We start from the raw sequence: 144,179 nt of genomic DNA, 5'->3' as shown, positions 1-144,179 counted from the left end.
TTGAAAAGCATTATTGAACAAAAGTTGTTCAATGTGTCATAACCTATTGATCAATATCAAAAAATGGGTCTGTGGGCCTCATGGCTCGCCTGTAGAGTCGATTTTTGTCGATATCCGTCGATTTCAAAAACTTGTAACTGGTAAATATTTTGTAAGGACATATTGAACAAAAGTTGTTCAGTTTATCGAGATCTATCGATTGATATCAAGAAATAGGCCTATGGTCCTAATGGCTCGCCTGTAGAGTCGATTTTTTGTCGATATCGGTCGATCTCAATAACTTTTTACAGGTAAATATTTTGTAAAGACATATAGAACTAAAGTTGTTGAGTCTATAGAGGGCTAACAAATGACATCAAGAAATAGGCCCGCGGGCCTTATGGCTCACCTGGAGAGTCGAATTTCAAACGAATTTCACCGCAACTTTGCTTCAGAAGCTTATGATATGAAAAATTGATTATATCTAAAGTGTCTTAAAGTCGGAAACTAAATTGGGACTCATTTGTCCTTTTTTTTTTTTTAAACTCCGAGTACATCAACAAATCGGACGGAAGACCTACTCGTTGCTCGCAACGAGATCGTGTCTAGTTATTATTATTATTATTCTTTTTCTCCGGTACTTTTTTGTCCAGTAGTGTTCTCAGAAACTACAAAAGGGATCGATATGAAACTTTCCAGGATGATAGTATAGCGTTTGTAGATGTGCATAGTGATAGTCATTTTGTCTTCACGTGCATGCACGCGTGCGCACATGCATTGCAATTTTGGTACAAAAAATGGAAAATCAGAATATTGAAGGAAGCGATATAAAACCTAATTAGGATGATAGTATATCATTTGTACATATGAAAAATAATAGTTATTTTACCAGCACGCGCACGCATGCGCGTGCACTACAAAATTTGTACGCTAACTTTGGAATCAGTCTAACTTTTTTGTTGTTCATTGAAATGGCTTGAAATTCATATCATAGGTAGATATTGAGACCCTTAACTGATTTACATAGTCAAAATTACCAATTTGCACGCGCATGCACGTGCGCTTCATTTTGATTGGATAATGCTAAAACGTTTGTAACTATCTTATTTATGAAGCGAATGAGATGATATTCACAGCATATGTAGACAATATGTGTATCTATTTGTTGGTGTAACAAAAAATGCCAACGCACACGCGCATGCAACGTTTTTTAAATGTTCAATTTTTAAAGGACGATAACGTTTTTGTTTTTCATCAAATTCTATTCATATTAGGGGTTTAGATGTATCTTGGTACTCCTTACAAATTGCTGTGGTTAGAATTACTGCTCAGCACGTGCATGCACGTGTGCTGATTTCTGATTGGACGATTTTAAAATCGCTATAACTTCCTTATATTTGGTGGAAACGTTATGAAATTCATACTGTGGGTATATGATACAAATGCCTGTTGAACGACATCAACAAAAAATCGGAATCATACACGCGTGCGCGTGTATGCACGTGCAACGCTTTCTTTCATTTCTTGGTACTGAAATGACCATATTGAACGTACTACATGTAATTAAAGGCTAAAATAAAATGATTTTTTCCTATAGATTCACAAGGACATCACTTTTTAATTGGGGGAGGTTTGGGGAACATCTGTAACGGTCCCCGTTACAATTAGAACTAGTTATGTCTATTTTTATCTAAACCACATTATCACAGGTATTTGACGATTTATAATAATGATGTTAATTTGGGTAGTTAGTGGCACCGATGAAAATGACTGTGGTAAGTGAAAGTATGTTTTTACTTGTTAATCAATTAGTTTCAACATTCATCATATTTAGTTTTAAAGGAGTGGGGGGTGGGTGTCATCATATTTAGTTTTTTAAAGGGGAGGGGGGGGGGGGGGGGGGGGGGGGGGTCTTGGTTAAAACAATGGGAATTGTTTTTTGTCAGATATTGAACTTTTAATCTTGCCCCATACATGCTTTGTTCTTCAATATGTTTAAACAAGCCACCATTCAGTATTAAACCTAAACGGTAGTGATAGTAGGTCTGAATAATGTTATTAGTTGTGTTTCCAAATGTAATTTGTGAATGCAGTCTGTGGGATCTAGAAAAGTTTTAACAATCAACAACTTACTAGTCATCAATGAGTACCCTACCTTTTCTACAGAGTATCTAGCTCTTTCTGCATCTTGCTGGGCCACCTGCTTCATTTCTACTGCAAGTGTGAATTCCCTTCCAAACGTTAAATGTGTCTACAAATCATTAGTAATATGTTTCAAGTAGATTAAAACAAGATCTTACAAGAGATGCATGGACAATGCTCACCCGAGTTGCCTTGATTACACAGTGATGTGACTCATGAAATTGGAACACCAATTGTGGCTAAAAAATGCCCACCGTCAAAGATCTCCTATTAAACAGCTTTATACAGCTGTGTATCAATATTGTGGTCCCACCCGTACATTACATATTTAAAAAGTGATCACATGTTATGGCCTTATCCTGACCCTGGTGACCCTGTTTTGATCAAACTTGTATCTACACCCCATGGGGATGCTTGCAATTGGTTTCTCAAATATTGTAGTTTTTGAGATAGATCTTTTCTGCCATCTGTATTATGTAAAACTATGAATCCCTATTGTGGCACTCATCCTGACCCCATGGCCACACATCTACACCAAATTGTAGGTAAGAAAATCAGAATGTGCCTCTGTTCATCTTTATGTTTGTCAATTGTAACAGATGAAAAGTTTTGTGATAGGGAAAAATGTTTAGCAATTCAAAAACATCAAGATTGAAAATCTGCTAGATATTTGGACAGATAAAATGTAAATTCTAAACTTTATCGTGGATGACCTGTGGATTGGCACATTTTAGGGACTCTGTGGTAGATTTTCTTGAGAACTTTTACAAGAATTTTTCTAGATAAACTTGAATCTCTTATTGTGGCCCTACCTGACTTGGGGGGGTCAAGATGTGAGTAATGACATTTTATGGTTCAATGGTTCTTATGAAGAAGACTTTTAAAACATCCTGTTGTATTTCTTTAATTCACCCCCTTTCATTTTAACTCTTTACGCAAGGATATGTTTTGTGCCCAATTTGTTCAATATTTGACCAGTGGTTCCTGAGATGCCTGACAAGATTTGATCAGAAAAGCTCATTAAAGCCTTTTGCTAAGGTGAGCTGAAAAGTAATGAACAGATTCCAATAAAAATGCTCCCTTTAATCATTTGATCAGAAATATTCATATGAACCATTCAGTGCAGGTGAGCTTACAGGCTTCTCAGATGGTGAAACTTACCAACGATATATCATCAAGAATAATACCAAACTGTGAAGCTCGTGAAATTAGTTCTTCACTGACTTTCTGAGAAACGATTTCTCTCTGTGTGATCATTTCACTGGCATCAAACTGTGCCTGAAAAATAGAGCAGAACAAACTTAGTAATAAACTAAACATTGTTTTTATGTGATATATATAATAAACTTGGATCGATATCCATTTATTTTGAAAACTTCGTAAACAATAACACATCACGATATTTTGTTTTCAAAACAAATAATAAATTCTCTATAATGAGCTTCTGTCATGATATATAACCTTAATTTCTTTGTGAAACCTTCTAAACATATTAGACTGTAGATTCTGATCATTGGAAATGAAAAACAAAATTTGGGGGGGGGGGGGGGGAATCGTGAATCAGTCTCTTTAACATCCTCCACCTCTCTTAGATTCATTATATCTTTTAGGAAAATAGTTTGATCCTTCTCTCCCGACAATATGCATATCTACAAAATCTATCAGATAAGTCATATAATAGAAGTGTTCTTCAGCTATTTTACATCCACCACCCCTCTTAGATCCACTATAACTTTTAGGAAAATAATTGGATCCTTTGCACATCTACAAATGGCAATGAAGCATTGTACAAAGTTTAAAGTCTATCCGATAAGCCACATAGGAGAAGAAGCGTTCACAAGATTTTGTTACAGACAGATGGACAGAAAGTACAAAAACAATGTCTCCCCCTGGAAGAGGGGAGACATAATAAGCAATATGTACCCATGTTTATCATGCTGATACAGATAATGATAAAAGCATCCAAGATGATTGCCCCATATTTTGTCTGTTGCCTTTGTTCCATTTGAAAGAAGTGATCTGGACATATTGTGCATTTCTGCTGCATTTTCAGATTAATTCTCTGCCAGTATCTTTAGAGTTACACACAAAACTATATCACACTCAGGAAGAACATATTGTCCTCAAGTGTCAATTTATTTTTAAACTTTTTGAAATGTCTTCCACCAAACTAACATAATAAAAATAACGTGAAATTTATGAGAGAAAAAAAGAATAATTCATAATATCGGCATGGGACAGAGATATTCGGTGGGGTGGGGGAGGGGGGTGGGTTGACATCAGATGAATTCATGGTCTAGGAGGATGAGGCCTTGCTAAGTCGGAGACTGTGAATCTTGGCCCATCCATAGAATTTCACTACCAACGGGGGTTTATAATGAATGAATATTTTTCTCACATGATATCCATAGTTTAGTATATATGGGAGTTTAGTATATATGGAATATATGATTATGTCCACACGTATCTATATCAAGCAAAAAAAAAACAACAACAAAAACAAAAAGGTTGAAAATCAAACTATAACAACAACAAAAAAAATAATACAGAAAGCTATTAAAAACAAGATGAACTGACACAGTCACTGCTTGAAAATAAACAAATTGGTCAAATCCGAACTTTGCTAACTTACCACTACTGCTTTTAAAACTTCATTTGTAATGGATGGGAGAACTCTATCATCATAATCTAGACCAAGGTTTGTATAGATTTTTGGCAGCTCATTAACCATTGGTCTGAACAAAATACGCAATGTGATGTTGACATTCTGTAAATCTGCAAAATAGCAACACACAACATCCAGATTTTAATGAAGTCCATTTGATATCTTATTGTAACAATAACTGACTATATTGTTGCTGCTTCTCTGGTATAAATTGAGAATAAATGTCATCAAGACAGGTTACATTTGAAAATATCTGTCATGAATTTTTCATTTCTTATTTAAAAAAGCAAGTAAAAATGAAATAGATATAACTTCTTACTCATAAACAAAATAAAATATTAAGTACATTAGATTTACCTTTACTACCAGTGACCACTGAAACATTTCGGGGACGGGACCTGCAATCAAATATTATTGGTCTTTGAACCCAGGGAACAAGAAAATGAGTTCCCTCTCCAGAAACGGTATCTTGAACTCCTCTAAATCTGTCAAAAAGCACAGCCCGATGTCCACCATCAACTGAAAAAACAGCAACAAAACATACATTAACATCGACATCATGGCATTTTGTAATCCAAGATTCATCTGACTATTACCCCCGGTTTTATATTGTGACATGTGCACATGTCACAATATAAAAGCGGGAATAAGAGTCAGAGGAATCTCGGATTAGGCATTTTGCAGCTGAAGTAAACAGTCATAAAAACTTGTTAATTTCACCTTTTCATTCAATGAGTGTGGAGAAATAATTATTTTCTAAACTTCTTGGGAATTTGCACCCAAGTGTAGGTCCAAAGAGACTGTACACCAACGGATCTGTAGTATAAGTTACAACCCAACGGATCTGTAGTATAAGTTACAATGTTTTCCAATTTGTCATTGTATGTGGTTTAAGTGAATGACCATTCAATAATATTTTCCTCTAAATCTACAAATTTTTTTTTTCTCAGTGTCTTTCTATGTCATACTTTCATGTGTTCTACTCTCAAATGTTCAAAAAAATCTTTGACTTTACAATTTGTAATTCTGATGTAATTCTGTTAAGTAACTGAACTGCGATGGGGGAAAAAATACCGGCTATATTTACCATTGTAAAGTGCAAGGTTTACAACACTGCCAACACCTGCAACAGCCACACCAAGTGCTCCTAATCGAGAGAAAAAGCGGGACATTTTGTATCGGATCTATGTTTACTGTCGCACAACCATGCAATATATAAATTCCTCCAAGGTCGCTACCATGTGGATTGGATTGAGTCTGGTTTGACTATTAGCCGGAACCGGAAGTTCAATCTAGAGAAAACATACGCTGTATATAAAATGTAAACATGTTGGAAAGATACTTATTAAATCATAACTAGAATATATATAGATAGCAATACATATTTCACTTTATTTAATTTGTCATGATTTTCAATGTTATGTATATATATTAAATTTATTGTATAGACAATCATGTCCTCAGATAGCCGTGATCGTATAGTGGTTAGTACTTCGCGTTGTGGCCGCGACAACCCAGGTTCGAATCCTGGTCACGGCAGTGGCTGTGCAGTCGCTGTTACGGCAGAGGATCATTTTTTCCCCCGACACACAATGTATCAATTTCCTCTATCTTCTATACACACCTTTTTGGCAGATGTAACTATATAATAAGCTTTTCTTTATGCAATGGGGATTCAATCTTTTGACATTCTCAGTACACAATAGACCAATATCATTCGTTTTGTGTGTTTTATGTATTTGTAAATATCTAAAATTAATATTCCAGAATAGATTCATATTCTGTATGTCTATCTGTAAATGATAAACATGCTTCTTTATAAATACATATAAATTAATTGTGAATATCAGGGAAATCATTGTATAATAGACAAACAGGGAAATCATTGTATAATAGACAAACAGTAGAGAAATACCAACATTGGAGTTTTAAAAAATTGAATGTAGTTTATATAGAAGATATAAACTTTTAAAGTATCAAATAGTTTACCGGATTTTTTTTTATTGTACCCAGTGAATAAGGTAGTCTATTGCGAAAAATGTAAGAGTGGGTTTTTGTAGAAAAATTACGTTTTCGACCCCTATTTGGCCCCAGGGTGAACATGAAAATTCTGAAAGCTTTTGCACGTCTACAGGACACCACCGTCCAATCATTTCCCAAATGATTTGACTATATTGCGTAAAATGAACGAGGAGTTCTTGGCTCCAGGATGTTTAAAACATTGGGCAATTTTGCCTCTAAGGTAAAATAGAAAAAATCCGAAAGCTTATTTCACATCCATAGGACACCACCTATAATGTTCCAAAAGATTGTTTGGTTACTGCTTGAAATGAAAGAGGAGTGTAAGAAAGACAAAAATGTGAAAAACGGACGGACGGACCAGGGTAACAACAATTATACCCGTTTTAAGACATTTGAGTAATCCTATAATAAAGGGGGCGGAGACTATCCCAGTGCACTTGCCCAACAGAATACTCAATGCATCTTTTGAAATATGTGAAGGAAGAATATACCAAAGCACATTTACAAATATTTATTCATAATTGAATATGAATTATGAAATTCTCATGAGTGTCCTATTAGGGACAGAAATTCAAAACATGCCCCTCTCTTTAAAAAAATAAAAAACAACCCAAAAATCTTCCTTCCACAACTCCTTTTCAACCGTAATTTATTGAAGTTATGAATTTATTCTGTATCAAGGTATGAATCAATTATATGAAATATGAAAATGAGAGGCCAGGTTGCATTAAATTATCACTATATTCTCAAAATTACCGCCACATGTTCATTACCACATCTAAATAGTATACATTATCACTACCGTTAATCACCGCCTTATGCATGTACATATATAAAAGTACATTTGAAATCAAGATGAAAATTGTAATTTCTGGAGGTAAGATATTCCTCCCAGAGGCCCAGAGGTCATATTCTCAGCTAAGCATTTTAAGCTAAAGAACTGCGAACGATAGTATAGTTTCACGCCCTACTTTCCGGTCATTTTTAAAAGTTACAATTTTAAAATGATTTTTGAGAGAGAGATAACTCAATAATTTGGGTTAAAAATCATGTATTTCACATATATAGGAATCAATGGAAAATAAACATTTTTAAAACATCTCCCTCCCCCATCCCCGTGAAACACAAATTTCCTTTTGCAGGCATTATAAATTGGCATTTAGCAAATTTATTCCTAAATCTTTTGTTGTTTCACGGGGAGGGGGAACATATGTTTATAGACCAAAACACAGCGAAGATCAATTGCAAATGAGGTTATGTGAGAAATGATGATTAACCATTTTTTACTCAATAATATAAAAAATATTGACAAATTAATGGTTATTTATTAATATCAATAAGCATTTTAAATATATATGACATTTTAAGCCCGGTTTCAAGAAACATATTTTTTCTATCCTCTAATCAAAAGGAGTTGAAATTAAGAACAACTAATTAACAATGGTATTAAGGTTAATAATCAATTTCTAATGGATTTTAATTTGCATTTAAAAAAATATCAGCAAAATTGCAAAGCTTTTTAAAAATATACGAGTTGAAAAGGTAGGCGGGAATCCAGAGTTAGCGTGCCTAGTTCTTTGATCATATATACTCAAGTAAATTATAAAATAACTATTATGCTTTCTTTGCTAGTTACTCAGGTACGGTCGAGAGTACATTTGTATATTTAAAGGCAATCACCTGTGTGCAGGTATTACTGTCTTATGGCAGTCTTAAGGTGTCTTAGAGTGCTGAAACACAATTTTATTGGCTATTGATTAAATTAAACTATATTTTAAAAGTAGGAATAATATAGTTATATTTTTATTTTGAACCATTGCATTGATATTGAAAAGTCACATGAGGGTGGAGCTACCTTAATGCTTAGTGGTCCCATTCTGAGGGTGGAGCTATCTTAATGCTTAATGGTCCCATTCTGAGGATGGAGCTACCTTAATGCTTAATGGTCCCATTTTGAAGGTGGAGCTACCTTAATACTTAATGGTCCTATTCTGAGGGTGGAGCTACCTTAATGCTTAATGGTCCCATTCTGAGGGTGGAGCTACTTTAATGATTAATGGTCCCATTCTGAGGGTGGAGCTACTTTAATGCTTAATGGTCCCATTCTGAGGGTGGAGCTATCTTAATGCTTAATGGTCCCATTCTGAGGGTGGAGCTACCTTAATGCTTAATGGTCCTATTCTGAGGGTGGAACTACCTAATGCTTAATGGTCTCATTATGAAGGTGGAGGTACCTTAATGCTTAATGGTCCCATTCTGAGGATGGAGCTACCTTAATGCTTAATGGTCCCATTCTGAGGGTGGAGCTACCTTAATGATTAATGGTCCCATTCTGAGGGTGGAGCTACCTTAATGCTTAATGGTCCCATTCTGAGGGTGGAGCTACCTTAATGCTTAATGGTCCCATTCTGAGGGTGGAGCTACCTTAATGCTTAATGGTCCCATTCTGAGGGTGGATCTACCTTAATGCTTAATGGTCCCATTCTGAGGGTGGAGCTACCTTAATGCTTAATGGTCCCATTCTGAGGGTGGATCTACCTTAATGCTTAATGGTCCCATTCTGAGGGTGGAGCTACCTTAATGCTTAATGGTCCCATTCTGAGGGTGGAGCTACCTTAATGATTAATGGTCCCATTCTGAGGGTGGAGCTACCTTAATGCTTAATGGTCCCATTCTGAGGGTGGAGCTACCTTAATGATTCATGGTCCCATTCGATAACTGTACACTCAAACGCGTCGGAATCAAATTCGAAGTGAGATGATTGAAATGCATGACAAGCATGATAATAATGATGATGATAATAATAATGATGATAAAAAGTCTGAAGGATAAAGGTTGAAAGTTGAACATGTACTGCAAAGAGTATTCTTAAGGCAAAGGTTTTCGGCCAGTTCTTTTAAAAACTTCTGGCTGGCGATGATAGCAAAGGTGTTGCATTTGGTCCCAGTCATTGCTTTCTAGAGTAGGGGAATCACCATAGCTACATACTATCTGAATGACATTTTAAAGTCAATTAGGAATGGACTGATAAGACAAAGAATAGTGCGAAAGACCATGATACACATGCGGTAGTCGAATGCGGTAGTGATGGAGAACGGTGGTTGCGGAGATAAACTGTGGTAGTGGTACTGAACTGTGGTAGTGGTGGTGATTGTGGTAGTGATGGTGAACTGTGGTAGTGGTGGTGAACTGTGGTAGTGGGGGTAAACTGTGGTAGTGAGATGAACTGTAGTAGCGGTGGTGAACTGTGGTAGTGGTGATGAACTGTAGTGGTGGTGGTGAACTGTGGTAGTGGAGATGAACTGTGGTAGTGGCTATAAACTGTGGTGGTGGTGATGAACTGTGGTAGTGGTGATGAACTGTGGTAGTGGTGATGAACTGTGGTAGTGGTGGTGAACTGTGGTAGTGGAAATGAACTGTGGTAGCGGTGGTGAACTGTGGTAGTGGAGATGAACTGTGGTAGTGGTGATGAACTATGGTAGTGGTGAACTGTGGTAGCGGTGGTGAACTGTGGTAGTGGAGATGAACTGTGGTAGTGGTGATAAACTGTGGTAGTGGAAATGAGCTGTGGTAGCGGTGGTGAACTGTGGTAGCGGTGATAAATCGTGGTAGTGGAGATGAACTGTGGTAGTGGAGATGAACTGTGGTAGTGGTGGTGAACTGTGGTAGTGGTGATGAACTGTGGTGGTGGAGATGAACTGTGGTAGTGGTGGTGAATTGTGGTAGTGGAAATGAACTGTGGTAACGGTGGTGAACTGCGGTAGTGGAGGTGGACTGTGGTAGTGGAGATTGACTGCGGTAGTGGAGCTGAACTGTGGTAGTGGTGGTGAACTGTGGTAGTGGAGGTGATCTGTGGTAGTGGTGGTGAACTGTGGTAGTGGAGGTGATTTGTGGTAGTGGTGGTGAACTGTGGTGGTGAATATGGAGAGAGATGGAAGCTAGAGGGGAGAAATATGAGTATATAGTGATTGTGATTTGTTCTTTTATTCTCATATCAACAGCTCAACATCTCAAAATTTCAGCAACCTTTTATGTATTAATTCATCTACTCTCATTGACTGGTGTGTTGTGCAATGATCTAGGAAAAGTTTTCAGATACATTTCAATGTATCCAACGGCTCTTTTAAAAATGATCGATGTGTTATTCTTTCTGAAGGTCACAAAATGTATAATATTTCTGTCAAATGAAAATGTTAAAAGATATATCAGAATTTTCTATAAATTTCTGTAATTCAAATTCAATCCCTGGAAGGCCTCTTATAATTTATTGATTACGAATAAAATTCAACAATTTAAAAACACCCAGCGCTGCATTGTTGATTAGGTATATTGTATATACCTGGCGCACTCAAGCGCGGAGCTCAGGTAGACTTTGTTATTCGTAAGGGGGGCAATTTATACTCTCTGCGTGGTTTGCATTGTAGGGTAATTAGCCTGATAATGGAACTAAGCGGATTCAACTCTACGAAATTACTACGATTTACAAGTGACAAAATAGTTTTGAATGTTTGCATGTGTTGAACATTCGGTTGTTCGGAGAAAAGAAAATTGCAGTCATAGAAGGAAGGTGTCCTTGGAAATTCAGATAAAAACATTTTTCAACTGTGGATTTCAATTTTAAAAAGTCGTGAAATTATTTTTGTCTTTAAATGTTCGGGAGAAAATTTAGATTATACGCCAGGCTTTTCGAGTTTTGATTGGAGTATTCAAATAATTATTTCACGGGTATTTCAACTTGTGTATTGGACGAAAAGCGAGTAATTAGAGATTTTTTCCCCAGTAGAGGATTTTCACCTGCCGTGGAAATTAACTTTATGGAGGAATAACTGACATTGTCTACAGTCGGTTCAGGAATTGATTTTTCTTTACCAGGAATTCATAGCGTTTGGAAATCGATTTGACCTTTTTTCTGAATGAACAGGTAAGACAATATTTCTCTTGTTTTAAATAGTTTGAATTCTGTTGATCTTAAATAACATTTTGGATTATTCTGATATGAATTAAAAGCCATAGTTGTTTGCTGTCAAAGAAAGGGTATTGCAATCGTTTACGAAACGCTGTAGTATTGCATATAACAATAATCAAGTTCACCAGGTTTTTAAGAGTCGAATAGGACCAATAAAGATAAATTGAACGTCTGATAATCTCAAAATGCAAACCCGACACTTTAATACAGGTTTTTATTTACTTTCCTCCAATTTTGGGGATTTAACGTGCAGTTGTATTGAGGGGTATTATGCGCTCTTCAATAGGTGTATCTTTAACTTTATGTTTGTCAAATGCAGAGAGAAGAGATAGGAATAACCTTTAAATGGTCGGTTTTTAAAAAACAAAAATTGGGTGGTAATCTGAAGCCATGAGTAATGAAACCATCCCTGAATACGAGAAAACGAAAAGATAAATACGACCATCACATTCGTGAGTCACGGTTGCACTGTCATTGAAGAAACAGAAAAATATACTAAACCAGTTCCGGCAAAGGCTTTTAAATTGCATAGTAGGCCTACTAAAAAAAATTGATATATTTAATTCTTAAACCGTTATAAAAAGGGCATTTTAAAATAAAATGAAATTCGTCTTGTAACTCATTTTGGTTACAAAATGTACAAATCCTATAACTTCTTGAAATATTTTTATGCCTGCTCTTCTCAGTGTTATATTCGTCTGATGTTGAACAAAAGTACAGAATCTCCATACACCCAATGTTCTCCACTTGATCGTTTGTCCTTTCTCTGGTGCAATTTTATGGAGGCTGATATTGCAAATCAATTTTCATAAATTTCACCCTTATTGTGGTCCAAGGTACTTTGCTATTGTGGACTGGCTTTTGATGAATTCAGTATAATAATACGTTGCTCAAAGGTTTTGATAACGCAAAGCACTGTGGTAAATGAGTACATCATATTAGCATACGAAAGGCCTCAACAAGAGAAGGTCTCATGATTTTCATTTTAGTTAATGTACAAGAGTACACAAACGTGGAGACGATGGTATGGGATCGGCCCATTAGTGGAACAATGATCAAAACATCCTCCCCATTTTTAAGCTCGAGTAACCAGGGACTCGCGGTTCTATAACCTTAGATATATCATGTATAAAGCTTCAGTGATTGTTATCAGCTGTTAAAGATTTAATTCTTACGTTGTGATAGTAATCTGTTCATATGATATTCTTTCTTAATAAAAAATAGACGACTGCAGAAGCCATGTGAATGAAGCAGAGGAGACTACACGTACTAATAAAGTAGATCATCAGATTAAGTTTTACTTCATAATGAGTCCGACCCACACATTTTTCGTCAGTCGTTTCAACATTCATGTTAAATACCCACACTATTTTAGAATGGTTTTGACTTATCATGGTATGTAACCGTTTCAGTTTGCATCCAGAGTTTGAGACGTCGATTTTAATTTCATGCTGGTATTTCCATAATGAACCGTCGACACATCTGAAATTACAAAAAGTTTAAAAATAGGTGACGTCACATTTACACGCAGATTAAAAATATCAAAGCAATCCGCGTGTTTTCATCGTATATCATGATTCTAAATGCGAATTCCTGACGAGTTTCTCCGGAATTTGTTGGCAAATAGGATATCAATTTATTGCAAAATTTATTTATACAGAAAGCTGTTTCATGTGCTGAAATTCGATGACACTATGAACCGAGTCTCTGCAAATTTAATGATTCGATCATAGGCACCAAGCGTAGCATTGTACTAGGCATGAATAGATTGTAACGAAAGGGGATATACTAATATTGGAGAGTCTCCGGGAATAATTAGTTTCGCGTATCCTATATGCAGTTCATGCACGTGTCATTAGACATTAATCTTCAACGTGTAAATTTATAAACCTGTACATGTCCACATTAGCCTTGAGCTCGGTAAAACACACAGACGCTTTTTAATTGATCGTACAGCGTATATAGGAGTTTCATTCAGCTGGGTCCGTTTCAGTTTCGAAGTCTTTTGTCGATATGTGTGCAGAAAGTGAATTAGATTTTTACTCATATGAATAGCCATAAAAGGTTGCTCTCGACATGTATTGGATATTGTTCCTACATGGCGAAACGATCACAGTAATTTTGGTTCATTTTTGGTAAAAGTAATCTTCTTCTTGGATCATTGTATTGTATAAACCAATTTAATCTCTCAATGTTTGCTCTCTTTTTAATCTAGAAAAATATTCCCGAAAAGAAAATTATTATCTTCAACGCACAATGCTGGCCTCGGTAGTGTATTGATTTTTAAAATACACTGTTAAAAATAATTAATGGCCTTCACGATGTGTGTTAACATACTTTGTACACAAGACCGTTTCCAAACGTCCATTGTTATACATTATTGCAAACCTTATCTCTATGTAAGTTTATAGACATTTTTATTCAAATAAGATCAATGACAAAGCGTCTATTCTTTCCCACAGTGTTAAACATTATGAAAAAAATTGTATACATAATCTCTACGTCCATCTTCTTACCACCTCCTTTAAAAGACAAAATAATTATTAGTTGTTAAGACTGGTTGTTTCGTAGTCATTGATTTTGGTTAACACTAGGTGGAGTTGTAACCTAGGTATCGTGTAGAACATTTTCACTTCCCCTTTTGAAAGTGATATTTATGTTGAGAATGAAGAACATTGCAACCGAGGTACTTTATACAAACTGTCCCTTAGTTAATTTTGAGTAGTGTTTGAGTAAATAGGCGTCCGCCACCATTACATCTACCATTATCGTACTGGTACATGCATACTGTACAAAAACAGAGACGACATTAGTCAGCTTTCATTGACTAAATGGAATGAATGTATCCTGCCTAAGCATGCACACAAAAAGGTTAAAACCATTAACCGGCTGTAATACGAAAACAGATTAGGTTTTTCTTATGTTCTAAAATGTTCACATCGTAAACAAAAGAGCATTCACGGAGGTTTGTTTTAAATACCCACTGTATTTCAATTCGACTTTCTCATTACCTTTTTAATGTTATTACCAAAACCAAATCCGCGACAAAGAATACTAGGTATCAGACTATAAGTATAACGAATTTTAAATCAGTTTATTCCAGCATAAGTACCGGTAATGGCAAAGACATATATAAATTTACTTGCTCTTGGTAATTTACGAAAATATCCAGAAGGTATGAATTCCTCACACTCTCCAGACACGGTTTTAACAGACTTGATCTTGAGACGTCTAATGCACTTCTCTGTGATTTTAAACTATCTTATATATACATGAATATATAATAAAAATAAATTGTCAATCATTTCAAAGACGTTATATAGAAGTAGAAAATCTGTTGAAAACAGCGTGTATCAATATATTTTCATGTAAAATACAACAATCTGATTGTCCGATAAATGTAAAAACCAAAAAATAATGACGTTTCCCTGTGGGAGTAAATAAGGTTATAGTGCCTAGCAACGGGAAACATTTCCCGACAACGGAACATGGTTATCTCGGGGTGAATTTTTCACTGTTGGCCTCGATTACATGTACTATTTTTATATCACTTATGACTTTGCAATTGATGTAAGGAGGTACCTTACGGTAGGATAGGCAAACATCCGTTGACTTTAAGTTGTGTCGATAGATATCCAAATCACTTATTTCCGACTCACAAAATGTTTTATTGTAGTGTTTAATGTAAACAGTATTTCATTATGAATAACATAATAAGGATTAGGCAGCAGGCAACGCCTATATAAGTCTTCTCCTTTTAAAGTACAAGGTAAAGTCTACATAATTACACACACAAGAAATTACAATATAGATATGAAGTAAAAGGATAATAAGTCATTCCAGCTATAATGATTATATAATGAGTGTGATTTCTTGATATGAATAATAGGCTAAAAAAATAGAAATGTGGGGTGGTTAATGGGAACTAAACGACATACAAAAGAGAACAAAATTAAATCAAATAAAACTAGTGAAAGAAAACGAATAAGTACAACAGGGAAGGAGAGAATTTTTTTGAGAGTACCGACTCAACAGGATAAGAACAGACATACATAACAAACTCTCAGGTATTAAATGCATTTTATAGATCTTTTGCTTTCCAAAATGTATTTCTGAACATATTCAAAAATCTTTAAGTTATCTTTGAACTCAAGAATCTCATCACCACTGAGCAATAAGTTTAATGATATGGGAACTTGTAGTTGCATTGCATTTATTGACTCTAAAAGAGCAATTCTTCGTACTGAGAACTGAACACATTCAAAGAAAAAATAATGAGTATTTTCAGCAGGGTGACCACACAAATCACAAGTAGCATCATCTCGTAGAAATTGACTATGTAAATCAAAATTTAGATTACTAGCATTATTTCTCAATTGGCAATGCAAGATGTTTGCATTGCGTTTACCATGATTAAACAGTTTATTTGGTTTATTGTAGTACATATTTTTATAGCAGTTTTAAATGATGCAAGAGTAAAAGGTTTCTAATATGGACAGGTAGGTCATTGTAGTATTTGCACACGTGTGTGTGGTCAGAGAGTACAAAGGCATGTGATACCGCATTTATACGGACATTTTAATATGACACAAACGGTGCGCCGTAAATCACAAAGTGACCTGCACAGCGAATTCACTTGATGAATACGTGGACTACTTATATCTCTTTGTTTCTATGTCTTTCTTCCTTGGTAACTTTCCCAGTTTAATTTCATCGGATGTAGTCACTTAGACACATTGGAAATTGCACATATAAGCAGATTTGTTGAGAAGGATACTTCTTTACAAACGTGTCATAGGGAGGATCAACTGCTCCATTAGTGTCAACAAACTTCCAAACTTCAACGCGGAAGTGCCCAGGGAAATCTCTTAAAAATGGAGAATGGTGGAGCTCAAGCGCCCGTTAATTGTGATCTCTGTGAAATGGATTCTTTCGCAAATTGGAAATGCATGGACTGTCAACAAAGATTATGCGATTCATGTTACAGATATCATCTTAAACTTGCAGGAACGAAACATCACACAATTCTAAGTTTTTTGAAGTCCTCCTCTGAAGGTCAAGGCCAAAATATTTCACTGCAGGAAAATGACACTGGGAAAACAATGGCAGTTGAAATACGCAAAACACATCCAAAAATAGAAGAAATTCTGGAAAAAGTCGACGAAAAGGAAACGGCATTGTCTATGTTTGATCACACAGTCGACCAATATGAAAAATACCGCTCTGAATACGATAGAATCGTGACTGAAAACAAGGCCGAAATTTCCGAGTTGGGAGAGAAACTGAGGGAAAATCTAGAAAGCATTGAGAAAGAAATGATTCACGCCATTGATGAGAAATATGCTACCGACAAAACTTCTCTTGAGCATTTCATAAAAGAAACCCAAACATTGAAAGAGAAACATACAAAACAAGTAAAGTACATCCGGCAGATTCTGTCAAGTTTACAAGATGCTGATGACGATACGGTGGAACAATTTGCGAAAGACACCCTACCAAAGCTGGCAGCAATGCAGATTTCAAGCTCAGCAGCTACGGATCTCCCAAAGCCTCTAAAAATAGAAGTTGGAAAGCAGAGTCTACGGTCCGTAGTTGGAACACTAGTGGAAGACAAAAGTTTTGACTCTGATCAGAAGACTTCTTATAGAAATGAGTTCGAGTTCGAACTGAAATTCAAACCCGAAAATGGAAGGTCCAGTATCTACAGCATACAGATACGTCCTGACGGCAAGGCCTGGGTGACAACACTAAATTACCGAGTGTACTTAGTGCTGAGGTCTGGGCATATTCATCAGGAATATGTAGTTAAATTTCTGCCTACCTACACCACAGTTAACCGGTTTGGTAACCTTTTCTGTTCCAGTGGTCAGTCGGCAATACACGTCATCAAACCGGACTATACGATAACAGAATTTGAGAACCTAGCCCCATACAACACGTTTGGTCTTCACACTAACAAAGATGACCAGCTTTTGGTGTGCTTGCAGAAATCAAACACTCCTGGAAAAGTTGCAATCTTCTCCGACAAGGGCATGCTCTTAAAAGAAATATGCTTAGATTCTGCAGACCAACCGATGTTTTCTGCTCCAAGATATGTGACGGAAACATCAAAAGGAGATGTTTGCGTCGTCGATAATAAGCATCTAATAGTTGTTGATGCATCCGGCAAATCATGTTCGAAGTACAAACCTGAAGAAGATTGGGAGGGCAAGTCTATCATAGTAGATTCGAATGACAATCTATTAAGCGCCGTTTGCCCTTTGGAGTTTGTACCGCTTACCGTCCACGTAACCTCTGTCAAAGGACGAGTCCTGAAGCGATTCACGTTAGAAGGACCGGGGATGTCCGGTATTAACGCCTTGGCCATAGACCAGCAGTATGAGGAACCAGTTCTCTGGATTGGTACCCCGAATGGTCATGTGCTCGTAGCAAAGTTTCTTGACGCTTAGAAAGAGTTGAAATCAAATGTATATATTCAGCATAGATATTTACACATGTAATTAATGATATGTACTTAAGATATGTATATTAAAGCATATGCCATCAGCAGTTTTCAATCTCCCATCGTTTGTTATCCAGACAGAACAATGTTAGTATACATTGGACTTCACGTACATCCTGAAGTTTCAATTGAATACAAATAATGACCAGAAGTCCTCAAAAATCATATTCATCAATATCTCAAAATGTGCCATTTTTTCTAAAAATATGGGCTGATGTTGCACTTCTCAATTTATATTATGATTTCAAATCTGATGTGAGTTTAGTGTATTTAAAAAATAATATTACTTAGTAGGTATTCATTTACAGGGATGATGTTTTTAAGACCTTCATTTAATGTATCATATAACACAAAATATGAAATGGCCAATTTTCAATTCGTTCTACTTAAGTATTGTAAAGCCTTGACGAAGCAATTATCCAAACGAATGCTATTCTTAGGCCAAAATAATTACGTGATATGAAATATTCAGTTTACCCCCAAGTTCCTTATAACGATTGTGTTAAAATTGCTGTCCTAATGCCAAAGGAATAACGTTGCACGTGCATAATATATCGAGGTTATAAGTAAAAAAGAAATAGGCCACTGATATTTTGTAGACCAGTACAAAGGAACGTCCTAGTTTTCAAAAACCTCAATACTATTACGTTCATTGGAAAAAAGGCAAATTACATGTTAAACAGCATTCAGGAAAAAGTCGATATTAACGACACTAAACTCACTGGTGAACCTCATCTTTTAATCAATACAAAGAAAAACACTGTCCCGTATATTGAGAATCGACTTCCTATCTAGGATTAGTTTCATTACACTCCTAGTCATTAAAACTTCCTATAGGATCAAACCGAGACAGTGTTGCATTGAAAACGATACTCCAAATTTAATGGCATTCGAGCGTTGACCTATATACAGAATGCCTGTCTATTACTGCGATCTAGAGTAACTAATGGGTTATATTCACATGTCATTGAAATGACATTGAGGATTTCGTAACTATTAAAGATATTTATTGAAGAATAATTCTAGATTTGGAACTTGCACTAACACTCGTCGTTCATCAGTGATGGCCGATAAATCAATACTATAGGGTTATTGAACTTATATTGATAAAATTGGCCGAGTTTGTCTTTAAAAATTCGCGAACTTGTGGGTGAATTTTCACACCCAACGAGTGCCAGTGTTCACCAATATAAGTTCAATAGCTACTTCATTGTATAGCTAACCTATATTTCAATTGTTTTATGTTGTTAATTTATTCATTATCTCGCCAATTTTAGAAATTGAGGCAATAATGGTCCTGATATGAATGCTTGCAATATCCCAGTAATGCAGATTTCTATATCGAAACAATCAATGCTGTTTAAAATTAATTCTTAATAGATAAATACGGAAACCTATGGTGTCCGAATAGGGCCATTTGCAAAAGCGTGACTGCGTGTTAGTCACAACACGCCGTCACGCCAACAAGCAACGCACTTTCGCGTAGACAAACAACGCGCCTTCGCGCTCTCACGCCAACAAGCAACGCACTTTCGCGTAGACAAACAACGCGCCTTCGCGCTCTCACGACAACAAACAACGCGCCTTCGCGCTCTCACGACAAGGTGTGTTGCTCGTTGGTGTAAGAGCGCGAAGGCGCGTTGATTGTTGTCATGAGAGCGCGAAGGCGCGTTGCTTGTCTGCGCGAAGCTTGTTGGCGTGAGAGTGCGAAGGCGCGTTGCTTGTTGGCGTGACGGCTCGTTGTGACTAACGCGCAGTCACGCTTTTGCAAATGGCCCTATCCGGACACCATACAAATTACTAGCTATATGGTTGAACAAACCCAAATACTGTAAACATTTGATAGTACAAGTAGGATAAACCACAGGGGCTTGTCTTCTGGATTGTGGAAAAAATAATAATAATATGAATCCTCTTTTTAAATCACTATTGAAGTCGTTTTGATAATGATGCCGACACGTTTTTTGGTAATTAATACATCGTTTCGATTACACTCCTGCAATTAGCATCATATCAATACAGTGGTGGATCTAGACATTAATGGGGTAATGGGGGGGGGGGGGGGGTGAGGCCTGAAGGGTGAAGGGGAAGTTAACCCCCTCCCATTCGGGGGGCCTCCCCGGGAAAATCTTAAAAAGATTGGTTCAAAATGGTGTACTAGTATTTAAATGCATTTTAGACAAAAATTCTTGTTCCTTCTTCCTTTCATTTATAGTCACCACATTCTTGATAGAATTTAAATAAAAAATAAAAAATAAAATAAAACAAGCTTGACTTGTTGATTCAAAAAGAAAAGAAAAGAAGAGCGGGGGAAGGGGCGGGGGGTTGAACCCCAAACCACCCTAAATCCGCAAATGCAATACAAGGGACGAAAGTCGTCATCTTGGAAAACACTCACTCAGTTCAACACCCGTTTCTGTACTCTAAACTAATAATTCATTGGATTATCGTGGCAAAATTCGCTGTAGCAATTATTTAAAACTAGATGATGATGTACCTGACACCGGTCGACACGCGTTCTAACAAAGGTAAACACACAACTATTTTGTGGGCTGTCTCATCAGTGTGGAAGGAGCGGAAGTTTACTGTTACTGAGGCTGGCGAAAGGGAAAGTGCCAAAAATCACACTTTTTATGGCGTTAATTACCATTTAGATTATATTTTGTCATTATATATTTATTCATTTATTCACCAATCAAGGGCCTTCAGGGGGCATATACAATTTTAACAATTAACCATTATAACTACATGTACATGATACAATATACACATGTGTACCAAATACACATGTTAAGGGTTTCTACATTGACACAGGTATTGAATTCTCATCACAATACTGATTGAAAATGTGCTGTACAACAAGTGTGCTATATGGGAAGTAAAGTAAAACAATATTATAAACTCAGAGGGTACCAAGGGACGGTGCCTGAGCCAAGACTGGCAGTCTTGTACCCTAAGTGTTCGAGACAGCTTATTTATAGTATGCACAAAAATAAATACATGATCTCACAATATATACACATGCATACCATATACAGATGTTAAATATTCAAGACAGCTTAATCAAATAGTATTGTATACAATTAAATAGAACTACACAATGCAATATACAGATGTAGACCATGTACACATGTTAAGGGTTTCTACATTGATGTTGGTCTTGAGTTGGTTTATAATACTAAATGAAAATGCGCTGTACAACAAGGATGTTACATGGGTAGTAAAATAAAACAATATTATAAAATGTTGTCACGAATACAGGGGGTACCAAGGGACGGTGCCTTTGCCAAGTCAATCAGATTTGCAGTACACCCAAGTAATCGAGACAGCCTATTTATAGATGTGTTTATTTGAAAGCGACAATGAGTAAATTATACATACAAGTATAGTTATACAACCCTTAGTATTCTATATTCCTTTTTTTAAAATCATATTTTACTGATTTAGATTATATGAAAATCACAAATATATTTCTATCATACACTTAACTTTACTACTGTTTTTGACCGGACATGCGCATCTGCAACGAATGTCGAAGGCGTTTGGATATATATGTTAATTTCAATTTATCGATTTTAAAGTATTATACTGTAGAATGAATCTTTGATAACACATTGTAACAAAGAAATCCTGCTCCTGTAACAAATTGATTTTGTGAGTTTTGAAGATGGCAAGTAACTGTAAAAACACTGTGTGTCGATGTATAGTTCTATCACGATGGTTTTACGTCGGCTTTTCATGTCTGTATTTGTAGAGAGGCTCAGAAATTACCCCCAGTGTTTTATCAATTTTAGATAACATTGTCTTTAATTCAGGTTATCACTTTGTGATTAAACTGTCGTGGTTAAAAAGGGCGCGAATAATATGACACAAAGTTCGGCATGCATTAATGAGCAATAAAGAATCACTTTGTAGAAATTTTGACCACGATAGAGCGCCCTTTTCGTGACCGGGAGATTGCAAATTATGGGCGACTGCGACAGACTCGCGTGAAAGTCGTTAGTCTTTAGGATCCAAGAGCCATGTTACGGTAGGCGTAGGCACAATAACCATCACTGCTAAATACAAGTAACACTGAATACTAAGCTAACGTAAAATTCAATATAAACAAAAACATACAGTGACTTGCAGTATTGTCGATACTTGTATAATGTTGATATTTTCGTAACGATTTGAATACTGTTGTAGATCGATTCTGAGGTTTGTACCCATATTGGTTTTGGTGCAATTCCGTAAGATGCATGGCACACTGGGAAACATAGCCGTGTATCGACCAAGCTGTTGAGTTGAAAAATCGTTCCCGGAAGCATATTAATAAAATATTAATTGTACTGCAGCTCCGTCTCGGTGTTCCTTGTCACCCATTTGTCTTCCTTGTTAATTCTCATGCATCCTTCACAGCAAGGTCGAGGACGTTTACGTAAGGCTTAGCTCTTGACTGAGTTTTGAACGCAATATTTTATGTTTCGCCATCAAACACTTCCGCAAGTGGTTTGCAGACATTTAATTGAAGATCCTATTAATTGGAACGGAGCAGTGCATTTATGACAATCCCAACTTCTATCACTACAAATCTCAATGGCAATCTTTCAGAATGGATTCGATCATTGTTATTGCTTAACATCCCAGCGATATTTCACTCGTAAGAAGACGTCTACAGCTTTCGGTGAATCTCTAGACCCGGGCGTCTAGTTCAGAGAGGATGTTTTATCGTGCCAACGTCTACCATGAAACATGACTACGGTTTTTGAGATCTCTTCAGAAAGACCAGCGAATTTCAATTCTAATTCCGACATGGAGAGAATGTTAACGGTTCGTGTCTGTAAAGGCCGGGACTTTAATTTACGACCTCAAGATTAAGAACACTAGTGATAATATGTCGAGTATATATACTCTTCTACGATGCAAAAAATCAAGACAATTTTATACTCTTCTAAATCAAATCTGCACAGAACCTACTGGTAAAAGAAAGTGGAATGAAATATTAGAATTAAATTACACGGAATGGAAAATAATTTTCAGATTACCCTTTAAAGTTACAAGTAATTGTAAACTGCAATGGTTTCAATATAGAATTCTGAACAAAACTTTAGCTTCGAACTCATACTTATTCAAAATCAAAATTAGAGATATTAAGAATTGTACATCCTGCCAGATAGAAGAAGAAACAATTGAATATTTGTTTTGGGAATGTGATAGTTTTCAGGATTTCTTAAGAATTTGAAGGTTGTTTTGAACATGAAACCAATCTTTAAATATCAATAACAAAAAAATAATTTATTTTTGGATTTTTGGATAAAAAGAAAATTATACAAAATGTCCTTGTTCTCTGACTGAAATATCATATCTACATTATGAGATGTAAAGGGAAGACACTGAATGTAAATGCTGCGATATCGCTAATGATTACATTTTATGAAACTCAGAAACATATTGCATATAAAAACGGTGAAGAAGATGTGGTTGACACCTGCTGGAACTGCTGGAATAAATCATTTTATTGAGTGTTTTTATTTTTCAATTGTTTTCTGCAATATTCATGTACATCTAATATATTAGATAATGACTGTATACCCCCCCCCCCCCCCCCCAAAAAAAAACAAATAAAAAAACACAACAAAAAACCAAACCAACAAAAAACATCTTGCTTGCTGATGATGCCATGTTTGACATTGTTAGTTATATTCACTGGATGATGTTTGATATATTATAGTAGCAACCCTAAAATACAACAATTATGATATAAACTTACTCTTTCTCTCATAAAGAAAACAGTTTTATTTTAATTTTTATCCATAATCTGTTTCAGGATTTCTGAAAATGCCAGAGATGTGTAGAAAAAAAACGAATATATGTTGCTTAGTCTTCTATTCAATGAAGATTTTCTAATTAGTGAAATTATGATGGATATGCCTATCAATACAAAGCATTGTCAGATGAAATCAGAAGCAGATATGGGATTGCTTTCTGAAAAGCTAGTTTTCGTGTGGGAATGCATCGTATTATAAGAGAGTCAAATAGTACTTATCGAAATTTCAATACCTTCACATCCCGTGATGAATGAGAGGTTTGTTATTGACTGGGACTTTATTGTTGGCAAGAAGCTATTGGGTATCCATGCAATTGGTTAATGGAAATCGGACTGGAATCTCTTAATTTCAATCCAGTTTGTTACTCCATATCCAATGAGTTTTTTCTTTTTTGACTGTTACAACGTAAAAAGTCCTTATTTCTTTCTCGGAAATTGCATGTTGCAAAATGAAGTTTACGTTGAAATTTTTACTATGCATTCATCGATGAATATTAGTTTTACTACCGCTACCATGAAAAGTAAACAAAAATCCAAAAAAACTTATCTAGTGTACGCATTTTGTTACATACATAAAAAAAAATGACGTTTGAAAAAATATGTATGAATTTTAAAACTTCCAGAAATTAGAATTGAAACGATCAGTACATGAAACCAAATCATCTATCAGCTTGAATGTGAGATTGTTTTAATCATTTGACATCAAATCACTTGAAGTAGTTATTGCTCGGACCTAATTAATTATGCAACAAAATACATGTGAAGAAAATTGGAATTAAATTGAATCTAATGAAAAAACAAAACATCCTGCATTGTACCAGATTTTAGCCCTCAGAAAATAAAGTACCCGATAAATTGTTCTAGTTTCGTTTTGTTGTGATAGCCTTTGACTTTTGCTGCTCTATGTTTTTTAACTCCTGCGCTTGTTGCACACTTAAGAATTTGATAAAGCTACGCTACCGTGCAATTCAAATTTTAATAGAACAGGATATTATTGCACCTAAGTTCAAATATGTGGTTGGTCGTCTAAATAAAGAATATTGCATTAAAGTTTTTTCAAAAATTTCAATAGTCAGAGATATGTGATTGTGTTTAAAATTAATGTGGGGATAAACCTCTCGTTCAATATTTACACTATGGAATATGTTTAGCGAAAAAGACTTTAGGACTAATCCGACACTTATGTATTTTATCACATTGCTGCGAAACCATTAAACCACTAAGGGAGCTGATCTGCTCATTGGGTTTACTTCTGAATGGAAACCCTTTCTTGTGCTGGTAAGACTAACGTTTGTTCCATTAAAGTTTTACCAGTTTCTGGAAATTATCTTAAAGAATGACATTTCTGGCACGTTAATTTTGTTTCAAGTGTCTCATCAATGTTACGGATTTTCTTAAAATTTCCTTGAATTTGAGCAAAATTAGTAACGTTTTAAAATAACAAGTGAAAACTCTCGAGATGGATATTTGCCAAATTAAAACGGTATTCGAATTTTATTTGCAGGATTGTAACTGGAAAATATTTTCATTCTTTATTTTTGCTTCAACCTTGAAAGGCAGTGAAATTGTTTAGATAACTTAGATGGATTATAGCCAATAAAAATTATTCAAATATTTCTCGATCTTTCGGCGAATTTAAAAAACACTCCACCTATATATTATCAATTTTAACTGTTTAAATTACAGATTCTTTATCTTTGCCGGCGTAGGTTGGTGAATTGTTATTCTTTCTATTGATAACGAATCGGTAATGTCTTTTGAATATTTTGGTCAACGGGAAAGACTAAAGTACCAACGTGTAGCTTAACGTTTGTAGGAGACGAGATACTGTCTAGTGCCTGTTCGACAAAACTGGTCCTGGATATATTTTTAGTTTGATGTTAAGGATATATTATTCATGAAGCGTTTGAGCCGAGTTCTGCGATATTAGTGTGTTTTCCAATTACAATGGTAGGTAAGCAGTGTTACAAACGATCTGATAATGGATACGACCATTTAAAATTCAACAATTTTCTAAAACATCTATCGTCTATTATATACGTTTGAAGATCACAGTTTGAAATAGGATTCTTAATCCTAGAAAAACTTTTCAAATGATGAATTGTGGGTTGAATATGAAAAGAGACCTTCGCAGAGCTGAATCAGATAATTAATACTTTAATGGACTTTCTTCTGCGACCAACATCATCATTTACGGAATCAGAAATAAGAATTTAAAATGGTATGATGTTATTGGTTTCCTCTATTTTACTGCAATCGACGTCCAAAGAATAATCTCGACTTTTCATTTACCGTATATCCCCGGTGTTTCATTTATGAATATTGTATTGCGAACACATTTAGGCGTCGTGAGATCCCATATATTTTAAACTCATAATTTCTAGATTCATTCTTTCTGACATTAATATCATTGTTCAGACGTGCAAGCACTTGTATAGTAGATATTTATGTGGTGATTGCTAATATGTAAAGGTAAAAGGAAATCAATTATCATCAATATGGGGTAAAAGTACATGTATATTTTTTGTGTTTCAGGAAATATCTCACAGGATATAACCTTTAAAATGTTGCCAAGCTTGGAATGATACCCACCGTAGCCTCGTTATGGTCAGTTCACAAACGTCTCAAGGTCACCTAGAGCAGAACTCGACAATGTGTGAAGTGAGTGAATCGAATCAAGATATCCGGGATCCTCCTCGAATTTTTGGCAAACCGCCGGCAGGACTACATCGACCTGTGCAAGACAATGAAAATGAACCCGTTTCTTCACGTACCAAAGGCGACCTCACCAAATTAACAGTGTCTCCTCGTGTCGAGCTAATGTTAAACAATGAACTTTTCAAGAAATACCTCAGCAGACACGGTAATTTATTAGAAAAGATGGCTCATAGACAAGGACGTAGCAGAGGGACTTTAAAGAAAGCGTTTTCCAACCTTGATCTTTCCAAAATTGACCTCGAGGAGGAACTTCAGTCTACTGATAAAATGAACAGGTCGTTGAAACTGAAAACAGACGGTAAACAGAACGAGGTAACTGGAAAAGATTCAGTCAGCGTATGCTCCTTGCCCTCCCAAAATCCAGCAACAATAAGAACGAAAAGGTCACAGTCACTTACCGGAACTAATGATCCTCATTTTAATGAGCTTCAACAAGCGTTGAAAATAGATGAGGAAACAGCAAATGCTCGGTCAAAATCAAGAAGGTCAAAGTTCTTTATGCCAAGTTTTGAAGAATTCAAAAAATCAAGAAAAGAAAAATTAAAAAAGGGACAAGAATATGTAAAGGATGTGTTACGAAACAAGGAAAACATTCCCCATTCTTTTATAACCAATCTAAACAAGTGTGCAACCACTGTGACTTCCTCTCGAAAATTGCCGAAGGAACCAGTCGCGAAAGAAAGCACTACGCAAAAAGGAATTGTTGTCGAGGATGCTTTGAAAAAAGAAACAGAGGTGGAGACATTCTCAAAAACTCTTCAACAACCAACATCACATGAAAGATTCCACAGAAAATTGCCAAATTTAGAAAATTTGTCAGTAATTAGTAACAAGTCTAGTCAACAGAACTGTGATGTGTCTGACTCCCATGGGAAGTCTGAAGAAAACCAAAGAATTGATGATACCCATTTAACACAATCAACTTCTAGAAAAGAAAGGTTGAAAGGTAGTGAATCATTTTGCACAAGATCACCTGAGGTTTCCATTTGCTCACCGAGGCGTTCCAAAAGTTTGAAAACGAAAGGAAAAGATTTCAAGTTAGATTGTCCAAAGTCCAACACCGAAGATGTTGATCCTCTCGAACTTTCTACGGATGGAAATACTGTGTATGCTACTTTAAACATATTTTCAACGGATATGGACTTAGCAGCACATACTACAGACACCGAAGACGATGATGAACATCTTAAAGATTCTCCAAATGATTGTCAGACCGCAAATCATTGTGACTGCTGTGTTAGAAAAAAGCATCATAACTGTTATGAAGATCTCTCTCTAAAAGATGCTAATGTACTGAATTCAAAAACAGGATCTAGTCCTTATGGTAACAAGGCTCCAAACAGAGATTTGCAACATGGGGAGACTGAAAGTGGTAATGGTCGAATTATTCTCCGAGCAACACGAAAACGCAAACTCCTAAGCAAGCAAAGAAAACCGAAAACAGACGGGATTAACACAGGTCTTTCAACAGTCAGAACATGGCCGAAACTTTGTTCAGTCCAATCCGTCGACACAGTGACACGGATTCATGTGAAGAAAGCGGAGAAGCCTCCTTCGATACACATACCACTGAATAGGTCCCAAAGTTGTGAAGTGTTCAATTTCAACAATTTTAGTCCTTTCTCCCCTGGAACGTTTTCGTTTCCAAATAGTCCGAGCGAAATAGCCTCATTCAGTTTTCCATCTACGGATAGCTCTAATCCTGGTTCGGAGATCGACATGTCCACAATTGAACAAGAGAAAATATGCACAGCCATAGAGAGAACCAACTCATTTCAATCAGATTCAAAGGTAAGTTATCATGCAGCGAATTTCTCTTTACGCGATATAGAAGGAAGGTGTCTAAAATAAGAGATGTTTGTAAAACATATATGCCCCCCTGGTGCAAAATTGAATAGGGTTATACACATGCATGATTTGATTGATAGTAGTATCACCAATTAGGAATATTGAACAGACAATATCTTCCAATGTAAGGAGTGGATTGACAAAGTGACCTAAAATCAATAGGGGTCATCTACTCCTTATGCTGCACCAGTGTACTAGGTTTGGTGTCAATCAAGGAAATAATTCTTGAAATATAGGAGATAATATATCACTATGTCCAGTTTAGCCGCCATTGATCTTTGACCATGTGATTTCAAAATCAATAGCGGTCATCTTCTCCTGAAGATGTACTAGTGTACCAAATTTGATGTCTGTCAAGCAAAAGGTTCTCAAGATATTAAGCTGACAGTATGTTCCCATGTCCAGTTTGACCCTTGACCTTTTACCACGTGACCTCAAAATCAATAGGGGTCATTTTCGTCTGAAGATGTACCAGTGTACCAAGTTTGATGTATGTCAAGCAAAGAGTTCTAAGGATATTGAGCGGACAGTGTCTTCCTATGTCTAGAGTAGATTGTCATTTGACCAGAAAAATAATAGGGGTCATTTTCGACTTATAACCAATCCACATATGAAATATCATTACGATCAAGTGAATGGTTCTTAAGATATTGAGCGGACAACATGTGGTCTACCGACCGACCGACAGGTGCAAACCAACATGCCCCTCTTCTTTGAAGGGGGTGGGGGGCATAAAAATTTAATTTAGAACTTTCGTTCTAAATTTTAGGAATTAAAAATTGTTCAAGAACTGTTCAGATTACTGACCAGCGTCAAAATTTGATGGTTCAATTACAATACATCGTTTTCGTTTTCATATTCATGTTAATATTTCTCGTCGAATTTATTTACGACATAGTCATCTCATATCTCTTAGCAAAGTCGCTTTCTGATAGTTTGTTTCTTACACTTCTACAGCTCTTTGTGTCTCGATCAACTTCTGACGTCACCACAGATTCTCAAAGAAAAAGGCGAGAACGGAAACCCCGTCCTTATAAAAGCGACCCCTTTAACGGTTCAACTAAGTTGATAGATGCCAAACTGTCCCAAAACTTAGGTAAGTCATTCCTCAATTAAGTTAATAGATACCAAGCTGTCCCAAAACTTAAGTAAGTCATTCCGCAACGTATTTTCCCCCTATCAAATTCAAGTCGTGACGATAAGTATTGTTGGTTGCTAGTACATATTCCCATAAGGAATACTAAATCAAAATCAAGAGTTGGGCAAACACGGACCCCTGGACATTCCAGACGTGGGATCACGTGCCTACGAGGAGTAAGCATCTCCGGTCGACCGGTAATATCCGCAGTGAGCCCAATCTCTTGATCGGGTAAACAGAGTAATCCGTAGTCAAAGTCAGTGTGTAAAAATGGCCTGACAATATATGTTTGCCCTAGTTGAAGATATTAAAGAGCATGAAAGTTGTTATGAGTGTTTATTTTCAAATTCTGGTTGTTTCGTTCTCACATTTTTGAGAATCTATTTCACCAGTCGCAGTAGTTCAGTGGTGGTCGTGAGTTCAAGACCTGCTTATGTCATGGCCGCGTCAAATTGCTCTTTCGCCAAACATCCGATATTTAAAAGTGAGAGTCACGGGTCTTACAGATATTACCTTAAAAACGAAGGTAACATAGATATAAATTTTTGGTACCTCACCTATAGCAGGTACGTCTCAATATAAGTGAAATAAAAGGGACGTAAAATAAACAGAAAGGAGTCTTTTTGTGCATTGTTATTGTTCTACTGGAGTAAGATATCATAACTTTCATATATTTTTTTCAAAAGAGGGTAAGAAGTTATACTTTACTATGTCGATATATCCACCGAAATATGGTCTCCCATAATTTTGAATTTCATGGACTCCATATTTCAAGACTGATGAAAATATTTGCACATGCGGTGTATATCTACTAATTTGTGAGAATTCCTCTACAAAGAACATTTCAGTAAGTAAATTTCAAAGACGCACGCGGTATGCCACGTGTCTCGGAAAACAGTGCATGTAACAGACAGGTGATGTCAAATTATACCTGTAGGATGTATTGGCGTGGGATCCAAACGATCCGTTAATTGTGCAATTATATCACATTAACCTTGTTGGGTTTTAGAATAATGCATTTGAGTTAATAGATGTGTTTGGAAGAACTAGTTATCATAGCAAACTATACACGTAGACGCATGGAAGTCCGATCATTCCTGCAGGCGTATAGCATGTATGATTACCCCCTCCCCATTGATGTGAGCTTTCCTAAATCTAACAGTATCAAATATCCCGAAATAATTTGACTTTCGGTTCCCAGTATAGTAATTTTAAAGGAAATTAATGCAATTGTTCTTCAGGGTTTTTTTGTTTGGATGTGTGTGTGTGTGTGTTGTTTTACTGGTCAAGAGAAATTTAAATACCCCACCTCTATTTCAAAATCCTGGATCCGCCACTCATGCAAAATCCCCAGTGTTTACAAGACTAACAGCAGCATATACTGCAGCATTAATTCGTGTCAATGGTATGTCAACGCAGAACGGGATTCAATTTTACGTCCACCAAGCGTTAAAAAAAAAATTGTTTACGTCTGGCGTTATTCGGTCAATGTATACAACGAAACATATCAGTCAAAATTCAGATGTTGAGCAATTGTTCGATATTTGTTTTTCTGAAAATAATACATTTTGAAAGTCGCCTCTGCTATCGCGAATTCCTTGCCAGATAGCACCATTTCGTGAGCTAAATGTTTTCAGCACGGAAATGTCCGTGTTTGTCTAAGAAAGTGATTTCTGGTGCTCTGGAGTTGGTATGATTAACTTCGTGATATGCCCTGGTAGCTGTGATCCACGGTTTTACTTGCCGTCAAAAACCGATATATTTGACACAGAAATTATAGATTTGTGGATAAACAAGTTGCATAAGCACCACACAGCAGTCTGTCAAAAAGACAACCAGTATGACAAGGTCAACTTGTAGGAGGAACCATATATTACATAATTATGATGAAACAATGTAATAGTTTGTCTTCGTTCAGTTGCACTCAAAATGGATCATCTAAATTATGTATAATTATTCTGATCAATTCTTGTGACCTTCCCATCCTATTTGCTGTGAACGCTCTTCAGTTTAGTCCCAAAAACCAAATTTTGTCTACTGTAATTTGAAACGGCATTTAATCCCCCCCCCCCCCCTGAAGATTTTGACTCGGTGTATATTGTGATGAAATGATTCCGGATCAGAGAAGGAACTTAAAAAATAAGATTTCTTTGAGTAGTTCGAATGGTTGGCAGAGAGTCCATTCATAATCCAATGTCTTCATTTAAGTCAAACATTAATAGGCCATACATCTGAACATATGTTTTATTTTTAGTGAGGAATAACTTCATCTCATCAAAAGATTCGGATGACAGAGACTATTTGTCACTAGAGGATGTTGAAGAGGAGAGGGTACTACAATTATTTACTTTAAAGCTGTCGTGTAGATCTAATACCCTCCTATACTAGAACTATCACTTCTGATTGCAATATACTAGCATATAAAGACGGAACAGAATGCAAGGTGAAGATAACGAACAGTGATCAATCTCATAACTCCTATAAGCAATACAAAATAGATAGTTGGGCAAACACGGACCCCTGGACACACCAGAGGTGGGATCAGGTGCCTAGGAGGAGTATACAAAATACAGAATCTAATACATTCATTACATGCTACATTGTGTGGTGTAGATATGAGTACAAAATGTTACTGACAAAGGCGATGTGTACTTACTGATATTTATTTAATTTCTACAAACTTGACAGTGCACTGAGAATTTCAGAATCTTTGGGTAAAAGAAATGCCAGAGGCGATCGCTTGAAACCCATAACACTAGTATTGTTTGATTTTTAGAATCTTTTCGGAGCTAAGCCTTACCATGAAAATAGTCATCGTCTGAGTAACATAAGTGACGTCAGCACGGACAGTGGTGTCATTGGACCGGACAGTATCCCTGATGCCCCACCAAGTCCATCCAGTAGTATCTTTAGTCAAACTAGTCTGTTCGGGGGTTCAGAGGTAAGTATATCAATATCATTAACCAGGGTAGGGGTATACCCCAAGGCATGCAATCACTGTTTCAACAGTATTATGTTAACAAAACGGATCGTACTATAAATAGAAATTTGACTCTTATTATTATTATCGGCCGACAGGAGGGGGACAGTTATATGTTATAGTTTTAGAAAGACGTGCGTGATTTATTGCGGGCCCACAATATAAACTTATTTATAAATCCCTCGTTGTTATTTGATTATTTTATTATATTAGATTACAGTAGTTACAGATATTTAATCACGATTTTGATAAATAACAATAATTTTCGGTATACGGAATCCGTTAACTCGTACTATTTATTTTCGCACTGCAAGAGAACTCAACTTTAAGGTTTTATATTAAGTAATCAGAGTTTGTAGTATTTAGTTTCTCTTTGTATTTTATTAATTTTTTCCCATATATTCATACGTTTTAAAAAACAATATTCATTAAAAAATGCAATAGGATATTATCTAATGCAATGGGATTTTATCTGAAATGTGAACAATACCCTCAGCCTTCCAGAATGAACAACTAAACGTATATATTGAAGGACTAATGCAGGGAGAAAATAAACTTTGATATAAAACATGAAGGTTTCTAAATGGTTTGCTGTACATAGCTTTGATAGTTAACAGGGTATGCTTACTCCCAGGCACCTGATCTCACGTCGGATATTTCCAGGGGTCTGTGTTTGCCCTACTCTTAATTTCGTATACTTTATGGCATTTTTAAATTGATCACTATTCGTTATCTTAATCTTTTCACATTACATGATTTTGATAGTTACCAAGTAGTTGCGGCCGAATTTGACGCTTGCGTCATAAGTTTTCTTGTTTACCTTGTATTTCTCAAAGACCTTTTCATTACTGATAAGTTTATTTGATCTTTGGGTGTAGCAGTCAAAACTAAAGGCTCTGTATTTGCAATGCCATGACAAATATAAAAAGTTATTAACTCTAAAATAAAGGAGAAAAGTAACGTTTTCAGCACGCGTTTTGCCGTTAAGTATTAGGATAAAGAACGAGGAAGCGGGATGCTGTCTTTAATCTCATTTAAATTAAAGCCGAAAAGCAAACTTCTAACACAACACTACCGAAGCGCGAAAAAATCGCTGATATTTGTTTATTGAGTGTGATGTACATGACTTAAACCGGATGAAAGTAAAATCCTTTCCATAACTGGAAAGTAAACTTTAAAATTCTTCATCAAATACCCTTTGAGAGATCATCATTCTGGTATATCAGATTGGACAAACATCGACCAATGGCATCGCTGGAAAGCTGCATATTGATTACAGTCTATTGCTATAATATGACATGACTACGAGGTTTTGTAGAACAATGTCTGTTACACTATAGGAACATACTACTCTTCATTCATTAGTTTTTGTGCTATCTGTGACCTTGTGTTTATATAAATATGGTGCTAAGTCTTTACGATATGGTACGTTTTGTTACATTGCATACTTGATACTGTATTTATGTTTTAAAAATGATATGCACAGTGGCTGCTCTTTTCTTATTAATCTTCGTTCATTTGTTAAATATAGAAATGTATTTTAGCGCATTTTATAAAATATGCCTTTTTACTGATTATATATACCTTGTGTAAGCATTTCATACTTACTTTGCGCTAACTATTTTAGGGACAAACGTGTACCGACATAGACGAGAAGAATTTTGGAGACTCGGAATATAACCAAGAAAAACACGAAAAAGAACGTAAAGAAACCATTCTGGAGATAAGAGACACAGAGATCAATTATGGTAGAGACCTGAAAATCCTAAAAGAGGTATGTGTATTAAATACACCTCGAGCCCAATTGTAAATATTTCTTTTAAAGACACTTGCTACACGAAAAATTGGATGCATCGGTTAATATAGACTTTGGCTTGGTCTTGTTTTAATTAGTACAAGTGTCAATATATGATATTAAAAAATTGTGATATATTGCCCCTTTCTCTCTGTATTGGACATAATTGAAAAATACGGTGAAAGTTATTCAATTTACCTATACATGTATAAAGATAAATTTAGTATCAATTTTCATTATTTTTGGAGAAATAATTGTAGCAAGTGGCCTTATAATGTTTTTCTAGTTAGTACTTATAACGTTTTTCTAGTTAGTACTTATAATGTTTTTCTAGTTAGTACTTTTGTGGTTAGATGGTTATTTCAACTGCAAAATCACACTACACAGCGACGTTATGGATCATTTCTGTTGTTCAGTAAAACAATTTGACTCTGACATGTCTGCGGTCAAAACAACTTGCCCTGTAAATTTCAAGGGATGTGGTTTTGAGATCAAGAATGTAATAGTAATATTTGCAGTTAATATTAGCTGTTACTATGTGAAAATGTATTACAGCCGTTAATATTGTACTTTACAGGGTTCCTTGATCAAATACTGGGTCATTTCATTGCAGGGTTTATTGTCCAATAAAAAATAATTTTGTAATAATGATAAAAGTACATATGCAGTATTTGTATTTTAATAATAGTAGAAGTTTTACAATAACGATATAGTTTGAAGAAATATTGTCATAAATGACATGCCTGTCATTAATCTAGAGTATATGATGTAATCGAGACAGGCTACTGACAAACAAGTTGATGTTACTGGGGTTTCAACAGTCTCGTCTAAAGTCAGGAATTCGCAAATTCTTTGGTCGTTATAACGATCTATTTTGCTTATACAATCTATCATTCGGTCAAATGCTGTCTGACGTGTTTCATACCGATTGTTACGCCGTTCTTGGCACACTGATTTTGACTACGGATTACTCCGTTTGCCTGATCAACATATAGGGCTCACGGTAGGTGTGAACGGTCAACAGTGGATACTTACTCCTTCTAGGCACTTGATCCCAACTCGGGTATATCCAGGGGTCCGTATTTGCCAACTCTATTTCGTATTCGTTATAGGAGTTATGAGAATGATCACTATTCGTTATCTTCACCTTTCATTGATAGAAAAAGTGTACCACCTTCAGCTTACTGTATAGAATATATATTCGAGAATCAGTGAGATAAGATTTTAGTACTCTGTTATTTTATTTTAAACCAGCTAAATTGATAGTCTACTCGTATTAATTAGACAAAGTAACTTCATGTAAGGTTTTTCGTCTTAATAGGAGTTTTACAAACCGATGAAAAACAATGGTCTTTTGACGTCTGAGCAGCTAGAAGATATTTTTCAAAACCTGGAAGACCTAATCGAGGTCAACAAGCAGTTTACTGATCGTCTGCATCAGACAGTGGAGGCCGCACTGGTAGCAGGCGACGAGGTAACACGGGCCATTCCTTCATTTTATCGGGATATGTCACAAAGCTTCGTTTTTCTAGACTCACTAATTGAAATGCCAAAATTTGTTTACAATACATTTATGATTTTATGAGATTTAGGGTTGTAAACAGGAACTGGAACTGGAAACCCATTATGAAATGAGAAGATGCAAAAGTTTCTTGCATGCATTGTGAACTAAAGCGCTACCTATAGGCTATTGATGTTAGAGTACAATTATAAGGACTGTTTATGGTGACATGTGAGACTTGCTGTTATTAATTATTGGCGCTTTACTTTTCAGCTTCTCACCACAGTTGTCATTGGCGACTTGTTTTTAAAATCGACCAACTTAATCTACACATTTGAACACTACTGTGTGAATCAGGTAATGGTTGCATTATCACCGTCTCGTTACTTGTTTAATACTTCCTATCACATGCCTGTTCGTGTATTATACGAAAATTGATCAATAATTCTCGACTTTAGACATTAATTAGATTGTAATGCGATCTGGACCTTGAGCTTAGTGATGCTGTCATCTTCACGCCTAGAATTCAAATCACAGAGCAAATCATTTTACAGACAGAACATAATGTCAATAGTCCATGGTCAAAAGTTTAATTAGATAATGTAAAATTTTATCCGAGAGTGAGATAATCGTGAACTCCGCTCCTTCGCAGATGGCGTTGATAGTGATTGCTGACGTCATCGTCCAATAATGATAAGAGGTAGTGAACAGTGTAGCCGTATGCTTTTCGAATTTCATTAAATCATTGTCAAACTAAACAATTGATTCTGGACTTCAAGAAAGATTATGGAACATATGTGAGGATATTTCATTTATTAATATGGATGCGGGGTGATGCAAGTGCGTCAGTGATAAAAACAAAAAATGTATCAATATATCAAACTGCACGTACAGATGTGACACCACGCGATCTTTTTTATATCAGGGGGATATGAAAGCGGTTTGTCACGTATTAAGGGTTGTAATATGGTTAACCAAACCAACCCCCCCCCCAAAAAAAAAACCCCTAAGGTGATAAAACCAAGATATTCATAATAACTCTTAATTAATTAACCTGTGGCAGTTCAAATCGAATTTATAAACGGGTGTATTGCATATAAAAGGATTTCATATATCTTTGCATTTGACGTCTCTGCCAAACAATCAAACGATTTATTAGAAATTAGCTATCTCTCAAAATTAACCCCCTTCTTTTAGGCACACAGATATTATATTATATTATATTATATTTTATATATATATATATATATATATATATATATATATATATATATATCATCGACTTATTTGAAAATGGATTATAATAACATTTCAGAGCCAGGCGACGATTCTACTGGAGCAACTAGAGAGAGAAAAAGACATATTGAGAATATTTTTGCAAGTGTGCCAAGATGAACATCCAATTCTGAGGAGAATGCATTTAAAATCGTTCTTGATGGTTCCAGTGCAAAGAATAATGAAGTGAGAATCAGCTGACATTTTTGTGTATATCCAACAACTATGAAATATTCTCTGTATAGTTTAAGAAATTTCCACCTTTAAAAATATAAAATATATCCTCGTCATCTATCTATTTATATGGACATTTTATTGCAGATACCCGTTATTGTTGGAGCGCTTGTACAGAGCTACGTCTTCAAATCACCATGACAAAGATGCAATACTGAACGCAAAGAACAAAATTGAGAAAATCCTGGAACAGATCAACTCGGTATATATTAGTTTCTGTACATTTGAAAATTATTTCTATTTTACCGCAAATTGTTGAATACATTACTGGAGTTGAAAATACATTGTATTCATGTCTTTCACAGAGAACACGAACGGCTAGTCAAGTTCGATTGGCAAAAAGAAAGTCTGCGGATAAAAAATACACCGTGACAGAGAAAATAGAAGTGACAAGGGTAAGTTAATGAATATGACGATGATGGATTTAATGAAGATAATGACGATAATAATAATAATAGTAATATACATATAGGAGAAAAATGCTGCTGATTGAAAGAAAAAGATAACTTATTTTAATAATTGTTTTAGATTGCGATGGAGTTATTGGGTTGGCACAAGCAGGATGTGTGCGATATTTTGACAAGTCAGATGCAAGTGGCACCATTATTAAATGATCAAAACTGGGCATCAAAGCGCCTGCGCAACATTAAGTTTACTTCTGTTCACGCAGTGCTGTTGACACTTGGACAGGTATGTAGCAATTTTGAAACGCATTTATGTAACGAGGTCTTATTTGTTGAAATAATCAATGTTTCAACGAACATTTTAATACTTGAAAATCACAATTATGTTGTATGATAGGAAAACGAGGAGGATTTGGTAAAATTCAACATAAATTTTTGGATTTTAATGTCTTTCTGTATATTTTCTTCTACCTAATTCTACTAATGCCATTCTTATTCTCCATTCTTTTTTTAAAAATTTACCTCTGCCATTTTTTCTGAATATTTCCAAAATGAAATTTGTTTTAGAAAAATTAACATTAAAGAACGCATCGATTATTTAGTAGAAATCATTTCTCCTTTTCCCTCTATCAGGTGACGTTAACTTTTTATTTTATTACAATTCACAATTTCAAAAAAAAAAAAAAAAAAAAAAAAATTTCCACATTAGTAACAAGTAAACATTTTATATTCCTTAAATTTACTACACAAAATAACGAAAATATAATGAACTTGAAGTTATACTATGAATGCAAAGATAGTACAACAGCAAATTTATAGGATCTATTCTTTATTAATTCAGGGAGAACTTCTCCACGCAGAAGAGGAATGTTTGTTGTTTCCAAAGAGAAGTCAAGTGATTCAAGCTGCTATAGTTTTGATCAAGGAGAAAAATGGAAAATTCCAAACGTTTCGAGTAAGTACTTGAAATTTTCTTTTTATCCAAAACCAGCAGAGGTCCTTCCAGTTAGCACACAATTGTTTTCATATCATTACCAATTTGATTTCCCTTTTTTAGGAACCATTTCTACTGAATCGCTGTATCATAAATGTAGACAAAGATATGGAAGACATTTTTGAAGTCATGGAACTCAATAAAGAATCCTGTTTGTTTAAGGTACAGTGATATTTTCAAAATCATCATGATTTAAAGAAAACATGGCATGATGTTGGTGTGTGTTTAGAACTTTGATTTACTATTTAATATTTTCTTAATAAGCGATGTCTCGTTTTGTAGAGTGAAGATTCCAACCTTTTCAAATTGTGGCTCCAGAACATAAAACAACAGACGTTCGACTTGGGGACATGGAGAAAGCGTAGAAACGCACTACCGAACATTATGATTAAGCACTTGGTATGAACCCAGTGACAAAGTCATTCAAGGGTTCACATTTTGCGGTCGTATTCTTGCACCGTAAACTTGTTGCACATACGATGTGTGATAGTGCAATAGAAATGCATGCATTGCAACCATTCCCTGCTTAAGTACGCAGCAAACAGATTTCCACAGGGAAGCGTCGCAGTTCTGTATAACTGTAGAGAGGTGGGCGCCGCAGACGACAGGTGCGATTTTTGGTGTGAACACCTGCAATCAGAGCGCACATGCTACAGACAACCTCTGATATTGACGAGTTAGCACAGATAATAATGCTTAGTTCTCCACTAACTAGGTGTTAATTGCGACTGAATTTGGTTGACCTTTTTCTGTATTCCCAAGTGCCATTTGACCTGTGATATTGATTCGATTTGCTTTGGACAATCAATTGGTAAATACATGCTAATATTGAAATCTCTACCTAAGAGTAAAAATTAAAAGTTTTGCATTTTCTCTAGGTAAATCATTTTCATTGTTTTACTAACTGAAAACCGTGTTTAAGAACTAGGTTTGTTGGATGAATGGGGCACCTGCGCTCTCAATGTTTCATAAGATATGACTGTGATATTCTGTAAAGATGATACTGAAATCGATACAGAAGTGTGAAACTTTAATATATGAATTATAGTTTTATATTTACTCTCTTTAAACATTTGCATTGTTGTACACTGTGTTTACAAACTACATTTGTTGGATGTTTGGGGCACCTGTGCTCTCAATGCTTTATAAAACATGACTGTGATATTCTGTTATTGTATAGATATTTCGTTATTTGGTGCTTTTGGTATTTTTAAAAAAATATTAATACTTGTTACATGATATGTTTAAAAAATATCTCACGTGGTTGTTAACAAATTGTCAAGATAATGTGTTTGCATATACTAATACTATTATAGGTTCGCCAACAATTGCATTTGCATGATAAGTTGAGAAAATCGTTCATTTGATTTTTAGCTCCTCTCATTTCTAAAAAATATCATCGTATAGATGAAAGAAAAACGAAACGTTAAACTAGATAATCTCTAGTTGATATTTTACTCACATTCTTCAAAACGTCTGTTCACATCGAAGTTTTAAAAAAATCGATCTTATGTAAGGAGATTAACATGTGAATTTTAAGTAATTTGACCAAAAATCCATGCCTTTTTTCTGCAAATTCTGTTAAGGAAATTTTGCCATTGTTTTCTTTATACGCATCGCTTTAAAATATCTATATAGATGTTGTTTTGTTTCGTTTGGATTCCAAGGCAATAAGACGACGGTTTATTAAAAAATACCATACGTTGCCCGAAAACCTGTACGCATCCTATTGATCGCTTATAGCGGATATGAACAAGATTGGATTGACAAGGAACAATTCCCCAGAGACCAACCTGCTATAAAATCAAATAACGTTGGGTCAATGTTTATCAATGCTAACATATGATTTTCTGTATGAAATGTAATTTGCATTGTTACAAAAATATTCATGTTATGCCATTAGTGTAAGAATAATATCGTGGAGGCAAAACTTTCTTGTGAACAGTCGATTCAATGTGGTAATGAACATGTAACAAAATTTGTGCGCACATTCACAGTACAGAAATATTTGCTCATTTAGTGAGAAATAAATGCAAAATACATATATGGTTTTTCTTGTTCTCATCATTACAAATACCGCATGATGCATGCATTCCAGGATGAACTGTATGATGAGGTAATGGCCGATTGTCGAAATTCACAAAATGAGGGATGAGAAAGAGTTTTTGCCTTTTTAGAACGTAATTTTCAGACTTACGAAGAAATGTGTAAGCATTTTATGGTGGAAGGGGGAACCACGTGGTTATGAATTCAAAAACATCTTCGCTAGCCAAGGATGACGCTCCACGGAGAAACGAGGAGCGTCACCCTTGGCTAGCGAAGATGATTACATTTGTAAAAATATTTGTTGGGTCTTGCTAGTCTTGGAATATAATAGTACGAGTTACTTCCCCCTTTTCGTATTTTGCACAGTTGTATTGGTTTGTCCCTGATCTAGCATCTTACAAGCAGGCACGCTTCATCTTTCTTTTTAAAAAAAAAAAAGGGGGGGGGGGGGGAGGGGGTAACCGGAGGAGAAGCTGACTTCACAATATTCTTGAATTCTTCACAAGCAGAAAAAACTTTCCCGTAACACATCTGATCTTTTTTTTTGTTTATTCATATATTTTTAATAAACAACTCAAAGAATATTGGAATACCCTCCAGAAAACGACGAAAGACCGAAAGGAAAGGAGAACCCTCGTTGCTGTCCTACACGCCAGCAACGGGCAGTAAGTAACATCTTATTTTGCCTAATCCTCAAAATCGGGCGGAGAGTGAAAGAGCATGGGCAATCTAAAAATAATCGCCCAAACTCAGAATGATTAAATCGGAGCGGGGTTGGAGCGTACGCCATGCACTACATGGATTGTAGTTCTAGCAATACTACTACATGTGTTAGAGAAGAGGCAATGGGCCACATCGCTCACCCGAGTTACCTTGGCCCTGCCATTGTTCAGCTGTTGTGATTTTCAAAAGACTTTTTCATCAATCTTTATTCCCCTGAAAATTGTGGCCCCAACCTAGCCCCAAAGTAACTGAAAATGAATTCACACAACACAGAGATGCATCAACACCGATATGACTAACATATCTGTTCTGAATAAAACCAAGGTCACAAGGTCATAGATCATGGTATGCTATGATGGACCTTGCTATGAGAAATATATATAGAAAATCTTAAACAGTTCAGGAGATAATGAATAGATCAGATTTTTATTAAAAGTACATGTACGTCCAACTTTCAGGTCAAGGTTATATGATCAAACACGGAAGTATATCAAAGTCTTGCCATAAAGAATTTATATATAAAGTTTTACTTTATATTGATTAGGTAAGGTATGTAAAGAAAGTATGTCAAGGTCACATGATAAAATACGATTATATCACAAAGTATTGTCATAAATAAACTATATACGTTACATGAAAGCCCTACATGTACCTTGAATAGTTCAGAAAATATTTAACAGGTTATGTTTTCTAAAAGTAGGTCAAATCTCAAGGTCAAAGTATGAAACAAAAGGTCTTGCCGTAACAAATCTACAAGTACATGTATATACAAAATATGAAAGATCTACTTTAAATAGTTCGGGAGATATTGAACGGGTCACATATTTTAAAAGTTAAGTCCAACTCCAAGGTCAAAAATTCACGAAATAATAAAGTCTTGCCATAAAGAACCTCTTTGCAAACTAAGAATACGGTAGTTCAAGAAATATTGAATAGGTCACGGTTTTTTCCCCCATAAAGCAGGTCTAACTCCAAGGTCAAACGCCATTGTGTATGAGGCCTTGTAATAAAGAATCTATATACAAAATATGAAAGCCTCACCTAAAATAGTTCTAGGTATATCTAATATGTTATGTTTTCTTAAAAGTAGGCCAAACTCAAAGTTCAAGGTCACAAGTTATGATATGAAATGAAAGGTCTTGCCATTAGAAATAGACATACCAGATATGAAAGATCTAAAATAGTTCAGGAAATATTGTTTAGGTAAGTTTTTTTTTTTATATCAAAAGTAGGTAAAACGTCCAGGTCAAGATCACAATATCACACACCATTACATCAAATGAAAGGTCTTGTCATAAGGAATGTATATACAAAGTATGAAAGCCCTAGCTTAAATAGTTTAAGAGCTATTTTTACAGATTTTTTTCCCATGTACATGTATTACCATATAACACTTTGATCCCCCTACTGTGGACCCACTCTACCCCAAGGGTCGTGATTTTAACAAACTTAAATCTGCGCTATGTCAGGAAGCTTTCATGTAAATTTGAAATTTTCTTGACCAGTAGTTCTTGAGAAGATTTTAAAATATTTTATCTATATATAATCACATGTCAAACTTTGATCCCCTATTGTGGCCCCACCCTACCCCCAGGGGCCATGATTTTAACAAACTTGAATCTGCACTATGCCAGGAAGCCTTTATGTAAATTTGAACTATCCTGGCCCAGTGATTCTTGACAAGAAGAGTTTTGCTATATAAGAATCTTGAATCTGCACTGTCAGTAAGCTGCAATGTAACATGTAAATTTGAAATTTTCTGGTTCAGTAGTCATTGAGAAGAGTTTTAAATAACTCCACCCTATTTTTGCATTTTCGTGATTATCTCTCCTTTATTCGAACAAACTTGAATCCCCTTCACCCAAGGATGATTTGTACCAAGTTTGATTAAAATTGGCCAAGTGGTTCTGGAGGAGAATATGAAAAGTTTACGAAGAAACAAACAAAAGGCGACCAGAATAGCTTACTTGAGCTTTCAGCTTAGGTGACCTAAAAGTTGAGGGGGGAGTTATCCAATATATCTTCCTTTGCATGTAAAAATAAAGGAACATTAAGGTAGCCCATTACACTAAATTTTTATTTAATGGCTCGTTAAAACACCTTATGAAATATGATTTAACCATCGAAAAAGTGAAACAAGCTCTCAAGAATTTCATTTGAATTTTTTGTGATTTATACCGGAATGATCAAGGTACTTTGTTTACAAATAAGATAACTTAAGAGTCCTGATTTGATGCATAATATGAATATCTAAGAAACATGCCTAAACGACTCAGATACACATTCTAATTTTTAATATTTTTTTTTAGGTCACCTAAGTAAACTCAGGTGACATATTGCAATTGATTGTCGTCCGTCAATAATTGAACATTTTTAACTTCTTCTTAATAACTACCTGTTCAATTCTTTTCAAATTTGGTATGAAGCATCTTTAGGACAAAGGGGACATAACTTGTAAATTTCAGGACTCCAGCACCCCTGGGGCCCTAGGGGCGGGGCAAAAACTGCCTAATTTTAAAACATCTTCTCAAGAACCACACACATATAAGAAAAACTAAATGGATAGTAATGAAGAGCAAGAAGGCCTCTACCAAAATTGTAAATTTCATGATCCCTGGGGTAGGGGTTCTGACCCCTGGGCGGGGCAAAACTTGGTATATCGTGTTTATGTGGAAAACACTTAAATTACATCTTCTTTAGTGCTAATGACACTAAATTGAAAGTAAATAGATATTTAGAAAGAACAGGTAATCCTTTACTAAAATTGTGAATTTGATGATCACAGGGGTAGGGGTTTTGGTATCAGGGTGGGGCCAAATGGGCAGTTATTAAATGTGTGCACAATACACATTTTTAACTTCTTCTTGATAACTATAATTCCAATTCTTTTCGAAGTTGGTATGGAACATATTTGGAACAAGGAGGATATAAATTGTAAATTTCAGGATTCCTGAACCCTTGGGGCCGGGCAAAAACTACCCAAAAATGACAAATTTTCAAATATCTTCTTCTCAATAACCACACAGGTGTAAGAAAAACTAAATGCATAGTAATGTAGAGCAGGAACGCCTCCACCAAAATCGTAAATTTCATGATCCATGGGGTAGGGGTTCTGACACCAGGGCGGGGCCAAACTGGGTATATAGTGTTTATGTGTAAAATACTTAAATTACATCTTCTTTACTGCTATTGATTGATACTAAATTGAAAGTAAAAAGATATTTAGAAAAAACAGGTAGTCCTTTACCAAAATTGTAAATTTGATGACCCCCAGAGTAGGGGTTCTGACCCCAGGGTGGGGCCAAACTTAGTATATAGTATTTATGTGTAAGTTTGCTAATATTGTATAAAATATATAATTTAACGGATACTTAGGAATAGCAGAAAAGGATGTACAAAAAAAAAATGGTGAGTTTCACAACCCAGGGTTATGACTTTAAGATGAGTCCAAATTAGTAATATCTTTTGATGTTTTAATGTTAATACACCTATTATGTTTAAAGCCTTTCATCAGTGTAATGCATTTTTGAGGGCAGTGAAGTTTTAAGAACACATCTTGTTTTATACTATTGTTGAACATTAGAATTTAGCTAAGATATTCAGTATACAGGAAATTTTTTCTAGATTTCAAAGCCCATTGAAGTAGTGATACTTTTTCACTAGTATTCAGGTGATCGATAAGGCCTGTAGGCCTCTTGTTTTTTTTATGAAAATTGAAAACGTTATTTGCTAATATTTTTTAAATATAGGGATAAAATCACAAAAACCCATGTCAATTAGAAACAAGAGGCCCACAGGCCTTATCGGTCACCTGAATACTAGTGAGAAAAAAAAATTGTAGTATTGATTGTGAATTATCTATAGCTGCAGCGCTTTGAAATTGAAGTCATTTTGACATTTTAGTCCTTTATAAAATGTTTGTCTGGAGGACAATATATTAAACTGGTATCCCGCTGATTGGTGGTTACACACAAACATAAGAGATGTGAAGTCAACAGGGTACCAGTTTAGGCAAATGAGAATTATTTTGTAATTACTATCGTATCCAATGTGTTTGTAAATATTCTGAAAAACTTTTTGTGATTTTCTAGTTATGATCTTTAATTTCGCCACCTTTTTGGAACATGCAAAATTTTACCAATATCTTAGACCCTATGCCTTTAAAAATATTTCCAAATAACGTTTTCAATTTTCATAAATATTTTTTCTCTAAAAATTAGAACGTTCATATCTGAATCTTTTAGACATGTTTTATCAGATATTCATATCATGCGCAAAATCACAGCGAAATTTGGAATCAAGAATCTATTATTTGCACACATTACACCTTTTTTATTATTCCGGGAAAAATCACGAAAAATTCATATAAAATAATTGAAAGCTTGTATCACTCTTTCGATGGTGAAATCATACTTCATAAGAGGTGTTTTAATGAGCAATTAAATACAATTTTAGTGCAATGAGCTATCTTAACATGGTCAAAATTCTGATTCTACGTGCCTGACAAGGTATGACTACACACTAAAAACTAAACAATATATAAACCTATGTAGGTATTTTTCATCGAATGACAATTTTTTTTACAAATACCTGTACATATACTGTGCATGTAATTGTAACGTCGACATGCTTGTAATATAATGCTTTAATGAAATTTTTTTCCTGTACAACTGAATTGAAATCACACATGTTGGTTAATAGTGTAGAAATCGGACATGCGCGGAGTTGTTGTCTCGTTCAACATCATGATCATCGGGGCATCGTTGCACGTCTGGGCTGCTATCTACAACAAGCATCAACATAATCATATACTGATCACACAAAATATTAAATGAATAATGATATTAAATAGCATTTGCATTTTCGAAATAATTCTAACATATATTATATTAATATTAGTCCCTAAATCTCGTCGGAGAATTACGGAAACAGCCGAGTGTCTGGTTTAATGAGACTAAAGACGCCGTTACAGGAAACAGACATACACTTACACGTATTACAAAATCAATGACTTTGCTAAAAATTAAAGTATTGCACCCTTTGTAAAAGAAAATTATGCAGAACAAGCATTCTGAGAGTATTGCATGGCAATACATAGTCCCCTACCGGTTGCAAAAATTACTGTACCACAATATTCAAAGTTCATTATGCAGGTTATGGTAAAAGGGAAAATTGGGGAACCAGGATAGGAATGGTTGGAAATCAACTACTATTCGAGTAGAGACAAGGCCAAGAAAAAAGACAAATTTATAATTAGGTTTAGGTCTTTAACCAAGTCAATAATCTGTGACATGTAGATGATCATGAATAATTTATGTAATTATTGTTGTATTACTATGCTAGAAGTTTTAATGAGTGTAGTATTCTTAATTCTTATCTACAGAGAAAAGAAACTTGAATGTAAACTAACAATTCATGCTATTTTTCTACGTCCAAGGGCCATAACTTAATGGAAAATCAACGGACCAAGATGAAATTCAAACTTGATCCGTAACTTGTTATGACAAAGCAATGTACCAAATATTAAATCACAAGAAATGTTTGTAAAACACATATGCCCCCCATGGTGCAAAATTGAAAAGGGTTATACACACACACATCATTTAATTGAGAGTAGTATCATCAATTTAAAATATTGAGCATACAATATCTTCCTATGTCAAGTGTGGATTGACCATGTGACTTAAAAATCAGTAGGGGTCATCAACTCCTGAAGATGTACCAGTGTACCAAGTTTGATGTCTGTCAAGCAAAGGGTTCTCAAGATATTGAACGGACAGTATATTCCTATGTCCAGTTTGACCCTTGACCTCAAAATCATTAGTAGTCATCTCCTGAAGATGTACTAGTGTACCAAGTTTGATGTCTGTCAAGCAAAGGGTTCTCAAGATATTGAGCGGACAGTATATTCCTATGTCTAGTTTAACCCTTGACCATGTGATCTGAAAATCAATATGGGTCGTCTTCTCTTGACGATGTACCAGTGTAACAAGTTTGATGTCTGTCAAGCAAAGGGTTCTCAAGATATTGAGTGGACAGTATATTCCTATGTCCAATTTGACCCTTGACAACGCGACCTCAAAATCAATAGGTGTCATCTTCTCCTGATGATGTACCAAGTTTAATGTCTGTCAAGCAAAGGGTTCTCAAGATATTGAGCAGACAGTATACTTCAATGTCCAGTTTGACCCTTGAGCATGTGATCTGAAAATCAATAGGGGTCATCTTCTCCTGAAGATGTACCAGTGTACCAAGTTTGATGTCTGTCAAGCAAAGGGTTCTCAAGATATTGAGCGGACAGTATATTCCTATGTCCAGTTTAACCCTTGACCATGTGACCTCAAAATCAATAGGGGTCATATTTTTTTTAAAGATATACCAGTGTGCCAAGTTTGATGTCTGTCAAGCAAAGGATTCTTGAGACAATGAGGGATCAATATATTCATATGTACAGTTTGACCCTTGACCTTTAATGTCTGTCAAGCAAAGGGTTCTCAAGATATTGAGCGGATAGTATATTCCTATGTCCAGTTTGACCCTTGAGCATGTGACCTCAAAATCAATAGGGGTCATTTACTCCTTAAGATGTATCAGTGTACCAAGTTTGATGTCTGTCAAGCAAGGGTTCTCAAGATATTGAGCGGACAGAATTATCCTATGTCCAGAGTAGATTGACCCTTGACCTTTGACCTAAAAAATAATAGGGGTCCTCTTCTTCTCATAACCAAGCCACATATGAATATCATTACGATCAAGTGAATGGTTCTCAAGATATTGAGCGGACAACATGTGGTCTACCGACAGACTGCCCGCCAGGTGCAAACCAATATGCCCCTCTTCTTTGAAGGGGGGCATAAATATGCAAGGTGAAGATAACGAACAGTGATCAATCTCACAACTCCTACAAGCAATACAAAATAGATAGTTGGGCAAACACAGACCCCTGGGCACACCAGAGGTGGGATCAGGTGCCTAGGAGGAGTAAGCATCCCCTGTTGACCGGTCTACAAGCACAACCAAAAAGGTTGGAAAACTGATTATTCATGCTATTTTTCTAAGTCCCAGGGCCATAACGAAGTGAAAAATCAACGGACCGAGACGAAATTCACACTTGATCTGTAACTTATTATGACAAAGCAATGTACCCAATATCAAAAGAATATCTACAAGCACAACCAAAAAAAAAAAAAGTCTGGAAAACTGTTATTCATGCTATTTTTCTAAGTCCAAGGGCCATAACTAAGTGAAAAATCAACGGACTGAGACCAAATTCGAACTTGATCTGTAACTTGTTATTGGAAAGCGACATACCAAATATAAAATAACAAGAGATGTTAGTAAAACACATGCCCCCCATGGTGCAAAATTGAAAAGGGTTATACACACACATCATTTAATTGAGAGTAGTATCATCAATTTAAAATATTGAGCAGACAATATCTTCCTATGTCAAGTGTGGATTGACCATGTGGCCTAAATATCAATAGGGGTCATCAACCCCTGAAGATGTACCAGTGTACCAAGTTTAATGTCTGTCAAGGAAAGGGTTCTCAAGATATTGAACGGATAGTATATTCTTATGTCCAGTTTGACCCTTGACCATGTGACCTCAAAATCATTAGTAGTCAACTTCTCCTGATGATGTACCAGTAGTCTAGTCAATCTAGCAAATCACCTCAAAGTAATTGCAACAGAAAGAAACTCGACGGAATTTAATAAACAAAAGCGTGATTAACAACATACAAAAAATCGGACAAAATCGGACAATGGGAAATATTTAAAATTTAGACTTAAATATTTTAGTAAACCATCGATATTTTGTGGTGTTTACGGCACGCCGTACACGTAAAGGGGAGTAACTTAACTGTGAAAGTCATCGGAATAAAGTTATACACAACGATCTAAAGTGCATGTAATAAAAAACGCGATTAAACAGCTTAACAGTTGTATTAAAAAGGTGATTTTAAGACCTTCTATATACATACAATATTGCTCAGCATCTCATATATTCTTTGCCGACTTCCATTCCCGGGGAACTTTCGCGAATAAAGCTTCAAAATATTTTGTTTGACCCTCTACTGAATTAATTTTAATTATAAAACACAATATTTACTTTAGAAGTTATGAATAATCAATTATAAATGAAATCTTAAAGAATTAGTGTCAATTTACAAGGGGGAATTACGGTTGTTAAAAAAGAAAGTATGGAAAGCCATTCGGGTTAAAAGTTTCAGTTATTTTGTATCTTCATCATTTGAGCAAGCGTTTTGTATTAAAAACTTTTATAAAACTAAGTAAGTAAAGTATTTTTGCTTTTCTTTTTCAAATTCAGGTTTGGGGAGTCATTCATGGGTAATAATAATGATAATAAAACATTGATAATATAAATAATAAAATCAATGTAAGTAAACACTTGCGCATAGTATCATGATTTGATGTAAAATCGAGTAGTTACTCTTTTTAATTAGTCTTGGGCTCACGACCTGCGGAACCATATCTCCTAGCAGCATGCGAACAGCGCACTAGACCGCCCGGCCATCTATTCAAGACAACACTTGTTTTCGATGACGATGGAATTCTCGCCACGCTGGCACACGATACAGTTATTTATCGTAAATTTTAGAGGATCATACAAAATGCATATTGTGTTTGAAATGTCTATATATAAAGCACAGAAATAGCAACGAACTCTGAAATAAACATAACTGCCCTAAGGGACGAAATCAATGTCGGATGAAAATTTAAATTCAATTAGTTCGGGGGAGGGGAATAAAAACTCCCGCAAGTTTCTGTCATCCGACATCGATTACACTTTAGTGGAAAAAGGAAAAAGACAAGCGACTGTTGAATACCACATATTTAAAACATATTAATGAACATTTAATAGGTTTAATGAACACTTTCATTTGTGAATAAACAGTAGAAAAGGTATACAGAGGTATACAGAGTGTTATTTATAATCGTACGTTTCTTTTCTTGTTATTCGATTAGTTTCAACATTTGTCATATAAGTTTTAAAAAAAGGGGGGGGGGGGTTCTTGGTGAAAACTATGTGAACTTAGTTTTTTGTGAGACATTGAATTTTTGATCTTGCCCCTAATATAAGTGAAGAATATCGTTAAAACCAGACGTCTTTTTAGGAAACGAAGTTTGTCAATCCTTTCCCTTTCTACATGCATTCACAGGATGCGACACAACGTCAAGAATGTTCGGCATCGGAACAGGTCCTGTATAGTCAAAATGTAGACAAATCGCGAAAAAATTCTGTATATGATTAGTTTTTAAATGGAGACAGGCTACTGACAAACAAGTTGATGGTGAAGGGGTTTCAACTGTTTCGTTTAAAGTCAGCATTTCGCGAATTATACGGTCGTTATAACAATCTACTTTGCCAATACAACCTATCATTGGGTCAAATCTGTCTGACTTGTTTCATATAGATTGTTAAGCCGTTTTTGGCACAATGATATTGAATAAGGGTAACTCCGTTTGCCTTAATAAGATATAGAGCTCACGGCGGGTGTAACCGGTCAACAGGGGGTGCTTACTCCTTATAGCCCATAGACATCTGATCCCACTTCTGGTATATCCAGGGGTCCGTGTTTGCCCACCTCTCTATTTTGTATTGCTTATAGGAGTTACGAGATGGATCACTGTTCGTTATCTTCATCTTCCTATATGAGGATTTCATAGAGAAAAAGATATATTCTGGTGTCGATGTCATATCGACTTTGTACGATGGAATACCGTAGAGACACTTATAGGAGATTTGCTATGTGAAGAATTGTCTAACACAATATCATTTTTATAAGTTCAGTCATTGCCACTAACTACTAACTACAGCTGCAGAAAAGGAGCACTGCAAGAATTTTTTAAGTCATAGAGTGGACTAAAGAAATGATTAATTTGGATCCTTCGAATTGGGGCTTATCACTGCTTTCAGCAATTCTTGTATCCGTTAAAACTAAATTACAAGTCGCGCCAGATAAACTTTTGAACGTTTTTCGCTGTAAATGCAAGGCAAATTGTGACACTAGCCTTTGTACTTGTAAAAACATGGACTGGACTGTACTGCAATTACTCAAATGATCACTTATATAATTATCAGGCACGTAGCAATAATGGCTCTACACCTTTTATCATTACATGCAAAGTTGATAAATTTTTACGTACAGAGGTCGATTTTTAGACAGATTGGTTGCTCTCCCTCCTCTTTTTTTTTTTTTTTTTTAAATAGCATTGTCGTGAACTGTACACAGTGGAAGTGTAAAATTGAACTGAGAGAACAACCTTAGCCCCCCCCCCCCCCCCCCCCCCCCCCACCACACACACCATCAAGGATTTTTATAACTTTGGATTAAAATTTACTTGTCAATTTTCAGGCAATATTGTGAAATTATCTTCACCCCCCCCCTTTTTTTTTACGATGCTGCGTGGCTGATTCATTTTGCTTTTAATTCTATGTGTCCATTGTTTTTAAAACAGATTACTCCTGAAATTCTCGGTATTAATTGCACAATAATTTGGATAGAACTAAACATCAAATACGGCTATAACCCCCCCCCCCCCTCTTTCCCAAACTCTAGAACTTGACGAAGTGCACGTATTAAAGATTTCTTTATAAAATCGAAGAAACTGAACCTTGTTTCGTCATAGACGTAGTACAAACTGTTAAAACTCAGCTTAATAAAGAATTTGGTAACGTAAGCTTTACTATACACTGTTTGTTTTAAAATACTACATGTATTTATGTGAAACATAGGACCGGAATGGTAAGCGCGCCTCCAACTTCCGATGTAAGGGGAGTAACTGCAAAAATGTAGGTCATCTTTTACAGACCATTTTTGAAGGGGCACTTGTTTTGTGTTAACAGTCTATTTTAATGTATAAATCTTCATGTGGTAACTCATATATGCCTAATGGACAGGAAAAATATTTTCTTCCAAAATCCAGTTTTTAACGATTTTTGTTGGGAAATGAAGATTTCAGCCCAAAATTCGGCAAGGGAAAATAAATTTTGGTGCAGAAAAGTTTAGTTGTGCATTTGGACGTTTTATTCTTAAATTTATAAGATCAATCAGTCATTTCCTATCATTTCCAATTTTTCACTATTTTTGTTTTAGAAAAAGGTAGGTTTTCCTACCTAAAATGGTATTTTACATATACATGTATATTGCCAATAATCTATATATCTTACTTGTTGAGCAGTTTTTAAAATAAATCCTAACTTCAATATTTTATTGGTAGATTCAAATGTATGACAAAATGTGGGTTTTCTTCTTAAAATTTCAATCTTTAACAATTATATTAAAAAAAGCAAGATTTTACTCAAAAATTACAGTCAAGGAAAGAATATATTCTGCTCTAAAATAAAATTAATCGAACATTTCCAGGTTGAAATTTGAGATATGAAACGTATTTTTACTGTATGTTACATAAAATGGACATTTTCTTCAATTTCCAGTTTTTAGCGATTTTCATGAAAAAAACACATCCTTTTACCCCAAAATTCCAATTTTCCCATGGAAATACAAAAGCCGATTTTTAATATGTTGTTTGCATGTGTTTTCTTGCATGAATAATCAAAATTTCATTTCTGTTGCAATTAGTTTGAGGTTTTGCTCATTTTTGAGCTAGATTGACTAGACTACAGTGTACCAAGTTCGATGTCTGACAAGCAAAGAGTTCTCAAGATATTGAGCGGACAGTATATTCCTATGTCCAGAGTAGATTGACCCTTGACCTTTTAACCTGAAAAACAAAAGGGTCCTCTTCTTTTCATAACCAACCTACATATGAAATATCATTACGATCAAGTGAATGGTTCTCAAGATATTGAGCGGACAACATGTGGTCTACCGACCGACAGACAGGTGCAAACCAATATGCCCCTCTTCTTTGAAGGGGGGCATAAATATCTGCAAGAACAGAGAAAAAAGTGCGGAAAACTGGACTGACGGACAGACGGAGCGCAAACCTGAAGTCTCCTCGACTTCGTCGGTAGGGGACTAAAAATAACACACGACAGCAGCAGGTCTTGTATGTCAATTAAGAAATCCGAGGTCGAGAAATGTTGTTTTGAAATATAAATTCCAAGACTTTTATATTTCAAACAATATTTCGAGACCGATGAGGTTATTCTGCATCATCCAAGAAAAGAACCAACTTTTTTTTCTATTCTACTACAGCTCATAAACATACAACTGATCGTTTACCTATACTAACAATAACAGCTGATCGTTTACCTATACTAACAATAACAGCTGATCGCTTACCTATACTAACAATAACAGCTGATCTCCAACTTCAGGTCATCCGGTGACGTTACCGTAAAAAATAGGTCCTTGAAAATACATCTATATCCAAAAATATACGAGGAGGATAAATGATGTACGTATAGTCAGTTTTTAAATCGACGCAAGCTACTGACAAACAAGTTGATGGTACAGGGGTTTCAATAATCTCGATTGAAGTCAGCATTTCGCAAATTCTATGGTCGTTATAATGATCTAGTTCGTCAATACAACCTATCATTGGGTCAAATGCTATCTGACGTGTTTCATATCGATTATTAGGCCATTCTTGGCACACTGATTTTGACTACGGATAACTCCGTTTACCTGATCAGGATATAGGGCTCACAGCGGGTGTGACCGATCGACAAGGGATGATTACTCCTCCTAGGCACCTAATCCCACCTTTGGTGTGTCCAGGGGTCCGTATTTGCCCAACTATCTATTTTGTATTGCTTATAGGAGTTATGAGATTGATCAATGTTCGTTATCTTCATCTTTCATACACACGTAGATAGCTTTAAAAACTAGTCTTTGTATATATCGATTTTTGCAAAAGCGTATGTATACCTGAAATATTGGAGGCTGAAAATACGAGAAGCTCACGTGACGTAATAAATAAATGGAGGTCATGTTTTCGTTTGAAGTTGTTGATCTCATGATAGATACTGTGTTTTATCTCCATACTGAATATTATCCTACGACACACCGTAATTTGTATAAGATTAAAAAGATTATGATGATGGCCATGAGGTGTCGACCCATGCGTCCTTATGTGAATTATCACTAATCAAAAAGTACTCATGCGTGCACCATGGTATTTAACAAAACTTGTTCAGCAAGATATTCTCATCTTGGCTTTGGTTATAAAATTGTTATACAGTGTGTTGGTATTTGGTGTGTAATTAATTTAAGAGGTATTCCTTGAGAAAGGGTGTCAAACAACTTTGGCGTTACTACAAAAAGTGACGTAAGATTCGACAAGTCGTACCAGGAATGTGTATACGAGTGCCAGTCTTTCATTTTTGAAAAGACACTTGCAGATGACTTTACTCCAGTTTATAAAGACAGTGATGCACAAATATTTGAATCCGGAGGGGTTCTTTGTCACACTGAAATACAGACTGATGACTGATATCTCTAACAATATTTACATCATCTTAGCAAGCCAAGGGTTTACGATCTGCTTCGTTTCTCTACAACCTTTGGCTGCGCTAGCACGATTTTCGTGTCCACAATTTCCTGTATATGATTAGATGCAGGCCAAGTCCCCTGCATCTAATCAGATAGCGTGTTATGTTACACCACGTGCAAGACGATGGAATGTGTAAACAATTAGTCATTGTCTTCAAAACACTTCCATTTAATCAGATTTTCATAGAGTATCCATACAACATGGTGGTGTGTAGACTGTGCCATGAGGCTTTGCATATAACATCGTGTAACTCACTGGGCGTAGCCATTTTTATTTTAACAACACACAAAGTGTAGTTAAAACGCATTTTCATTGGTTGAAAATGATGTAACCCAGAGTTTGTTTCTCCATCCGCTAGACGACGCCTCTCAAAGCTACGGAAATCGTGCTAACGCAGCCAAGGGTTATAGAGAAGCGGAGTGGATCTTAAACCCTTGGCTAGCGAAGATGTATCTACACTAGCAATGAAATGTCCTTTTCAAGTGCTGTGAACTATTCACAAAAATCTACTTGGACCCAGACAATACTCTCGCCTGGTTTACCGGTATATTGAAGGTACATAATGGCTTCTTCATATGCGACAAGGAGAGACATAGTGGGGAAAATCAAGAAAGTAGGTTAGAAAGAATGCATTCAGATGTTTATGTCATTGGATAATTCATCAAATAAAGCATCAAAAAGGGGATATGAACAAACTGTCATTTAAAAGTTACAAAAAAATCTTAATAGACCAAAGGAAGAGCAACTGGAAGGAAAAAGTTTGATAAATTTTTGAATGGAGGAATTGAGTTTCCTAACCAAACACCAAAATGCTTTGATCTCCCAAGCTCATTTGTGTTCAAAGAGGTGACATTGGAGCTAGGAGCAGAGGTCCGTGATCTAAATAAGAAAAATCAACTAAATCAGAAAAAGCATATCTACAGAAAGAGGTAGGCCAGTTGAAAAAAAGCAGAACACCAAAGTCCAAATTTAAATTTCTTCAATTGGAGATCAAAAAACCAAAAGAAGATGTGCAATTTCTTCAAAATGAAATGAAAGAAAAGAACTTTCTTACAAAGAAAATTCGTTTGAAATATGCCAGAGAAGAGAGAAAAGTTAAAAATGCTAAAAAAGATGAGGCCACAGCTAAAAACACCGTTGAAAACCTCTGAGCACAGATTTCAGATATGGATAACACCATTGACGAATTACAGAAGGTGCTTGATGAAATTATCTCTAAAAGGAATTGACTGGCAGACATAACAGCAGAAAAGCCAAGTGAAACCATAGAATTTTATGATAGTGAAGAGAACAAGTTTTTTTTTAATTTGAGACAATGTATATATGAGCTGCTGCAGCTGCACGTGAGCAGTCAGAACTGTGATAGACTGCCCTCTCCGTCTACTGTTCAGTTCATGAATATTGAGACTTGTTCTTGCTCAGAAACAAGTAGGTGAGTGTTTGCCAAATAAGAAGTTAACGATTTATACAGATGAGACAACAAAATATGGGAAAAATATTCTGGATATCATTTGTCTGATAGTGAAAGCTCTATGTATGTTGCAGGCCTACATCAGCTGCTTACAAAGTCAGGAAGGGGCACTTTATCTGTATTTGAGGCTGATCTACCTGCAAAAAAGATTCTCTTGAAAATAACAGCAACTATGAGTGACAGAGCTGAAACAGAAATTACATTCAATGAAATGTTGGAGCAACTGCGCGCGGATTATGGAAAACTGGGTCACAGTATATAGAGAGGATTAAATCTCTGCAAGCAGATTGCTGAATTTTTTCTGTGGTCTCCAGTCTCATCCATTTTGCTTAATAAAGCTGTTGTTGAAGTGGAGAAGGTTTTTTTCATGGACAACCACCGGTATACGACAAGTCATTCTAAAAAATTACAGAATCTGGAAGTGTGAGGTTAGTCCGAACTGTTTGTAAAGCACTTTCAAACGGAGGGTAGAGAAATCAGGGAAATTCAAAGACTTCAGCAAGGAGTAATTTTCTCAAAAATTAAAGAAAATCAAAATCCTTGCCACATACACATCTTCAATATCCATACAAACACTAGATGTAAAATAAGAAGGTCCTCACTTGAAAACTGTGGGAGGAGTTAGATGGACAAAACATGTACTCTCTATGTACTGCAATATTCCCTCAAAACTGACAAAAGTTCAACCACCTGTTGTTGTTGTTTTTTTTAAATCAAAATGTTTGTCACATACACATCCTCCATATCCATACAACCTATCTGTAAAATAAAATGGTTCTCATTTGAAAACTGGGGGAGGATTAGACAGATAATTACAGGTTGTTTAACCTTTTTTCCGTTTTGGGGAAATATTATATGAAACAAGCATTCTGAGAGTATTACATGGCAATACATAGTCCCCTACCGGTTGCAAAAATTATTGTACCACAACAATATTCAAAGTTCATTATGTAGGTTATGGTAAAAGGGAAAATTGGGGAGCCAGGATAGGAATGGTTGGAAATCAACTACTACTCGAGTAGAGACTAGACCAGGAAAAAAGACAAATTTATAATTAGGTTTAGGTCTTTAACCAAGTCATTCAACATGTTGGTGATCATAAATAATTTAGCTATATTGTTGTATTACTATGCTAGAAGTTTTAATGAGTGTAGTACTCTTATATACAGAGATAAGAAACTTGGATGTAAACTAACAAATCTAAGGTCCATAACTTAATGAAAAATTCGAGACGAAATTCGAACTTGATCTGAAATTTGTTATGGCAAAGCAATGTGCCAGATATCAAATTAATATCTGCAAGCACAAAAAAAGTCCGGAAAACTGATAATTCATGCTATTTTTCTAAGTCCATAACTTGGTGAAAAATCAAGGGACAGACACGAAATTCGAACTTGATCTGTAACTTCTTATGTCAAAGAAATATACCAAATATCAAATAAATATCTCCAAGAACAGAGAAAAAAAGTGCGGAAAACTGAACTGACGAACGTACAGACGTACGGAGCGCAAACTTTATCTGTAACTTGTTATGGCAAAACAATGTACCAATATCAAATGAATACCTGCAAGCACAACAAAACAAGAGACCCACAGACCTTATCGGTCACCTGAATACTAGTGAAAAAGTATCACTACTTCCATGAGCTATGAAATCTAAAAAACAATTCCTGTTCTGATTGATTGATTAAATATTGTTTAATCTCTCTCTCTATCTCTCTCGAGAATATTTCACTCATATGGAGACGTCACCACTGCCGATGAAGGGCTGCAAAATTTAGGCTTATGCTCGGCGCTTATGGCCTTTGAGCAAGTAGGGATCTTTATCGTGCCACACCTGCTGTGACACGGGACCTCGGTTTTTGCGGTCTCATCCGAAGGACCGCCCCATTTAGTCGCCTTCTACGACAAGCAAGGGGTACTGAGCACTTATTCTAACCCGGATCCCCACGGGAGTTTCCTGTTCTGAATATCTAAGCTAAATTCTAATATTCAGCAACAGTATAAAACAAGATGTGTTCTTAAAACTTCACTGCCTTCAAAAGTGCATACACGGATGAAAGGCTTTAAATAACAGGTGTATTAACATTAAAACATCAAAAGATATGACTAATTTGGATTCATCCTAAAGTCGAAGTTCACCATTTTTTGTACATCCTTATCTGCTATTCCTAGGTATCCATTTAGATTTGATACGGTATCAGCAAACTTGCACATACATACTATATACTATGTTTGGCCCCACCCTGGGGTTAGAACCCCTTACCCGGGGATCATGAAATTACAATTTTGGTAGAGGCCTTCCTGCTCTCCATCACCATATATTTAGTTTTCCTTTCATGTGTGTGGTTCTCGAGAAGATTTTTGAAAATTGGTCAATTTTGTGCAGTTTTTGCCCCGCCCCTAAGGCCCCAGGGGTGCAGGAATCCTGAAATTTATAATTTAAGTCCCCCCTGTTCCAAAGATGCTTTATACCAAATATGAAAAGAATTGGAATGATAGTTCTCAAGAAGAAGTTGAAAATGTCTATTGTTCACACATTTAATAACTGATCATTTTGGCCCTTACCTGATACCAAAACCCCTACCCCTGGGATCATCAAATTTACAATTTTGGTAAAGGACTACCTGCTCTTTCTAGATATTTATTTAGTTGCAATATAGTATCAACAACACTAAAGAAGATGTTATTTAAGTGTTTTACACATAAACACTATATACCAAGTTTGGCCCCGCCCTGGAGTCAGAGCCCCTACCTCGGGGATCATGAAATTTAGAATTTTGGTAAAGGCCTTCCTGCTCTCCATCACCATGCATTTAGTTTTTCTTACACATGTGCAATTCTTGAGAAGATTTTTGAAAATTGGTCAATTTTGGGCAGTTTTTGCTCCGCCCCTAAGGCCCCAGGGGTGCAGGAGACCTGAAATTTAAAATTTATATCCCCCTTGTCCCAAAGATGCTTCATACTAAATTTGAAAAGAATTGGACGGGTAGTTATCAAGAAGTTAAAAATGTTCAATTGTTAACGCACGACTGACGACAGGCAACGCACTACGACGGACGACAACCGATTGCAATAGGTCACCTGATTACTCTGGTGACCAAAAAAGTCCGGAAAACTGGTAATTAATGCTATTTTTCTAAGTCCAAGGGCCATAACGAAGTGAAAAATCAACGGACCGGGACCATATTCAATCTTGATCTGTAACGTGTTATGGCAAAGCAATGTACCCAATATCAAATGAATATCTGCAAGCACAACCAAAAAAAAGTCCGGAAAACTGATAATTCATGCTATTTTTCCAAGTTCAAGGGCCATAACTAAGTGAAAAATCAAGGAACCGAGACGAAATTCGAACTTGATCTGTAACTTGTTATGTCAATGCAACATACCAAATATAAAATAAATATCTGCAAGAACAGAGAAAAAAGTGCGGAAAACTGGACTGACGGACAGACAGACGGACGGAGCGCAAACCTGAAGTCCCCTTCGACTTCGTCGTTATGGGACTAATATAGGACATGGTTTTTCTTTTTAACTCATCTGTTTGCCCAATTCTCTATTTTGTATTGCTTATAGGAGTTATGAGATTGATCACTGTTCGTTATTTTCACCTTTCATATGTATGTACTCTCTTTGTAATATTTCCTCAAAACTGACTAAGTTTAATAAGCTGCAGTTTTCTAAAACAAGAGGCCCACAGGCCTTATCGGTCACCTCACTATTAATTAAGGATACCATTCGTCCTATTAAGATATCATTTAAATGTTTTACACATATATACTATGTAATAATAATAAAAGCTTTTGCACCACCCTGGGGTCAGAACCTCTATCCCAGGATCATGATTTTTTTGTAGAGGTTTTCTTATTCCACATCATTATGCATTATTTTACACATGTGCAATTGTAGAGAAGAATATTTTTGAAAATTGGTAAATGTTTGGCAGTTAAGTCCCCAGGGGTGCAGGAGTCCTGAAATTCACAATTTATATCCCCTTGTCCTAAAGATGCTTTATACCAATTTTGAATAGCATTGGAATAGTAGTTATCAAGAAGTTAAAAATGTTCAATTGTTAACACACGACGGACGCAGATCAATTGCAATAGGTCACCTGAGTTTACTAGATGAAATCACGCGCAAGCGCGGGAAATCACAATTACATGTATAGAGGAAGGACTTTTTAATGCGTGTTTGAATTGTTGCGCACATGAATTGAATGAACGATATCTTTTTTTTAAATAATTGCGTGCATTAGTTATGTTATATTTATTGATATCATATACTGTACAATAAATAAAACTTGATTATTAGGAAGTTGGAGCTCCAAATAATATGTCCCTTATGTAACATACATGATCTCTTTCCGTATTGAAAATTAGATAATGATTTCACAAATGCAATTGTAATTCGTCACGCCGATCGTTGACCAAATGAACGGTCGTTCATAAACTTAGTATTGCGAATGTATTTATAATAGTAGTTTTTGTCTAGTGTGACAATCTAAGGGCAATAGTATGAATACACGTCAATGAATGCAGTGACGGATCCAGGAATTTTTGAAAGGGGTGACTACCATTAATTTTGGTTTTAAAGGGGGGGGGGATTCCATCCTCAAAACGAGTGATTTTACCCTTTTAAAGCAATATTTTCTGACAAAAGGGGAGAGAACTCCCCCCCCCCTCTGAATCTGCCACTGGAATGACAAACAGAAAAACTGCCATATTGTACACAGTGGTCTGATTTCTTGGACATTGTCAGGTAGTGTACAACATAATTTCGGTAAAATAAGGCGCAAACCTCCTGAACCGTCCCGGGTCATTCGATATCTGACATATTAGACAGTTTTCGACTTATGACTTACTTTCAAGATCTAATGATAAATATGGGCATAGTCAAAACGATTACAAGTATAACTAACACTGAACACCCACACTATTTTATGCTGATCATGTTGTAAACCTATCGCAACTTCTCGGCTTGCCGGAAAGGCCCGAGAATATGCGATTGGTTGTATGATGTTGCCTCGTTACGTTCTAGAAATTTCCATAAGGCTGATTCAGGACTAAAATCACGGATTGAAGAAACAAACAGGCATATTATATTTATTCAACAATTATCAAAACTTATTTCTTCTATAAGATCAATCCCGTAGGGATCCAGATTAGAATAGGTCGTCACTACCTCCTTGCTTGTCGTAAGAGGCGACTAAATGGGGCGGTCCTTCGGATGAGACCTCAAAAATCGAGGTCCCGTGTCGCAGCAGGTGTAGCACGATAAAGATCCCTCCCTGCTCAATGGCCATACGCGCCAAGCATATGCCTAAATTTTGCAGCCCTACACGGACAGGGGTGACGTCTCCATATGAGTGAAATATTTTCGAGAGGGACGTTAAACAATATTCCAATCAATCTATAAGATCAAAATCAAGCACCGATAAACAAAGGATTAACTTCATATCGTATTATCTTAAGTTGTAATAAAACAGAGAAGAAAACTGGCTTAGATCCGCCACTTTACTCTCATTTTTGCTATTTCAGGGTAGTTTATCGAAAACGAAAGTAGGTTTTTTATTTATAAATTTTACGATATTAACTAATCAAGTAAGATTATATTATACCTTACAGGCTTCACCTCACATATGAAATAATACCAAAGGTGCAAACAGTAACTCAACAGTAACTCTGGAGCAAGCGTTTCAGAGTTTATTGGCAAAATTTGTTAATTTATAAGTTTAGATTATTATAATTAATATAATCCTGCTAATCATTTTGATTAATGTTTCATCCCTTGAATTGTTCAACCCTTACAAATCATATTAATGCTTCCTCTCTTGAATTGTTCAACCCTTACAAATCATTTTAATGCTTCCTCTCTTGAATTTTTCACTTCTTGTAAATGATGTGACATTTCATCTCTTTAATTCACCCATATATTTTTAATCCACTTTTCCCGTTATAATCAATACCTGAAATATTAATTCTTGTAAAACATCCTGGACATTAGTTGATAATTCTTAATTATCAATAAGAAATGTGATAATAAATTATTATGTTCTCACTTTTACATTTCGCCGCTGTACAAATTTATAGAAGATACAAATATACACACCATGCACAAAGTGAACAATTGTTTTTTTCTACAACATTTGCTCTACTACCTAACTACATGCGCAATAACATAGATTCGTTTTAAAGCTGTGTTCCATAATACAAGCTCAACACAACGTCAAATGCCATAACGTGATATATAATGGACCTGAAATTATACGGACGTGACAAACTTCAAATTGGTCAATACATCAAATGACCCCGATATACATAATGTCTATTTTTTGCTTACTTTTAACTAATTGAAAACTCGAAAGGAAAGTTAAATATTTCCGATTAATGATGATAACTGTATCGAAAATTTTCTTGAACTGTCAGCAACTTAGAGTGGTATCAGCATTTCTTCCCAGAATGCTCTTCGAGATAGATGTCGACAATAAACAAACACACGTGTAGTAATATATATACTCGCTATCAGATGAATACCTACATTGCATATATAATGTAACCGATTTTCATTTTTGTTTAGAAGAACTCATAAAACAGTGTCGATAAACTGAAGGTTTTCCCTTCGTTAGAAAACATCTATAGATTTTCGGAAGAAATTATCACATTTCCCCATGAACTCTATTTTCAAAGCTCATGGATAAAATTAAACAAAATCAGAAATCGGTAATTTTCTACTTTGTTTTTAAACTCAACAGGGGCACATCTTATGCCAGATCTCAGTATAACGAAGTTGTCTATCATTATCCATTGGGAGATGAGCTGAGAGTCGTAATATTCATGAAAATTGGTAAAATGAAAATCTACTGTCCACATTTCAATTTGAGCTGACTACGTCACCTCGTAAAAATGTCATCATACAAATACTTTTGACCAAGGTCTGTAGATAACAAAGATATTTTATATTTATTTTAGATCATAGCAAAGTATGGAAGCAGACATAGGTCTTCCGTTGTTCATGATCTCATCAAACAAGCGATATGCAAAGCTATGTTAAACAACAGTAACAATTTTGTACATCATTTGATGGAGACAGATCATTACAAGGGAATTGTTGTACCAAATACGCAAAGAAATCAAAGAAATTTGCAGAAAAGATGATCAGTTGCATTATAACACAGGAATTAAAGACTGGAAAAGTCTTCTGCATTATTTTAACCAGAGAGCTACTGATACTGTTGAGTATCGCAAGATGTGACAGAAAGTGAAGTTGAAAGTCATAAACTGATAAACCCCTGCACCGGGTTTCCAGAAATCCAGTCTTGTTGTACAGCAGAAACAACACTCTGTCAAGAGTGCAGTATACAATTGGACTGTTATTAGATCATGTGGTGCTTCCAAAGAGGTATTTTTTCCATTCATGTTCATATGAAACTAACCCCCCCCCCCCCCAATTTACCAATAAGAATACCAATAGCAACGTTTCACTTCGCTTGATGAAGCATGCACATTTTACTCTCTGATTGGTCTGTGGTTTCAATAAAAGTGAGTTTGGATGACCGCGTCATGCCTTTCTTCCGAAGTGATTGGTCACCAAGAAGAAAAGTACCTATTGCATTGAAATACATGTATATGAGAAGCCTCGCCCGAATATTTGAACGTTCGATCACGTGAAAGGACATACTGTTCTTGGAATGGTAGTATTCCTCCCACCAGCCGCAACGGCTCAGCGATTAGAAAGAAGCCTCGTGCCTTAGACGGACGCTTTAACATAGGGAGTGGCTGCCCCTTCACCATGCCTCGATATTTAGAAGTGAAAGTCGGGGATCTTTAGGATGAGACCATAAAACCGAGGTCCCGTGTCACAGAAGGCGTGCCAAGATAAAGAAACCTAACTACAAGGCATATGTATTAGAAATACTCTAAAATCATTTTAAAAGTCTTTGAGACTTACAATTCCTAATTAAAACATTGTGACGTCAATTCTTTGTCTTGACAGTACTTTATTTTTCATACTGAACTGAACATGGTCCAGAATTATTAAGAGCAGGCCAATATTATGAGAAATACTGTTTTAGATAGAACAATGTTTTAAGATGCAGACTCCGATGGTCTATTCTGTCAGATACGGGACTGATCACTCGCCGCTACGCGGCTCGTGCCAGTCCCGTATCTGACATAATAGACCATCTTTGTCTTGTATCCCTTACATATAACCCTTCCTCCCTGAAAATTAAATCTTACCTTTAACCCATCTCCTGTAAGTGTGCATTCAATAAAGAAGCCCGCCATATTGTTGCCACTGTCGAAGAACGTTGCAATGGGTGTGTATGGGTGAAGTGTTTTACACATAGTTCTCATCTGTAAAGAATTGAAGGCAATAATAAAAAAGAAAATTTAATGATTTTATGGCGAAGACGTTTGGAAGGATATTTCAGACACTGTGCTATTAAATATTTAATCAATTACATTAAGGATGGAATCTTCTCATATCTACGAAGCCTAAATGAAAAGGTTGAAGATAAAGCAGCATAGGATTGTTTTTCAATGGGGGATGGGGTGGGGGTGGGGGGCAGCCCAAGAAGAAATTGACTTTACAATTGTCTGAAAATTATTGACAAGCATACCAATAATTAAACAAAATACAAAACGTGTGGAGCGGAGGTAAAATTGATCCTTCAGTAAATGGGTTAAATTCATAGATTCAAGCTTGCAATTCAACTACCATTCATTACTATTATAAACGAAAGTTAGGGGAGGGATGAATCGAACTTTACAGGAGTTTCAACAGTCTCAATAAAAGTCAGCATTTCGCAAATTCTATGGTCGTTACAACGATCTAGTTTGTCAATACAACCTATCATTGGGTCAAATGCTGTCTGACGTGTTTCATACCGATTGTTAGACCGTTCGTGGCACACTGATTTTGACTACGGCTTACTCCGTTTGCCTGATCAAGATAGAGGGCTTACGGCGAGTGTAACCGGTCGACAGGGGATGCTTACTCCTCCTAGGCACCTGATGTGTCCAGGAGTCCGTGTTTCCCCAACTATCTATTTTGTATTGCTTGTAGGGGGTTATGATATTGATCACTGTTCGTTATCTTCACCTTTCTCGCTAAGTAAAGACATCCTTTACCTGATCTAAAGATGCAAATATAATAAATGACTAAGAATTTTGTACATTCATATCATTTGTCAGTAATTACACTTAATTTCTACAAAAATTCCTTAACTAGCATTTAATTACAATCAGAAATTGTAAATTCTCTATCTATTCCTTATAATGACGTAACATTTGAGGACCCCAACGTGTGGTGTGCCTCCTGTATTCAGGGGGAAATAACTCGTGCTGCACTGTGGACAATGTAATCATTGATGCTTTAACATAAAACACGGAAGAGTTCCTATAAGTGAAATTATCAGGTCACTTGGATGACTTATTTCTGTAGGTCTGCGTCCGTCGTCGTCCGTTATCAATTAATTAACTTTTAATTTCTTGGTTACTATCATTCCAATTCTTTTCAAAACACACAGTATCTTTAAGAGAAGGGTGGACATATGTGAACTTATGTACCCATTGGGCCTTAGGGGTGGGGCAAAAATTAACCAATTTTCAAAAATCTTTTTCTTTAAAACAGCTCAAATGTAAAGTAAATAAAATTTATAATTATGTAGAGCAGGAAACCCTCTACCAAAATAGTAAATTTCATGATGTCCGGGGTAGAGGTTCTGACCTCAGGGCGGGGCCAAACTTGGTACATAGCGTTTATATGTGTAATAAACCATTTGTACAGAATAGGAAAGTTATTATAAATTTCATATGCCCTGGGTTAAGTGATACTTAAGTGACCGATAAGGTCTGTGGGCCTTTGGTTATACCATTAACGATTTTTTTTTTCTATACAAGTATTCCATGGGGATCCGGGTTAGAATACCCCTTCAAGCTTGCTTGTCTTAAGAGGCGACAAAATGGGGGCCTAAATTTCTTCGAAGGGAATTGCAAAAACCGAGGTCCGATAAATATCCCTCCCTGTTCAAAGGCCGTAAACGCCGAGCATAAACTTGTCTACATATTGCAGCCCTTCACTGGCAATAGTGAGCTGGTGACGTCTCCATACTAGGTAAATATCTCGAGTGGGGCGTTTTAAAAACAATAGAAAATCAACAAATCTGTATTAATAAAGTTATACGACAAAACTGTCTGTTGCCCTGAAAATGCAGTATTACCCCATCACCTCCCTACGAAATCAGTGCTACTCCTTGGGGCTACTCCCTGATTAATTTGTACCAATGAAACTGGACCAGTCGTGGTAGCTCAGTGGAAGCGTTCACTTCACATCCGGGATGTCGTGAGTTCGAGCTCCGCTCGTGCGATGGCGGCCATCGCACGAGCGGAGCTCGAACTTGCCGCGTCAAACCAAAGACGTTAGAATAGGTAGCGATTGCTCCTTCGCTAAACGCTCGGCATCTAAAAGTGAGAATCACGGGTTTTTCGGAGATGATATTAAAATTGAGGTCCCGTGTCGCGGCAGGCGTTGGCACGACAAAGAAACCTCACTGGAACGGCCCTGAGCGCGAAGCATGTCTAAATTTGTGGTACTTAACCTACAGCTGGTGACGTTTCATCAGTGAAAAATTCTCGACGGGACATGAAACAGAACTTTCAAACCTATGAAAATGCTCGATAGGCGGAGTATTCTAGGAATCGATAGATCTGTGATGTCAGGGGACGTGTGCGTAGCTGTGAGGCTTCTTTAACGTGCCAACAATTGCCGCCACACGGGCCCTACGTTTTCAATATTACATCCGAAAGACCCATGGCTCTCACTTCTAAATGTCGAACGTTTGGACTACTTCTCTTTCCATCTTAGGCACAAACGGAGCTCGAACTCGCGACAACGAAGCGAACGTTCTACCACTGAGGTAACTCGACCGGTGATGGCGGAAGAAAGAGTTAACAATAATGTCTGATAAATAAGTTCTAAAAAATTTCAGTATCATAAAAGTTATAAAATGGGTAATTCGGGATATAGTAAAATAATCTATGCATACTCCCGTTCGAGTCCCATAGCCGATTCGCATTTATAGATGCCAAGCGTTTGGCGAGGGAGCAATCACTACCTATTTTAACCAGAAGGTCATGAATTCAAGACCCGCTCGTGCCATGACCGCGTCAAAGCTAAGACGTAAATATAGGTAATGATTGCCATGGGCTTCGTCATTCGCTCGGCGTTTAGATGCATGTGAGAATCACGAGTCTTTCGGATATGACCTGGAAAAAAAGGAGGTCCCGTACCACAGCAGGCGTTGGCACGTTAAAAACCCACACTACTATGGCCCTGAGCGCTAAGCATAGGTCTAAATTCGTAGTACCTGACCTACAGCTAGTGACGTCTGAATACAAGTGAGAAATTATCGACGGGATGTAAAACAAACAAACACAATCGAGCAATATTAAAATCCTATTGGAATCAAATTTATACAATGGTATAATATATCGTGGTCTGATTATGGTGAAAGGGAAAGATATTTTATGACACCATCGACAGAGATTATTTCATCGAATTTGGTAAAATAGCCATTACCCTCATACGCAGTGGATAAATGTGTAGTACATTGTTGAAAAATCCATGACCTTTATAGCATGAAAGTAGAATATAACGAACAGTGATCAATCTCTTAATTACTAAAAGGAATAAAAAAATGAAAAGTTGGGCAAACAAAGACCCATGGACATAACAGAGGTGGGATCAGGTGCCTAGAAGGAGTAAGAATCCCCTGTCACACCCGACTTATGTCTTGATCAGGTAAATGGAGTAATCCGTAGTCAAAATTAGTGTGCCAAGAACGGCCTAACAATCGGTATGAAACATCAGAAAGCATGTAACTTGTTTCACGACTGAATCTAGCATGATATCCGCCAAATATATTGATAAGCTTTACTGGAGCAATACATACCGATGAGCCTTGTGTCCACAGACTACTTTTTGTGGAGTTGCATTTGTGGATAACAAAAGCCTCGGACGACTGGTGTTTGTTGTTTCCGGGACACACCGCTGCTCGGCTGTCCTCCACATGTAAATTTTCAGCGATGGACTCGATAACACTGACCTTGTGATGGCTGCATTCCAATTGCATCAACGGTGTAGTTGTGGTGGTGGTAGTGGTGGTAGTTGTATGTACTGCTACAGAAAGATACACATATCGTGAGATAGAACTTAAAGGAAAGATTGCAAACAAATTTCTATTTATTTTACACAAGATGTAGCTGGTAGTGGTTGAAAATCATGGTAAACGCCATCGTCGCATAACCACTGTTGATTTCTCTTCGTTCCTCTCTTCATCACCCGTAGGTCTATTCATACCATTCACTCGTTCTCATGAATAATTATCGAGGCAATATAAAGGTCGCTCAGCAAAGACTAATTAATAGCGATTTTGCCCAACCAGCAATTCCCCTCAACACACTTTCTGTACACAATATAATATTTCTGTGATAGTGGGGTTACAATAATACTGCCTTTAAAAATGTCTGCTCTCCACGAGAGTCAAGATGAAACTCAGTTTTATTGCCCTGAAGAAGGAAGAAGGGACAATGTTCCGTTAATTTGACATTCGTGTCGTTGAACATTTGCTTTCTATATTCAGATCCGATCCCTTCGATGTTGATTGATTGAGTATTGTTTAACGTCCCTCTCGAGAATATTTCACTCATATGGAGACGTCACCACTGCTGGTGAAGGGCTGTAAAATTTAGGCCAATGCCCGGCGCTTATGACCATTGAGCAGGGAGGGATCTTTATCGTGCCATGGGACCTCAGTTTTTACGTTCTCATTCGAAGGACCGCCCCCATTTAGTCGCCTCTTACGACAAGCAATGGGGTACTGAGGATCTATTCTAACCGGGATCCCCACGGGATCTTGGATGTTGTTGTTTATCTTTCTCTCTCTCTCTCTTGCAGAAAATTTCACTGTAATACTCACTTCCGCCCCTACCCGGATGTAATCAGTGCGCTAGACCGTTCGACCATCAAGACAAGTAAAAAAAAAAACTTGCTTTCGATGACTATGAAATTCTAGCCACACTGTCACACGCTACACGGTCATTGAGAATGGAAAAAGGACCCAGTTATCTAACGTACATTTAAGAGGATCATAATCTGCACCATGTCAGGAAGCTTTCATGTAAATGTAAATTCTTCTGGCCCAGTGGTTTTGAAGAAGATTTTTTAAAGACTTTCCCTATATATTTGTTTGTAAAACTTTTATCCCTTTAAGGGATTGATTCACGATTTCCCCCCAAATTTTGTTTTTCACTTTTAATGATCAAAATCTACTGTCTAATGTGTTTATCACAGAAGCTCATTTTAAAGTGTTTATCATTTGTTTTGTAAACAAAGATTGTGGTATGTTATTTTTTATGAATTTTTTAAAACAAATGGATACCAATCTAAGTTTATTATATCTTTCACATTTCAAGCATTTTTGGGGTAAAAGATGTCATCTAAATGTTAAAATTTGAGACTATGCAAATTCAAGATGCTTTATATTACAAAATCAATATTTCACTTGTTTGTTTGTGTACTTAAAAAGACTCGAGTCTTTGTTTGCATAACACAGATGTAAGGCCAAAATATTTCTTTTATTCTTGCATTCAGAAGGTCAAAATTTTGGTCAACATTAAATGAGTTATATCTTTAATGTTAATTTTTCAAAAGTGAAAAATATTTTTATCAAAAATCGTGAACAAGTCCCTTTAACCACTGGGCTAGGAAAGTACAAATTTACATGAAAGCTTCCTGACATAGTGCAGATTCAAGTTTGTTAAAATCATGACCCCCGGGGTAGTTTAAGGCCAGAATAGGGATCAAAGTTTTATATGGGAATCTTTAGGGAACATCTTAAAATATGGGCCAAGGTGACTCAGGTGAGCGCTGTGGCCCATTTACCTCTTGTTTTACTTATGATTTGTAAATATAAATGTGAATTAAAGATCTAAAAATGTTTGTATTTGAATTTATGTAACAATAATCCATTATCACCTGCATATGGTGTTTATATCTCTTAACTAATTCGATACGCAAGAGCTTGTTCTGCTCATGGTCAGTTTTTAATCGAGGCAGGCTACTGACAAACAAGTTCATGATGCAGGGCTTTCAACAGTCTCGTTTAAAGTCAGCATTTCGGAAATTCTTTGGTCGTTATAACGATCTAGTTTGCCAATACAACCTATCATTGGGTCAAATGCTGTCTGACGTGTTTTATACCGATTGTTGGTTCGTGGCACACTGATTTTGACTATGGATAACTCCGATATAGGGCTCACGGTAGGTGTGACCGGTCGACAGGGGATGCTCACTCCTCCTAGGCACCTGATCCCACCTCTGGTGTGTCCAGGGATCCGTGTTTGCCCATCTATCTATTTTGTATGGCTTATGGGATTTACAAGATTGTTCACTTCGTTATCTTCACATTTCATACACAGAAGATGACATTTTTTGATAATCTTTAATGTATATTATATTTACAAAACATAAGTAAAATAGAAATAAATTCGTTCATAAAAGAAACAAGAAACATTGGTGCAATCATCAAATTTATGGACCGGATAAATGTTGAGAAGTGTAAAAACTAAAAAAAAAAAAAAAAGGGAATTTAAGAAAAGGTGCTCCGCGAAGGCTGGTAAAATTTACGAGTTTCAACCAAAACCGGAGATGAACGAACTAAGTGAGACATATGAAGTAACTATTCATTGCTAGCACAGTCGGACAGTGATGCAGCTAGTATTAAAAGGAAATATTACATAGAGAGTAGATTTGCCCCACAGTTCCTTCTTATGTTACAGTGTTTATATGGGTATTGAAGGTGTACATGTGGCAAAGATTTTAATTTTGTTTAATTTTTGGAGAAAATTACAGATTGTTGAACTTAGTCAGTGTTGAGGAATTTTTACATAGAAAGTACATAATTATGCCCCCCTTCAAGAGGGGCATATTGGTTTGCACCGGTCGGTCGGTCGGTAGAAAACATGTTTTTCGCTCAATATCTTAAGAACCATTCACTTGATCGTAATGATATTTCATATGTGGGTTGGTTATGAGTAGAAGAGGACCCCTATTGTTTTTCAGGTCAAAAGGTCAATCTACTCTGCATATACGAAGACACTGTCCGCTCAATACCTTGAGAAACCTTTGCTTGACAGATCAGGAGATGACCCCTATTGGATTTAAGGTCACATGGTCAAGGGTCAAACTGGACATAGGAATATGCTGTCCGCTCAATATCTTGAGAACCCTTTGCTTGACAGACATCAAACTTGGTACATCTTCAGGAGAAGATGACCCCTATTGATTTTAAGGTCACATGGTCAAGGGTCAAACTGGACATAGGAATATACTGCCCACTCAATATTTTGAGAACCCTTTGCTTGACAGACATCAAACGTGGTACACCTTCAGGAGAAGATGACCCCTATTTATCTTGAAATCACAAGGTCAACGGCCAAACTGGACATAGGAATATATTGTCTCCTTATATTTTAAGAATTATTTGCTTGATTGACACCAAACCTGGTACGACATAAGGAGTAGATGACCCCTATTGGTCAATCCACTCCTGACATAGGAAGATATTGTCTGCTCAATATTTTGAATTGGTGATACTACTATCAATCAAATTATGCATGTGTGTAACCCTTTTCAATTTTGCACCATGGGGGCATATATGTTTTAGAAACATCTCTTGTTTCCTTCCACAGTTTTCAATTGAGGAACTTATTATGCCTCCACTTCCCAGATGGGGGACTTGTTTTAGTGTGAAATCTTTTTCTTTCGTGTCTTCTTCCACTTCTCAAACAAAGTTTGTCTGGACCAAAACTTTTTTGTCTTTTGACATAGGCCTTTGGTATGTGGGTATACCATGATAAGACAGTGGATCGCGTACCATTTTTGATGACCTTTGACCTCTTATGTAACGGTTAAATAATATAAAAAAAATTGGGCACTTTTGTTGTCCAGACCATAACGTTTTGTCTTTTGGGACAGGCATTTTCTATGTGGGTATACCATGATAAAGACTGTGTCACGTGCCATTTTTGCTGACCTTTAATGTAAAGGTCAAATAATAGAATTTTTGGCAAGGGCTTTGATATTTTGGATATTGGTACACCATAAGATAGATTATGGCGTGCCATTTTGATGACCTTAACCCTTCATGTGAAGGTCATGTAATAGAATTTTGGGGCATTTTTGTTCAGACCATAACTTTTTTGCATTTTACATAGGTCTTTGATATTTCGTATGTGGATATACAGTGATAAGACAATTTTTGATTATCTTTAACCTTGACGTTTTATGTAAAGGTGAAATAATAGAATTTTTGGAGCAATTTTTGTCCGGACCAAAACTTTTTTGTCTTTCGACAGAAGCCTATATTTGGTATGTTAGCAAGTTTATTTTACTATCATAATGTTCACAACATTGTTCCGTTTTTGAAGCTCATATGCATATAGGCGAATGTTATGTACCGTAAGTCTTAATTGTCCACTTTAAAGATGATCCCTAAAAATGTTTTTAAACACTGGAAAGGTGAAGGGGAGACATTAGTTTTAGTGTGCTAAAACAATTCTTCGTAGTTTTACAGAGTATTTGTATGGATATGGAAGATAAAATTACAGGTTATTGAACATAGTCCACTTTGAGGAAATATTATGTTAAATAAAAAGATGGTTTGTCATTAGAACTCCTCTCGCAAATTAGAATCTAGGGCATTTGTAAATAACTTGAAGATGTGCATAGTTCAAGGATTTTGATTCCCAACATATTTTTTATTTTTGACATTTTAAATATTTACAGGTTGAATTTGGGGAAAATATTTTACTCACAGAACTCTTGGTTTGTCTATCTATCTCCTGTCACAGTTTTAAGCTAAGACCCTTTATTCATATACCAAGAAAGTATATCAAAGTCTGATGGTCCCGTGGAGATCCGGGTTAGAATAGATCCTCAGCACCCCTTGCTTGTCTTAAGAGGCGACTAAATATGGCGGTCCTTCGGATGAGACCGTAAAAACCGAGGCCCGTGTCACAGCAGGAGTGGCACGATAAAGATTCCTCCCTGCTCAACGGCCGTAAGCGCTGAGCATAGGCCTAAATTTTGCAGCCCTTCACCGGCAATGGTGACGTTTCAATATGAGTGAAAAATTCTCGAGAGGGACGTTAAACAATATACAATCAATCAAAGTCTGATGATGGCTGATAATACCTGAAGCAAAGTTCTACAAATTATAGCTTAAGAAAAACACCATATGTAAGCATTTTCACGGGCGTATTATGTACCGTTTGCGGTACTCTTGTTAAATATTGAACTTACCACAACTTTCCCAAAAATATTCATTAATGCAAGACTATAGACTTGTGCAGATAATGATATAATTAGCATCTTTATGAGCGAAATATATTGTTCCTAACCACTTAATAAGGTAACGTCATAGATTTATTCACCATCACACTTACCCTCACAGCTACATCGTCGATCGGATAGACATGTTCCTTTAAAGCCCGCAGAGCATGTACAGTGGGAGTCTTCGGTACAGTCTGAAGAACATATTCAATAATTCTAATATGCACATAATATGCGATATTTATGACATAACAGGACAATTTCTATCGGTCATTATATTATTCAAAGCTTCATAGTCAATTAGTACATTAATTTGAAATTTCAGTAAACCACAGGCAATCCATTCGATATGAGTTTGTTATAAGTCCTTCAAGGCTGTTTTGGTTCCTCTTTACTTAACTTAGGAGTATGATGTATTGTTCTGACATGAATAGTTTCTGATTCTACATGTTCCCTTTTTATCCTCCCTGAAAATTTTCGGGGAACATATCTAGTCGCTGTCGTATACATGCCCGTATCTCCTAAACCTTTCATCAAAACTTCACGCAAGCCTCGTCCCCTTGTTTAGACAACTTGACCCATGATATATTGTTTTTATGGAACACTAGAAAATGAAAAACTGTATTAATCACTTTGTAAGACTCCAAAGTGCGATGGCCATACTAAAGTGCGATGGTCCACACCCATGCGCTAAAGTACGATGGTGTGACACGCCAAAGTCCGCTAGTTTGCCAAACTGAATGGACTCGGTATTTTGGTACAGACTATACTAACCGTGGTTGTTTCACCAAAATATCAATGCAAAATCCATGCCAAAAGAAAGAAGAATAAGAACTTATTTCATTACCATTTAGTTGTGTTATTAACACAAAATTTTCCAACGCGAAATGTATAGAATGTTTTGCATTATAGCATACCCCCAGGAATGTATTACGTGTAGATCACAAGTAATAATAGTCCGAAATATCTGACGTTTTCCTGGCTTTTTTTTTTTATATGATTTTGATATTTATCGGTCACCTGAGTACTAGTGAAAAAGTATCACTACTCCCACGAGCTATGAACTCTAGAAAAAAATTCCTGTTCTGAATATCTAAGCTAAATTCTAATGTTCATCAGCAACAGTTTAAAGCAAGATGTGTTCTTAAAACTTCACTGCCCTCAAAAGTGCATACACTGATGAAAGGTTTTAATTAATAGGTGTATTGACATTAAAACACCAAAAGATATGGCTAATTTGGACCCATTATAAAGTCATAACCCTGGGTTGTGAAATTCACAACTTTTTTGTACATCCTTTTCTGCTATTCCTAAGTATGCATTTAGATTTTATACATTATCAGCAAACTTACACATAGATACTATATTCAAAGTTTGGCCCCACCCTGGGGTCAGAATCCCTACTCTGGGAGCCGCGGTGGCCAAGAGGTTAGAGCGTTCGTTCCGTATGAGGAAGGCCGGGGTTCGAATCCCGGCCGCGACAGACCTAAGTCGTTAAAAAACAGGTAGTGTCAGTTCCATCGCCAAACGCTCGGCATCAGGTGTGAATGTCTAGGGCCCTCGGAGATGACCTTAAAAACGGATGACCCGTGTCACAGTAGGTGTGGCACGCTAAAGAACCCTCACTGCTCAATGGCCGTAAGCGCCGAGCATAGTCCTAAGTTTGAAGCCCTTCACCGGTCTTGGTGACATCTCCATATGAATGAAAAATTCTCGAGCGAGACGTTAAGCAAGATACAATCAATCAATCAATCAAATTTACAATTTTGGTAAAGGACTACCTGCTCTATCTATTTAGTTTCAACTTAATAGCAATATGAGAAATTTACAATTTTGGTATAGGCTTTCCTGCTCTACATCGCTGTGCATGTAATTTTTCTTTCATGTGTGCAGTTCTTGAGAAGATTTTTTTTGAAAATTGATGTATTTTTGGCAGTTATTGCCCCGCCCCTAAGGACCCAGGGGTGCTGGAATCCTGAAATTTACACATTCCGACACATGTCCATCAATAGCCATTTGCATGGTTTTATGGTAGACAGCCTCTTAATTAAGTAGAAATTTGGTCTATCAGAATTTGGACCATATATGTTTACCGATAAAATGGGATTTCCTCTATAAGAACATATAAAATTAAATAATTTCCATCATTTCCCTTACATTTGTTACCTATTTTCAATTCACTATTATCATAAAAAGGGATAACAAATCCCCCTGACTTCGATTTAACTGATCATTTGATAAAGCTAGGTAACCGCACAGTGTTCTTCCCATGTTCTCATTGTAGAAAATACACACTGCAATTTCTATCCGTGAAAAGTAGATACACATGTATATGTACACAACAGGTTGTGGTTGAAATTAATTTTTTTTATATTTTAAGGCTAAAATATTGCTTTTATTCTTGCATTCAGAAAGTCAAAATTTTGGCTGTCAACATTAAATGAGTTATATTTTTAATGTTTAACATCAAAAATGAAAAACATTTTTTCAAAAATCGTGAACCAGTCCATTTAATTAAGTAACATTGTCCCATTTAATAAATCTTGGTACAAACCACTACTTAAAGTCACAACTCGACCTTTTTTTTTCTTCTACTAGATGTCTTATTTATATTTATTTGAAACAAAAGGAGACTATGCCAACAAATCCATCCGTGTTATATGGCTTAAACACAAAGTAAGGTCTTATTCACTATCACTGCATTTTAAATATCGGAATTTTAATAATTTTCGAATTTTTGGCAATAACTTTTCCTCAAGAAACGTACATCCTGAATGTTAAGCATGCGCACTTCTACCCGCTTAGCTTAGAAATATGCATGTATGTGAATAGGGAATTTTGAAGCAGATAGGTACATGTATTGTTTGATTTTATACATCTATACATTAACATATGGAAAAAATATTTTTCTGAAGCAGTGATGTCCCAGTATGGCAGCAAAATAATTCTGGTACCCAAAGAAAGGTGTTGTCACAAGGAATACAGTGTGAGTAGGGGGAAAATTCGTTTTCCCCCTACTTGTGTGAAATATGAAAGCCCTATTACTAACCATTCAAATGTTATGATTAAGGTTATAAAGTTTTTAAATAGCAGGTCAAGGTCACGAGGTAAAACATTTGATATTACAAGAAAGTTCTTGTCAAAAGGGATACAATGTGAAATATGAAAGGCAAAGATAACCAACAGTGATCAATCTCATAACTCCTATAAGCAATACAAAATAGATAGGTGGGCAAACACGAACCCCTGGACACACCAGAGGTGGGATCAGGTGCCTAGGAGGAGTAAGCAGTTCCTGTCGACCGGTCACACCCATCGTGAGCCCTATATCTTGATCAGGTAAACGGAGTTATCCGTAATCAAAATCAGTATGCCAAGAACGGCATAACAATCGGTATGAAACACGTCAGACAGCATTTCACCCAATGATAGGTTGTTTTGGCAAACTTAGATCGTTATAACGACCATAGAATTTGCGGAATGCTGACTTGAAACGAAACTGTTGAAACCCTTGCACCATCAACTTGTTTGTCAAAAGCCTGCTTCGATTTAAAAACTGACCATACGCAGAACAAGCTCTTGCGTATCGAATCAGTTGAGAGATATAAACACGATATGCAAGTGATAATGGAATATTGGTACATAAATATCGGAAGTTGACGATGGAGAAACTGAAATCATCCCGTTTGTCATGAAGTTGAGTTGCTAGTTTGCCGTTGATACCTACTTTCAATAAAATATCTAAGTATGTAGCAGAAGTGGACGACTCTGTGGTGTCTTTTATTTCGAGTTCACCGGGATTTATAAAATCGACATATGAATGAAAATTATTATTGTTAATAGATAATACGTCGTCGATATATCTAAATGTCGAATTGAAGGCCACAGCAAGAGAATTTTTCTTCTCACATAGAGAAGTTTTTGAATAAATTCTGCTTCATATGAATATAAAAACAGGTCAGGTAACAAAGGAGTACAATTCGTGCCCATGGCAATTCTAACAGACTGTTGGAAGACCTGATCACCAAAGACCACGAAGATATTGTCAATGAAGAACTCCAGCATTTTTTTAAAAATTGAACTTCAGAGTACTTGTGCGTGGAATCAGAGTGGCGTTTAACAAAGTAATTTTTTGGATGATTGATCACTAGATAGGAATATGTCAAGGGTTAGTACGAGGTAAGGAATCAATAACCCTTGACTTGTGAAGATGGTGTGGGACGATAAAGATCCCTTCCTGCTCAAAGGACGTAAGCGCCGAGCAATAGGCCTAAAATTTTCAGCCCTTCACCTGGAATGGTGACGTCTCCATATCAGTGCAAAATTCTTGCGGGACGTTAAACATTATGCAACCAACCAATATACTGTGTAGATTTAGAATAATGAATCACAAAGAGCAAAGTACGTTAAGGCCCAAATTTCGCCACAAAATTAGGATAAATTTAAAATGTGGTTTCACTTGGTTTAATCATTATGATTATGCACTAGGGCATTGGCCCTGATGATACATGTGGAAATTAGTGACGTAATATGTTCTGTGACGTCATTTTCCTTATCTCCGATTGACATGATTTACCGAAATTAGCCGTTTTTTATGCATTTGAAACCATTTTTAAGATCGAGCACATGCAACAACCACAAAGATGTTTTGTGTACAAATTAATCATGTTGAAAGTCAGTAATGAGCAAGATTTCGACTTGGTTGATAAATGTGCAGACTATTAAATTTAACGTTTAACCATTTCCCGCGTTCATCTGTAATACAAATTTCAACGTTGATGGTGTTCATATATACAAGTTTAATGAATAAATATGCATATGTACAGCATATTAAATTTTATAAGATTCTACGTAGTTTGCATAGAAGAAGATAGTGTGTAATCAGAGAATTGACACATATTTCCGATTCCAATTTTACTCGTTTTATGTTTGATATAGATACGCAATGATATCAACGCAATTAATGTAACACATGAAAAAGTTCAATCACATATTCATTTTTATCATAGATAGTTTATGATATGAATTATCCCTCTAAATTGATATACTGTGGCGGCTATAATGCGTTCTAAATATATGTCTAAATATGCCTTACCAGTCATAATATTCTAACGTACATGTAGGCTAATTATAACTTATTGGGTATGTTACACGTGTAATTTCAAATGCTATTCTAATATTGTATTAAGCAATGTATCAGACACATCTAATGATTGTCCATCTGAATAAAAAACCCACTCATGATACATAATATGTATGTTATTAAGTAAGAATTTTATTATGGCTTTGGCTTGGCTTTTTAAAAAAATGCACGTCTGCAACCGAATGAAATCTTTGTTTATAAAATAAAAAGTTTAATAATATGGAAAATGAAAGCGCGATAGCTCAATCGGTACCTTTACATCAGAGCATAATAGTGCGAGAGTTCGAATGCAAAATTCGGTTAAATTTTCCCCGTAAAAATTGAATTAGTAGCAAGTCAAACATACAGGCTATAAATATATACACTTGAAAATCAATTAATTACAATATATTTTTCATAATTTACATGCTGCAGTACCTGTAGTTTTATGACATGCATGTTTCCTATCAAAACAATTCCAACTTCATCGATCTGTCGTTTATTTTACAAAGTCGTCGAACTCATTTAGGAGAGGTTACTCCATGATTATATATATGGTAATGAAATATTCGCATCTACCCTGCTATAAGAGTGAATGTTGGTAGTTGATAGATGAACGATGTAGTATCTAGATATCTAAATTATTACATATTTGTAAGATAAAGTATACGTTTGTATTGTGTGTTCCAAGAGGACAAAACCCGGTGAACCCCAATCATTACATGTAAAAAATAGATAAAAAACATTTCTTAAGAAAACATTTTTAGTAGAAACGAACGACTCTGACTGCATTTGCAATCAATGTCAACAGATCTACAACTCTAATCTTTTCGCAAGCATGCAGTACTACCATAAAGGGGGGGGGGGGGGGGGGAATCAAAATTCGCACGTAAAATTTATGGAAAAACTACATTCTGTAAACAAAAGAAAGTGTGGGCCAAATTCCCCTGTTGCTACGTCGCTGTAATAATTATTTGTTTATAGAATCACCTTACATTTGTTGATAACTGACGCACGTGTTCTGTGACATAGTCTTATTTAAAAAGACATGATAGCTAGTCATTGGTTACTATTTTCATCATTAAATCGTGGAACTGGTGTCGAGTTATTAGAACGCGATTTTCACACATAAGGAGAACTTTCTTTTTCTGCATTTACACTCTAACCATTCCACTCACCGTCGGTCACTTAGCATTTAGTGGCATGTGCACAAAACATCGCTTAATGACTAATCCGGACCTCCACTCTAGATCCGCGCATGATTCGGATATAGTGATTATATCCGAATCATGCGCGGATCTAGAGTGGAGGTCCGGACAATCCCTCCCCTTTGGAATTAAAGTTGCATGTAATTTGTGCGCAAAGTAATGAGGACTAAACCAGAGCACAATACTATCATTTGTATAAAACTGGAACGATTGTTTGATATCCTTTTCCCAATTTACATAATTACCGGTGATTAATGTAAACATTCTAACCAAACAGTATTCTTGGTTTTTATTCAATTTCATTTTCACTGGAAATCTTTGTGGAAATAATGCAAGTTTTCAACAAAGCACAGGAATTTGGATACAGCGCGGTAATAATATATGAATTTTAGCAAAGCATGATATTTTGTAGCATTAAAGTTTGAACACTCGATATTTTCTTTGTTTAAACTTCAAATAATTCAAATAGCCGACGTTATAGAAATAAAGTAAAAATATTGAACAATTGTTCAATGTGTTGTAATCGTACACTACCATTATTTGGAGACGGTAGTGAAATGAATTCAAACATAACTCTCCGAAATTTCGCTGCATTTAGATAGATGAAGTATGTCAGTCGTATGTCCTTTACTACAAAAGAAAATCGTATATTCCCAGATCCATGGAAATCGTGCAGCACGCAGAAAGTACCCCGAATAGGTGTCTGACAAAATCAAGTGACGAAGTCCTTGTACACAACGATGGCTTCGAAAAACATGTGCCAGTCATGGTCACTGTCTGATGATACCGTGGCACTTTTGCACGATGATGAATATCTAATATGCATGTCAGATCGAATGAAACTTAATTGGCTGTTTTATAATAATTTAATTCTGTACATATTGTTAAGTATAATATTTTCTACAATTTTACGTTCCGTATTAATTTTCTTTTTTAAAAAGTGTTTATCACATTCGACAAAATACGGTACTATGCTACACATCGACGTATTCTTCATGATATTCAAGCATAAATATGATGGTTTGATGAGAGAATCGGGAAAAAGAGGCTAGATTTGGTCATAAAATTTTCCTTTATTTGTCTGAAATTAACAATTTGCATCTAGATTTTGAATTTTTCACCCGGATCCCCACCCTCTTTAAGAGGAGACAAGCCCCTCCCGCACTCTTCCCCTCATGGTATCGCGACTCGGCCGTCTACTTTCAGCAGCCGGACTAGTCACGAATCAGCAGGACTTGTAAATTATAGATTCTAGTAGTCTTTTTCACTAGTATAGTGGGAAAAACTTAGTGTCAAAAACTGATTAGATCTTACACCTTTCATTATTTTGACAATTGCTGGAAAATATAAATATCCTTGACTGACGGCGCTGATGCACTGTCATAGTGATTGACTTTGGTATTGTTAATAGACAGTCTCTGCTTCATTCATCATTAGAAACTGGCCGAAAAGGAATTGTTGAATGATTTATTAGACAGGAAAACCAAGGTTGTTTTCATATCTCCGACTAAATCGGCATGTATCAAAAGGTAGAAGGGGGGGGGGGTGTTGGGTTTCAAAAATATACTATCCTCTCCCATGCGGACTTCGGACGTGGTTTGAGACAATGAATATGATTTATGATTCAAACTTTTTTCCTTTGCGTAAATACTAATGCATTGAAAGATTTGTTATATACAGATAATTGTCAGGAGCCTGTATATATATTTTTTCAAATAAAGAGTCTAATTAATAGATGCAAGTGTATATGCTAAAACATTGAATATAATACTGACACCATGAAAAACCTAACAAAAAATAATCGTGTCGGTATTATATTCAATGTCAACTATTGTATAGAACTTATCACATTGTTTATAAATCTTATCACATCCTATAATGTTCACACTCGGTCACATTGTCATGTACTGAATTTTTTTTTAAAAAAAGGTTCGTTTAATAATATTTCTTTTCACATATTCTGAATGGATTTCATGTTCTTTTTACTACATGTACAATCCAATGTAGCATTGGTTAGTGCGTGTTCCTTCGCTGAAAAGATTCAGTGCGCTCGAAAAAAGAACAATGTTGTACATATACACACAAGAATAACTTAATGTAACCACGCGCTACGTACATATATGATATTCATTTAATTTAGATTAAAACAATGCAAATTGGATGCAAATGTAAATACAATGTTAAAATTGAATGAATATATATGGGTTGCTCTACAATTCTTAGATACAATTACACCAATCTTCCTTCAAATCACAGCATCCGCCGCATCGAACCATCTACAATTGATTAAAACTTTCCGAAAAAATGAATTAAACTTTTCAAATAAGAATCATAGTGCACATTTGTTTAACCCTTTCTCTACCGTATCGGTCAATATGACCGATAGCGCGTAAAAACAGGGCTACGCAAAAGGAGTGTCTATAAATCTTTGAAACTACGGACGTAATATATATGTTTTATATATCATATTTTTGGAAATTTTCTATATTTTTTAACTATGTAAAAATCAATTGAATAAATAAAGCCATTAAATTAAAAAAAAGCATTTAAAATGAAAGATGACTTCGTCTAAATATTACGCAACGCTTTGTCGCAAGGCCATTTCCCCCCTCGCTATGATTTTTTTTATTTTCCCTATGAATGCAATATTTTTTATATTTTTGAGAAGCATATATTCCCTGCTTTCAGTACATATAAAAAATATTTTTAATGCCTGGCAAAGTTATAAGAAAATAGCAATTTTTTGCACATATACGTTGTTTTACGATTTTATTTCTCAATGTTTAAACAGATCGGCGTTTTATCTATATTTATATATGGAAATAGGGAAAAGTAAATACATTCTGTAAAAGTAGAGGAAATGTTCTTTTTGATGGACCCTTATTCATATTATAATTCTCGGTAGTTTTTATATTACGATAAAATGAAATTGGGACATGCTGCGCGGTTTTCTTAAAAATTAGCGACAAATCGACGTTGCTAACAGCAATCGACGCGCGTCGCACAATAAAGTGGTGAAAACTATTTGTATTGTTCTTTTTTTTTTTAGTAAATTCAGTACCTGTTGATACACTAAAACAACATACATACATGTATGAAATAATCAGCCTGGTATCTCTGCTTTAAAAAAAAAAAAAAAAAAAAAAAAGCATAAAACCAATATTGGTTTATAACAGTTACACAACCTACATGTAACTTCATAAATGCTACATCGGCAGATTGAATTTAAAAAAGATTAATAAAGTACTTCAAATTCAAATATAAACGTTATGTTTGTTCGGAATAGTAATATTTTTTTTCTCTGCCAAAGAAAGAAAACAAAAAAGAAGTTCGCCTATATATAGCCTGTATACTTTTATTTTTCCGTGATCCGGATCGCGGGCCTCGCGGGGTTTTCTGAAAGTGTGCACGGAGAACACACGTGTTTCCGTTTCAACGAAAACAAACAAACACAGCTTCACCGTGACTGTCACAGCGAACGCTTGTATTTTACATCTTTAAAACGACCTGATGTCAGAAGAAGAAGATGTCCTGGATCCCCTGTTGCAGGATGACCCAAACGATCATGCATTCAGTATAAATACGTACATGTAAGTTGATGTAGCCACATAGGCCGACTAAAAAGGAGAAAAAATGCGGTTTTGTTATGAAAAATTCACGATTAATTAACCGCGATTTGATGCCATGCTTTGTCGTTTCATGAAAGAAAATATTTATATTTTATGATATCTAAAACAAGTGAATAACACTCTGTCCGGGTCCGGCAGTTTGATTAACACCCCCCCCCCCCTTTCCCCAGAATTATCTCCTTACCTGACGCGCGAGTGTAAGAAGGGGTTGTATTTAGTGTATAATGGGATGGGGTGGTTTTAATCAGACTGGGCATTCACGACCGCTGGTGAGAAGGCTATTTTCCAAGTTTTTTCCATGTTTATAAAAGAAATTATCTTTCTATGAAAAGAAAACACATTCTGTTAGGAAAACACAATTTGCATTATTGTAATGATAGAATTTATTATCATAATTTGAATTATTTTCTTTATTCTGTAACAGAAATAAAAACAAAATGTGTGTTTGGGCCAAAATGGGGGTGGGTTAACATCAATCAAAGTCTGATTATGACAGGCTAATGAAAAATCATATTGATTTCTCTTTTATCCAAATGCATGTATTTTATATACACTTAATAGCTTATGACCATAAATTACATGTGATCCATACATGCTGGTACTTGTATGCTATGACCTGATGGGCACGTGTCCCATTCTTGCCGTCCTCCTCCGTGGCCGAGTGGTTAGAGCAAATCACACGGCCTCTCACCTCTGTCGGCGCGGGTTCGAATCCCGTTCGCGCCGGTAAGTGAGAAAGTTTTCCCAGTTTACTTTCGAAAGATCAGTGGTCTCTCCCCAGGTATCTGGGTTCTCTTTTCCACCAATAAAAAAACTGGGTGCCACCAGATAACTGAAAAATTGTTGAGTTTGGCAGAAAACATCAATCAATCAATCCCCTTCTCTAATTTCGACTAAATCCACAGCCCATCAGAGTACCATACAAGGGGATTTAGACACTGGGTACCATTAAGAAGCAATTCAATTCAACTTTTATATCTGGGGTCATTCACTTTCCCTCAGAGTTTCAGTATTTTCGCTGGACCCTGTAGGTTTTAACCTGAATTTCTTCAGTATTTGCCCTCGTGTATAATATATGTTAGGCATAATGCAGATACCTACATGATACATATTTTTTTTTTCATTACCCACTCTGCTACTCTCGCAATGTATAATAAAATATTCGATTCATTTCTAACACATGTATGCAATCCCTTACCTTATCTTTAAATAAATTTGAGTAAATAAATTTAAGTGCGAAATTGTTCCATGCTACCGTGAAACTAATAGATTTTGCTTTTTAAACATAAACCAACAATTCTTAATTGTAATTTCTTTTCTTCTTTAAAAAGGGTATTGACATCCCAATATTTAGTGGGAAGTTTCCAGGTATCATCCGCTAGCGACAGTCTACTGACAAATCCAGACATGCATTGGAAGGATGCTGATGTGGAGGACACAGGAACACCTGATCCCAGAACTGTGGCATTTCATTCGGGGTGACAACCTGGCTTTCAGTTGGTATGACTCTTTGAGGTTGAATATAGGGTTTAATCAGTATAAATGTGATTAACATTCAAATAAATCCAGATAATACATTCACAATTGGAATCATGGCATTATGGTACACTGATATGTGTGTACCATTTTACTGGGTTTTTTTTGTTTTTTTGGTTTTTTTTTGCTGCATAACTAGGGATCGTATACATACAAAATGAGACAATTTCTAATTAGTTTCTAATACTTCTCATTACCAGCACATTAGAGTTATCGCGCTTTGATGACTCTTGTGCGTCATTGGTAAGAAAATGCACAAGTCTCGCGAGATTACTGGGACATAAACGAAACGTTCATAGCACCCCCCCCCCTTTTTAAGTTAATGTACATGGTGTACTTTTAAATAAAATAGCCATTGGTCAAACTGCATTTTAAAAATATTCTAAAACTAATTTATCAAGGATGTTACATGTTTTTTTAAACTTTACTACACCTATTATAAAAATTCCAAACAACGATGTTCTCTGTCCTAATTCAATCAATATTTTGTGTAATTTTCAAAATAGCTTAGATGCAGTTTAGAAACGCATTTGTTGTGTTAATTAGTGTTATAAACGTCTTTAAAAAATGCAGTTTGGCAAATATATAACTTATTCTAAAATATTTGAGAGAGAGAGGGGGGGGGGGGGGGGGGTTACATTAACCATTACAAAGTCCATGCCATATGAACCTGTCCAAATGGTATGATAAAATAAAATGTCTTCATAATCTGACAGAATAATTTTAATAACATATGAATCCCATTAATTACAAGAAAAGTTTTTGTGTTGGATGTGCATATTGGTTTTTCCCTTCTCAGTTCTTCTTGCGATTGATGCTTTATATCCAGGGGCAGCACTTTAAGAGGCAGTGGGTCCAGGGTCCAGGGGGCGAAGCCCCCGGAAGCTCGTGGATTTTACAGATTTTATGGGGCTTGAAATATTTCTCCTATTTAGTGTACTATTTACCATCATTTTAATACGGTGAAATTGATAAAATGACCCAAATTTTAAGAGTTTTTTTTGGAAAAAATTAAGTTCTCTCAATAAAGTAATTCAAGAAATCAAAAGATTTTGTCATTTATTTCTCCCGGAGTAGAAGAAATTATTGCTTATATTATCATTTAGTACATTTTCAGAATCAAGATACCGCGATTTACCTTAAATTTGAAAATTTTAGCTGCGCCCCCTCTAAATCCGCCACGGATATCGGTCAGATTTGGCAGATTTAGTATCATTAAATCTAATCAGTGGCATAGCTTCCATTGAGGCAACCGAGGCAGCTGCCTCGGTAAAAAAAAAACAACAACACCTTTTACGTTGTTAAAATGTCGATAGCTTCAGGGGGGCTGCGCCCCTCCCCCCCTCCCGACCCCCTGCCTCCGTAATATTCGAACCCAAGCTACGCCTATGCTAATGATTCACATAGTTTAATAAGTTCGTCCGTTTTCTTGTAAGAATAACCAATTTCTAAATTTGCCTTTAGAATTTTAATCAGTGTCGTGGTTTGCAGTCGGTTATAATATGTATTCGATGCCATAATTTATATTACGTATGCCTAAGTAATGTTTACGTATGTTGTCCCAGTAGCACGACTTTACGCGCCTTTAATTTGAAGAGTTCCACTAATGGAAATGATAAGTATTATAAGGTATGACACGTTTTAAGGTATGGTGGCCAATACTGATTTTATTTTTATTTGCAATTTTCTTTCAGATATGGGACTCTATTATTCGGAAAACTGCAGATTTTATGAAGCTGTCTTTGACAGAAGATTTGGTTTTCTCCATCTGTGTTGCCACCAACCATAATGCTGAGATAGTCATAACTAGGGGGAAGGGTTGCCATATACTTCCCAAGGAAGTTTGCAGCCTCTCACTGAAGAGGAACTGTACAGGTATTACTAGTTTTAAAAACCGATATTGTGGCAGTGATTTCCAATTTCAAAAGAATAATAAAATGCATAGTAAAAAGATTACCTTTACCAAAATTAATCTGGCTGTGAATGTACATGTAACTCATTTATTAAATGTGTACTACAATTACCTCTGATAAAATTTCATAAGTAATTAAATGCATACTTTTCAGAGGGCCTTGATTATCGAAAACATTTACAGAGCCAATTTGAGTATTCAAAAGCTTTGACAATACATTAGTATTTAGGACTAAGTATTAACGATGACGTTTTGTCTATTAACAATGATAGCTTTCATTCATATGTCGATTTGATATATCCCTGTGAGCTCGAAATAAAGGACACCACAGAGTCGTCCACTTCTGCTTCATACTTAGATATTTTATTGAAAGTAGACATTAACGGCAAACTAACAACTCAACTGTATGACAAACGGGATGATTTCAGCTTCTCCATCGTCAACTTCCCACATTTATGTAGCAATATTCCATTATCACCTGCATATGGTGTTTATATATCTCAACTGATTCGATATGCAAGAGCTTGTTCTGGGTATAGTCAGTTTTTAAATCGAGGTAAGCTACTGACAAACAAGTTGATGGTACAGGGATTTCAACAGTCTCGATTGAAGTCAGTATTTCGCAAATTCTATGGTCGTTATAACGATCTAGTTCGTCAATACAACCTCGCATTGGGTCAAATGCTGTCTGACGTGTTTCATACTGATTGTTAAGCCGTTCTTGGCACACTGATTTTGACTGCGGATAACTCCGTTTACGTGATCAGGATATGGGGCTCACGACGGGTGTGACCGGTCAACAGGGGATGCTTACTCCTCCTAGGCACCTAATCCCGCCTCTGGTGTGTCCAGGGGTCCGTGTTTGCCCAACTATCTATTTTGTATTGCTTGTAGGAGTTATGAGATTGATCACTGTTCGTTATCTTCACCTTGCATTAAGAAATACTTTTTTTCCAGATTTTTGTGCATTATCTTATACACGCCTGCTGTGAAGTTCCAGTCGATAGACAGATATTGGTCAACGCATGCCCCTGTCGGAACAACTCGTTATCAAGAATTATGTCTAGAAATAGGTTTCAAGAGGTTGAATATAAGAACATTTTTGTTAAATATGATGCAAGTACATTTAAATCTAGTGATTGAAAGTAAGTACTTGAACATTCGTTTATGTTGAACTTGGAGAGGAAAAATGGTTAGTACTTTTTGATAACATTTGATAAGGTGTTGTTGCTTAGCAACCAAATATAATTGAATAAAAATAGATTATTTTAGATTAACAATAATTGAAAGATCTTTGTTTTAATGTTGCAATACTTATTATATTTAATGGAACATAATGGCAAAACGTCATATTATTAGAAAATGATGGACAAGTATATAAAGTACGAAGTTTCCATTTGATGACCTTTGATCTTAATTCTTTTGATTATATTTTTTGTTAAAAACCTTTTAAAATGATTAAGATCTATTTAAAGATTATGTTTTTAAAATAATGTGACATTTACTAATCATCATGGATTGTAATTACGTTTAAATTGTGTCGAATGGATGCAGAAAGGCAAATTATGGTCAAAATTGTACTATGAGTGTTGTTACTTAGCAACCAAAAATATTTGTTTGTCAATAAAATTGATTAGTTTGATTTTGTTCTTTTTGTTGTATATTAAAAGGCACAATAGCTCATACATTTAGAATTTCCTATTTTTGACTCTAATCTAGTGAGAGGGGTCGTAATATATATATTTCAGAGAAAAAAGATTGCAAAAATGTGCACTTATATGACCTTTGACCCCGTAGACCTATTTGAGGTCATGGGATACATTGACAAATTTTATAAGAAATTGTTCCCTGTCCAATTCCTAACAAAATTACATGTCATATGCCTACCCCAAATCGTGATCCATGCAGATTTAAATCGATTTAAAAATACTGTCATTTAGTCTTTAAAAACCTCTAAAATGTGCCGGTAGAGAAAGGGTTAATAAAACTTTGAGCATATGGCGACATAAATTGGATTATTTTCATATTGAGTTCATGACATAGCTTTCTTGATCATGACGTCGCATAAAGTAACGTCAAAATGGCACAACGTTATCGTAAACTATACTGTATTTATATATGTTTTATACACAAGTAAAGCTTTTTACGAAGACATCATAACCATTTTATGGAAGTATACACCATATGAAAGAATTTTGAGAAATATCATTTAATTTGGACGCGGGGCCAAATTTGGCCCCAAATGTACCTTGTCCTTACCGACGCTGGCAAAATTTACCACGAACTGATATAATCAGTGCCTTGTGTAACTGAAATAGGTGACGAGTATCATTATTTATTCATTAGATACACCAATTACTAACTGTAGCAAGATACTGGTCGCCAGTTAGTAATCGTCAAAACCCAAATACACTTAAATTCAACATGTTTATTTTACAAAATAGAAAACTTTTCTGTAATATATGTAAATATATATGTAAATTCCTGGAAGTAATAATAGAGTCAGTTCTCAAGGTTAATAAGATATATACTACTATATGCGTGCATGATTAATTTGTCATTCGTTACTGTATATGCAAGGTTTAAGAGAATAAATTGATTGATTGATTGAGAAATGCCACCCGCATTACAAATTGACTGGGACATAACGCACTCTAAAAACCATTGAGCCAAGGCAGATACTCAAATGCAATACGCTTAATAGAACATTATTCTGCTGTACGTTAAAAAAGGTAAAGAATTGTGAAAGTCTACCGGTGAGTCAAAAGTATTTGTGCATATTTGATGTGTTTCGTGCTCAGATGGGTATGGAATTTCTTGCGAAAAATAATGTGGAGTTTATGTTCCAGCTTGTTGTAGCTGCAAAAATGTAGCCCTTCCCGATTTTTTTTGGGGGGGAGAGGGCTACAACTCCTTAGGATCTCCGTAATGGTGCAAATGCGGGAGTGATTCATTTTCGATCATTCTAAACATTTGCTTACTTTCTTTACGTAAATAAAATGATATTCTATGCTTCGTAGTCAGTATATGAATTTACAATCTGCAAATTACGATTTGTGAGGCTCTATTCTACCGTTTTCAACGATTTCGATATATTTCAATTTCTCGATTCATATTTGTGCGCCATGTTTGATATACTGAGTTTCAACATCCGATTGTCAAGTTATTTGCATATGTCAAATAAGGTAGTATTTACATCAATGGACGAGTACGGAGGAGAAAGCTATTTCGTCGGTATTGAAAAGGTTCAAATATAATATCAAGTTAAAAAACGAACAGTATAGAGTGTAAATTCTTTCTGCAACCAATATGATTTTCCTTTCTTTGTCGGAATGGCTCGATTAATTAGATTTTCGCGCTGAATGTCAATGTTTAGATTTTTCAGTAGATCCACCTACGAGATCTAGCGATAACAAGCACAGCGGAGCAGACGAAGAATTTTGCGTGCTGCACATGATATTTAATGAAAAACACCTTTATTAGACATTACATGCCCAAGCACAAAGTTGGTACTACTTTTGGTGTAAACAACATTTGCAAGTAATACATGCAAGGTGAAGATACGAACAGTGATCAATCTAATAACTCCTACAAGGAATACAAAATAGATAGTTGGGCAAACACGGACCCCTGGACACACCAGAGGTGGGATCAGGTGCCTAGGAGGAGTAAGCATCCCCTGTTGACCGGTCACACCCGATCAGGTAAACGGAGTTATCCGCAGTCAAATCAGTGTGCCAAGAACGGCTTAACAATCGGTATGAAACACGTCAGACAGCATTTGACCCAATGCGAGGTTGTATTGACGAACTAGATCGTTATAACGACCATAGAATTTGCGAAATGCTGACTTCAATCGAGACTGTTGAAATCCCTTTACCATCAACTTGTTTGTCAGTAGCTTACCTCGATTTAAAAATTGACTATTCCCAGAACAAGCTCTTGCATATCGAATCAGTTGGGATATATAAACACCATATGCAGGTGATAATGGAATATTGCTACATAAATGTGGGAAGTTGACGATGGAGAATCTGAAATCATCCTGTTTGTCATACAGTTGAGTTGTCAGTTTGCCGTTAATGTCTACTTTCAATAAAATATCTAAGTATGAAGCAGAAGTGGACGATTCTGTGGTGTCCTTTATTTCGAGCTCACAGGGATATATCAAATCGACATATGAATGAAAGCTATCATTGTTAATAGACAAAACGTCATCGATATATCTAAAAGTCGAATTGAAGGTCACAGCGAGAGATTTTTTCTTCTCACGTAGAAGTTTTTGAATAAATTCTGCTTCATATGAATATAAAAACAGGTCAGCTAACAAAGGAGCACAATTGGAGCTTATTTTCGGGTATTCATAAAATTATTTTGCACCATTGTGGAGATCCTACGGAATTGTAGCCCTATCCCGAAAACGTCAGAATAAAAAAAAAATCGGATAGAGCTACATTATTGCAGCTATCCTGTTGTACCGATCGACTACAGCCATTCGATGTTAGCGACCAGAAAGCCGTAAAAAATCATTTGCGTCAATCATTTGAGGATTGGTATTCCAATCAAATTGTTTCACAAATGAACTATGATGACGGTGTGTTCGTCAAAGCTGAAACCCGTTTGCAAAAATGGCATTTTAAAATGCACCAATTTCTTGGAAACCACCCCGATATCATTCGTAGTGACTTCTTTGGGGTGGGAATCGCAAAAGCTCTAAACACTCATCTGGAGGACGAATTTTCTCTCTCAGCATTGACTCAAAATGATTTTAGAATATAGACTTAAACTTAATTGTGTGTGTGTGAAGAATTCCTTGTCCGCCAAAATTTATTCTGCTGAAATTTTTAGGTAGTGCGAGGATATTTCATACAAAAATTTGTAAAAATGCACGCATTTGTATTTTTCACATTATAAAGAGTTCAACAACTCATATAAATATTGATATAAAAAACTTTTTAGATTCCTTTAATTTGATCAACTGAACATAGATATTCTTAAGATATTGATTATGGTATGTCTCCCAGTGTAGGGAAATAGACTTGGGGTTAATTCCGTGGAAATATACAGTTGATACTGATTTCATATCAAGAAAACAAATAATTCAAAATACCCAGTATACCTTACCATAGCAGCCACAGCTGTGATGTGAGCAGTGTGGATGTTGTCCATGACTGCAATGGCAATCACTGTCATGAGAACAATCTGCAATAGAAACCGTTATAATAAACAAAACTACTTGTGAAATATACTTGTATGGGGCATGTGAATAACTTTCTCAAGACAGATAACTTTATTCCAACAGCTTTGAAAGCCTCCAATGAGGCACAGAGTAAACCAAAGCTTACTGTAGGCACATACTTGTCAGAATAAGTGCATATTCAGTATACGTGTATGTAATGTCGATCCAGAATGGTTGTGTGGTACTTCATTTATACAAACTTTAATTTGTATTACATAAAGATTGATTGATGTTTTCCGCCACACTCAACAATTTTCAGTTATCTGGTGGCGCCCAGTTTTTATTGGTGGAAGAGAGAACCCAGATGTAATATAACTGGGAAGAGACCACCGACCTTCCGAAAGTAAACTGGGAAACGACTTTGTGCCAAGTTTGCATGGAATGTAGGTTACTTCACCGTGGACCATCGTGACCATGGTGAAAAGATTCAGTAACGCACGGGTTCCGGATTGTTGAAGCAATCGGTCTGTTTATTTTTCTCAAAAGCAATATAAATGAAAGTTTTCTTAGACTAAAACATCGCACGGAACGCACAGATGTATTAAGAAACAGAATATGCCCCATACTTTGAATGAAAGTAGTTACTTTTCTCTTCTAGCTATTTTTCGCATTTGAGAAACAGTAGACGATGTTTGATAGTTAATTATAGCCGATAAATGGACTTTTATTTCCAGTTCACCATGACGATGTGAGAAGTAAAACCTTGACAGAGTTGCTTCTAAACGGTAGGGGTCTAATTATATTATATCGAACTTTTCGCAGAAACTTTCAAGCGATGCAGCTGGTAAAAAAGAAAACCCAAGGTGGCGGCGTGATATACCTTGTGTTTACAGGAATACAATTTTTTTAATTATAGATATTTAAACGTCGAGTGCCTGTGTAATATATGTATAGGGGCGCAACAAATGTAAACAAACAATGGGCTGCCTACTTCGAGACCGATTCACGGGGTATAAACCAACTTTACCGAAAGAATTTCTGCGAATATCTCATCAGGCTAATGTAGTTCTACTTATGTCTTTCATCTAAATGCAAGGTGAAGATAACGAACAGTGATCAATCTCATAACTCCTACAAGCAATACAAAATAGATAGTTGGGCAAACACGGACCCCTGGACACACCAGAGGTGGGATCAGGTGCCTAGGAGGAGTAAGCATCCCCTGTCGACCGGTAACACCCGCCGTGAGCCCTATATCCTGATCAGGTAAACGGAGTTATCCGCAGTCGGAAAGTTTACGTTTAGGGGTTTTTTTTCATCCGAAATTAAACAGATTGGCAACACTTCCCATATAACGAGATTTCGCTAAAACGCGATTATCCATCTCTAGCGAGAAAGAAAACACTACCATCAACAGGTGTTTTGATTGAAAAAATGACAAATTCCGTGCAATGCTGAATAAGTGAATTGTCGCTATAAAATTGACAACACAGTCAAAGAATTTGAACAAAAAATCTCCAACATCTATAGTTTCACCATGCATGAGGTAAGAACGTAAATACAGTCTCCGTGTAAACTTAATTACATGTACGGCTGTGCACATGGCCTGGCATAACGCAAGATAACGAAAAGCGTAAGGTAGATCGATTCTCGTGTGATGTTAAAGGTTTTTGCAAAAATCTTTATTAAATTAGAATTTGCGCATGATAGAAATATATCCTTCAGAGGAATTTTATTCAGTGAATAAAATAAAAAATCTGGTAAACTATTGATAATGAAATTTATGTTATTTTCCACAGAATCAATTATTTATTGTAAAAAAATTGTGAAGGTCTATAACTCCTACGCTGGTATTGCTCTACCATACATGTATGTCTAAATTATACAATGATTTCCACAATCAGTTAATACATATTTAGAAAAAAGACATTAAAAAATTGTCATTTTAAGAAGTTTTTATTTATTTTTTATTATCTTGTTTTAACGTAGTTCCACACTCGTGTGATGTCATAGGATTTTGCAAAGTCAATAATGTAATGATAGGAACATAAATTTTGTTGGAATCTTTTTCAATAGTTATTGTAAAAAAATTTGTTAGCCATAAAATATTTCAAACTTCTTAGTTTTATTTGAATATTCAATGATATGTTTCAAAATATTGAATCCAAGGACAATAACTCTGTTTTCATTCAATTATTTATCAAGTTCATAATGCGATAGATTTCCTTTATTTTTGACAGTTTACCAAGGTGATAAGGAATCATTATCTGTGTCTTTTCATGAAATTACATACAATTTTAATCCCTAGTGATTTAAATAGCTCAGCTGTATGGTGCCAGACTTCAGTTTTTGATGGGGGTATACATAATCTGGAAGCTATAGATTTGAAATTATTAAGGAAAGGTATGGATTTTTTCCCATGAATAACTATAACAGATGTAACTCTACTAATATAAACAGGAAAAAATGATATGTAAACCATGCTATAAGGAAAATGCGTCCACATTTGTTTGTTTTTAACATTTTGGGGAATAACGCTAATTCAATAATTTTCCACATATTATTCTAAAACTTGATGAACATATTGAAAATGACATGTGTTTTAGTTATTGACATGTTTCCCGATAAATAAATGCAATTCAAAAAACATTTTGTTGTTTTTATATTAAAATAACAACAAATAACTGTTTCCAATGAATTTCATAAAAATCTACATCGGGGTATATGACTTTAGTGGTGTATGTAATGAAAATTAATATGGAAACCCTTAACTGTTTTGCCTTTTTTCATTACTCTGAATGTTAATTTATTGATTCCAAACAAAAAAATGCTACCTAAAACCCAAAAATCCAGGACTAAGGACCTACCTTAAGAAAATGTGTGATTTTCTGTTGTTGACCTATACTTCTGTTTTCATGTGTTTGACATCTTAAAAAAGGTGGCAACATAAATATTTCTTTGGTTATTAATTAAATTAAAATATATTAAGTGGAAATTAATACAATTTTTCCACTTTCAACCATTAATATTGATAAGTCACACGAGGGTGGTAGATTGTTATTGCAAGAATCATTTTTAAAAATTTCAAAAATGGGATTCCCAAAAAGATTGAAAATAGACTAAACAGAACTCACAGCGTCCAACGGAATATTTGGGGTGTTGAATATGCGAAGATCGGGGTGTTGATTTTTCATTGCTTCGGCAGCGATTTCTAATTTTTACAAAAAGGATACAATGTCTGATTAATTCTATTACTGCACGGAAGGAAGACATAACAAGAGTTTCTTAAACTAACGACAAAGTAGATGTAGGCCTTGCAGTTTTTGCCAACACCTCTGCCCAATTTGAGAATCCGGTTCAAAAAACAAAACATCACCTGATTTGCGTCGAAATTTTACAATCAAAAGCTTTTGTCCAAACAACTAATAGTTCTAAACTTTGAAAATGATATGAAAATACCCCAAATGTTCCGTTTGACGCGATGAGTTCTGTTTAGTGAATTTTCAATCTTTTGGGATTCCCATTTTTGGAATATTTAAATGTGATACTTGCAAAAATCAGAATAGTTAACACTCCAAATTTTTCCTTGGACTGGGTGGAACTGACTTAAAGCTGTTTAGTCCAATGTTTCGACAGATCGTCCACTTGATAAAATCATTATTAATGATAAGGTCACAAGCGGTGTTTCTGCCATTTTTTAAAAATCCATATTTATGATTTCCTCGATATGAATAGTTTTGGATACTTCCCAAAATTAGATTTTACAATGCAGTAATATTTCTATACTTCGTATATCGGCCCGGTTAGCTCAGTGATTGGAATACAATGTTCCAGGTTCGATTCCAACGATTTTTCTGCCATCCTGTGCTACAATAACTTAGTCCATATAAATAGTGCAACCTTCTGTAATACCTAAGAGTACACTTTCAATTTTACTTGCCAAAACCAGGTACTATCAAAATAGACAAACTCTAACATGTAGACTGGTATTAATAGAACCCAAGTTTTTAAGATTCATTTTTCAGAAAGAATTCAAGTGAACTGTACAAGAAATGTCACGAAATATTAAACATTATTGAGAAACGTCACGAGTGTCCTTTTTAAAACTTGTCGCATCTATGTATTTATTAGAATATCCAACATGTCTTATATCATTACAACTCTTAACCAGAAGAAATTGGTTTTAAATCTATAGTTACAAACAACTGTACACATCACTCAGCTATCTGTAATCCATATTCAAGAGACAGTCAGGTGACCATTTCTGACGCCAAAAACATTGATAATGTGATAATGGAGTAAGAATATTGTACTTCGTTACTAGCTTGAAAATACGGATGTATATAAAATTGCTGTTATAACATTTAGAAATTCATTTCAAAATCAAGGATTATCTCCCTCACGCATAGCTCTTATCCTTAAACGAATTTGACTCCACTTTTTTTGGCATACTGTTTTTCCCTATGATAGCGCTAAAACTTCATTGTTATTTCGGATTTCAAACATTTCGGTTGAGCATCACTGAAGACACATTATTTGTCAAAATGCGCATCTGGTGCATCAAAATTGGTACCGTATACCTTTTAACATGCTTGAAACTGCACACATTTGTGTAAAACGGTTTATTTGGTGATTAACCCATCAACTAACTTGTATGACTGCACTTTGTCTTTTTTCATGTATTGAAGTCATGAACATGCATGAGTCATGTGTACAAATCTTAAGCGATACGTCATATGTACAAAAAGTGATGACGTATCGCAGGATTGTCCATATAAAATATGTTCACTGTGACGTATGTTTCCAAAAACTGGCATCCCCAACATCAACGAATGCATTTTAAGTACGAAATGAAATCAATTCTACATTCAAGTATTTAGAGAAGAAAAGGGATACCAACCTCCAAACTTTAACGTTTCTGTCGTCCGACATTGATTACATGTAATGATGTTTTAGGACATTTAAAGATTACATGTATATTTTCATTTGTGAAGATATATGGAATGTTATTACAGCGATGTAGTACGTGTAACTGATAATAGATTTGGATCAACTGTTACCATATTTAGTTTTAAGGGAAATAGGGGTATTGATGAAAATTATGTAAACATTCCTTGGGGATGAAAAACATGAAATGTCATTCATATGCTCAAAGAAACAATAAAAATATCAAAAATTAATCTAGGATTTTCAAATACTCATACAATTTATTCGGAAATGTAGAAAATTGTTTCGTAAAATGCAGCTTCCGCACATGTATAATAAGTCGTAAAACCTCCGTTTACGATTTTTAGTAAAACTGCCTCCAAACAAGAGGTACTGTGAGCAATGCTCACTAAGAATACACCCCGCTTACCCCAATCTCCCAAAGGGTGTTGGTAATAGGTATAAACTACCTCTTTTCTGAGTGTAAAAAACAAATGGCATGACAAACCTTGGGTATTCTCGTTTGTAGGGAGAAATGGATAGGAGATGAAATGATTGGAATTTTCCTGCAAACTTCAGTGTCAACTTCTTATTTTCGCAAACTTCAGAATTAACTTTAGTATTATGATCCAAAAGGTATCTAGGAACACAGCATCTCCATGCGATGAAAAAAGCCGTTAAAGAATTTAAATGGAAACCATATTGCTACTTCGATGTCCAGTGCGCGTGACCTTTGACCTTTTGACCCCAAAATCGATAGGGAACATCTTCATCCCATGGGTAGTCCATATGTATGATATGGTGACTGTAGGTGGAAAGGATAACGCTTTAGAGCCCGGGAACCATATTGCTACTTCAATGTCCAGTGCGCTTGACCTTTGGACCCCAAAATCGATAGGGAACATCTTCATCCCATGGGTAGTCCATATATATGATATGGTGACGGTGGGTGGAAAGGATAATGCTTTAGAGCCCGGAAACCATTGCGTCTACAGACGGACGGACGGACAGACAGACGGACAACCCGATCCCAGTATACCCCCCACAACTTGTTGCGGGGGGGGGGGGGGTATAATAAAGCATCGTCTTAAAGTTTAACGATGTCAATAATTAAATAGTGTTGTATGTGATTGATTGATCATATGAAGATTACTATAGGTGCATTACATCTGATAGAGAGATAGAATGTATTGTATCTAATTACATCAAAATTGGTACCGTATAAGTTTTACATGTAGTAAATGAATAAAATACCTCGGCAATGGCAACGGAAGAAGTAGCAGTAGTGATGTTGACCATGAGGACAATCCATATCTTGGCATTCACTATCATGGCGACAACTGTCAGTGTACTCTGCACAATTAAATAGAAAAATATGTCAGCATAAAAAAAGTTCAGATCCCTGAAGAGAATTCCACCACACCCCCATTTCCCCCACAAGTGAGTGAGGGCTACGGATACCTAAGGGTGCAATAATTTGTCTTACTACTTCATACACTGAGAAAGGAATTTCATCGAAAGGAAAACACTTGAACCGACGCTGCACATCATCACGCCTCTGACAAAATTGGTCAGATCTTGGTCACATGAGGCCGTGAAAAAAACCGCATCATGCAAGAAAAATCCGTATTGAGAGAGTAATTTATTGTGGGGTTCGACTTGCAGCCGTGACAAAATTGGCGATCGAAGCGATAAATTCTATGATATAGACCCCCCCCCCCCCCTTATACAGTTAGAGAGTGACCTGATACGGAAAAATACATGGTGTGAAAAGAAAACCCGTATCGGGCGAGGCTTTTCATACCATGTATTTTTCCGTATCAGGTCACTAACTAACTTTATCATATGATTGATTAATTCCTAGCTCTCTAATTGGCTGAGATCCAACAATGTAGAAATCATATACGTTATGTTTACCTGCACGTGACCTTCCAGGTGAACATAAGGAATTATTTTTTCCACATAGGACCAAAAATAGGTCGTTGAAACTTACAATTAAAGCAAAGAACAATCTTGAAGGGTTTTTTAATCATTTAATAAAACAATTATTACTGTTTTTGAGGTCAATACGATGATTTAGACACCTGAGGAGTACAATATTCACCGAGCCCGAAGGGCGAGGTGAATATTGTACTTCGATAATTGTATAATGTAACTAATATTATTTGTTTAAAAATATTTTATTGTTAGATGTTTACAACAAAATGATTGGGCAGAAGTTCTTAAAACTTACAACGCCCTCTCCTGCACATTATGCATGGATATATATTTACATTTGCCAATGCACTTCCTTATATGATAATACTAATGAAATTGACATTTAATTTCTTGTAATGTGAATTTGGTCACGCGATCAGTCTTTTCCTATGTATGAATACAATCACCGCTTCAAAAGTCAGGTACTTTCACCTGGCTTCTTGCTTATGCAATACAGTGGGGGATTTAGAGGCCCTCCCCCTTTGCGTAACAAAGAGGTATAGCGCATTTGCTGACGAAACGGCCGACTCAGAAATCTAAATGGAAAAAACCGGTTTCTAATAATAGACTGGCGTGTTATATTTAAATATAAGGCCGACGTTTTATATGTTTCGTTAACCAAGGTAAATAATTGCCGTAGTTTAGCATTACTGACATTTATATGAGTCATTCTTTAATCAGTAAACCATTTTCTTATTTGGAATGATGGACAGTACAACATTTTCATAGGTGCATTTATATTACACAACAATCCTTTTACATATGGCGTTACTTAAGTCACTGTCTTTTTAGGACATAACTGCAGCACCTTTAATAGATTTCATCAGTTCGGTTGCCTTTAGTTGATAATTCGAGTGTTTAGTTTTGCCTAAATATCATATATGACAGTTGCTACATGAGTTTTTATATTTACTTTTGAGAAATCAAACTGTATAACAGTTCTTTTCCTCCGTTGACCTATTTTTACTTAATGCATGCTGTGCATTTGTGCCCCTTTTCCTGTAGTATTTGTTTTATTAGCTTTTCGTCAGCCACATTACGGTTTAAAAATCCTGTGCACACGGGAACATGTTAGTGTAAACAAACAGAACTACAGTGATCTCGGAATAAATTCCCTTTCTTTAAGTCGTAACTTGCAAATATTGGAAGTTATGATGAAAATGAATAATGTTTGTTATAATATATGTATTACATTTATAACACTAACACACCCTCTCAAGGAAACGAACCCAAAAAGTGAAAAGCCAAAAAAAAAAATAAAAATAAATAAATAAATAATAAAATAAAAAAAATTGGGAAAATATTGGACTTGAACTCGGAATGTATGGTTTTAGTGTAAGATTACTGAGCACCTAAACCATAAGGCCATCCAGGCATATAAGTTTAAAGGTTTAACGTTTGACAGGCTACTAAGTCTCAAAGTAAATTTTGAGAACGATTTTTCCATATTTTATCCATTTTCAACAAGAAGGCCACCTTAAACCAAATTTCCTCAAATGGACTTATGTACAGTCTTAGTCAATTAAAACAATTTCAGAGTTTTATTTCTGGTTTAGGGTGGCCTTTTGCAACAGTTTGCAATTTTTTATGCCCATTACGTTACATCTACTATATTATACTCTATATAATCACGGTGATGTTTATGCTTATCAAATAAAGATACTATCAACATATATATATCTTTATTAAGTAATTTGGGTTAACACAAGTATAAACTGACATTGTATAGCAGAATATTTGTAAAAAATGATATTCAAGAAAAAAGTATTTGTGTAGGCGAAATTGCATACGAAGTGCGCTATACTCCTTTAAAAAATAGAAATAGTGCGAGTAAGATTCCAGATCGGCACCCGAAATGGCCGAGTATTTTTGCTAATATTTGACTTTCACATATGTCCCCCTTTCGGAAACCCTGGATCCGCCACTGCAAAGACATCATAACAGAAACAAACGCATCAGGATATTTATACAGAGTTTATTTTGTAAAGAGAAAAGAATTTCATCAATTTATATTTACAGAAATATTAAACATACCTTTCAGTTGTTTCATTTTAAAGTTTTAAATACCGTCTGCAACTGCAACTTCTGCAACATGGCGAATGCATAAAATAACTTTGATATTGGAAGTGAAAAAATGCAGACAGAGTTATCTGTCGTTCCCTGGCAACTGCCTTCACGGCTAAGTATGACTTGGCATGATTATGAGCGAGGCTAAGTTCGAGGCTCGAAAAATTATGTTCATGTCAGGGTACCGGTGCTAGTCTTCATTAAAATCCTACAACAGAAATCTCTCAAGTGAACAGAAACTCTGCCAGTTCTTTTTTGGCCGGGTTGCACGAAGTGCAAATCCGGTCTATAGTATGGTGAAGTGCGGGCGGGCAGGCGGTTGGGGAAATTTTGTGAAATCAACTCCTCCTACAGTTTTTAATGTACAACCTTGAAACTTTGCAGAAAGTAAGTATATATATTGAAGTTATGCACTTGTTTTTTTTAAGTCTGACCTTTGTCGAATATGGGCGCTACAGCAAAAAGTTGTTACTAAAAATAGAGTTCAACTTGAAAAAGTTAAGTGAGATTATCTTTTGTGGTTAAATTTAGTTGCACTACCTCTGAGGGAAAATTCAATTATATATGAGTGTCAAATTTTCTGGGCATGAGTTGTAAATTTGCAATATAAATAGAGAAATTCTGTTTCTTTATCATATAATCATATACAATTCAAGCACCTGAAGTTATTGTTCATTTTAGTTATTATTACTTAATATTACATATATCAGTCAGTGCTCCAAGTTGCGAGTAAAACGGTCGCATTTGCGACCAGAAAATCAATTTTGTGACTAGAGATTATAATTAAGTCGCATTTTCGCGAGTGAAGAAAATTTGGGCAACCAGTAAAATTTTAGAATCGGGATCGGAAGTCTGAATAAATATTTTTAGTCTCGGTCAAAACAATCAAGATGGCGGGAAAACGAGGTTTAGAGCACTTTGGATTTATCAATAGTAAAAAAACAGAAGCCTCAGCCTTGTACATGTAACAAAGAAATTCAAGAATCACACGGGGAAAGTTCTGCATCAAAAGATGGCGTAGCAATGTCTAAAGAGAAATGCAAAAGTAAAGGAAGAACCCCAGTCCTGAAATGGCGGAGGAAATTTTTGTGATGGCAAAATGTTTTGCAGAATTTGTGAGGCCAATAAGCCTGCAACGTCCACAATTTCTAGACATCCATTGTCCTATTTCGCCACGACCGAGTGTACATCTTTCAAACGTGGAAATGTGAGTATTCACGGTAACAGTAAGAGACATGTCGTTGTCCGTGACTGCATTATTAGCAGTAAGTCGAGCGGGGCAACTGTTGCTGTTAATTTTCAAAGACAATCAAATTCGGGATGTAGTGTTCTTATTGATGCTGGTACTAATTGTTCAGCAAAAGATCCAACAAAACTAGGAGCTCTTAATCTTATTCGCATAACATGATAAGCAGTGAAGGCCCACTTATTGATAACTTTAAAGCAAATCCTTGTGTAGAACGCTGGGTTTCTTCTCCAGAACCGTACTGTAAAATATACAGGATGGCCCAATGCAATACAACTTTTGCCAGAGTAAATACTTGACTTGTTAGCATCCAGCATGTTTCACAGTACATTTCTATTCAGTTTCAAAATATAAACAAACAAAATGTATACATGGTGTTGATTTTTTACTTGCAAGATATTCATATTTTTTTAAAAAAAACTTGTAAGTCTTATATTTACAAAAGCTTTTACTATGGCGAGTAGAAATTTGAAAATGGCGACCAGAAATATTTTTAGGTCGCCATAATGCGACCTGATAGCAGATGCGACTTGGAGCACTGTATCATGTTTTTTTATTAATTAATAAAAGCCCTGCGGCAATATGTGATGTGTTTTTTATATATATATATCGGCATTTTTACAAGACAAAAATCCGTCCCTGTATCCGGAAACAATCGTGTCCGCTCACGTTACCGATACGGAACTAACATTTTTTCCACTCGTCAAAACTCGTTTTAATTTAATTTACTTTACAATTCTGCCTCCTTCAACACTAAGGCCATAACAAATCATAATAGTCCTCCAGATAACTACCACCAAATAAATCCCTACCCAAATTATTTACTCTAAATATTGCAACCCGACCAATTGAGTCTTTGACCCATTTTTTTCCTTACACACAGTGAAGGTAAAAACAGAAGCAACCTACATGTACCTGTACTTCGTCTAAATCTGTCCTACCTCGGAGCGTCTCCTACATGGCTGCAACCACGAGTCCTAACGATGAACATGCCATTGTTTCTTTCCAAAACCTGACTAAGAGCTTAACGTTAACTTGACCCATCTATCCTCCATCAATTCTCTAAGATCCTTTGAATTTCTGTCGAAATCTGTGTTCAACAATTGCGTTTTCAACTTAGTAGGCTAGGCCAACGCCACAGTTTTTCCATCGCTGATCGCGACCAAATCACATTACGAATGTAATTTATTCCGCTCATCTCGTCTTCAATTCAGTTGAATTTACGCTCTAAACTACCTTCATTTTACACCTGTTTTTAACCTTCTAAATTAAATTTCTATATCTTATATATTCTCTTAGATATTGTTCCCAATTATTTATTCGATGAAACTCTAACAAACTATTTTTTGTGTTGTACTATCGTTATTTCAGTCATCTGCTACATAATCATGGAAGCTCGGTAAGAACACAAATCAATATAGAAAATATAAATATATGAAATCAAATATCATTTGTATGACATGAAATTGATAGTGATCAAATCTACTATAACGCCCTTCGGGCATTATACGATTTGATCACGTGACCAACCTCATGCCGAATCCCAATAACACTCAAAATTGATATCTTATTTCTTAAAAGGACATGGACACGATTTGAGCTGAAAATTTGAAAATTTTACATTTTGATTTTTAATGTTTAGAATGCTTAACTAAGGTATTACTAATGATCAGCACAAATTTGGACGTCAGTAGTCAAGGTACATGGGGGTCACGAGTCGTTATGTAAACAAGGCTCGTGCCATGTTTTTGTTTACATAGGTTAAATAAACTAGTGAAAGTTTCGTTTAAAGCAGATTTTTTCAATTTATGAGTGGATTCTTAACACGATTAAATATTTTCTAGTATTTGGCACATCTCATTTTGTTCTAAACACGCCATTTTCTATTAGACAGTCTAATGTAAACAAAAACATGACACGAGCCTAGAATTGCGAGTGCTGTATCTCACGTAGAACTCAACAACTGATATTCATATTTTGGTTGACCATCAGAAATACTTTAGTTAAGCAATAAAAAAGGAAAAGTAAAATTTTAAAAATTTCAGCTCAATTCGTCTCCATGCCCCTTTAAGGAGATAAGATAGTGACGTTTTTGAAGTCACTGCGCAGCTCGAAATAACGTACTGAGGTCACGATTGTCGTGACACACATTGATTGTGAATTTGATTAAAGTCATATTTTCGAGATACCAAACCATAAATCAAAACGCTTTGGACGAGATACCAAACCATAAATCAAAACGCTTTGGACCTTATTGTGATCAAATAATTTTGTGTGAATAACGAGATAAGCGCGTGATTTTCAAAGCCATGTTTACGTTGACAGTAGACATAGTTTGACAGATGTCGGGGTACCGCATATGGATTCTGGTCGGGGGAAATGTTATCATATATTTCTAGACCTGTGTATTCTATTCAACACAGAGATGAAAGACGGAATCACCACACGTTCATCAGAATCTGCACATTTTAAAAGTATAGCCAAATTGAACGACATCAAACTTGGGATAAAAAAAAAAATCTGCAATTTTATTATCATGCCAGGTTATCAATAAATACTTTGTATATCATATTATGAGATTACGTAAATAAAAATAATTGAAAAATATTTTTACCAGAGGACTAAACATTTTGTCGGCATATAGGTATATGTAGTACCGCTCACGTATAGACCTCTATATACATGAAAGGTGAAGATAACGAACAGTGATCAAACTCATAACTCCTATAAGCAATACAAAATAGAGAGTTGGGCAAACACGGACCCCTGGATATACCAGAGGTGGGATCAGGCGCCTATAGGAGGAGTAAGCATCCCCTGTTGACCGGTCACCATTGTCGGCGAAGGACCACTGCCGGTGAAGGGCTGCAAAATTTAGGCCTATGCTCCGCGCTTACGGCCTTTAGGCAGGGAGGAATTTTAATCGTGCCACACCTGTTGTGACATGGGCCCTCGGTTTTTGCGGTCTCATCCGATGGACCGCCCCATCTTACGATAAGCAAGGGGTACTGAAGACCTTTACAAAATGTATGTCATATTAACACTATGACTATTTTGGACCCGGCCTAGAGTCAAAACCCTGGGGTAGCGAAATTCACAATTTCAGTACATTCCTTTTTGCTTTCCCTAGATATGCATTTCGGCTTTAAAAAGTATTAGCAAATTTAAAAAAAAAAAAGGTCTTTGAAATGACGAAAACAATAATCACCATGATAATTTTTGGCCACACCCCATAACAAAAACCCTACCTTTGAAATTTACAATTTTGGTAAAGGGCTATCTGTTCCTTCTAAACATCTATTTAGTTTCACTTTAGAATCAATAGCAACCAGCTACCCTGGGGATCGTGAAATTTACAATTTTGGTAGAGGCTTTCCTAGTCTTCATGTTTATGCATTTAGTTATTTCATTTCTTTTCACATATGTGCGGTTTCAGAGAAGCTTTTTTTCCAAGTGGTCAAATTTGGGCAGTTTTTGCCTCGAGTCCTGAAATTCACAATTTAACCCCCCCCCCCCCCCCCCCCCCCGTCTTAACGTTGTTTCTTTCCAAATATACATACTGATGACCACACCCACTTTCACAATATGCCCATTGTTATATAAAGTTCTTTACCCCAAAAAGTGTGCATAGTTTGGTTGCAATGGCCTACATTTTAAATGGCCTACATTTTTGCAGTTACTCCCCATACACCGGAAGTTGGGGGGGGGGGGGGCGCTTACGATTGCGGTCCTAAGCTTCACATAAATAGCATTAACAAATAGTGTATAGTATAGCTTACGTTACCAAATTCTTAAGTATACCAAGTTTTAACAGGTTGTAATATATCTATGACAAAAACAAGGTTTAATTTCGTTGATTTTATGGAGAAAACGTTTTAAAGTATGCACTTCGTGAAATTGCAGAGTTGTGGAAGGGGGGTGTTATAGGTGTATTTTACGTTTATTTCTGTCCAAATTATGCAATTAATACCAAGGAGTCTAATAGTAATCTGTTTTAAAACGATGTAGACACATAAATTGAAAGCATATGATACAACCAGGCACGTAGCATCGAAAGGGGGGGGGGGGGGGGGGGGGGGGGGTGGGGTGAGAGAGAGAAAAGCATTTAGGAGGCAGACCCATTGTTGCTAGGAGCCTGATGATTGTTTTTGTGCTCGTTTGAGTAATTGAAGTGCAAGAATAGGTGTAAGTCGATGTACACAAAATATAACTTTCAAAAAATCAAATCACACGCGAAAAAAATATTAAAATTTAACAAAAATATTACACTAGACATACCAATTCGAGATAATTAACATGCTTTATTTATTGGCACCTAGTGTACATTTAGCAACAAGTAGTTTTGTTCAGTGTGAAACCATATATTGGTACCGGTATGCGTTGGTTTTACTTGTGTTTTTAGGCATATCATATTGCATGTTTTGTTTGTGTGTTTTGGTTGTCGAGAATATTGATAAAAATTAATAATGAAGAATTGCTGATATACTAAGGACATCATGATTCTGATCTAAAGAAATCGAGGACTAGGTAATATTTACATACTTTATTACATCATAACCATACATTGCTTGCGAGAAAACCACTCAAGGGACACGTATAAATGTAATTAGGGACTAAAATATTTTGTTCAATTATACTATTTTAAAGTCATTACACTTAATTCTTGGAAAAATTCCTTAACTGGCAATTGATTGTAATCAAAAATTGTAAATTTTCTATTTATTCCTTATATGGCACTGTCAACTGAGGACCGCAATTTGCTGCGCGCCCTCTGTAATCAGGGGGAAATAACTCGCATAGCGTTATGGAAAATGTAGGCCATTGATCAGTCCGACAAAATACGTATGGTATTGCATAAATCGAGTAACGGAAAACGGAAATTAAGAATAAAAATTATTAATGTAGCTAATATACATGTAACACCAAACATCGGGGAAATTTGCTTTGTTTTAATTAAAATAAAAATTATGAGAAAATAATTTAAACGTTTGTATAAGAGTATACAAAGCATTTACAAGCATGTTAAAATTTCGACATCGATAGAAGTGTTAGGAAGCAGCGACGCCTATGGGTAGAGAATGGAAAGAACATAAAGGGTTTATATGCCCCCCCCCCCCCCCCCCACGTCGTTACAAAACGTTTGGAACGTACTGTATTTACACATCATATCGTGTATTCATGAGTGCAGTATGTATAACACAACGAGCATTCATTATCTTATTGAATCTACAAGTTAAAAATATCTTGTGATTTATTTATTTTATTTTTAACGGGGACTTAAGTGACCGCAGCACTACAATCCTAAATAGGCGACAACACCAGGCAGTTTATTTCTAATTTAAATATACTTGTATTCTATTGTTTAGATTAATATGATAACTGAATTTGAATGTGACTTTCGTTCTACACCTGGCACAATATACATTCATGTATCACACAATCTAACTAAAATTAGATCCTTTGATCCGCTCACATATATCGCTATTTATAGCGATATACGTGAGCGGATCAAAGGATCTAATTTTAATTAGATTGTATATCACACCAATTTCTAAAGCGAACGAGCCCGGTGTGTATAAAAAGTTTGCCTCATTTGGGATGAGTTTATGTGAACGTTCGTACATTTACCGATATCCTGTAGATTAGTGTTGAACCCGAAGAGATACAGCAAGAGTGAAACAGAACCAATGAAAAACTAAGGTGAAGTTTACGATCCATGGTGAGAGGAATCAACAGATTTATTTCATAATATATATAGCTAAAAGGTTAACAGAGAATTTATGCTTGAATGGAATTAAAAGTCATCTCCTTATTAATCCAAATATTAAGATACAGGTATTTAGTTTAGAAATGAACTGCCAGAAGTCTTCCCTAATTAGGATTGGAGTGCTGCGGTCATTAAGTCTCTGTTAGTTAAAAAATAATAAATCAAACACAAGATGTTTAACTTGTTGACTTAAATAAGATCATGAATTATCGTTGTTTTATACATATCACAGTCCCTGTTGTACATTGTAAGTACACACTTACATGTACACGGTATTATGTGTAAATACATGTACATGTGCATTAATGATGTTTTGCGGCGGCCGGGGGGGGGGGGGGGGGCATATAAACCATGTCTATTCTTTTCATTCCCTACCCATAGGTATCGCTGCTCGCTAACACCTCTGTCATTGCCGAAATTTCAAAATTCTTGTAAAAGGCTTTGTAAATTCTTATACAGATGTTTAATTTAATTCGCTTAATCAATTTAGGATGCAAAATTGTTTTACCGCTTGTAAGAAATTCCCAAAATGTTGATTTTAATCAAAATGATCATTCTTATTCTTAAATTCCGTTCCGTTCTGTTTTCCGTTCCGCGCTTTAGCAACAACGCACTGCTACGGCCCTGAGTGCTAGAGTAGAGAAGCGGGACGGATCGTAAACCCAATCGGAACTCCTCGAATGTCTCGCACACTCGACATAGATCTCGGATGTAATACGATGGCATCCATGAGCGAATTTGATGCATTGCTGTGACGTCACAATTGACAATGCATCAAATTCGCTCATGGATGCCATCGTATTACATCCGAGATCTATGTCGAGTGCGCGAGACATTCGAGGAGTTCCGATTGATCGTAAACCCTCGGATAGCGAAGATGATGATAAAAGGAATGTTGGTAAAGTCAAATGAGCCAATCAAATTGTTGTTGCAAGTAAAATTATTATTGTATGTTTTAACCGCTGAATAATTAAGTCGAATTGCACATACAATATGCTATACCTGCAAAAATGAAGAAGAGAAAAACGCACAGTGTGATGTGTATCGCTTTCATCCTGGTGTTCCTGTGAAATCCTTTACGATATATTGTATAATGGGAAAACGGCAGAATGCTCTAGTGACTGGATTCTTAATCTTATCTCAATATATCACGTAGGGAAAAGCGATGATTATAACTGACACTGGGTCAGTGCAAAATATTGAGGGCCAACACCAATTGACAAAAAACCCTATCAAAATCTTTTGTTTGTAATTGTCCTAAAATAATTATATTGAGTTAAAAATATCACAACCTTTCTCAAATCATCTTCACAAGTCAAGGGTTATTGATTCGTTACCTCGCACTAACCCTTGACATCAGTCGCTATTTAAAAGTTGGGCTCGAGAAAAAGGATGACGCAATACGCTAAAATAAATCAGCCAATGGGATTTCTTGTTTCAGATGAAAGTTTGGTAAGGGAATAAACAGAAAGTAAAAAATGGCGTCCGTTGACGAAAAGATATGTGAAAAACATCAAATCGATCATTTGACTGAAAACCAAAAGCTTTCGATATCATGTATCAAAGAAGGAAAAGATGTTTTTATTGGGACTAAAACCGGCAGTGGTAAATCGCTATCTTACGAAGTTGTTCCCATTATTTTGGGTGAAAATGCAGTGACGCTGATAGTCGCCCCACTTTTCAACATCATTACGTGTTAAATTATTTCGTAACGCAATCAATAATTCACATTTTTCGTCCTTTAATTGTTGTAGTTTATTATTTAGTTCCGGTCCATGGAATTACCGGAAACACCGTAAACACCAGGTAATTCCCCAAAACACCAATAAAAGTACCGAAAACACCTCTAGGATGATAGTTCATGCCTGTAAATACATATATCCAAAGTGTCATTCATATTGAAGGAGAATTGAATGAGCTATGGCTAATTTTATGTCTTGTATTTCAGACTGCATTTATCGGCGCCAATATCACTGGAGAGAGAGAGAGAGACGCAGTTAAAATTTCGAATGCAAGCCCTTTCACTTATATATGTGCCTTAGGGCCGATTTGCATTTAGTCCACAGACAATTGCATCGCTTGGAGTCGAATTTACTATATAAAACTCATTATATAATAAATTCCACCCCCAAGCGATGCAATTGCCTGTGATTTAGTCGACCAAAAAAAAAAAAAAATTCACAAAATTGCTTTCTAAAGTGTTTAATTTTGATTACAGAGAATATCCTAAATCCGTATTACTACTACGATTTACATTTTAAAAAGTGATATTGTGCATGATCACTGGGGGTCAAAGTGCAGTCTGATTAAAATCAGACCCTATAAACTCATTATCATATCGTTGATATGATAATGAGTATGGGGTCTGATTTTAACTCAGACTGGGTCAAAGTGATATCGGTAACTGCAGTTACGGACATCCAAAAAATGGATGACGTTAACTCAGCTTAAAGTCATTATCGTTGATTTTGTGATCATAAATTATTCTCTCGTGCTTTATGTTTTCATTGATATATGTCATTGGATATAGAAATAAAATACATAGCAGTTTTTTATGCATTGATCCCTAATTGAAGAAATCCACTGTACAAAAATAAGGGGTCATGAGTAAAGTGTAAAATACGATGTCCGTAACTGACAGGAAAACCAACTGAATATTTATACACAGGTCATTGTTATAGTCATATATCGTAGTCCCGCTAACCCGACAAACATTTTTAAAAAAAAAAGTTATTGAATGACGAAGTATGACCAAACTGCAGATTAAACTTTATAGAGCCCCGTGCTAACATAACTTATATTTTTTAATATATCAGAAGGGGCATGTTGCCGGTTAATTTGTGTAAAATTCTTGACAAGCAATAAGATAACAAAAAATGGTACATGAAAGCTTCCTGACATAATGCAGATTCAAGTTTGTTCAAATCATGGCCCCCGGGGGTTGGATGGGCCCACAATAGGGGATCAAAGTTTTACATGCAAGGTGAAGATAACGAACAGTGACCAATCTCATAACTCCTACAAGCAATACAAAATAGATAGTTGGGAAAACACGGATCCCTGGACACACCAGAGGTGGGATCAGGTGCCCAGGAGGAGTAAGCATCCCCTGTTGACCGGTCACACCCGCCGTGAGCCCCATATCCTGATCAGGTAAACGGAGTTATCCGCAGTCAAAACCAGTGTGCCAAGAACGGCTTAACAATCGGTATGAAACACGTCAGACAGCATTTGACCCAATGCGAGGTTGTATTGACGAACTAGGTCGTTATAACGACCATAGAATTTGCGAAATGCTGACTTCAATCGAGACTGTTGAAATCCCTGTACCATCAACTTGTTTGTCAGTAGCTTACCTCGATTTAAAAACTGACTATACGCAGAACAAGCTCTTGCATATCGAATCAGTTGAGATATATAAACACCATATGCAGGTGATAATGGAATATTGCTACATAAATGTGGGAAGTTGACGATGGAGAAGCTGAAATCATCCCGTTTGTCATACAGTTGAGTTGTCAGTTTGCCGTTAATGTCTACTTTCAATAAAATATCTAAGTATGAAGCAGAAATGGACGACTCTGTGGTGTCCTTTATTTCGAGCTCACAGGGATATATCAAATCGACATATGAATGAAAGCTATACTAATAAATAGGATAAATCTTTAAAAATCTTCTTCTCAAGAACCACTGAGCCAAAAAAGCTGATATTTACATAAAAGCTTTCTGACATATTTCAGATTTCAGTTTGTTAAAACTATGGCCCCCAGGGGAGGATGGGGTCACAAGGGGGGGATCAAAGTTTTGCATACAAATATATAGGGAAAATCTTTAAATATGAGCCAAGTGACTCAGGTGAGCGATGTGGCCCTTGGGCCTCTTGTTTTTATTCTGACGTTTTCGGGATAGGACTACAATTCCATAGGATCTCCATAATGGTGCAAAATAATTTTATGAATAACCGATAATAGCACCGTGTATTAGTCCAAATGTTGTTTACACCAAAAGGAGTACCAACTTTGTGATCTTCGCTCCCTGCACAAAGGCCGTAAGCGCTGAGCATAGGTCTAAATTTTGTAGGTCTTCAACGGCTATGGTGACGTCTCCATATGAGTGAAATGTTTTTGAGCGGGACGTTAAACATTATACATCCATCCATCCAAGTCAGCAGATGGACACCCCCCCCCCCCCCCCCCCCGCCTAACAACGGCGGGGTTACTGCAGACTAAACCATTCTTTCCCACATATCGGGGCCTTGCGAGCATGGAAGAGTTAACACCCCTCAATTTACTCATTTATTTTCTTTCACAGGTCAAAGGTAGAAACTAGTCTGGGCATATGAAGATATTTCCGCTCAATATCTGGAGAACCTCTTGCTTGACAAGTAGAAGATGACCCATACTGATTTTGAGGTCACAAATTCAAACTGGACATAGTAAGATTTAACATTAAACTTGGTACACTGGTTCTATCTAGGGATTGGATGTTTAGGTTACAATGTTAAGGGTCAAACTGGACATAGTAAAATATTCTCTGCTCAATATCTTGAGAGCTCATCGCTTCTCAGACATCAAACTTGTAACACTGGCATTACCTAAGGATATTGACCTTTTTAATTTTGAGGTCACTAAGTCAAAGCTAAAGGGTCAAGCTACTCTGGGCATAAAAATATATTGCCCTCTCAATATTTTGATAACCCTTTGCTTGACAGACTTTAACACTTTGTATTCTGGTACATACTCTATACCCGTGGGGATCCGGGTTAGAATAGGTCCTCAGTACGCCCTTGCTTGTCGTAAAAGTCGAATAAATGGGGAGGTACTTCGGATGAGACCGCAAAAACCGAGGTCCCGTATCACAGCAGGTGTGGCACGATAAAGATTCCTCCCTGCTCAAAGGCCATAAGCGCCGAGCATAGGCCTAAATTTTGCAGCCCTTCACCGGCAGTGGTGACGTCTCCATACGAGTGAAATATTCTCGAGAGGGACGTTAAACAATATTCAATCATACTCTATACCCCTATTCATTTTGAGGTCATAAGGTCAAAGTTCAAGAGTCAGGTTACTCTTGGCGTACGAAAATGTTGTCTACTCGATATATTGTGAACCTTTTAATGACAGACATCAAACTTAGTACACCGTTCCCTTCAAAAAAGTAGATTATACCCATTGGTTCTTAAAGGTCATAGGAGACGATTTTTAAGAAAAATTGTTTTGCACGAAAATATGTTCTTTAATTACTTGATATATGTAAATAGGTCATTCAGGAAAAAATCGCAAGGCAACAGACGCTACAGATCGCCAAACTTGTCTTGATATAGGTGTATCAAAATATGATGACTTATCTTCCTTCTTTGATGACGTCAAAAGAGACCAGTTTGACGACATAGCGTATTTGTTTATACTAGCAACTGCAAATTTTGTTTATCAAAATGGTACAGTGTGTGGCATCTAACTGGAATGTAAGGAGTCAGAAGGGTGTTTCCATGTACTTGTTTCCAAAGGACCCAAAATTCCGAAAGGTTTGGGTACGAAATCTCCGCCGTGATCATTTTTAAAGTGACACAGAACTCGAAGTTATGTGCCAACCATTTTACGGGGGGTCAATTTCTTATTCACCCTACTCTGACAAGAAAGTGCGGATATAAGAAATTAGATCTTCGGCCAGACGCAGTCCTAACTGTTTTTGACTGCAGGCCCACTGCAAACATGAAGACGGGAAATTCCTCCAAACTGTCGACTGCTTTCTTCAAACGGAGAATGATAGAAGTATGAATTTTATTAGTCTAGTAGATTGGTATAAATGAGTCATATAAAATGCATGCAGTTGCTTATTTTAATCGCTTAGAACTTTTATGTTTGAATAGGCCTAATTTAAGTAAATAGGCCTGGTTACAGATACGTTGAAAGTTGATTGATCGACCCCCTTCCCCATTTGGAGAAGAAAAAAGAGAAAAAAGAAAAAACCAGCAAAAATCCGGCTGACTCAAATAAAATAATATCAAACAGTAAAAAATCATAAACAAATTATTTCCAAATTGTATGAATAATGTATATGTTCAAATACAGGAACGTCAAAATGTCATGATGCAAGCTTCCCCGAAACCAGAGAAATTGGTGTCCAGGTTGATATGACTATGCTCAACCATAACCACTCAACAGCGGGATTTGAGGATGCAGAGATGTCCTACGATTCTGATGATTCCGACGTTGAATTTGATGAATCAGATATCGAGTGGAGACTTCCAGATCAGGAGACTGACGACGGAGGACTCGTACCTGATACAATGAAAGGGGACACCAAGTTCATTGTCTACAAGAGTAGTCTTGAACATCTTCCCACTCATTGCCAGAACTGTGGTGTCTTGATCCGTATGGCTGATTACATTTGGAACATTCTGGGTATATTCATGTTACTACAATATCCATATCACATTTTGAGTATGTGTACATACTGCGCCAGCACATATTCTGCATCTTTCCCCCCTTGAAATGCTTGTATATTGAATTGTGTTTAGGCACTCTGGTAGACATACAGTACTCTTGTAAAAAGTGCAACATCTCTTGGGAGAGGGCAGGTCAGCCTTTTTCTGGTATGATGCCTTGGGGAAATTTGATGGAACTGCAGGAATGTTATTCTGTGGAGGAAGTCCTGTGAAAGCGATCAACTTCCTTAATTTATCAGGCATTAGATGTTTTTCTTAGAGAACTTACAATGCTCTCCAACAGTTGTACCTCGTTCCAGCAATTCAACAGGTATTTTTACTCGCTAAAATGGTCAAGTTGTGCTTTCAATAATAAGATCTTCTATCAAAAACATTAAATGCTGATTTTGAAAATAATTAACAACAGGTTTGGCAGCAGAGACAAGAAGAAATGGTTGATGAATTAAAGAGACAGAACCAACCAGTGAAATTAGGCGGTGATGCTCGATGCTGCTCACCAGGACACACAGCTAAATTTGGGTCCTATTCTGTAATGGATCTGAACACCTCAAAGGTTCTTGATATTCAACTTGTCCAGGTACAGTACTGATGCTTTTATTTATTTGTATTGGATCCAATTGATAGTGTGTCTTCTTAATCTTGTTAAATCATGAATTTTATCAATTTAGAGTAATGAGGTGCAGAATTCATACAACATGGAGCTCGAAGGGCTTAAACGGTGTTTGAGGAGACTAGAATCTGAGGATATTGAAATTTCTCATCTTGTTACTGATGGACATAGCCAAGTTAAATCCTACTTGAAGCGAGGTCAACCTGATATCATTCACATGTTAGCGAGGTCAACCTGATATCATTCACATGTTAGCGAGGTCAACCTGATATCATTCACATGTTAGCGAGGTCAACCTGATATCATTCACATGTTAGCGAGGTCGACCTGATATCATTCACATGTTTGATGTTTGGCATGTTGCGAAAGGTACATGTATTAGTACAATCTTAGTAAAACCAGGATAAACTTTCGTTAAAGTTGAATAAATGAAATAAAAAAGGCCGATAATTTTTCTACTACAAAAGGAGTCTACAAAAAGCTGGACGCTGTTGCCAAAAACAGAAGAAAAAAAAAAAGAACTGTGAACTTGTTGGGGCATGGTCTCACTCCATAAGCAACCACATCTATTGGTGCACAGCTTCAAGCGTCGGAAATGGAGAGCTACTTCTACAGAAATGGGTCTCCATTTTGAACCATGTCACAGACGTGCATGAAGGACATGGGGAACTGTACCCAAGATGCCTGCATAGACCTCTTGATGACAGGCAGTGGATTAGGAGAGGTACATGTACATCAAATGAATGAATTTGTTCAAATGAACACATGTATCATTAAATATACAATGAATGTTCTATAATAAAACACTTAATCTTTGGTCCACAATACCCATGGAAAATATTGATATGTAAACTGCTTAAACAATTTCCGAATGAGTATATGTATGATAATTATAATTTCCATCTTCTTGTTAACAATTGCAAAGTGTTTAATTATAGTAAAAGACATTGCCTTTGCATTAGTAATTGCTGAGTGAAATAGACTGAAAGATAATGATACTCGTAAATCCAACATGAATTTAAAGAAACCCTTTGTTTGTTTGTTTTTTTATTGAATATTGTTTTTGAATTAAGGATCAAAGGCATTATTAGAAATGGAGACTGTTGTGAGGGGAAATATGCTGATGACCGACATCAAACAACTCTCACACATTGATCAAACATCCTGTTTGGAGGCATTCCACAATGTAGTGTGCTCATTTGCACCCAAAGCTGCTCACTTCTTTTACATGCAGATGCAGGCTCGGTAAAAATTTTAATTCTTATTTTCAAAAATCAACGTAAATACCGACAATTTCAAATGATTGCAACTATTTTGCAGGTCATATGATACTACTAATTTCAACGATTTAAAAAAACACACACATTAATTTTGATATCCACTATAGGATATACCTTGCAGCCCTGCACTTTAATGAAAATGTAACCCGGCCCCAGAATACTACAAAGGAGGGTGAGAAGCCATATAGTGTTTCCTTTCCGAAAGGTCGTGGTGGAGAAGGTGTTGTAAAGGAAGTTAAAGTTGAACAAACATTCAGTGAGTTCAGTCGTGTTGGGATGTTATACAATCTGATCAAAATCAGCTCCTCGATCCGCTCCTTTATTATTTTTTTTATCGTCGCTAGGAGGATCACGAGGATCCGTCGTGTAGCGACAACAACAAAATAAAGGAGCAGATCGAGGAGCTGATTTTAATCAGATTGGGATTTTATATAAGCTTACAGTGTAACTTGAAAATGATGCAATTATAAGATAAATCCAGGGTTATAGTATAGCGTGTGTAAGTAAGCATATATTTGTTTCCAATTTAGATTACATTTCTCATTTGATGGATGCAGTGGTGAGTTTACGTAGTGTGAACGACAGCTACACAAAAGCAAGGGATGCCCTCGATCTCCCCCCCCCCCCCCCCCACACCCCAACTGTCACAGAGTACCCCGAAGCCACCAAAACATGTGACGATTCAAAAACATGTTACACTTTTCAATGATAATCAGAATTAGGTTTTGATCTGTGTCTACACATGTACATTTATTTCACAATGTCATTAAAGTTTTATGGATGATAATTATATTTTACTGAACCTGACGCAATCATAATTTTTATAAGTTTCCTATTGTCAGTGTTGATGTACATGTATTTATTACTTTAATTCACATATTTGAAGAACAAGTAAAGTGTGTAAAATTGAGAGAAATACTTATTTAATTGGTCACAAATGAGGTCATGCAGTTAAGTATTGCTAATATTCAACGTTTTTTTTCTGGGGTAGCGAAATCCACAATACTGTTGGCTGGGAAGCTGTCACTACACAAGCCGGTAAGATCCTCCTGTTATGTTTCCATGTAAATCTTGCAAAACGACGATAAGCAAGGTGTCGATAAAGCCTGTAACAAAATGAAAACTTCAAATGATGAATCCATTTACCAGCTTTAATCATTAAACAAAGAAACTTGTGATAGAATCATTTAATAACTTTATTTCATATCTTTTGCACCAGACAAGAGATTACTCATGAACTGGCTCATCGCCTAAATGTCCATCGTCTTGAATGTACTCGAAGTAAGACACTTCCAAGACGTGGCGATTTAGACAATTAGCAACAAAACTTTCATGTTTTGTAATACACTCTACATTTTCCTGGCGTACTATTCTGGCTACATCACGTATTCCCAAGCAGCATTTGCATTCTCTTGCGGTTTCCATTATAAAACAGTGGCCACACCCACACCTGTGTTGATATAAATTCCATGTAGCGTTAGAAATTGAATATGAATCACAATGTTTTTTTGCTTTGACAAACATGCAAGAATTGGTGTGAAAATGAATTTATTCACATGTCAGACGCACATATTTTTTCACTGATCTCAGAATATATAGGCCTATATTTAAAAAAAGTTATCATAGTGAAACTAACGTTAGTAAATTTATCATTCATAAGTATCGCAAATTTTATTTGAAAAAGAATGGTAATTAACCACTTATATTTTAATGATTATATTCACTTGTTGCACGTAAAAATCTTAAGGAGTTAGATCACAGGCACCTTATTACCCCCCCCCCCCCTCTCATTCTACGTGAGAAGAAAAAAATCTCTCGCTGTGGCCTTCAATTCGACATGTCGATGACGTTTTGTCTATTTTATTAACAATAACAACTTTCATTCATATGTCGATTTGATATATCCCTGTGAGCTCGAAATAAAGGACACCACAGAGTCGTCCACTTCTGCTTCATACTTAGATATTTTATTGAAAGTAGACATTAACGGCAAACTGACAACTCAACTGTATGACAAACGGGATGATTTCAGCTTCTCCATCATCAACTTCCCATATTTATGTAGCAATATTCCATTATCACCTGCATATGGTGTTTATATATGGCAACTGATTCGATATGCAAGAACTTGTTCTGCGTATAGTCAGTTTTTAAATCGAGATAAGCTACTAACAAACAAGTTGATGGTACAGGGGTTTCAACAGTCTCGATTGAAGTCAGCATTTCGCAAATTCTATGGTCGTTATAACGATCTAGTTCGTCAATACAACCTATCATTAGGTCTCAAATGCTGTCTTACGTGTTTCATACCGATTGTTAAGCCGTTCTTGTCACACTGATTTTGACTGCGGATAACTCCGTTTACCTGATCAGGATATAGGGCTCACGGCGGGTGTGACCGGTCAACAGGGGATGCTTACTCCTCCTGGGCACCTGATCCCACCTCTGGTGTGTCCAGGGATCCGTGTTTGCCCAACTATCTATTTTGTATTGCTTGTAGGAGTTGTTAGATTGACCACTGTTCGTTATCTTCACCTTGCATTATACCGGTAGAAGGCCGATCTCTAAAGCTTGCAAAAACGTGAAACGATCTAATTTACATAAATCGAAAGAGGGATGAGATAGACAGGGAATACACACATTTCGGAGAAATTATCGCTGCAAAAAATTATGAAAAGGGGAGGGTGAGGGTAATAAGTATCAATACTTCAGGTAAAGGTGCCTGTGTAGAGGAAATTCCGATCTGTCTATAAAATGTTTCGGAGTGGGTTTGAATTTATCAATATTGCATGTAATAACAATTCATATTTTTCTCATAATCACTAAAGAATTTAGATCTTATAAGATTATCATATAAATCATATTCACCAGTCAGTATTATCTGGAACCGGTTCGGAATGAACAGTATCTTGATGATCTTCTGGTTCATCTTCCGATGAATTAGAATTCTCGACGTGTCTAGCATTTACATTAAGTACTGGTTCAAACTGGTATCCTTGCACAACAAACTCCCGTCCCTCGTCCAAAAACTCCTCCATTTGCGAAAAATATCGTCTATGACCTTCCTTTGTTTTGATTCCCAAAATAGAATTGTGGTCTCTTATGACGTCATAACTTTGGTTTCTCAGGAACGATAATCAGGTAACGATTTTCTGTTCCGAGTAACTTTACGCTTAGATTTCTTGTTGTTAATATCGTTATAAATTTTAAAACGCATGTTTTTTGGGCTAAATATGAAAAAGAAGAACTTGATACATTGTCAGAATGGGTTAAAAGCATAAGAGGGATATTAAAATCCCGCATTAGACACATGAAAACAAAAGTACGTACCATCTATCCTTCTGTGTTTAGTAAACCAGAAGTGATAAAAGAATTAGATAGGTTACATGAGGAATATGTTTGGGTTCCAGCTGACAAAGCTAGTAACAACATTGTCTTTGTTTGTAATGCTCATTATTACAACTGTATTTTAAACGAACTTGGCATTAATTCCACTTTTGGTAATCATACTTATACTCCAACTGCCCTTTCAAAAGACGAAATTCTTCAAAACCATGCTTCAGTTTTAGACACATTTAATATTCCAGTCAATGGGTCGAATGAATATGAGTTACCGTACCTATACTGGATTCCTAAACTACATAAAAACCCTTACAAAGATACATTGCTGGATCCAGTAAGTGCTCTACCAAGCCCCTATCTTTGCTCCTCACGAAAATGTTAACAGCTGTGAAGGAGAAACTTCAAACTTACTGTGCGACTACATATGCCAGAAGTGGTGTTAATCAAATGTGGATTCTAAAAAATTCTAAAGAACTTTTAGTAAACTTGAAATCACAGAATTTTTCCCAAATCAATAGCATTAAAACCTATGACTTTTCAACACTATACACGACCATTCCTCACGATAAATTAAAGACTAGACTTTTTGACATCATAGACAGTTGCTTCTTCAACAAAACCGGAAAACGGAAATATTCATATCTAGTGATCAGTCATTCAAAAACTTACTTTGTTAAACACCACTCTGATCCCACGCACAAGTACTCTGAAGTTGAAATAAAAAATATGCTACAGTTCCTCATTGACAATATCTTCGTGGTCTTTGGTGATCAGGTCTTCCAACAGTCTGTTGGAATTCCCATGGGCACGAATTGTGTTCCTTTGTTAGCTGACCTGTTTTTATGTTCATATGAAGCAGAATTTATTCAAAAACTTCTACGTGAGAAGAAAAAATCTCTCGCTGTGACCTTCAATTCGACTTTTAGATATATCGATGACGTTTTGTCTATTAACAATGATAGCTTTCATTCATATGTCGATTTGATATATCCCTGTGAGCTCGAAATAAAGGACACCACAGAGTCGTCCACTTCTGCTTCATACTTAGATATTTTATTGAAAGTAGACATTAACGGCAAACTGACAACTCAACTGTATGACAAACGGGATGATTTCAGCTTCTCCATCGTCAACTTCCCACATTTATGTAGCAATATTCCATTATCACCTGCATATGGTGTTTATATATCTCAACTGATTCGATATGAAAGAGCTTGTTCTGGGTATAGTCAGTTTTTAAATCGAGGTAAGCTACTGACAAACAAGTTGATGGTACAGGGGTTTCAACAGTCTCGATTGAAGTCAGCATTTCGCAAATTCTATGGTCGTTATAACGATCTAGTTCGTCAATACAACCTCGCATTGGGTCAAATGCTATCTGACGTGTTTCATACCGATTGTTGAGCCGTTCTTGGCACACTGATTTGACTGCGATAACTCCGTTTGCCTGATCGGGATATGGGGCTCACGGCGGGTGTGACCGGTCGGCGGGGGATGCTTGCTCCTCCTAGGCACCTGATCCCACCTCTGGTGTGTCCAGGGATCCGTGTTTTCCCAACTGTCTGTTTTGTATTGCTTGTAGGAGTTATGAGATTGATCACTGTTCGTTGTCTTCACCTTGCATGTATGGCACGCCAAATTCATGAAAATGAGCTAAACATAGTTTCACAGTTGATGAACTAGGATTATCGACTGTAAACCATAGTTTACGGACCGTAAACTATAGTTAACGACGTTAATATATATTTCACATCTGTAAACCATAGTAAACAGATAATGTATGTTTCACAAGCGTAAACTATAATTAACAATGAAAACAATCATTAGCGATTGCAAAACATAGTTTATCTGATTAATACAGTTTCACGATTGTAAACTACGGTTTACAAGTCTAAACTATTACATAGTTTATCTGATAAATATAGTATCACAATTTGTGAAACTAGGATTAACAATTGTGAACTATAGTTAACGAATGTAAATTATAGTTTACAAATGTGAATCTGTATTTATCAGCAAAATCTATTGTTAACGTTTATTTAAAGACAGATAAACTTGGATTAGCATTTGTAAAATATAGTTTACAACCGTTAAATATAGTTTTACGGATGAAAACTATAGTTAACGAATCGTTAACTATAGTTTACAGTTCGTAAACTATAGTTTACAGTCGATAAACCTAGTTCATCAACTGTGAAACTATCTTTAGCATTTTTGTGAATTTGGCGTGCCATATACATGAGTTAAATCGTCATAATTGCAGTATTTCCGGTGAAACTCCATTGTCTTCCGGTAAAAAACTGATTTACTCGTGTAACAAATAGCTTAGGACAGGAATATCTCAAAAGACAAAATGAAGAGTTCTGGAGTATGCAATTGAAAATTGATGAAATTTAATTTTCTTTAAAAAATGAATAAAAAATTGTGAAAAATAAACTACAAATACTTGTGATCTGGGGTTATTATCAATGTTTCTATAAATATATGAGGAATTGGTACAGGAAAAATCACCAGGTGCACCATGCATTCTACCTTAAATCTTTGCTTTTCTAACTAGTAGTACCCTTTAGTCTTCTAGATAGGGATCCGTGTTTAGCCAACTCTTAATTTTGTATTCTTTATAGGAGTTATGGGATTGATCACTGTTATTTACCTTCATCTTTTTATGATCTAGCAAAACTAATTTGGACCTATATGGCCTTATTCCTTTTACTACAGTACAGTCGATGAACTAGATGTATAAATCTACCGACGCCACTGTTTTCTTTACAACGACTTTAGAAGGCGTGCGCATTGCATACTTAATACAAATATGGCCAAGCAAAGATATCCGAGAGTTGAATTATGGTTAGGTCACATTTCGAAATAGGACCAGTGGCGAACTGGTTTTTTGGGCTAAAATTGAATTTTTCTGGCAACAATCTAGAGATCGTCTACAGATGATCGGCCGTCGTCGTGTATTCGAAATATGGTAGTGACATTTCTTCCTCACTGAATTAACTGGATTTTTAGTGTTTAAAGAAAAGTGGAGTATGGACTGGGGGGGGGGGGGGGGGTTAAGAATGTTATTTGCCAAATTTTCAACAATATTAATTACAAGGCAAGGCAAATTTAAAAGGGGTCATAAGCTATAGATGATACAATGTTCGCTTGCAAGTTGCACTGCCACTACTTACCCCTAGTGACTTACTTACAGATAAATAAAGTAACTTACAGACAAATAGTTTATTTATTTATAATTTCATTTTTTAAATATCATGGTTTGTACTTGAAGAGTCATTGCAATAAAGGGACATTATTGGGGTTACAAAAAATGTGATCATGCAGTTTTTAAATTTCTGAATTCTGAAAAAATAAAGTAAAATAAATAATAAACATTTCAACCATTCATTCTCAGACAGATTCTGATACCACTCTGCCCCTAGACTGGCCAGAGAGTTCTGCTTCTGTCAGTTCTGATGCAACTCAGCCCCCAGACTGGCCAGAGAGTACAGTGTTTCGGTAAATTCTGATAATGATGCAACTCAGCCCCCCTCCCCGACAGCTCTGCCAGAAGTTCTTGGAAAAGACTTGCTGATGTTTAATAAATCAGTTTTCCTATTAAATTTTACTTTTGCTGCTGTTCATCAGTTCATTAGGCTATGGCCCAGTCTGATTGAATTTAAGATCTTTGATCCGCTCCGTATACCTCTTCCTTTCCTGTATCTGTGAAGTCCAGAGGTGAGATATATTCTTTCCAAAACAACTAAGAATGTTCATGGAACAATTTAGTATTAATTGTTTTCCTTTCTATGTTGTATGCCTTATTTCAAGAAATAACTTTGGGTAACTTTTTAATGTGAAATGGAACATTTTCCGTTTTTGACAACCTGACGGTAGGGTAGCTGCAGAACTGTAGCTCTCCGAAAAAATTATATTGACAGACCGGAGAGCTACAGTGCCACTCATAGTAAAAACTGTATATTTATTGCGCACGAAAAGCTGCGCTCGGTTCTAGGTTTATTTCTCCAACTTCTTACACAACCTACCTAAAAGCACAAAATGAAAAAAATTCCTCAGACATTTATCAACTACTCTCGTCCCTTTACTAACCTTACAAATGTTTTAAATGGCTCTGATCAGTCTCAGAAAGTCATACATTCGAAATTTTCGCCTATCGACAGCCATGTTTTCTAGTAAGCGAGATCGCGATATTTGGTCACCTGATAAAGGGACACCGCTCTAAACGTCGCTCCATGTGTTTACATTAACAACAAACACCGGTTCGCGTCGATTTCAACTAATATCGTAAATAATAAACAATGCCAACGCATATCACTTGTTGTCCTTGTTTTTTAGACATTCAACAACATATACATGTACTACAACTTCACACACACTTTCAGTTCATTTTCTCATTCTAATCTCATTTGAAAACGTGTACTCTAATAAGTGTTTGTAGAAAATGTGCCCGATGGTGACGTAGTACACATATACTCGTGGAAATATGGCGGATTCCATAAAGAAGATATTCGAGGAGAAAATAAAACAGCGTTTTCATTTTGATTTTGAACTAAAAGACCTTCAAGCATCTGTGGTAAACAGTCTTCTTGAGAAAAGACATTGTGTGGGTGTTTTTCCCACGGGATATGGGAAAAGTATATGTTTCCTGTTGCCCCCTTCATCTTAGACCTTGATTCCAAATCCAGTAGCAAGCACATTTGTATCGTCATTTCACCATTGAAAAGTCTTATGCTTGACCAATGCCAACATAATTCAAGACATGGCATATCAGCTGCAGTAATAAAGAGCAAAGAAGAAATGTCTACTGAAGTTATAAAATGTATCAATGTTTACATTACTCATTAACAACTGATTAATCTAGAACAGTAGATTGTTTGCCAAAATACATATTTTCGGTGTAATTAAGTGTGATTTAAAAAAAAAAAAAAAGAAGGGCGGCAGTGAAAATTCTTATATATGTTGATTGGTAATAAAAAAAAAATAAGAAGAATTTAGTTCAATGAATAAATAACAAAATAAAAATAAACACTCAACATAATATAATACATATATATTTTGCATATTTCTTATTTACATAAAATTGCAAATGGTCACTTAAAAGACCTTGTAATTTTGTCAATTGAAGACATTTCGTTCACTATGCATCATTAAAAACTGCATGTTGATATCAATAAATGCAGGGATCAAGACTGGAGATTACTCCATAATTACATGTCACCAGAGACATTGTTGAATTATGACACCTGGGGAGACATGATACTATATTCTCAAGTTTACAAAGAGAGATTGTGCTTGATTGCCATTGATGAGGCACATATAGTCCTGGTAAGAATTTCATATTACAATTAAGCAAGACATTTTGTTAATTTTTTTCTACCGAGTTTCTATAATCATAAAGATTTTGTATATATTTTCAATTATCTATCAAAGGGGTGATACATTTAGACCCACTTTTGCTCGACTTGGTGAGCTGCGCTCCCATTTCTCGGATGTACCATATCTGATGTTGACAGCTACTTACACACAGGAAGTTTTGCAACATATTACAGCCAAAATACATCTTCCTCGTCTAAAATTATTTACTGCTTCTCCGGATAGGTAATAACATTTTCTAATTAATGAGAGTTGTTTGTTCACCTTTATATTTTTCTTTTGCAATAATGAAATTTTATTTCTAAAGAAAAAGCCATTTTTAGGTAAAATTTTCCCTCTTTGAATTTAATAGTCAGATTTGAATTTGAATACTTGGAATTTAAAGTAAATTTGCACCCTTGACAGGCCAGAAATTTATCTTGAATATAAGAGATCCCGAGATATTTTCAAAGAGTTGGGCTTGTTGTTCCACGAAATTAAAAGTAAAGGCATCAAAACAAGGAAGGCATTGGTATATGTCAGGTAATACTGATTATGGATATATGAAATAAATGACTGTAGAATTTCTGAACATTTAAAAAGTCTTTTGTAGTGAAATATTAACTGAATATTTGTTATGACAAACGTAGCTTTGCAGAAAAGTAAATCACAATGTAATTTTTTAAAACAACAAATGTGTTCCATAGATAATATTCCATACTTGTAATTATTTTAGATGTTCATATTGGTTCAAAACAATCTAATTGAAATACAGGAGCTTGAGTCGTGGAAGAAACCTTTACAGGGATGTTCTAGGGCATCTAAGAGAGCATGCCTACCTGGAGCAAAAAAGGGATTTCCACAACAGTCATATTGCTCTCTATCATGCAGGGATGACTGTTTTCAAAACCGGACAGTGTCATTCGGCTTGTCATATGCACCATAGCTTTTGGGTTGGGCATCAATATTCCAGACATTGAGTTTGTTATTCATAGGGGAGCCGGTGACTCTCTCATGGGTTACTGTCAGGAGGTTGGAAGGTCAGGGCGAGATGGAAGGAAAGTTAAAGCATTCTATTATGTGACTCCTAGTTCAATTTTACAAGTCTGTGATGATATGAAGGAGCTTTGTAAATTGATGGACAAATCTGAGATGAAGTGCTTCAGAGAATCTATTTTGCGACATTTTATAGGACACTCCTCAGCACCAAAAGTAACAATTCCTGAATGCCAATTGCAATGTGCAAAATGTGACTGTGCAAGGTGTAGATGCTGCCATCTCTGTTCCAACACCTGCCCTTGCCATAATAATTCACAGTAGTGACACAGTTTTTCAGCAGGTAATTGCTTTGACAGTAATAAATGTTATAGCAGAGGATGCTTACTTCTCCAAAGCCCTGTACTTACATGTAATATTGTATGGTATAAAATTTATGAGATTTATCTTAATCTTTTCCATTACTATATCATGACTCAGAGACAGTGTAGTGATTAACTTTCATTACCATTATAAGTATCTTGTTCATGTATTATAGACATATTCCTCATTTTCCAATTTTATTTATTCATTTTTTAAAATACATATTTCTGTAGTCTTGCATTCAGTTTTTCTGGATTCTTGATTAAAATTTTGTGCTCAAAATCATGAAAACCAGTATGATGTCTCTCACATGTATCTGCAAATAAATTTTCTTCCCTATATTCCTGTATGAATTTATTATTTTAGCTCTGGAGGTGCCATCTGTTGCTGCAGCCTTGGGGATGTAATAATTTACAACCTCTGTGAAGTATATTTCTTCAATTGCTTTCCCAATACTCCCCACAATCTTGCTGCACCTTGACACATGCGTATCAGTGTACTGGCCATGACAGTTTTTAAGTTTACTGTAAGTACAAAATATACATGTACTCTTCTCTACAATTGAATAATTGAGAGTAATTATTTAAAAAAAAAATCTATCATTGGAAAGTCTGTTTTGAAATGCATTCTTACATTTGAATTCATTATTCAGAAATTCATTGACCAGATCCAGAGCAATGTTGTGTCCAGGTTTGTCAACCAAGTTTGCTGTACTATTCCAAATAACTTCATTCTTCAGCCTTGGAGGTAAACATCCGCTTACACCTTTGAAACAAAGAAATAGGAATTATTAAATGTAGAAGGTCATGTAACTAATACTATAATTTGAAATTATGGAACATCTGAAATTCTGTAAAAAGAAATGCACATAACATTTTAAACTTAGGTTACCTGCCAATAGTCTGTGGCCCAAGATTAGGTACTTGTTGTGATTCTGATTCCAGAACTCAATCATGTCCAGCCTCCAATCTGCAATCATATGGTCTCCATTGTTGCATCTCTCGGCAGTTGTTTGGACCATATGAAGGAGTCCTCTCCATAGCATACAGCGAGTGTAGTTAAAGACTGAATCGCCACTGTCGTGTTCATCTGCATCAGGTTCACCAAAATACATAGTTGTGCACAAAATATCATGCATCAATGATTGTTTACTTACTGAATTTAGTTTATTTTGATACAATATTTTGTCTGGCCAAACTCGTCTCCAGAGTCAGTATAGTATGGAAGTGTGTCCTCCAGTTCATGGCCATTTTCCCAGTAGAGGACGGTGTCATCCATATGACCATCATCATGTGTCGTCAGTGGGCTGCTGATTCTCACCTGTTCCAACTGCAGCCTGACGTGTGGATTCTTTGTCCACCTGGGGCGATGCCAACCTTACCACCCTCTCACTTAGATCATTTAGAAAGGTATGTCTGTCTGTTTCATTATGAGGTACTGCATTTGATATGTCATCAATGTCATTGACATTCAAAAGTCTACAGGCAAACAAACACACACGTCTCAGTTATGAAATTAAAGAAATCAACAACTGATTTGATACAGTCAGAAATCTTTTTTTTTACAGTCCGAAACCCAAACTTGTTCTTGATGTGACACAGGAACCCTTTGTGACCAACTGTTCTGCCATCAAACAGCAAATTCATAGAGTCTTGGAGGATTATACACCTTATGGAAACCCTGGGGACGAGGAATTAGTCCAGTGAGCTGGTCGTTTGGGTCTTCACTGAAGGTCATGGATAGTTTGGCTTCTACCATCCTCCCAACACTCAATTGATCGCCATGGCAAAGAATTGGATAATGTTGGCCATCACGTCGAAAACGGAACATACTGATGCAGTACCTTCAGAATCTCTAGGGTTCCACGTGCAGAGGAAGGGTTCTGCTGAATGACTCCAAGGTTCACCTATTCAACAAATTATTATTTCATATTATGTGCGTTTTTGTAAAGCAAATTTACTTATTGTTTTGAATACTTTTACTTACTTTTTCAGATTTTCTGTCAGAAATCTCTGAATATTGGTGGGTGTCGTCCTTGACCTGAATATCACTGAACTGTGGCAAGTATCTACACAAGATATTCTTAACAACATGCTCCATTCTGCACCTTAGTATTTCCCAGTCCCCAGCAGATGGTAGGTAGTTCTGTAAATCAAACGTAATTCTATTTCATCCCCGTATGAATTTGCATACTGTAAATAACAAGTTCTGCAAAGCAGCAATGTAGGCAATCAGTAAATCTAAGTCCTATAGTGACCATGACCTTTGGATTTTTGAAGTATCACATAAATTGAGCAAAACATGTGGCCTGTAGAGTGTCTAGAAGCTCGGAAACTCGCACACACGTTACCACATATACATGACCCACATGAACGATTATGTCCCATTTTGTGATGAGTTGCAAGGGGATAATAAGATACATTACATAACGATATATAGAAATAATATAAAATCTCAATCTCATTCATTTAGGTTTATCTCTTACCATGGCCTTATTAATTATGCAATAATGCTCAATTGTTTAAAAAAAAAATAGTGATGAAACTTTGTGAAGCTTACATGCATTTCTACATCTCTCACAGAGCATTTGTCATCTCCAGTCTTTCAACATAATTTTTTCGGAGAGCTACAGTTCTGCAGCTAACGGTAGGGGTGTTTAAGACACTATACCTCATTTTCTGTAAGAAAGTGGAGTAAAAGGAATTCAGATTTGGATTCAACATACTCAAAATTGGTAATTACACCTAATTTTTATTGTTTTGGGTAATGATGTTTCAAGAAATAAAGGTGTGTCACTTTTTGATGTGAAATGAAACATTTTCCGTTTTTGATAACCTGACGGTAGGGGTGTTTAAGACACTATACCTCATTTTCTGTAAGAAAGTGGAGTAAAAGGAATTCAGATTTGGATTCAGCATACTCAAAATTGGTAATTACACCTGATTTTTATTGTTTTGGGTAATTTAAAAAAAATGGGTGGTGGTTGCTAGCTTTAGGTTTGCACTCTGTCCGTCCGTCAGTCTGTCTGTTCGTCATTCCAGTAAGTCAGTTTTTGCACTTTTTTCTCTTTTCTTGCAGATGTTTCTTTGATATTGGTACATTGCTTTGCCATAACAAGCTACAAATCAAGTTCAAATTTCGTCTCGCTACGTTGATTTTTCACTAAATTATGGCCCTTGGACTTCAAAAATAGCATGAATTATCAGTTTTCCGGACTTTTTTTTTGTTACACTTGCAGATATTCATTTGATATTTGGTACATTGCTTTGCCATAACAAGATAGAGATCAAGTTCGAATTTCGTCTCGGTCTGTTGATTTTTTTTTACTAATTCACTGCCCTTGGACTTAATAGCATGCATTATCAGTTTGCATCCAACTTTCTTATTTCTGTAGATAAGAGTACTACACTCATTAAAACTTCTAACATGTAAAACTTATACGGTACCAATTTTGATGCACCAGATGCGCATTTCGACAAATAATGTTTCTTCAGTGATGCTCAACCGAAATGTTTGAAATCCGAAATAACTGAAGTTTTAGAGCTAAATATAGCCAAAAACAGCGTGCCGAAAAAGTGGAGCCAAATTCGTCCAAGAATAAGAGCTATGCATGAGGGAGATAATCCTTAATAGTAATACATCAATGTAGCTAAATTATTCATGATCACCTAAATTTCACAGTTTATTTACTAGGTGAAAGACCTAAACCTAATTGTAGATTTGTCGTTTTTCCTAGTCGAGTCTTTGTACCTTAATAGTAGTTAATTTCCAACCATTCCTATCCTAGTTCCCAATGTTCCCCTTTACCATAACCTACAAAATAAACTTTGAATATTGTTGCGGTCCAGTAATTTTTGCGACCGGTAGGGGACTATGTAATGTCATGCAATACTCTCAGAATGCTTGTTTTTTTTCTTCTTCAATATTTGAGAAAATAACAGTTTTGAACCCGTTTTGAAATGTTTATTGTCGTGTTTGTTCCAGGTAAATACGCAAAATACCTATTCAAAAATCGTTTTTTATAGAACGAATGAAGGAAATACCGCGCCCTTTCCTATGACGTCATCTGAGACATTTGTAGTTTTTTGTTTACACATAATACGCCACTATATTATCGTTTTAATTTCTGTGAGAAATGGCCAGTTTTAGCAACACCTGATAGTGACGGTGAAATACTGGAGATACGCTTGAAGTTAAGGATTCAACCATATATATTTGTACCTGCACCCGTTTCTAAACCACCAGATAGTGATATATGTTCGACAAATATCTCATCGGAATCTCACTTTGAAATTTTTTTACCGGGTCACCCCATCAAAAAATGGGAAGGATATTGGAAATAATGTTCTATCAAAAGATAACTGTTGTATTTTACAAGGAAATAAACCGAACTGTTACCAACTGTTAGCATGAAAACCGTAATCTAATTAAGATTAGATCCTTATCTACATGTAGCGATCGTGGGTGAGCGGATCAAGGGATTTAATTTAATTGATTGATTGTGAAAAACCCACACCTTTTATACAATACCTGGCGATAATGTGTTTAACTAAATATATTTCATTTAAAAAATGCCTTTTTGCAAAACAAATATATATATATATATATATATATATATATATATATATATATATATATATATATATATATATATATATATTTATTTATTTATATATTATGCACAACGTTATTTGTAACACCCCTTTTCTTTTCTTTCCTTTTTTTATATGAAAATTTGGACTAGTTTGCATAATTAACTTGGGAAAAAAACAACTATGGACATGGGACTAATATTGAGTTTTTAAAATTGAATTCATTTCCTTTTTTACTATTAGGCCTATATATATTTTTAAAAACATATAGTGAAAACATAAAATGATAAGTGGTGGATGTAGAGAGGGGTGGGTTGCATCCCCCTAAGTGGTGGATGTAGAGAGGGGTGGGTTGCATCCCCCTAAGTGGTGGATGTAGAGAGGGGTGGGTTGCATCCCCCTTTTGGGATTGAACTTGTTATTAAAATGCACCCCTCCTTGTATGGTAGGATGCCTAGTAAATCATCACTTTGCACTTTGTTTGGAATCAAACAGAATGATACGTCAGGGTTGATGGAAACTTTATCATCGTTAAAGTGTTGCTCACTGATCCTCGTGGCTTGTCATATAGCTGTCTCTTTTCACTTTCAGTGTCCAAATTCTCCGAAATTTAGGATCTTTTGGGAAAAGAAACATACTTAATCTATGTCCTGATTTCACATTGCAATTCAAAACAGGCATTGGTCCATAATTGACGGGCCTTTCGATGTAAACATGTAAATTTTGTCTGCCGCTGCAGTTAAAATAAATACATTTGTAAGATGTACGTAACGTTGACCTTTTTATGTGAAAATACAAGACAATATGACAGTATGTAATATTAGACCCATTGAATACAAGACCCATTGAATACAATGTCCTTGTATAAAAAGATATTCAGTGGTTGATCCAGAGGGGCATGGGACTTACACCCTTCTCTTTTTTAAAATTATTAAAATACACCACTCCTTCTTATGTTGTAAGAATTGCCCCAACACTTTACAATTTGTTTGGAATCAAACAGCGGATGCTACATCAGGATTGATGAAAGATCACTGTTTATGAAATTGTTGCTCACAGATACTTGGCACAAGTCTATTTTATTTTCAGTTTCAATGTCCAAATTTTCCCAAAGAACTACATGTACGCACGTTAACTATGGATTCCCGCCAACATTTTCAACTCGTATATTTTGAAAAGCTTTGCAATTTTGCTAAAAAAATTTGAAATGCAAAATAGAATCCATTAGTAATTGACTACTAACTTTAATACCAGTGTTAATTAATTAATTGCTCTTTATTTGAACTCCGTTTGATTATGGGGTAGAAAAATATGTTCTTTAAAACTGGGCTTTAAAACGTCATATATTTTAAAATGCTTATTGATTTCAATAAATAACAATTTCCTTTGTCAATTACTTTATAATTATGAGTAGTAAATTATTAATAATCTTCATTTCTCACAGGTTAACTGTGTTTTGGTCTGTAAACATACCCCCCCCCCCCTCGTGAAACAACAAAAAAACAAAAGTTTTGGTAAAAATTTGCTAAATGACAATTTATAATACCTGCAAAAAGGAATTTGTGTTTCACTTGGGGAAAGATGTTTTAAAAATATTTTCTGTTTTTAATTGATTTCTAGTATTATAGTGAAATACGTGATTTTAACCCAAATTATAGAGTTATCTCTCTTTGTTTTGTCAAATAAATCAACTTTCATAAAGGCGGCCAAACGATACTGTCGTTCACAGTTCTTTAGGGTCTTTTGGGAAGAGAAACATACTCATTCCCTGTCCTGATTTCACATTGCAGTTCTAAGCAGCGCATTGTACCATAAATGCAGGGCTTTTCGATGTAAACACTATAAAAAACCTATCTATGCAATCGAAAGTTGTTTCAGATGACGTCATAAGTAACGGGCGATAACTCACGTCATTACACTATTATCGATCGCTCAGGTAAAAGTTTGATATCGCCGAGTAAATCACGCAAAGTGATATTCGTCAAAATTGCCATAGAAATTAATCCATAAGTGTACGACAGACAATTTTCTGTTTAAAAAAAGTTTTAGGAAAATTTAACTTTTAAGTGTAGTACATGATTTGTCCACGTGACTCCTCCCACAATTTTCAAGTGACGACTTTCTTATTTTACAGAGTTTTTGTATGGGTATTGTAAATATGCATGTGACGAGAAAATTGATTTCCTTCAATTATTGAGAAAATTACAAATTTTTAAAACTTGTTAAACTAATTAACTTTAAGGAATTTTTTTCTTCCAGTTTTCAAGGTAAGGCATTTGTAATGAACTCGAATATCAGCGTATTGATTGGATTTTGATTCCCAACGAATTTTAATATCATTTTCCTTGAGTTTTGTAAAAATAAAATTCAGGTTGTTGAACTTAAATAGACACCACAGTTCATTATAAAAGAAGTGGGTTTTAAAAAAAACAAAAATTATGTATTGATAACCTAATAAAATCATGTCGATACTGACAATTTTAAGCAGATTGATGCATGAGTTTTCTTTCAACTGCGCATAGGAGATCCTCCGGAATTCATAGGTTTTGATTCGGACTTTTAAATGCATATTTACATCACGTGATTTTGAATGACAGCAAAGATGTTATGTAGAAGCTTTTTAAAATACCCATTAGGGATCCACACTCGCTTTTCAAGGATGAGATTATTCCCTGTTTCTTATAATTAAGTAATTTTAAATAATTATTTTAACGGAAACCCTTTCATGTTCCCAATTGACCAAACAATGTTTTTAAACAAACACGTGACGTGTTCAGATAAAAATGGCACTTTTAAAGCAGTGGCTTTGCTAGTCCCAGTGGCGGATTTAGAGCACCCTGTTTTTTCGTCACAAATTGTGAGTAAAACTCTAAATTTGGCACCCAAAATGGCTGAATATTCTGACTAATACTTGACTTTCACATGTGGGACCCCCTTTTCAGAAATCTTGGATCCACCACCGACTCCTGTGTGTACTTCTTGGTTTTCCAACCGTCATACTGATCTCAACGTAAATTTTAATTCGCGTACTAGTTATATCTCGTTCTCTTTTTACCTCTTTTCTCGCAGAATCTCTCAGAATTCTGGATATATTCCCTGTACGCTTTCGCTCGCTGTACGACACGCCACATTGTTTACCGTCTGTGCGCATGCGTCTGGAGACTGAACATCTATTTACCCCTGAATGACTTTTAGACTTTAATTTACATTTTATAAGTTATTCAATAACGAAACAGAAGAATTGATATACAATTTAATATTTGTTCATTTCATGCTTGTATTGGTAATAAAATAGTGTAAAAATCGGATGGTGATGGAGTAGATGAAGTCGTCACGATTGTTACCTTCGGTGTATCTGAGCAAGTCTGGGAAGCCATCTGTAATTTTCAGAAAATCACCTCTATTAATTGTAAATAACAGAAGTCTCTGTCGAGGCTAATAGATCTATTGGTCAAGAAACACCTGAACAGAAACAAATCAATGCACGGAATTTATGTAAAGACTTACTGAAATAAGGGAAAAGTTCACAAGAAGTAATATTTTGAAATGATTTAAGTGAATGGTGTAAGCAACAATTATTGTATTATCCGACCAAAGCATTCTAAGTTCCTCTAATCCTGACTGTGCTACTGTAGATGAAAAATCGATTCAAGAACAGAAATGGCCGGGTTGCTTTAAAATATGTTACATGTATCTATCATAGAGACAGCAGTACAAAACATAATAGAAAAATGACATATCAAATGTAGAATTTTTCAAAAAACAGAAGCACTTTTAAAGTGTCACATGTGTATCTTTAATATTTTTTATACCATCTATAATGTACAAGATATGAAAAATGTCAAATAAAAGCTGTGAGAGGAGTTGATTACACAAAGTAGGTACCAAGCTTAAAAAAATGACAAAGTTCAACTACACCATGTACATGTTAATTTTTCAAAGAATGTCCGATCACTCCCCAAAAGACACCCGCACACTTTCAATGTGTCCATAACAACTGTCAAAGTTTGAGGAATGTCAAGTTAGAGGTATAAGAGGAGTTGATTACACAAAATAGTTGCCGTCTATTCAAGACAAGCTTAAAAACGACAAAGTTCAACTACATGAAACTCCCGCCCACCCGTCCTTCATTCACCATTCTATAAGTCATTTGCACGTTGTGTAATCCGGCCAAAAATGTTGGAGCATGCAAATCTACATTTAAAGTACAGACGTTACACAAAGAATAAGTGTTCTATTCCTGTTGTTATGCCCCCCTTCAAAGAAGAGGGGCATATTGGTTTGCACCTGTCGGTCGGTAGACCGCATGATGTCCGCTCAATATCTTGAGAACCATTCACTTTATCGTAATGATATTTCATATGTGGGTCAGTTATGAAAAGAAGAGGACCCCTATTGTTTTCAGGTTAAAGGTCAAGGGCCAATCCACTCTGGACATAGGAATATACTGTCCGCTCAATATCTTGAGGACCCTTTGCTTGACAGACATCAAACTTGGTACACTGGTACATCTTTAGGAGAAGTTGATCCCTATTGAATTTGAGGTCACATGGTGAGAGGTCAAGGGTCAAACTGGACATAGGAATATACTGGGAAGATATTTTCTGCTCAATATTTTAAATCGATGATACTACTCTCAATTAAATGATGTGTGTGTATAACCCTTTTCAATTTTGCATCATGGGGGGGGGGGGGGGGGCATATGTGTTTTACAAACATCTCTTGTTTGGATTTGATTTTACATCCTTTAGATAATCAATAATATAACATTCATTCTTTTGTAGATAGAAATATCTGATAATCGAAAGGAATATTGATTTGATTAGGTAGACGTGTATTCGGGGACTCCTAAACGTGTTTCAAAAACTAAAGTTTATGATTATAAATCTAGTCAAACGTACGCTATTACCTGTTGATTACTACAATAAGTTCACTGTAATTTCTAAAGTAATGTTAGGAATTCCATGTATATGTAGATATACCTTAAAGCCATATTCATTGCATTCAATGAGAAAGCCAGCGACGTTGTCTCCACTAGTCAGAAATGTTGAAATAGGTGTGTATGGAGCTATCTGGTGGTTTTTGCAATCAACGTTTACCTGGAAATGAAGCTTCCAATTTCAGTCAATTATGTGCCGTGGTTTTAAATTGTTTTAATCGTTACAAAGTATTTAAAAGAGTGAAACAGCACCACTACAATGAGCTTACTGGCGTCCTGTACTTGAATTCATTTTCACTATTTTACCTTTTTATATCTACATTTACAGAAGTCACCTTTAAGTTAAATGAAATTTCAAAAATGCCTTTTATAAAATTAGATATAAGATAAGCCCTATTATTATAGTACTCACAGGGGAACCTTTAGCCCATTTACTTCTATCTGTGGAGTTACATGTGTGAATGACAAAGGCCTCGGACGACTGGTGTTTGTTGCTTCCGAGACACAGCGCTGCTCTGCTGTCCTCAACATGTAGATTTTCAGCGATAGACTCGATTACTTTGATCTTGTGGCCACTGCATTCCAGTTTCACCAATGGTAAAGTGGTTGTGGTAGTAGTAGTAGTTGTAGTAGTAGTTCTCTTAGTAGTAGTGGTGGTACTTGATGCTATTAAAAAGAGATGGTCTTTTTAAAAAAAAAAGTAAACACAATTGTAATTTACAGTGTCGTGACAACATATATATTAATGAAAAATTGTATAGTTCATGTACAAGTTACCGACACAATATTCTATTTTAGAACGGTACTTGGAGGAGTTTAATAGAAAGGTGATGTAATAAGTTGATTTATTATACCTTCTAAAAGTGCAATTGTACAGCATTTGCGAGAATTATGTCTTAAGGTAAATAGACTGTAAATTTTGTAGTTATCAACATTGCAGAATTACATTGGATATTGCACTATTGGGGACTGGACGTTACGGTCTATAAACAGGCTTATTCCTCTCAGCGATGAAAAAAAGTACAATGCTTTATGAACTTTGAATACTGTAAGTTAATATTTTCTTATTGATATATTTTACTGTAAATAATTGTAAGTATCCCTGGTAAATTGTTATATCATTTATTTTTTGCTGGCATTCAGGGTATTCTGACCCACACCAAAAATCATTTATGATAACGAGTGTGGAATAGTGAAATTTCGGTAAAGAGACAGGCTTCACAGTCTAGGACGAGACTATGCCGATTCCTAAACCGTGAATCTTTTCCCCGAGGTGGAACTTCCCTATTTCACACGAGTTTATCAGGAATGATTATTTTACCCATAATTTAGTGTATTAATTCAGGGACTTTGAGAAAATTCAAAATCATCAAAATCCTCATTTTAACTAAATTAGACATTTAGAAAGAGCATACCCGAAAATGATTTACACTTCACATGTAAACTTAATGAAATCATAGGCGTCCCGAAGAAAGCTTCCTCAAATTGAGATTTGAGGGGGAAAATAAGATTTTTTTAAATTCCCCATATAACGTAAATCGTTGAAAATAAATGACACCGTAATCGTTTTATTTTAGCCCAATTCACCATCCCCCCAATTAGTACAAAGTAGAAATGAAGGTTTTGGATGCATTCTAAAAGTGATCAATCATTTCTCAATGCGTTTGAGCTAAAATAACACATGATGTTAATTACCCGATATTCAGAATTTAAGTTTCGGGGCCATAAAACTTGGACAGGCTCACTTTGGATCTAAGTTTCACATTCATGAAAGTGTCACACATAGTAAAAAGTGAGACTTGGATGGAAAAAAAAATGAGGTTGTCTATGACCGAGGAGCCAATTCACTAAGAGGAGGCAACGCTCTGATGATGTGGCTGCTGTGGCACTTTTAGTGATCTAGACTGATGCGAGATGAAAATTTAATTAAATTTTGCCCCCAAGTGGTAAAATCAGCCAGTCAGTTGATATGATGAAAGGAAAATAAATGCCAAACTTACCCTGACACTGACAATAATGACTAGGGTGATGTTTGTAGTCTATGATACATTGTGCAGTCTCTCCCCCTCCGCATTTACAATGGCTGTCCGTGGTACAGTCTTAAAACATGACAACATTGATTATTATAAACACCAGCATCTTAATCTAACCGCCCTTTACTACATGCAAGTTTCTGCTATGTTTTATAACTGACTTATCTTGATACAATAACTACAGAATACTCAAGAAGGCAACTTGACGCAAGTGTCAAAGATATCAGGCCGCGGAAGATGAAGTCATTTTAGGTCGGGCCACACTGACGATATGCATTTTTTTTTTTTACATCTCTTCAGGACGAAGAGAAGTCATACTCTGAACAAAATTTGAAATTTTTTAAAACTTCTCCTTGACAACTACCATTCCAATTCTTTGCAAATATGATATGGAGCATCTTGGAACATAAATTATAAATTTCAGGACTCTTGCACCCCAGGCATCTTAGAGGCGGGACAAAACTACCAAAAATCTTTTCAACCTCACATCTGTAAGGAAAACTAAATGCAAAGTGACGTAGAGCAGGAAAGTCACTACCAAAATTGTAAATTTCATGATCCCTGGGTAAAGGATCTGAATCTAGGGCGCGGACAAACTTAGGATATAGTCTTTATGTGTAAAACATTTAAATAACATTTTCTTTAGTGTTATTGATGCTAAATTGAAACTAAACGGATATTTACAATGAGCGGGTAGTTCTTTGCCAAAGTTGTAGATTTGATGATCTCAGGGGTAGGGGTTTTGATATCAGGATGGGATTTGAATTGTCAGTGATTAAATGTGTTAATAATTGAACATTTTCACTTTTTCTTGGTAACTACCATTCCAATTCTTTTCAAATTTGGTATGAAGCATCTTTGGGACAAGGAGATAATAAATTATAAATTTCAGGACTCCTGCAGCAGGGGCCTTAAGGGCAGGACAAAAATGTCATTCATTGACTAATTTTCAAACATCTTCTCTAGAATCGCATGTCAGTAAGAAAATTTAATGTAAGTGATATAGACAATCAACTTCCCATATTTATGTAGCAATGTTCCATTATCACCTGCATATGGTGTTTATATATCTCAACTGATTCGATATGCAAGAGCTTGTTCTGCGTATAGTCAGTTTTTAAATCGAAGTAAGCTACTGACAAACAAGTTGATGGTACAGGGGTTTCAACAGTCTCGATTAAGTAAACTTTTCGCAAATTCTATGGTCGTTATAACGATCTAGTTCGTCAATACAACCTATCATTGGGTCAAATGCTGTCTGACGTGTTTCATACCGATTGTTAAGCCGTTCTTGGCATACTGATTTTGACTGCGGATAACTCCGTTTACCTGATCAGGATATAGGGCTCACGGCGGGTGTGACCGGTCAACAGGGGATGCTTACTCCTCCCAGGCACCTGATCCCACTTCTGGTGTGTCCAGGGGTCCGTGTTTGCCCAACTATCTATTTTGTATTGCTTATAGGAGTTATGAGATTGATCACTGTTCGTTATCTTCATCTTGCATAGAACAGGAAGGCCTCTACTAAAATTGTAAATTTCATGATCCCAGGGATTAAGGGTTTTGGTTCGAAGGTGGACCCCAATTTATTGTATTGATTATTTTCATCATTGGAAAAAACTTTTAAGTCTACCGATACGGTATCAAAAGGAAATGCATATTTAGTGAAAAGCAGAAGAGGATGCATTAAAATTGTGAATTTCACAACCCCAGGGTTTTGGTTCTAGGACTAGTCCAAATTAGTCATATCGTGTTAATGTTATATATATATATATATATATATATATATATATTCTGTCAAGTTTTTCATAAGTACGAGGGCTGTTCGATATGTAATGTGTATTGTACGATATCTCAAAAGTATTCGACTCAAATAGTGAAATGAACATTACATCCCTTTAAAGTATTCTCCGCGGTTTGAAATACATAATTTCAATCTCTGAATCCATTTCTGAAATGCGTCACGGTACGCTGATTTAGGTAGACCTCTGAGGCACTGACTGATGGCTGAGCCAATGGCTTGTCGGGACTTGTAACGACGACCAGATAAGAACTCTTTAAGTTTTGGAAAAAGGAAATAGTCGCATGGGGCTAGATTTGGAGAGTATGGTGGGTGTGGCAAGACGGTAACCTTTTCCGACTTCAAAAATTGCTTCACAAGCTCAGATGTATGTGATGGAGCATTATCATGAAGTAGACGAACATGCCTAAATCCCTACACAGGGCGTCGTTTATGATAATATCTCTTGAGCTTTTTTAGTACAACATCTTGGTAATACCGACCTGTAACACTTGTCCTTCGGTACCGGAATTTGTACGGCTATACCATCACATGAGAAGAATATGCAATAAAGAACCTTCTTTGTGTTTATGGTTCTATTGGCAACTACAGGGCTTTTACGATGTTTAGTTAGCCATATTTTGTTCCAATTTTTCTTACTGGTTCGAAATAGTGAACCCATGTTTCGTCACCAGTAACAATGTTTGTATTCGTACCCGTTTTTGTTCATCTGTCAATATATGCGGCATCCATCTGGCAGAAATCTTTCGTACTTTCAAAATGAAATGCAACCGTGATAGCGATATGCCAACAGCTTTAGCAATATCACGAATCGTGTATCTGCCATCGCTTTCAATTGCTTACCTGACTTTTTAGACATTTGGTTACAGTCACAGGTCGGGCAGGTTTTGCTGCATCTTTGACGGACTTTGTGCCAGTCAGAAATTTCTTTCTCCACCTACGAACTGTTTCACAAGATATACTTTATCAGACCCATAAACTTCCCCCAATTCAGTAAAAATCTGCATTACCGAATGACCGAGTTTTGTGAGAACTTTTATATCAGCTCTAATTTCTCCAATAATCTCAACCCGTTTCCCAACCATTTTTACAACAGTGGTCAACGACTGACTCTATTGAAATAACTATAAGTTTATACTCATCATCCACGAAATCGAGCAAAGCGTTATCCGGCTGTGGTACAATATACATTACATATCGAACAGCCCTCGTATAGGCACTTTCGGGGTCATTTAAGTTTCAAGAATATATCTTGTTTTATAATGTTGATGAATATTAGAATTTAGCTTAGATATACAAAAGATTTTTTTCTAGATTACATAGCCCTTGGGATTAGTGATACTTTTAACTAATACCCAGGTAACCAATAAGGCCTACGGGCTCGTTGTTGAAAAAAAAGCTTACCTCCACAGTGACAACTTGACAAACCGAAGAAACTGGTACAATACGGATGTGGACAGTTTTGATAACGGCAACCCTTGTCCTCTGTGCAAATACCTATGGAGGAAGAAATATGAAGTGTAAATGTTCTATCAGGAGAATCTGATTCATGTTCAAAAGATACATGTATGCGCAAATGTGTGCTAATGCCTTCAAATCATTTGAAAGCGAATTGTATTACAAACAAGCATTCTGAGAGTATAGCATGGCAATACATAGTCCCCTACCGGACGCAAAAATTGCTGGACCGCAACAATATTCAAAGTTCATTATGTAGGTAATGGTAAAGGGAAAATTGGGGAACCGGAATAGGAATGCTTGAAAATCAACTACTACCTAGGTACAAAGACTAGACCAGGAAAAAAGACAGATTTATAATGAGGTTCAAGTCTTTAACCAAGTCAAGGAACTGTAAAATGAAGGTGATCATGAAAAATTTAGCTGTATTGTTGTATTACTTCTCAACAGAAATAAGACATTTGGATGTAAACTAATAATCCATGTTATTTTTCTAAGTCCAAGGGCCATAACTTAGTGAAAAATCAACAGACCGAGACGAAATTCGAACTTAATCTGTAACTTGTTATAGCAAAGCAATGTGCCAAATATCAAATGAATATCGGCAAGCACAACAACAAAAAGTCCGGAAAACTGATAATTCATGCTAATTTTCTAAATCCAAGGACCACAACTTAGTGAAAAATCTACGGACCGAAATGACGTTCAAAATTGATCTGTAACTTGTTATGGCAAGTAACAAATATCAAATGAATATCTGCAAGCACAACAACAAAAAGTCCGGAAAACTGATAATTCATGCTATTTAACCATAACTTAGTGAAAAATCAACGGACCGGGACGAAATTCGAACTTGATCTGTAACTTGTTGAGGCAAAGCAATGTACCAAATATCAAATGATTATCTGCAAGCACAAAAAAGCCCAGAAAACTGATAATTCATGCTATTTTTTCTAAGTCCAAGGACCATAACTAAGTGAAAAATCAACGGACCGAAACGAAATTCAAAATCGATCTTTATCTTGTTAAGGTAAAGCAATTTGCCAAATATCAAATATATACATGATCTGTAAGAACAGGAAAAATGAGCGGAAAACTGATCTGACGGACGGAGTGCAAACCTGTAGTTCCTTAAAAGTTTCGACTGGACTAATAAACTGTATGCATATTATTCTTTGGAGGTTGTATGTACAAATGGAAAACAGAATCCTTTTAGTATATTCCATTGCGGAAATGCATTTAGCATGCTAAAAATTTGTTACTTTCGAATTTTGTTTTCGACAGACATATTTTTACGAATTAGAAGAAACTGATGATTTTCATTTTATTTTAAGTTGACATTTTCTTATTTTTCTCTGCATCATACATACTTGAAAAGTTGGTAAAGTAGTAATACTACCAGATTCCATATTTATTTTGGTCAATACGGGTTCGAAACCTGCTGTGACTAATGTATATTTCTCCCATTATCATTTGTTTTTATCAATCCAGCCAAGTTCTTTTCAAGTCACCTGAGTAAATAATTGCAATTGGTCAGCTCCCGACGAGCGTTAACAATTGAACATTTTATCTTTTCAAATTCGCTATAACTCATCATTGAGAAAAGAAAATACTATGTAAATTTTAGTAAACCTACACCCCTGGTGCCTTGGGGGGGGGGGGGGGGGGGGTCGGAAACTGCCAAAAATTAACCTATTTTCAAAATTCTTTTCTACAAAGGCATATCTGTAAGAACTGAATAAATGCATAGTGTTGTAGATCAGGATTGATTGTTTGTTTGTTTTACATCCCGTGGATAATTTTTCACTCATTTTTGAGACGTCACTAGTTGTAGGTGAAGTATCACAAATTAGACCTATGCTTAGTGATCAGGGCCATAGCAATGAGGATTATTTAGCGTGTCAACGCCTACCGCTACACGGTACCTTCGTTTTTAATGTCATATCCACAAGACAGGCGATTCTCACTTCTAAATGCCGAACGTTTGGCGAAGGAACAATCACTACCAGTTGTGTGTTAACGTCTTTTATAGTCAGCGGCTCGAACTCACGACCTCCCGTTTACGAAGCGATCGCTCGACCACTAAGGTAACGGGACAGGTACGTAGAGCAGGAAGACCTCTACCAAAATTGAGAATGTCATGATCCGCGGGGTAGAGAGACTGACTAGATAGTTGTATTCCGCGCGTTACAATATTTCTTAAGAAAATTTATCCCTTATTTTAAATCGTACTATTGGGCTCGATATTTCACCAGAAGTCGCACGTGGTCCCAATAGGGGCAGTTTAATATTTGCACAT

The 144,179-nt window shown here is 35.9% G+C and overlaps 6 protein-coding genes, 1 long non-coding RNA gene, 1 other non-coding gene and 2 pseudogenes across 10 annotated transcripts in view; 6 read left to right on the top strand and 4 right to left on the bottom strand.

The window, feature by feature from the left end:
* The window catches only part of LOC125681051 (prohibitin 1-like), an 11,837-nt gene extending 5,767 nt beyond the window's left edge, over positions 1-6,070 (bottom strand). The window contains exons 1-5 of the mRNA XM_048920949.2: positions 5,874-6,070; positions 5,144-5,305; positions 4,754-4,896; positions 3,283-3,399; positions 2,135-2,230 (exon numbers count right to left, since the gene is read on the bottom strand). Coding sequence (XP_048776906.2) covers positions 2,135-2,230; positions 3,283-3,399; positions 4,754-4,896; positions 5,144-5,305; positions 5,874-5,958 — 603 coding nt within the window. The 5' untranslated portion in view covers positions 5,959-6,070. The remainder of the gene's footprint in view (positions 1-2,134; positions 2,231-3,282; positions 3,400-4,753; positions 4,897-5,143; positions 5,306-5,873) is intronic.
* A 183-nt stretch (positions 6,071-6,253) lies between these two features.
* Trnah-gug (transfer RNA histidin (anticodon GUG)) lies at positions 6,254-6,325 on the top strand. Its single transcript has one exon. It is a non-coding gene; the product is annotated as a tRNA-His (tRNA).
* Positions 6,326-9,817: 3,492 nt separating this feature from the next.
* LOC125679932 (histidine-rich glycoprotein-like) lies at positions 9,818-10,801 on the bottom strand. Its single transcript, XM_048919380.2, has one exon. The coding sequence runs from the start codon at positions 10,799-10,801 to the stop codon at positions 9,818-9,820; it is 984 nt and encodes a 327-aa protein (XP_048775337.2).
* Positions 10,802-11,130: 329 nt separating this feature from the next.
* On the top strand, positions 11,131-41,016 carry LOC125679613 (uncharacterized). Of its 3 annotated transcripts, none has more exons than XM_048918958.2 (15): positions 11,131-11,729; positions 26,621-28,594; positions 29,609-29,747; positions 32,044-32,120; positions 32,566-32,730; positions 34,397-34,543; positions 35,886-36,038; positions 36,339-36,422; positions 37,381-37,526; positions 37,662-37,776; positions 37,880-37,969; positions 38,103-38,264; positions 38,820-38,933; positions 39,036-39,134; positions 39,255-41,016. In XM_048918958.2, the coding sequence occupies exons 2-15, from the start codon at positions 26,690-26,692 to the stop codon at positions 39,375-39,377; spliced, it is 3,519 nt and encodes a 1,172-aa protein (XP_048774915.1). In that variant the 5' UTR covers positions 11,131-11,729; positions 26,621-26,689; the 3' UTR covers positions 39,378-41,016. The 3 variants fall into 3 exon arrangements, with proteins under 3 accessions (XP_048774915.1, XP_048774917.1, XP_048774916.1); XM_048918960.2 differs by lacking the exon at positions 11,131-11,729 and adding an exon at positions 25,128-25,363; XM_048918959.2 differs by lacking the exon at positions 11,131-11,729 and adding an exon at positions 25,764-26,035.
* Positions 16,649-18,223, top strand: LOC125679931 (uncharacterized). Its single transcript, XM_048919379.2, has one exon. It carries the CDS (start codon positions 16,649-16,651, stop codon positions 18,221-18,223), a length of 1,575 nt encoding a protein of 524 aa, XP_048775336.2.
* A 5,352-nt stretch (positions 41,017-46,368) lies between the features above and the next one.
* Positions 46,369-109,820, bottom strand: LOC125681131 (uncharacterized). The gene is made up of 7 exons (XM_048921067.2): positions 109,669-109,820; positions 98,864-98,962; positions 92,629-92,706; positions 74,211-74,291; positions 68,657-68,883; positions 64,941-65,057; positions 46,369-46,524 (listed from the first exon to the last, which is right to left on the bottom strand). Exons 1-7 carry the CDS (start codon positions 109,718-109,720, stop codon positions 46,423-46,425), a joined length of 756 nt encoding a protein of 251 aa, XP_048777024.2. The 5' UTR covers positions 109,721-109,820; the 3' UTR covers positions 46,369-46,422.
* Positions 87,220-89,146, top strand: LOC125681134 (uncharacterized). The gene is made up of 2 exons (XR_007372165.2): positions 87,220-87,467; positions 88,462-89,146. It is a non-coding gene; the product is annotated as an uncharacterized LOC125681134 (long non-coding RNA).
* A 5,697-nt stretch (positions 109,821-115,517) lies between the features above and the next one.
* Positions 115,518-117,723, top strand: LOC125679930 (uncharacterized; annotated as a pseudogene).
* Positions 117,724-125,079: 7,356 nt separating this feature from the next.
* LOC125679929 (uncharacterized) lies at positions 125,080-128,763 on the top strand (annotated as a pseudogene).
* A 6,155-nt stretch (positions 128,764-134,918) lies between these two features.
* Positions 134,919-141,281, bottom strand: LOC130051445 (uncharacterized). Its single transcript, XM_056153381.1, has 5 exons — positions 141,266-141,281; positions 138,589-138,687; positions 137,001-137,254; positions 136,632-136,748; positions 134,919-135,026 (listed from the first exon to the last, which is right to left on the bottom strand). The coding sequence occupies exons 1-5, from the start codon at positions 141,279-141,281 to the stop codon at positions 134,919-134,921; spliced, it is 594 nt and encodes a 197-aa protein (XP_056009356.1).
* Between the last annotated feature and the right edge of the window lie 2,898 nt (positions 141,282-144,179).

This window comes from Ostrea edulis, chromosome 2 (genome assembly GCF_947568905.1).
Source record: "Ostrea edulis chromosome 2, xbOstEdul1.1, whole genome shotgun sequence".
NCBI classification, from domain to species: Eukaryota; Metazoa; Mollusca; class Bivalvia; order Ostreida; family Ostreidae; genus Ostrea; species Ostrea edulis.
Note: the sequence above shows the minus strand (reverse complement) of the source record. Positions and strands in the feature narration are given on the sequence as shown.

Coding starts and splice junctions, on each gene's coding strand:
- LOC125679932 (XM_048919380.2), bottom strand. CDS start 10,801: ATGAGAATAAAAGAACAAATCACAATCACTATATACTCATATTTCTCC.
- LOC125679931 (XM_048919379.2), top strand. CDS start 16,649: ATGGAGAATGGTGGAGCTCAAGCGCCCGTTAATTGTGATCTCTGTGAA.
- LOC125679613 (XM_048918958.2), top strand. CDS start 26,690: ATGGTCAGTTCACAAACGTCTCAAGGTCACCTAGAGCAGAACTCGACA. Junction 34,544..35,885: donor ACCTGAAAATCCTAAAAGAG/GTATGTGTATTA, acceptor TCGTCTTAATAG/GAGTTTTACAAACCGATGAA. Junction 38,265..38,819: donor TGCTGTTGACACTTGGACAG/GTATGTAGCAAT, acceptor TTATTAATTCAG/GGAGAACTTCTCCACGCAGA.
- LOC125681131 (XM_048921067.2), bottom strand. CDS start 109,720: ATGAAAGCGATACACATCACACTGTGCGTTTTTCTCTTCTTCATTTTT. Junction 74,292..92,628: donor TCACAGCTGTGGCTGCTATG/GTAAGGTATACT, acceptor TATGTTCTTCAG/ACTGTACCGAAGACTCCCAC. Junction 68,884..74,210: donor TCGACGATGTAGCTGTGAGG/GTAAGTGTGATG, acceptor ATCTTTCTGTAG/CAGTACATACAACTACCACC.
- LOC130051445 (XM_056153381.1), bottom strand. Junction 137,255..138,588: donor TCATTATTGTCAGTGTCAGG/GTAAGTTTGGCA, acceptor TCTTTTTAATAG/CATCAAGTACCACCACTACT. Junction 135,027..136,631: donor GCAATGAATATGGCTTTAAG/GTATATCTACAT, acceptor TGAAAATTACAG/ATGGCTTCCCAGACTTGCTC.